Below are 101,770 nucleotides of genomic sequence, written 5' to 3' on the forward strand. Positions count from 1 at the left end.
GAGTCACTTTATTAGTATCCCTCAACAATATTTTTATAATTTTTTAAATCACTAAAATTTAAAAATATTAAATGTTTAATCCACAAATTTTAAATTATTACAATAATATCAATTTGGATTCATACTTAATTAATTTATAAAAATAAAAACTAATTGAGTTTATTATAAAAATATTATTTTAAATTTAAATTATAAAATATATTAATAGTAATACAATTTTTTTAACTATTTTATCATATATAAATAGTAATACCAGAACATCAAATAGAACTGATTCAAGTTTAAACATGGACATGAGTTTTCTAGGGAATCACCCCTTGTGACTCGTTAAAAAAAATTAATGATGAATACAATCACACTAACTTATTTGGCAAACTAATAAAAATGTATTTTTTTCCTTTAAAAATTTAACCGATATTATAAATACATTTTTATTTTAAAATTTTATATTATATCTTAAAATTTTAATTTACCTTCTCATTAAAAAATAACTTTATTGAAAAGTATTATTCAAAATAAATATTAGTATTTGGTAGATTGTTAATAAAATATTTTAATTTTACAAGTAAGATTTAAATATTTCATTTTTTAAATATTATCATTTTTTTAATTTTTTTATTATACATAAATGTCGACTTTATAACTCTATTTTTATAATACAAAAGTTATAAGACAAAAGCGTGAAAAAAATTATATTCAAATATATTTATAAAAAATATTGTAATAAACAAATGACTCGGTGAAAATGAGGCTCTGGACATCATTATGTTCTTGGTTTAAGTTTTAAGGATTTGGGGATTTGTTTTGAGTTTGAATTGTTTTTTTTATAAATTTTATATAAAATATATAAAAAATAAAAATATTTTTATTATAATATTTGTTATATTTTAAGTAAAATAATTTTTAATTAATTTTTAAATAAATTAATGTTTTGTCGAGTTTACTCTAATTTAGTCAACCATTTTAAGTTAGTAAATATATAAAATAGGAGGTAAAGTTAGAAAATTTTTTGGGGACTGGAATTATAATTTTTAAAATATTAAATTAATTTTTTTTATCATTTTAGGGGTAAAGTGTAATTTTAGTATTATTAATTTAAATTTTTATAAATTATAAATAAACTTAAATGAAAATTTGTCTATTTTAGATCTTTGCTATCCTTCTGACTTCTTTATTGATATAAAGTAATGTTTAAAAATATATTTAAATAATGAAAAATTCACTTTTTTTTAAATTTTATTTACTCTTGTATTATATATTAATGTGAAAAAAGTGTAGAATGAAACATAATAATTATTTAAATTTTGTAAAAATGAAAATAGTTCACCGATAATGCTAAAAATATCGATATATATATATAAACTCTAGGACAAATGTTTATATCATTTTTCAGTGTTATGAAATATTATATTATTTTTTGTGATATATTTGTAATTGTTGGATTACTTAGCTAGGCTCATTTTGTGTTTTAAACAAAAGTTTTGACGCAGTGCATAACTCAATTTAATTTCTAATTTTCTTTTTTTATGTTATAAGATTTAAGCGTTTAATTTTATTTTATTTTGATTTATAGTTTAATTTTTATGGAATAGATGGAAATATCGGAGAAAAAAAAGTTTGAAAACTATTTTTAACAACTTTTTTGTGATTTGGGTCCATTTAAAGATTTCTAACGTATCATACTTCAATGTTTTGATTATATCTCCATCTACAAAACTTCACTTCAAGCCCATAATATACTTTTAAAGAGATTTGAAAGATTTCAATACACAAAGCCTAAAATCATAAAAAGATGTAAAAATAATAATAATAAATATTAGTCTTGTTAATCAAAATCTTTAAATCTATAATTATTTTATTATTACGATACTTATAATGAATCACATGATTAGGTATAAGCTAAATATGTAATTTATCATACGTAAATATATGATATGATCTAAATAATCCTGTTTATATATCTCAAAATTTTAATAGTAATGATGTTAGAAAAAATAACCTTATCCCTTTTATTATAAAATTATTTGTTAATAAAAATAATAATTTTAACTAGCATCTATTTTAAGTGAAATAATTTTTACGAGCTTTTAAGTGAAAATAATTTCAATTAATTTCATCTTGAAGGTAAGGAAATAGTAATGGCTAAGTTGAATGTAGATATCTATAATTAATTTATTAAATCATATTAAATTTATCTTTACTTCAATCATAAATTTATAAATCAAAATTAAAATTTCTCTTTTTTGCTAAATTCTCATAATATTAATTAAAAAATCTATTATTAAATTTTGTTTTCACAAATTTTAATTTTGAACATTAATTATATTTTAAATTATTTTTATTTTTATGTTAAAGAAATAAAATTATCATAATTTTCTAAAAACCAGACGATGCATATTGCTAAATATATAGAAAATGAAACATTATTTGGTTGGTTTCGAAATCATAAAATTGTGGTTTTAAATGTGCACGATTTTTTTATGGTGAAAATGATCGCTGTCATGGTCGAGTCAGCTTTGCGTTGGACAACACCAACTTGATAGCAGTAATTTGGTTAAGAGGGGACCTACGCGGTTGGATCCACCCGGCGTGGCACTCTATCAAGACGTGTACTATTTGTCTCAGTCTTTCTTTTTAATTTTTAAGTCCTTTTATTTCGTACCATAGTTGACAGTCAAGGGAGAAATTAGCGCGCTCGCAGGACTCGACTCTTTTAAAATAGAAATTTTTTTATTTAAATTTTAAATAAATTAAAATTTTAAATTAATAAAAATAAAATTATATTTTAATTCCTTTAAAAATAAAAAAATTTAATTTAATATTTTAAGAATTATAAATATATAAATTATTAAAATAATAAAATAATATTTTTATTATTATAAAAATTATAATTTAATTTAAACTCTTCCTAAAGTGGTCTGATTTTGCTCAGTACTAGTAGTATTAGTGATAGCCTATCCATCACCACAAAAAACAGAGGGGGTAGGTAGATGCCTAACCTTCAACCTTTGCCTTACATTATACCTACATCACACGATAGGGGAGAACTTGGCATACCCTTTGCCTTGCATTACACCCTACGCTCAATTCGACACGTCTGCACACTCGTTTTTTCTATTGGCTAAAAGGCCACGAATCTTCCGCGTTGCCGCTACTTCGTTGGTACCGGCTCTTTTTGGGAATCTATTTTATCTAAAAATTTTAGTGATTAAAATAAAATTTTATCCATTCAATAAACATCTAATTTTATACATGATATAAATCTTTTTAATTCCTAATTAATTGAGAATTGTGAATTCAATCCTTGACAAAATAAATTTTTGATTGATATTGAATTTTGGGATCAACAAAAATATCAAAAACTCTTTTGTTGTGAATTTTCTTTGGAATGATTGCTAAAAATATATTAAAAAAATATTTGCTTTATGTTAAAATAATTTGACTATTGATAAATGATATAAAGTATATCAGATAGTGATAACTTATATATTGATAAGTTTATGATGAAAGAAAAAGAGAGCATTTTTTTTTCTATTGCCTTCCAGTGGGGAAGTGAATTTAATTTGTCTTCAAGTGGGAGAATGAAAGTGAATGATAAATACACCGAAGTTGTCAATATTAAGCGCAATACAATTGTACGGCATCAAATGATGAAAACAAAAGCAGACATGAATTGTGATCATATACAATAATATGATGCCAACACAAGCACGTAACATAACTTTCCTAACATTTATACCATAAAAATAAGTAACATACCAACAAATATTTTAAGCATAAGATTTCTTTGTACTTTTTCAAAAAAATAATAATAATTAAATCTTTAATAATTAAATCTTTTCAAACTTTTTAGATCCAACTGAACCATTAGACTAACAATTTTTAATTAACATTGACGGTTAGAAATTAACGATAATGCTAATGTGGCTGTTAATAGATGTGATGTCAGTAAAAATAAAAAAATTATTTTTAAAATAAGCGCATAATAAATCTAGACAAATGGTTGTCCAAGTTAATTTGCATCTAGGCACTTTTTATATAATTTAAAATAATTTAATTCTTATATAATTCTATCATTTTAATTAATTTCTAATAATTTTTATAATTTATTTTATTTAAATTTATAAAATTTTATGGTTTTTAATAAATTCCTAATCATCTTTATAAATATTAATAATTTTAGTGATTTATGGACAAAGATTTATCTAGACTCATTGGTGTACTTATTTTTTATTTTATTTTTTTGCCACGTCAGAAATCAACACTAATGTGGAATCTATTGATGGCCACGTCAACATTGTTATTAATTTCTATTGATCAACATTGGTCAAAGGTCTCGTTTATTAGAATTGTTAGTTCATAGGATCAATTGGGTTCAAAAATACTAGAGGAACTTAATTGATTTTTTTTTTTAAATTTGAAGGCTTATTTTTCTAATAAACCTAAACATAAATATAACACAACAAAATAAAATCAACCATCAACTTTAAAATACAATTTATAGGGACAAATTGTTAACTTATTATCTTTATGATAATTGGTTAGGATTAACGTTAGTGCGAGAATTACTAGATTCGATTAGGGAGAGCGATATTGTTTGTTGGGAACCAGTAAAAAATGATTTTTCATGCTTGTGAGTACATATTTTTTAATGTTTGAGAAGTGTTTGTCATGGTCGAGCTTGAACTCTTATTTGTAGACATACATTCAGAAATCTAAACTACCTCCAAAACTAAAAATATTCTTTTGGAAATGTGGACTTATAGTTGTCCTACAAAATCTTTCCTCTGACATAGAAAATTCATGGTAGAAGATTTATGCTCATTGTGCTCTAATTCACAAGAAGATATCTATCATATTCTTAAGGATTGCCAGATTACTCGGAATGTATGGTGTTCCATTTTTGCTTTGGCCAAAGTTCCCCCTATTCCTAGTGTCGAATGGTAGGATATCTCTCTTCCAACGTCTGGGCAATTAAGCTGAAAATCCCTTGCAATGTCTTATTCACTTTTACATTTGTGGGAGGTTTGACTTACTAACAACACTTTGGTCTTTGGAGATGATCGCCCTAAAGAACATCTCCTTGATAAAGTTAATATTACGATGTAAGGTTCTTTGCCCTTTCACCAGCGACAAATGAAAAAAGATTTACCCTGTTTTGTTTTGGTGTCTTGGAAACCACCTCTAGTGGACTAGTTTAAACTTAGTATTGATGGATTTTCAATAGAAAATTTTGGAAGAGTGAGGGTTGAAGTTCTCGTTAGGAACCATTATAATGACTGGATAATTGGAACTTATCGACATGTCCCAAGAGCCATCATTGTTGAGATAGAACTATGAGCCTTGAGAGATGGTGTAATACCCCTAACCCGTATCCAACACCGGGACAGGGCTCGAGGAATTACCAGAACTTTACACTTTTAGTATACTAACTCAGGTCACAAAATTTCATTTGAATTTAAAACTTTTCAATCATGAACATCTCGTCCCTTGTATAGGCCTTTGAGACCTATAACATATCGGAAGGCAATGCAGGACAAATACGGGCACGTTCGATTAGCCTTGGGCTCCTCAGAAAATTTTCCTTAACTAAAAGGGACACACGCCAGTGTAGGTGGATCGTGTGGACTTACACGCCCGTGTATCTTGGGGCACGCCCGTGCCTTTCAACCGTAGGCAACACTGACTTATCAACACGGCCATGGAACACGCCCATGCTACCTACCCGTGGACAAAACTGTCATTTTAACATGGCTATGGCGCACGTCCGTGTGGCCTACCCGTGTACAACTTTGAGCTAAGGTTTTAAGTGCAGGAGACACACAGCCATACACACGCCCATGGAAGGGAACCGTGTGTCACACACGGGTGTGTCACACGGCTTAGACACACACCCGTGTGTCCAACCATGTGGACTTTATTAGGTTATTTTCCAAGCCTTTAGTCACCCTTTTATACTACTTGTGCCTAATGGTTACCAAGTTTGAGAAGAAGCATGATTATATACTTGTAAATAATCTTAATGAAAATAGTTGTATGAAAACCTCATATCATTGGTTTCATACATAAATGGTTATTTCCTATTTAGTGTCATGGGTTCCTATATTACTTTAATCCATCTGAAATTAGCTCATTCATGTGATTCATTGCCAATTGATAGCAACCCATCCTTCGTAATTAAAACCATGCATAAAATCGTAGGTCATAGCCTACTTAAATTAAGCCAATTTTCATGGCCATATACAAAGAGATAAACATATTTTTACATGCTTTTACTGGGCAAATCAAATGACACATATAACAAAATACTCAAAAATACTATACATGCCATTGAACAAAATAAACTGAGTCTTTATACCAAAGCTTGTTTAGTTGATAGTGTGTTCACTCCCCAATTGTCTTCCAATCCTTATGAGTCCTTGAGCTCTGTGAGACAGGGAAAAAAAAGGGGTAAGCATTTTCGTGCTTAGTAAGCTTGAATAACCGGAAAGTAAACTTACGGAGTAATTAGCAAACATCCATACTTATTTCATGAAATCATCCATTATGAAATGATTTCCTATCACATGCACTAAACCAATGAGTTAGTCACATAATCATGTATTATGTAATTTAACTAGATGAGTTCATCATTCAACATTTCATTCATATATGTATATCCCATGTTAATCTCGTTGAGTTTCTAGGAAACCTCGATGGAATACCCATTATCCGTCAATTCATACGAATGATTATTCCATCTATGCACTCCCGCGAACCTCACATCATATGGCAGGATTACCAGTCCAGGCTAAATCCCCCATTATATGAACTCATAAGGTGATGTCGGAATTACCAGTCCAGGCTAAATCCCTTAGAGCAACAAACACCCTTAATGAGCTCGGATCTAAATTACCAATCCAGGCTAAATTCAGACCCTAATCGGATTACTTGTCCGGGCTGAATCCATCATGCACACATATTCTTCGAGAGGCTTGATCATTCAAGGAACACCCGTCTGGGCTAGATTCCTTTTCATACCTGAGATCTCGGATTACTCGTTCGGGCTAAATCCTTTCTGCAACACATGCAGGATCTCCGTTTACCTTTTCAATGAGGGTTTATCCATCAAATTCCCTTTGTCAACCTCAATCGAGATATTTTTCACATGTTATCATAAATATGCATTTCTATGATATTTCATACCAATAACAAATACAATCATCAAGCATTCATAATTCATACAATTATGCATATCAAGGGTTTATTTTAAGTTATTCGAACTTACCTGGTACTCTTTTTGGAGTTGTGTTTCGGTTATTCCGAAACCTTGCGTTTACCACGATTGATCTCCGGAATTTGTTCCTTGGGGTCTATAACAGCAAAATTAATTCATTAATACCCCACATTATATATTTCAAGTTTAATACCTACCCTCGGTCCAAATGACTATTTTTTCCCTCATCTTTCACATCTTTACGATTTAGTCCCTAGGCTCGTATAATAAAACACATGCAATTTCTATCTTACCCAAGCCTAACCGAACATTTTTCTCTCTTATGGCAACCCAAATTTTTAATTATTTTCCTCATTTCTACCACACATTTACATCTTTTACAAAATAGCCCCTATAAGGGTTTCTCATGAAAACCAACTTGGAAAAGATGTTTAACACACATTTATCTTTCATATTCTTCCATAATTCATCAAAATACCAATAACTCATGCATGGGTAAATATTTGAACATGAACCCTAGCATGAAATATGGGTAGAAATGGAGAGAGCAAACTACCGGGATTTCAAAAATACAAAGAATTTGAAAAACGGGGCTTGGGAGCACTTACTATTGAGCTTGAAAATTGAAGAAACCCTAGCTATGGTGTCCTCCAAATTTCAGCTCTATGGGAAGAAGATGAGCATATTTTTGCTTTATTTTTCCCTTTTTATTTCATTAAAATACCTAATGACCAAAATGCCCTCATGCCATTTCTTTAAAATTTCATCCATGCAAGCCCATTTTTGTCCAAAAATTTAGAACTTGGGAAAATTGATCTCCAAGACCTTCTAATTCATAATCTATAGAAATTTCATACAAATTGCTTCTAGAATCCAAGTTTTGCAATTTATTCAATTTAGTCCCTAATTTACAATTGGACATCTTATACTTAAAATTTCTTCATGAAACTTTAACACATGCATATACTCATATTCTAGGCCTCATAATAATCATAAAATAAATATTTTGATGTAACGCCCCCATGCCCGAAACCGTCACCGGAGTCAAGCTTGAGGTGTTACTAAACTTATCTTACCTTTTAAACAACTCCAAACCACTTATTTTAATTTTCGGAATAAACTATTTTTCTGCATCATGGTTGCTTAAAAATTCATTTCTCGAGTTTCAAAACTCGAAATTAAGATCCGTAAATTTTTTCTGAAACTAGACTCATATATATATACTAATTTTTTTCTAGAATTTTTGACTTATCCAATTAGTACAGTTTATTAGTTAAATTTACCCCTGTTTCAGAATTTGACTGCACTGACCTCTACTTACTACGAACCACTTTTATCCCTGTACAAAATTCATATGACTATAACGATTGTTTCTATTAAAACCAGATTCAATAAGGATTCTAACCATATAAAGTACACCACCTAATTATTTTTGTAAAATTTATGGTGAATTTCCAAAGTTGGAACAGGGGATCCAAAAATCGCTCTGGCCCTATTTTCACTAAAACTCAGATATCTTATAAAATACAAAACCTTTACCTGTTTTGCTTATTCCATATGAAAATAGACACAATGAGATTTAATTTAATATATTATTCACCATCAGACCATGTCTCTACAATTTTTTTTGTGATTTTTCAAAGTCACGTTATTTCTGATACTTGAATCCGTTTTTAAGTTACTTTCACATTTTTCATAGTTTTCATGTGATAGTTACTACTTAATCATACATACTATTAAACATGTATATCATCAGCCATTCTATTAGCTAATCACTAGCAAGTATTTACACATAATTCATTGATCATATCATATCAAAAGAAACCAAGTTGCTATACATGCCATACACAAAACGACACGTCTTACTATACCAATGTGATTTCTTCGATAGTGTGATCGGGTCTCCGACGTTTCTTTCGATCCCCGAGTGGCTTGATAAAAACTATAAGAAAAAGAAAATAAAGAGAGTAAGCACTAGGCTTAGTAAGCTTACAAGTAAATAAATTACAACATTCAACATAATGAATAATTATACATAATGTCACCTAGCCTCATAAACTTTCTTTACTTCTTCTTTTCTACCTTTTTCTTTACTCACTTACCTTCTTTCTTACTTGACATTTCACTATTCATAAATATAATCTACCTTCCCTTTTGCTGATAATTCACTGTAATTTAACATGTACAATGACCCGTTGAACCACTCGGAATACTAAGGATACTAGGGTCGTTCCTGTCTATCAATATCCTGTCAATGCCATGTCTTCGACATGGACTTACATGAATTATTCCTGTCTCCAATGCCCTATATATATCTAATAAGGGCTTACATGGCTCATTCCTGTCTCCAAAGCCATATATATGATATGGACTTACATGGCTCATTTCTGTCCTGTCCTGTCCTGTCAACCCCAATATCCTAACATTCCTAAGGTTCAAACGGGGCTTCCTAATGCTTTTTCTCTGTCACTTCACCTTTAATTCGACTTTAAATATTCTCAAAAAATAAGTATATAAATGCTGGAAATTGACAATAATAATGTAAAATAAAAGAATATTGCATTTATTTACTGTAAACTTACCTCGATACAAAATGTGACTAAACTTTACAATTTAGTCCTTTACTTTTTCTTTTCCCCGATCTACTCCCGAATTTCGCTCTTCTTGATCTATAATAGCAATTTTAACTTATTTAATATTCACATTTATCAAAACAGTCCTTGACCCAAACTTTTGCAAAATTACATTTTTACCCCTAAACTTTTACATATTTGCACTTTTGCCCCAAGGCTTGTAATTTAAACTTCATCCTATTTTCTTATTTTTTATGACATGCTGATCATTTTTCCCTTCTATGACAACATCAAATTCACACTCTAACATGTACTTATGACTATTAGGTATTTTTACCAATTAAGCCATTTTACTCGTTTTCACTTAAAACCGAGTAGCACAAGTTGTCTAATATAATTTAAAACCTCATATTTTATCATAAAACATCAAAATAAACACTTTTCACCTATGGGTATTTTTCCAAATATGAACCCTAACTTAAATTATTACTAGCATAAGCTTTATCGAGCTACCGGGACTCCGAAAACGTAAAGAACATTAAAAATGGGGCTTGGAATCACTTACTATGGAGCTTGAAAGCTTGAAACAAACCCTAGCTATGGAAAACCCTTGAAATTTCTTGCTAATGAAGAAGATGATGAATTTTGTGTTATTTTCCCCTTTTTATTTCATTTAATATCCAAATGACCAAAATGCCCTTCCTTATTAAACTTTCAAAAATTCCATCCATGTCCTATTTTGTCCATGAACTTAGAAATTGGTCAAATTTTTATTTAAACCCTTCTAATTAATATTCCAAAGCAATTTCATACTAAAAACTTCTAGAATACAAGTTTTGCAAATTGTTCGATTTAGTCCCTAATCTCAACTTAAGCACTTTATGCATAGAATTTCATCACGAAACTTTCACACAATCATGCAATCATATCATGAACCTCAAAATAATAATAAAATAAATTTTTCTACCTCAGATTTGTGGTTTCGCAACCACTGTTTCGTTTAGGCCCTATTTCGGGATGTTACATTTGATGTCAGATTTATGATCTCGAAATTACTATTTCGACTAGGCCCTATTTCGGGATGTTATAGATGGGCTATATATAGCTAGGGACATGAACATTACTCAACTTGAGATAAAAGTGGATTTTAATACCAATAGACAATTTATATCTGTTAACCTGAGTTTTTGAAGTGGTTGTTTATATGTCAGGTGCCTACCTTCTCTATTACTACGTCAAACACGTAGCTTGCCTTATCTTTTGCCATGTTTGACCAGAATATTTTGATAATTTGGTTGCATCTTTTTGAGGATTTTGTGCAGCTAATCTCGTGTTTATCATTAGAAAAAATACTGAATCAAGTAAGATTATTTTTCAAGGATTTTTATATATGCAATCCATGAAGATATAAGTTGATTTTATGATATTTTGTATCATTATATTAAGGATAATTTATTTGATGAGATTTGGGTAGATCAAAGGTTACCTTGTGAAGATTGATTCATGCTCTAAATATGGAAGGCTTGTTCAACGTTGATGGGTGTTTTATTTGTAACAACTCAATTTTCAATCGCGTCGTAAAATTTAGTTTCGAACCGAATTAATTGGATTGAGTTAATAAATAAGTAAAATAGAATAATTGCCAGTCATGTATGGATTAGAAAGGTCGAACTAATAAGTGTTAGTGAATTAATTTGGTTATTAAAAATAGTACAAGGAATAAAATTTAAAAAGATAATTACTATTAAAATTTAAATTTAGGAACTGAAGAAGGAGCTAGACCAAATCAATCATATGTTTGTGGAATGTAATGATTATTTTTTTAATAATCTTATTATAGGTCATATTTACTCTTTTTGGCACAATGCCTAGAACTACTCATAGACCCTCCTTAGCCCATAAATATGAGGATAATATGCTTCAACGCACTTGAACCCACGTCCTCCTTTATTAACAATAATGCCTATGCCAATTGAGCCAAGACTTAATCGGCTAGTGAAATGTAATGATTGAATTCACTTATCATCATTAATATAATTAACATTAATTAATGGTTTTATGTTAATTGATTAATATATATTAATTAAGGTTTAAAACTTTGTATATATATATGTGTGTGTTTAAGTAGTGGAAAGAAAGAAAAGCTATTTCTCTTCTCCCACATTCAGTGAAGATGAACAAAACAAGAGAAAATAAAATTTCTCTCAAGTTTTCACCATTGTTGAATCTTCACCAAGGCAATTGTAAATTCTTTCTTCTAAATTATCAATAGAATTTTGGTTATAGATGTTAGATGTTGAGGACCATTTGTTCAAATTGATTGTTAAAGTTGTGTAATCCAAATTCCTCTTAAAGAAATAAAATACAGTGGCAAAATAGGGGGATCTGTACAGTACAGGTTGCACAAGTGGAATCCATATAGAAGTACACTTCTTCTATTTGATATTTATTGTACAAGTAGAATCCATATAGAACTTCTATCCTTCTATTTGACATTAATTAAAATAAAGTTTTTCAACCTATAAATAGAAGAAGTCGAAACTCCTATTGCATCATTCGAATTTTAACATTAGTGAATTTTCTTCTTTTCTACTCGTGGTTTTCTCAAAAGGGTTTCCACATAAAATCAGTGTGTTCTTATTTTTTTTCTTTTTCTTTGTGATCATTTTATATTGTCATTATCAGCGTTCAATTTTTTTCATTGATAAATTAGTGAAATTTAGTGTAAACTTCCATTGGTAAAAATCTTAGGAAATTTCGAGGTTAGAATTTTTAACTCATGCATGTGTAATGAAGCTAGGTAGTGGGAAAACATGTTGAAATTGTAAAAGAAGTGCCAAATTAAGTTTAAATCCTTTGATTAATTATATATTATTAAGGACTAAATTGTAAATAATGAAAATTTTGAGGTTTGGTAATAAATAATAATTGTAGGAGGTCCCTGTACTATATTTATTAAGCTGATTTTAAGTTCGAACGGGTGAAATGTGAGATATGAGTGTTTCGAATATTAGGAAATTTAGGGACCAAATTGTAATAGACTCATTCATGTTTAAAACGTCGTAACATATATTTGAATCGTTTGATTAATGGGTTTTTCATATTCAGATTTAATTTACATAGCTAAAGACGACGTGGGATCTTCTTGGGACAAAGGGAAGACTAAAGTTGTTGACAAGTGAACAATTTTGATTTGTGTTCTCCTAATTCGAGTTCGTTAAATAATTAAATGTATTATGCTTGAATTGTCAAATGATTGAAAATAGTACACTATTGATATAATTGTATTTGAAAGGTACGCATATACTTGATTATGTGATTAAGATCATTGGTATGTAATTTGTATATGTATATGCTTGCTTAATATTATGTGATGATTAATAATGTAATTTGCCTTATTAATGTTGTTAGATAAAGTCAGGGTATAGTTGGTATGCCATATGGTCCATATTGATAAGTGGTTGATTCAGTTCTATGCGTGTATATATCGTGATAGTTCTCTAATACCTTAGGGGTCGAGAATGTATCACTAGCTCAAATACCCTGGGGGTACACGTGTATTCTGGTGTGATTGGTAGGATCGATACATTTATGCCTGATTAGCACTTCGGTGCCCATTTAGTGTGATAGTGGATTGATCTGAGTATTTGTTATTGTATCCGATTTGGTTAATATGGATTAAAATGTAAAAATGGCATGCTGATCATTTATGAAACCAAAATGAGACACTGATGCTAATATGAAACATGATTTGGATATGGTAAATTACATGCCAATATGGGTGCATCAAAACTAAATTATGTGAAAGCAAGAAAAATGTTGACAAAAATGTGATCTAGTGAGTTTTAGGTGTAAACGTATTAATAATGTTAACATCGAAACAAAAATCTCCAAAATTAAAATATGAATTGTCTAGACATAACCTTGAATTTTTACAAATGAGTTTAGATTCATGTCTTAACTCTGGTTTTGATTTAACATAACCTCGTAATTAGATGAAATATGGTCTTAGATCTTGTGAATGCATGTGAAGAATTTGGTTAAATGATTTATTGGTTATGTAATTGAAAAATGTGATTAAACATATTAAAGTTATATTGAATCAGTTTGAGTTGCTTTGGTAATGTAATGTTATATCACACACTCAGATCCAACAATTGGGTCGAGAGTGGGGTGTCACATTATTGTTGAGGCAAGTGTTTTTTTAAGTGGCTATTTAAGTGCTAAAAGAAGTGGCCACTTTTACTAGCACATCGACAAGTAGTATAACTTATCTTGTTTGGAGTTTGAAATCTTTTCAACCAAATCAATTGGACAATGACTTAGATGATTTTGTGGACTTGTGCTGGCCCATATTTGAAGATCCATCTTGTAGAGAACAAATCATTGAAGATTTGATCAGATAGGATCAAGCAATTGAACCTTATAAAATATGGGAATTGAATAAGGACTAATTTGAAAACTTATCTTGAAGATCTTTGATTTATTATAGACTCTATAGGCTATTTGTATAACCTTTTTATGATGCTATTTTAGTGGGATATTGATTGTAATTTATATTTATTTTAGCAAGCCGTGAACTCTTTTATATTAGACGCTTGTATAAGTTAGAACTATGTAGAAAGAATACTTATGAGTTCATAGAGGAACATTGTTTTGTGAGTGCATTTGAGACGGTAAAACCTTTTGTTGTTGGTTTTACAAACTAAGTTCTTATAGGGAGAGTTTAGTGGTAAAAGATCTAGTTTTTGAGATATAAGAGTGAATATTCTTCACTGGATGTATTAGAACAAGGTTTCCTGGTTGTATTTGTTTCAAAGATAGTGAATTCATCTCACTAAACTAGACTTCGCAGATTTAGGAAAACCGAACTACATGATCAATTTGATGCCCCTTGTTTTTCATTCTATTTTTTCATGCTCATGTTTTGTTCAATGCAATTATTGATAGTTTCAAGTCAACAATGTCCAGAGATAAAATCTATAATATTTATTTATTCTAGTGAATGATACTCATACGATTTCTAGGTCACCAAGCATGTTTTTCGAAAAAGAAACAAGTGTGTAGATACCTTAGCTCGATTTGGAAGCAACTTTCAACTTGAAGAATGTATGGTCGATGACATTTCTGTTCGAAACTTGTTTTGGTTATTTAGAACTCTTAATTGCTTAATTTTTCTATTAGCTAACGAAATGCAGGAATGTATCTTGTATCAAATAATATTTTAAATTTCAGTTTAATGAATATTAGTTCCTTTATTTGACAAAAAAAGAAGTATCTTTATGAAATTTTTGGGTCACTGGTAAGATTTTCTTTATTTAACAAATAGGTTGTTGGCACTTGGCATGACAATCAATGATTGGATCATTTTATTTTCAAACTTTTGTCGGTACTTGAATGAAAACGCGCACAACGCTATGTCGCAAAATATCTGCGCTGGCTGAAAAACGTAGCAATTAAAGTTGAGCGGGGCAGGCGGTGCTGCCAGAAAGCAACGGCTAGCTTTTAATGTGGTCGAAGGCCACGGAGGAATTAGCCACAAAACCATTTTATGTAGGAAATAATCTCACGTGTTTGTCCATCAAGTTTGATGGTGTACATCTTTGATGTCCCCACTGAACCATCTCTACATGACTCTCACGATATCTTAGGCCACAAAAACATTTGATTATTTTAAAAACTGGAATTGGTTATCAGTGAATTGCGGATATCGCATATCAATCATGTAAACATCAATTATTAAATATATTGATTTTATAATATTCATTGTTAATTATTTATTTAATATATAGTGTTCATGTTATAAAATTAGTATTGTTTCTTTGGCTTTCTTTTTGTTTTTATTTATTTATTATGGTTGGAATATACTTTAAAATATTCTCTGAAATTTTATTTCGGTTTTATTTTATAGACAATATTTTGATTTTTAAGATTCATAGAAACCCTCATTTGTGTTTTGATTGATATTTATAAAATAAATAAAGCACATAATAATTTCTTAACACTAATTATAAATTTACAAAGTTTTAGTTTTTGATATAATACTGTTGTTTGACAAAAAATAATTCAACTAATGCTCTATACAAGTCATTATATTAAAAAAAATAACCTTATTGTATTATAAATTTTTTTAAATCTTTTTTTGAGCTTCAGTAATGCTAAAATAGTATTTTTCTTATATTAGTTTCATGCGATAATTAATTTTAGGTTGGAATTTAACATGGCATCACTGCTTTAAAAAAATTATGATTTCTGTTTGGTATGAAAAATAAAATTAATTAATTAAATTAATTGTAATGATTTTTTTTATTTTTAACTTAGTAGGGAAGATTATTTTTTTTATAATCAGAAGAAATTTTTATTTTGTAGATAATTATCAAAGATGAGTTATTTGACTTTGATTTTAACTTAGAAATATAAAATAAAATTTAAAATTTTAGAAAGAAATTAAATTAATTAATTTCAATATTATAATAATAGATTGTCTGACAAGGGATAAATTTTTTCAATAATTTATTTAATTAATTTTGATGTTTTGAAATTTAAATTTTTAATATAAAAAAGAAATTTAGAAGTTTCACCAAGAAAGTAAACAAGTACAATTTGACAATTTTTTTAATGCATTATTTTAGTTTCTACATTTTTTCACTTTAATCTTTATTTATTTTTTTACCCTAATCTATGCTTAAAAAATATTTTTTGGGTGACTAAAATGAAAGCGGTTTAGAAGTTGTGTGACTAAAATAAGTGTGTAAATATGATGTGACATACACAATTAATCGTCGTTAGACATTTAACGCTTGGATGACTAAAATAAAAGTGTCATAAAAATTGAGTGATAAGATTGCAAAATAAAAGTTCCCTAAAATTTGGATGACTAACTAAGTATTTTACCCTTTATTTTATATTCTTCTTCTAGATCATATTATTAACCAAAACATGAGCAGCCCATAAAACAGAACAAAACGGAAACCAAAGAAACAAAACCGTCCAAGAAAACAGGCCCAAAGTCAAAGCCTGAAACAAAACGAAAAGAACAATAAACAGCAGCCCAAAAGAAACAGATCCAGCTCAGAAGGGAAAATCTCGGGTTAAACCGGTTAAAATATTCTTCTTAAATGTATGTTGTCCATCTTTTTTATCACCATGTGATTAAACCTGTTAAAATATTATTATCAATTAAATCTCGGGTTACCATAAACAAAAAAGGGGAAAATCTCATGTTAACTTTGCTTTTATAATTAAAATTCTCCACCATATTTGTTGGAATCAAGTAGAATATTAGTTTAAATAAAAAAATTAAAACATTTGAATTATAAATAGCCAATAACCGATTGAATCAACATAAAAATTTATTTTAATTGACGGTTTAATTAATTTTTTAAATAATTTATTTAATTAAAATTAAATAAGTGTTCAAATCGATTGTACTAATTGTTTAAATATCTTCGTTTGAGAGTCTAAATCTTTTACTTTGTATCTTTATTTTTTCAAAAAAAAAAAAATCGGTATCCTAATTCCTAAACTGATGTATTCCAAAAACCACACACTCTCCATTTATTTTAAAATATATTTATAACATATATAAAAACAACATACATTAAGGCCACAGTAGACGCTGGGTCCTCAATGTTGGCAATTACCCTTTTTCTTTTCACGTGGGTGGTTGGGTGGAAGAATGGAAGGCATACAAAGAATAAGGAATAATTTCACATTTGGTCTTTGTATTTTATCATATCTTTTAACATGATACATATACAATTATGATTGGTAGGTCTGGAAAGGCCTCAGCCCTCTAGTATTACGGAATTGACATTTAACAGTTACAATCACCACAACCATAGAAGTAAACAATAACTAACTCCAACTAATTTTATTTAAAAAAATCCACATATAGTTTGTACATTTATTCACACAAATAGTTTTGAAATAGTTCATGTAAAGGAGTAACACAACTAATTTGAGCTCCACAATAGTTAGATAAATCTAACAAAAACTACAAAGTTTCAAATATTGACATGTTTCAAATAAAACCAATATGGTCGCAAATCAAATTGTCAAAATAGTACTTGTAGAGATGGAGGGAATTAATATTTTGACATATGCTCCTATAGGTCTTCTAATAATTCTTGAAAGTGACAAAGCTAATGCCTTTTGATTGTATCAATGTAGTTTTTTTTTCTTTGTCCCCTGTACTATCATTATGTCTATCTTCTTACCCAATTTCACATTTTTTTTTGTTAAAAAAATGCCTCATCCAAATAGACAAAGGCACGTGTAAAAAAGGCTAAAAATCTAAAAAATCAGAAAATGCAAAAAATTATTAAAATGCAAAATTTATTTAAATTTTTTGAAAGTTCTAAAAAAATCATAAAATTCAAAAAAATCTAAAAATTTGAGTTTTTTAATTGTTTTTGAAATTAAAAAAAGAATTTTCTTTTTTAAAAATACATGTTTAGTATGAATATAGAAAAATGCACATCCAACTTCATCCTATTAAAAAAAAATTTAAATTTTTTTAAACATATATTAGAATTATTATTTTTGAAAATATAAAAAAATTATAAAATTATTAAAAAAACATATTCAAAATGAACTTGAACAAATGAACGTTATGTCCAAGCTCATTTAACATGTATTTTTAAATATATATTTAATAATTTTAAAGAAAAACTATTAACATGAAAAACTTGTTTATTTAATTAAAAACAGATATTTTTAGGATTTTTTTGTCCATATTTTGATATTTTAAATTAATTTTGATTTTTTAAACACTTTTTTTAAAGGAAATGTTAATTGCACTAACAAACTAAACGGAATGATAGTATAGGAGTTAAAAGTGACAAAAAAAAAGTTTAAAGTATGAAACAAAAAAAATTGTGTATATTACAAAGGCTAAAGTAGATGTTAAACATTGTTTTTTTTTAGAGACATATTTTCATCATATTCGTATACATATCAAAACTTGAATATGTGAAGGAGTTGAATTCTTGTAAAATATGAAAATGTATAATTCTCCTAAAGTTAAATCTAAATTGAATACAATTCAATTAAGTCAAGTAATTATTGGAATTTAGAAATAATTATTTAAAACTAAAGACAAAAATCCGGTACAATTGTTGAAATATTTATCTATGTAACTTCAACAATGAATCTAACTTCAACCTCAAAAGGGATTTCATCGCTTGTTTCTAATTCATCTTTGTTTTATAAATTTAGGATGATTTTAGGGTTCATTTATATCAACTCGGTTGACAGGAAAAAATTCTCACCTGCATTATATAAAATTTGACTTGTGATTACACATACTAAAAAATATATTTTCATCTTGAGATGCACTTTTTTGAAAGGATAAAATTATGAAAATAATTTTCACCTTCAAAATAAGCCATATACATTAATATTTAAGTAAACTCTCAAAAATATAGAAAAATCAATAAAAAAATTTACAAAAAAAACCGTTGGCAAAGTCAATTTATTTTTGGATTGAAGAGAAGATTTAAGCCAATAGTTGAAACCTTATCCAAAAATCATATGAATGATAAGTAAAAAGTATCACAAAACATTTTGTATTCTGGATTGCATTTTAGTTTCTCTACCAAAAAAAGGATAAATTAATTCTTGACATGTGGCAAAACAACCCTTTTGTTAAAATTTGATGTTTATATTTAAGGTATAATAATAAATTTAGCTCTAAACCTTTATACATTTATTCAATTTGACCCTTACTATTCTATTGGAAGTAAATTAAAATTTTTTGAAATCAATAAAGCTAAAAAATCAAAGGCCTTAGTAATAAACTAAAAAATCAATTAAATCCTTTTAAATTTTAAAAATTATTAAAAAATCATAAAAAATATAAACAAAATTTATAAAAATAATTATAAAAATTTTAAAATTTTTATTACAAAATAACAATATCGACCTAATAAAATGTAATGGTGATAAAGTTTTAAATTTTTTTGACCATACTCTTTTACTAGGTCAATATTGTTATTTTTAATAAAAAATTTATAAAAAATCAAACCGTTAAAGTGGTGCTTCGTCGGTTATGGACTGTAGAGATCCAATATGTGCCATGAGAGGTGAACAAGGTAGCTGATTTTGTTGCAAGACACTTTAAGATGAAGTCGTTTGTTGTGCAGCTGCTGGATGCACCATTGGCGGGGAGTTGGAACTGCTGATAGAGGCGCTGGTCGGATTTCCCATGTTAGTTCTAGTTAAGGCCTGCAATTTCTTATTAAACAAAATCTTTTATAAGATGTAAATTATATGATATTGAAATTGTTGGACAGTCATTCAACTTGAATCACGAATGGATGTTGCCATCACTATTTTAATACTCTTCAATCCAAGTATTTGTATGTTTAATTAGTGAATACTGGGAATGGGGTGCTTTCATATCATATCTACAGTTGGTTCCTTTGGATAACATGCCCTATCCAGTTCGCTTACAAAAAGAATCGCTCCATCTTTACACAAAACGCGGCGTCTGTTTGTCATCCGATAAGGTGAGTCGATGATCATTAATTCCGGTTATAACTTAACTGCGAAATCTTTGTGCTTTTGTGTTCCGTTGCATTTTTTTGTGATGAATATCTACTGCATAATGTCATATAAACTTGTACATTTTAAATAACTGAATGAGATTTTTTTACTTAATATAAATTTATTAATCAACATTTAACACTATCACAAATTTCTACAAAATACTTATGATCGAATTTGGTTGTCTTATGTACCAAATGATATATTAGACGCAAATAAATGCCTCTTTTAGCGTCCAAGACCATAGAAATCTTATTCCATTGGTTTTGATGAGTACTGCCGGCACGCCCATAAATGCTAGTCAGCCGATGACTATATTCTTCGGTTCAAGTACCAATGCCCAATTTTATGTGTACATGCACTTTGCAGAAGTTGAAAGACTCCAAGCCAACGAATCCAGGGGTGTTCACCATCTATCATAGTGGGGAACAGTGGTATAGACCTTTTAGTCCTAACTATTTGAATAAAACAACAGTATACAACCAATTGCCTTTAAATGATTTAAATTTTACAATCAAAAGAACCGGTGGTTAAACCCTTCCGCCCATCCTTAATCCCTTTGAGATTTACGAGGTAAAAGATTTCTCACAATCTCAAACCCGTAAAAAAGATGATAAGTTGTGTAAAACTCATAACGTGCGCGTTTATATATAAATAGACGTTTTCCCCCTCTGACTCAAATTCCCGTTTGTTATACGTCTGATATAGTTGATGCTATTCTGAACATAAAATCAATCTATGGCTTGAAGAGAAACTGGGGAGGAGATCCTTGTGTTCCTCAAAAATTCTTGTGGGAAGGACTTAAATTGCAGCAACGATGATACTAATCCACCAAAAATCATATCTTTGTAAGTCTTGCATCGCATGCGCCCTTAATAAGGGCCAACCTACCAAGATTTTCGTTCAATTTATTTTTTTACTCTTTCCGATTATCGTTAAATGGCAAAACATTGGGCCATGAAATCAGGAATTTGTCATCCAGCAATTTGAATGGAAAGGTACCTCCAGCTGTAGCCAGTCTCTCTCAATTACAGCATCTGTAAATGTCTCCACTCTCCATGTTCATGTGTCAATTCTGGGTACTCCTATTTATGGCGATGAAGAAATTTCTTAAAGCTCACTTATTGCTATATATTATCGGGGACTTATCAGACAACAGTTTGACTGCACCAGTGCCTAAATTTCTCGCTAACCTGCAACTCTTGACTGTGCTGTAAGTTTTTTACAAATTTAAGACTGATTGAGAAAGAACGATAACTGATCAAGCATGATCTCAAGTGATGCATCGTTCTTTGCAGAAATTTGAGTAGAAACATGTTTAATGGTTCAATTCCAGCAGAACTCATGGAAAGGGCAAACCAGGGTCAGCTACATTTAGTTTATGATTTTCTTCTCCTTTTTTTTATATTTTTTATTGTTCATATGCCTATGGCTTGGTAAGAGAGACATCTCTCAGATTTAAATTGTGGTCCAATGCAATATTCTGAATTTTTTATTTTGTAATATCGTATTTTTAAACATGGAATCAGCAAACTATTTAGCTATAATTAGCAGTTTTGTTCCAAATCTTATTACTTCTTTTTGTTGGTCAACTGAAATTGATTGAAGTATGGATGAAGAAATTAGTCCTATTTGTAAATCCGATTCATGCAAGAGTAGCAGCAACAAGAACAACAGAAAAGTTATCCCTGTTGTAGCATCAGTTGCATCAGTTGTTTTTGTCCTTGTAGTTGCTTTAGCCATCTTATGGAAGATTAAAATATATGATCGGTATTAACAAAAAAAAAAAAAATTGGTGGATCCAAATTAATATTTTTCCCCATATTCAATCGTATTGAATTTGTTTCAGTTTCATCATCGGATCAGAAGACTGATGTGGTGGATTCCAGAAAAACAAACCAGTTGCAGGGTTCATCAAAGAACCGGCAGTTCACTCATGCTCAGCTCAAAAGGATGACAAACAATTTTGGAAGGGTTGTTGGTAAAGGAGGATTCGGAACACTTTACCACGGCTATGATGAAACTCAAGTAGCAGTCAAAATGCTTTCTCCATCACCAGTTCAAGGGTATAAGCAGTTTCAAGCAGAGGTATAAGAGATTTATCTGATCTGATATGAAATCCTCTTTAACTTGTAAGAAATATAACCTAATTCTTCATCAATTCGAGAAGTAAACAAAAGTGATTAAGAAATCTGGGTTTTAATTCTTAACAGGTGGAACTTCTTTTCAGAGTTCATCATAGAAATTTGGCGACAATTGTAGGGTATTGTGATGATGGCAGCAACATGGGACTCATATACGAGTTCATGGCCAAAGGAAACTTAGCCGAGTATCTCAAAGGTTGGATTATTGAGGAACTCTAGAGAGTTTATATTTGACAAGCGGATGCATCAAATTAAAAAATAAGTAATAATGAAATATTAACTAGGATATTAATTGAATCATTGTAGATAGCAGCCGTGGTGTTTTGAATTGGAAAGGTAGACTTGGCATAGCCCTAGAAGCAGCACACAAGGTCAGCAAGCATACTGCAGATAAATAATATACATCCATTTAATTTTGTTGGAAGTGAACTAATAATAAAGCAAATTAAAACGAAATACAGGGCTAGAGTATTTGCACCACGGTTGCACACCACCTATAATCCACAGAGATGTGAAGTGCACCAACTTATTGTAAAATGAAAGCCTGCATGCTAAGCTCTCTGATTTTGGGTTGTCCAAAGCGTTTCCACTTGAAGGCGACACTCATGTCATTACGGTGGTTGCTGGTACCCCGTGGTACGTCGACCCTGAGTAAGTAAAGCTGGTTTTGCCACTCAACTAATTAATAGGATGTTTTTTTTTTCTGATTGAATGTTTTTGTTAAGTCTTGCCTTGAAATAATCTTTGAAATTCACGGGTATTCTACATCAAACAAGTTGATGGAGAAAAGCGATGTGTATAGGATAGCTTCGGGGTCGTTCTGTTGGAGATAATCACGAACCGACCAGTGACCACAAAAACTTATAATCAGACTACACACATAAGCCAATGGGTTAGATTGATGTTATCCAATGGTGATATGGAAGCCATTGCTGATTCAAGAACGCAAGGAGACTTTGAGATTGCCTCAATGAAAAAAGAAGTTGAAGTGGCAATGGCTTGTGTATCTTCAACTTCCACGAAAAGGCCAACTATGAATGACGTTTTCACCGAATTGAACAGGTGTTTGTCAGCCGAAATCGACAGGAATTATAGTATTTGTTAAAATAATTCCCTCACCTAATCCAAGGTTGATGATGCCAAATCTATTGGTAATGAAACTGGGTCAACTCCACTGGTTATGTGAATATGTTAAGGTTTATGTGTTAGGTATACGATGTCGATAGCTCCTTTGTATCATAATAAATTTGACCCAGAAATTGGGATTGAGTCGTGGATAATCAAAGACAATTTGGTTTTATTTAACTAGTTTTCTGAGCAGAGAGATTTCAGAATTTCTTTTGCATATACACATCTGGAAATATCATGGTATATTCCATAAAAAAATCTCTTGTTGTGGACATGAGGAAGCATTTTATTTACATATACTACAAAGATTTTATTAACAGAGGGTGGGAGTTTGGGGGAATAATATAAATTGAGGTTTTTTTTCTTAATTAGCTGTTTAATAAGTCGAATAATTAACTGAATTTAAATTATAATTTTTTGATATATTACTTAAAATTAATTATAGAATATTATTAGATTGTTTGATAATTATAAATTTTAAATTATATAAATAAAATTCTACATTTTATCTTTTAATTTTTAAACATTTTACCTTATTCTAAACAAAAATTAAATTTTAAATAATTTTTTATAGAATAATAAAATATTAAAATAAATAAAATAAAAATAGAATTAATTGAAAATATTAAATAACTTTTATCTAATTGTTATTTTTCACTTTTTTTTATAATTGTTTTTATTTTAAATTATAAAGAAAGAAAAGTCTAAAATGTTAGCTCTCTATGGGAGATTAGCTTAACTATTTACTATTAAATGTCAGGGACTTGCCAAATAATAGTTTGACTGGAGCAGTGCCAGAGTTTCTATCTCAATTAAAATCCTCGACACTACTGGGCTTAACTATTCGCTGTTCTCATAATTGCATTGGCTACTTTATGGTGGCTTAAAATAAGAAAACCTTGAGTTGGTATGCTCAACTGCCCTCAGCATTAACAAAACCTCTGGATTTAGAACGTCATACTGAACCTTCTTCTTCATGCTCTATTATGCTTATAAACCTATATGATGATTTTTGTCAGGTCCAAATATGGATGATGATCAACGCCAAAACTCATCCCCGTCACTGGAGTCAAAGAATAGGCGGTTCACGTTTGCTGAGGTGCAGAGAATGACTAACAACTTGGAAAGAATTCTGGGGAAAAGAGGATTCGGTACCGTTTTCCGTGGATACTTGGATGACACTCAAGCAGCAGTAAAAATGCCATCTCATTCATCAGTTCAAGGTTATAAGCAGAGGTATATATGAAAGCTTCCTCTAATTTATGATACCAAAAACAAATTCTGATTGGGGGTTATTTTATGTAGGTCAAACTTCTAGTAAGAGTTCATCACAAAAACAAATTTGGAAGAAAACCCAAACGTCATATTTAAAAATAATAGGACTTTAAAATTTTCCATTCTCAATCAGACTAAAATTTTAATTATTAAACTTTTATAGCCCTATCAGATGAGATTCAATTATATTCAAAATACAAATTATTTTTTATGAACAGTTGCTGGTAAGCATGAAAATGTAAATTTCCATTTTAAGAAAAATCTTAAACTTAGATAGAGAGGACTTTTAAAGGGTCAAAGACAAGTTCCCTTTTTTTAGAAGAAAATTAGTAATGTGCAAAATATATAAAGAAATTGAGAATTGTACGTTGTTAGGTATAGACCTAATTGATTCAATTTTATGTTGAATTTTATTTAGAGAAAATGTTAATTAAAGTATAATGCATGTGACAATTAAATAATTAACCACAACCTTTATTTAATTATATGTGGGACGGAATCAAAATAAAATATTAAATTCAAATATAAATAATCTAATAAAATGGAAAAACATTGACATAATACATGTGGTTTTTTTTCATGTCACAAAAATTATGTATAAGTGAATCTACATTAAATATTTTAGCTATTTCTTTTTTGATATATAATATCAAATCATCATAGAAGAATTTCAATTCTGAAATGCAATTCATTATTTGGGCAAACAACAGTTTTTTTCCATACACTAAATAAATAATAATACCCATATAAATAAATAGACCATCACCTAAATTTATTTGTTCTTCACCTATAATAAATAAATAAAAATTGTGAAATGAAAATAAATATTGTTTACCAACTTGGGTTAAATATTAAAAGCTTATTGCCTTGTTACTTCTTACCACCAGATTAAAAAAAAAAAGCAGGTAATTGAAATGAGTTTGAAAGTTTTTTTATTTTATTTTTTATAATCTCAGTATAGTTTCGGATTATATCTTTTTTTTGACACAATATTCAGAACTACCTATAACCCCTCCTAACTCATAAATAAGTTTCAACACACTCAAACTCATATATTCATGTATTAACAATAATATTCATACTAATCGAACTAATATTCAATCAACGAAAGTTAAAAGTTTAGTGTTCATTCTTCTTCAAACTTTAAACTTAAAATGGTTAGATTTAGAGTTCCATGTTGTTTAAGATTTTTAAGAATAAAGAATACACATATTTTAATTTAAAAAAAAATTAAAATAAATAAATAAGAAATTAAGTGGGCTTGGCTCAATTTTATTTTAAAATTTATATTTTTATAAATAAATAAGAGTTCCATGTTGCAAATGACATATACTAGTAAAAGTTGATGTTATAAGATGTTGAGTGACATGTTCAAATTCCACCATTAATAAATACCATATATGTTAGTTTCTTCTTGAATAATTTTAGGTTTATATTTTATCATATTCATTTCTAGGTTTTATTTATTAATATTTCGATTTTTATATTATTGTGTATGGTATTAAGTTGATTTCAATTTTAATTGATCTGGAATATATTATTTGTAATTTGTATTTTATTTATAATTGTAACTCTTATTATATTAGTAAAGTCCTAAAAAAATGTATGTTGTTATACATTTTCAAATATATAATCATATAGAATTTAAACTAATTTACATATATAATAAATACATTTCTATATCACAATTTATATAATAATCTAAATAAAAAATAAATTTATATTTTAAAAAATATGATATTTTATTATGATTTATATGAAATAAAATAATGATAATTAGACTTGGAAAAAATAATTATGATAAAAGAAATTTAAAATATTTATTAATTTTTTCTGAAAGGTAAAATATTTAATAATTAATCACGTCTGATTGAATTATTTATTTTATTTACAGCCCAAGCCAAAGCGAGTCAAAGAAATCTTTGCTCCTCAACCGAGTTGTGAAATATCTATCCTTACTACCAGAGATCATATTTTAACCCCAAACTCCAAAAGAGAGCGTGAACTTCACGCCACACCATTTATTTGTGATTTGCCCACCAAACCCACTATAATTAGTACGTGTAATTCACGGTCCAATCTCCCACATGAAAAGGGACACCCCGCAACCTCCCCCCAGTTTTACAAAAACAAAAGCATGAGAGAAAAATAAGGTAAAAAACAAAAAACATATGCTCGAATAGAGACGATCTTTAACGTATGTTTAGTTAAAAGATTGGCCATGATTTTTGAAAAGAACAAATAACATGTGGCCATTAAAAGGCAAACCACTTCGTTAATTACTCACATGTCAAGGAAGGAACTCGGTCACTTTTTCAAGTTTTTTACCTCCTTGGGATTTGCTTCTTTTAAATTTAATAATCTGTTTTTGTTTTTCTTGAAAATTCTTTGGCCTTTTTCATGTACTGAATACCCAATGAAGACATGACATATCATATATGCCAGGTGACGTGGAGGATCTTTATTGTTGTCTGGTAATGGAGAAAATGGGTTATATGAGGAAAGGAAGATAGAGAGAAGTGTGGGGTAAGGGTAAGGGGCAAAAGGGTGAATTATTTAGTTAAGGAGTTTGGACCCGCAATTTACAAAATTGCCTTCTTTCTTTTTAGTCTATACGTCTTTTAATCGATTTCCATGGCAGTGATTAAAGCTTTTTGCTTTGGGTGATAAGAGAGAGAAAAGATCCTTATCCTGTGGAATTCCAAGGCAACCCTTCTTCTCTAGCAGAAGAATCTATCTTCCTTCTTCCCCATTGTTTTTTTCTGCTTTCTATTTGATATATACTGCTTTTATTTGTTTGTTTTTATTACTTTTTATTGGAAATATTCCCTTTTTTCCTTTTTTTATGAACTTTTACGAATAGGCTTTGTTCCTTTGTTGTAAAAAGAAAAGGAATGTCGAATGTTATATTGTGGGGGTGGTGGCATTGGGTATGAGTTTGAGCTAAAAGTCAGGGTTTATTATTATTATTATTATTATTATAGTAAGAGGATAGATATTGGTGAAAATTTGTGTGTTACTGATTTTTGGAGCAAATTCATTTTGGGGTGTTTTGGTTCTGGATATTAGCAAAAACTCCTGTTTCTAAAGCAGTTTCCATGAGTTTTCAGTGAAAAGATCTTTGGATGGGTAGAGTTCTCAAGTCTTCTTGAATTAATCCAAAGCCAAAGCCAAAAGATTTATGATCCTGTCTGATTGTGTTTCCTTGAGAAAATTTTAGTTGCCATCGAGTGATCAAAGCTTTGTTCTTTATTGAGCTCGGATTGAGGAAGGATTACTGTTTTGATGGTGCATGAGGTGAGTTAAGGGCTTTGAAATGATGATGAGAAGAAGAAAAGATGAGGCAAAGGTCATGAGTCCAATGTTTCCTAGGCTTCATGTGAATGATACAGAGAAAGGGGGGCCAAAGGCACCTCCAAGGAACAAAATGGCTCTCTATGAGCAACTCAGTATCCCTTCCCAACGGTTCAACTCAGCACTCCCACTTCCACCAAATAATACCAATAGCTTGGTTCCTTCAATATCATCAAGCCATGTAAGTTTGCTGATTTTTCTTAAACCATATGATGCAATAGTTTTCTTCCTTTCTTAATCAGAAGGTTATTCATATTTGTAGGGTGAAGGTAATGAAAGTAGTATGTTTATGCCATTCGAAAACTCCCATGAACCTTCAAGTTTGGCTGAGAAGTTCCATTCCTATTCCATCCATGGGGCTAAAATAAGTAGCACAAAAGAAAATCAACATAATCAATTCCCCAAAGCTACTGATTACCATAGTTCGGATACCACTCCATCAACTACTGCAGTTTGTAAAAGTACATTTCTATCTCCCCACTTCTCCAACTTTAAGAAATTTTCTCCAAGGAAGCTAGGGCATGATGATGACCTTAGGGTTCCTACCTCTGTTCTGTCCGGAATAGATCGAAGCTGCAGTTGCAATAAGCACGGTGAAAATCAGGAACGTTTCCCAGAATTGAACTTGAGTTATTCAATGCAACTTCGAAGTGCTAATGAAATTTCTGTAGGTCCAAAGTCTAAAAGATATGTAGAGAACCAAGCTGAGGAGAATGGAAGATTGTTTCGAAGCAATCAAGACTTTTGGCTGATACATCATCCAACCTGTCAACCAAAATGAAGAACTCAAAATCGTTAAAACGTCCCCATAATTCCTGTAACAAAGAAAACAAAATCAGCTCAGTGGATATACTAAACGGTGAGGTTCGTGCAAATGCTTGGTTGCATCATGAATCTGGCAGATCTCTGGAAAATGCTTCCAATGTGAGAAACGAGTCATGCTCGAGACAATCACTTGGAGTTGATAATGGCAGTCTGAATGCGCTTGAAACCAGATATAAAACTCATGAAGAAAAAAATGCTGGGACAACGCAAGTCAGGGGTCTAAACAGACATAATAAGGTCCCAAGTACCTCCATGCTGGAGTCTGTATATTGTTTGAATATGTGCCCTGATGATATTGTGGGAATAATAGGTCAAAAGCATTTCTGGAAAGTACGAATAGCTATTATCGAGTAAGTATCCCACTTCTGTTGTTACGTGCATGCACCTCTGCTAATGAACATCAGAAGTATGTGGAATGTTGAATTTTGTTCTACACAGCTGCATTTTAAGTCACTTTCATTAGCTTTCTCCATAAATCAATGCAGACTCGATTACCCTGCTTTTGCATATTGGAGACAATGAACTCTAAGAATTTGTGAAAGTTTTGTAGTATGTGCATGGTGTCTTTCAGTTCATGATAAGAAATTGTTGACTAGGTGTGTACCCTGCAGATACCCTTCGGTCATACCGTTTTTTAAATGGTTGACATATCGCTGTTCATGTCATTTCAAGTAATTTCGGTTCAACTTACACAGCGGATCATCATCTCCTTGGGGTTTTTCTCCACCTGGAAGTCAGTGGTTAGTTCCTGTAATGTCTCCTTCCGAAGGACTTGTCTACAAGCCATACGCAGGGCCTTGTCCTCCAACTGCAGGTATCTTGGCACCGGTTTATGGCAGCTGTGGTCCTCTGAACCTAGCCACGGGAGGTGGGGACTTTCTGAGCTCAACTTATGGTGTTTCTGCTTCTTACCAGCAGGGATTTGGGATTCTTCCTGGCAACCCTCCCATAGGTCAGACCTATTTTCCACATTACGGCACGCCAGTTAGGAATCCATCCGTTTCCGGCTCAGTAGTTGAGTAGGTGAGCCCGTTTACTGGAGTCAAATCAATGGGCAATCGGTTATCAACAGGTGATGTGAACTTCACCATAGCTCAACAGAGTTCTTGCAACATATCAAGTCAGATGAGTCAAGCGATCTCATTTTGTGTTACAAAACTGCCTGCGTCGAAAGAGAGCGAAATACAAGCAAGTACAGCAAGTAGTCCCTCTGAGAGGACAAAAGGGGATGCACTTCCTCTTTTTCCAACCAAACCCACAACTCAGGCATGTACTCACAAAGCTGATACTAGTGGGCAGCAAACACGGGTAATTAAGGTTGTACCGCAAAACCGCAAATTAGCAACCGAATCAGCAGCTCGGATCTTCCAGTCTATACAAGAAGAAAGAAAACAGTTAGATTAGATTTTTGAATCTAATATGACCTACTTCACACGGAAAATGACTGCATACTCTTCGTCAAATATTTGATGTTTATCTATCTGTAACTCTTATATGCTAATAACATGTACATAGGCAACTTAAGGTTGAAAAGTTGCATTTTATGGTCAACAGCCTTTTCCAAACATGCAGTTTTTGCTGCAAATACTGGCCGTGTTAGGAAATCATATATCAAGCATGTACTACACCGAACTCCTGGAATTATCAAGGATTGCAAGTCTGTGCTTCAAAAACTTTAGCCTCAGACACCTGAGTGCTTTGAATACTCTGCAATCTTAGAAGTAGCTTTCATGTTCACATTGATGTTGAAATATTGCCCAGACCTAGCATTTCTTGATAGCCTATGAACAATAGAACTTACAATTATAAAATCCAACCACCTGGATTCATGAAGCTAGGACTTGGGATTATTGAAAAGGATGGTTAGAACAAACTTTTAGCATGCAAATGGAAATTATGCATCAATTTTATTGATTTGCGATGGCTCTACAAGCACTTGTCAGAATATCCAGGGCCACCATAAAAGAAATGGGTACCAAAGTTGTTGAGGTTTCCCATTTGTAAATAATAGCATTCAGGATTTGTCACATTTGGAAGAACATCTTCAGCGTCTTTTATAGCTTCAGACTCATTCATGTACCTAATGATTCGGAAATAACTTGCTTTCTTAAAGCCTTAATTAGGAAAATGGCCGCTTCCCATTTGAGTAGAGTGTGAGGGCCTAGTAATCTGTAATTAACAATCTCCGCACCCCAAGTTATTCCTCTGTCAGATAATCTGTTGAAGATTGAACCTGGCCAGTAACCTAAATCTATTTCCTGTATCCTCAGCCACTAGTTTCCACTTTGGTTGTCCTGAAACGTTTTCCATTGGGTCATTTTATGTTTGGAAATGACTAATCTTAACGAAAAACAACTTTCGACCTAAAAAAACTGAGTAAACAGCAATAGCCTTGAACAAGAAAATGTGTTTTACCTTGTGCATATAAATGCTCATCTCAATTTGCTCGCCTGCATAGGTGGAAACAGGTTCTATCTTCCCGCCGAGACCCAACTTATTGCTGGTTTGCACAAATCCAGGACATTCAGGGTTATAGCAACCGGTTCTTTGATAGCCATCGCTCTAAACATTCCCCAAACAATATGAACCGTGATAGTTTGATTATTTAACAAGATGTTTGAGATACATATAGGAGGAATCAAGTAAACTTACTGTCCAATGTGATTATAGTAAGTTCATAAGCCAGGCCAAAGTGATTCAAAACAAGGGAAGGGTTATGATATGAATGAGAAATTTTCCATGGGAAAAAAACTCACCTGCCATCCAGCTTCCATGGTGTTTACTTCATCTCTCTGGCCACCAAACCCAAATTTGTGCTAAGCTAAACTCGTTATTAAATGTTGCTGGTTTTCATATTGTTAGAATTAACATGTTTTAATCTCGTTTTAAATGTGTTTTTGGGTCATTATTCGATATTAATTGTGAATTTTATACCCCTAATATTTTAAATTCATATTTTAATGCTTAATAAAGTAGAACGAAAAACAAGCAAAAAACTGGAGTGTTGGAGTAAGCTACAAGAGCCATATGGGCTGAGCTATTTCACACAGCTAGACCATACAGACGTGTGGTAGACTGTCGATTTCACGGGATTTCACCCTGAATTGCGAAAAATCACGATTTTTAAGTTGTTTGGACATTTTGAGGCATATATATAACAAAAATAAGAAGATAGAAGAGAGCTGTCAGAGAATATAAAAAAAACAACTCGAAAAATACTATTGAAACCGACTTTGAAGCAGATTTTCGTCAAGATTGAAGACTCTTAGTTGATTTCTTAGTAAGTTATAATGAGTTTCTTTTTTTCGATTATATTGTATATTAGATGTGTTATTTTCAATTATAAACTAATTTTCTAAATACTTAGGAGAGATAGACTGTATGATAGATTGTGTCGTTTAATTTTTATTTTATGCAATAAATATTTAGCTTCTTGTTCTTAATTATGTATGCTTAATTCTTGGTTTGATATTTCTAAATTATTAATTTGCGTTTGATCTGGTTAAATCGGAGGTTGAATAGACCCTATTTAAGAGTAAATATTGCTTGAGTGGAGTTGCATGCAATCCTAGAAATATGACGATATAAATCTATCGAATTAGAATCAAATCTAATAGGAGAATCCATAGCAGAGTTAATGCGATAATAGAAGTTTTAATTTAATTTATCAACCCAGAGTCAGTTGCTCTTATGCTCAAAAGAGATATTAGCATCATTTACGAATTTTTAATTGAGTATTGTTTTTCTTTTTGGTTGTTAATCGATTACTTTCGTGTTTTTTTCTTTACCGTGTTCGTTAGTTAATTAATTTAGTTAATTTTAATTTTAATCAATCGTTCGAATTATTCGATTAAATAATAAAAATACGGTAATTATTAATACTTTTAATTTTCGTTGGAATCATATTTTACTTAATACAGAGTCTCCCCTCATTTGTAACTGATCTTGAATTTTTAAGAGTAATAGAATTCTTAGGCATTTACTCAGACATCTTGTGTGCATTCTTTCTTTGGCTTTCTTTTGCTTATTTGTAGCTTCTTTTGGCACAATCGCTTCTACTGTACAACTATATAAATTGGTGCCTTGAAGGAATTCTTAAGAAATCCTTAAAGAATCCTCATTTTTTGATGCAATGTCTGACTTAAGTGAGTTCAGACGAGCAGATCGCTTAAAGCCACACAGATTGCAAGACGAAAGGTCTAACCCGTGACATTTGCACTGCTCCAAAATAGTTGCCATCGGTCACAAAAACTTGAGCATACCCAATCATTATTTTCGTTCTTGTATTAATCATATCTTAGAGATTTTTTTTTTAGTTTTGTAGGGAATGAAATGAGAGAGCAAGTAAATTTCGAAAAGCTACATCATGATTTTGGAGGATATTAGCGCTAAGCTATTTAATGTAGGATGTGGAGAAGTCAAGACCGGTGCATTACTGACTGGAATTTTGGTTTTGTCGAAAGTAAGCAAGGTTCGAGGAAAAACAAAGGCAAACACTATCAAAGCTAAAAAGTAAAACCCCAAACGGATACTCAACATTTCCATCTAAACCACCTATTTTTCTAGTTTCTGATCCCAAAGCCATGGCCGATGCATTTGTTTCAGCAGTTTTGCAGCAGCTAACAGCCGTTGTTTACCGAGACATTGAAAAAGAGGTGACCCTTGTTGTGGATGTAAGGAAAGAAGCCCAGAAGCTGAAAACAATTCTCCAGACTCTCCAAGCAGTGTTGATGGATGCGGAGAAAAGGCAAGTTAACGAGGCAGCTGTTAAACTCTGGTTGGAAAAGCTTAAAGCCACCTCATATGACATGGATGATCTGATTGATGACTGGAACACCTTTGTTCTTAAATTCCAAGTTTCAAACAACAAGGTTTGTTTATGTATGCCATCCCCGTGCTTTTTTTTCCGCAAAATTGTTCTTCATCATGATTTCGCTGTCAACATAAGGGATCTGAATAAAAGATTCCAAGCGATTGCCATAGAAAAAGATATGTTCAGTTTTGAATTAAATAGGGACAGTGGAGAATCTGAGCGGCCAGTTACTACCTCGTTTCTAGATGTGTCCGAAATTTATGGTAGAGACCAAGAAAAGAATGCTATAATTCGTACGTTGCTCTTCGAAAATAGTCAACAACAAGGCCTTCCTATCATCTCTGTAGTTGGAATGGGAGGGATCGGGAAAACAACTCTTGCCCAATTAGCCTACAATGACCAGGAGGTGAAAGCATTCTTTGAGAAAAAAATATGGGTGTGCGTCTCGGATCCTTTTGATGAGATTAGAGTTGCCAAAGCCATTCTTGCAGCTTTAACCGGAAAGGCCCCCAGTGTGGCTGAACTAGAGAGTTTGTTACAGAAGATACATCTATCAATCGAGAGGAAGATGTTCCTTCTCATTTTGGATGATGTGTGGACCGAAGATCCCATGAAGTGGGAATCATTGAAACACTCTCTCAAGTGCGGAACTCCGGGAAGCAAGGTCTTGATCACCACACGTAAGGAGAATGTTGCGAAAATCATGGGGAGCACGATGCTGTTCCCGTTGGGGCAACTGTATGAGGAGGAATGTTGGTCGTTGTTCAGTCAGGTTGCATTATTCGGAAGACCTAGTGGGGACCGCAAAGGTTTGGAGGAAATTGGAAAGAAGATAGCAAAAAAATGCAAGGGCTTGCTGCTTGCTGCAAAGGTTCTTGGGGGACTCTTACGCTTCAAAAAGTCCAAAGAACAGTGGCAGAGTGTGTTGAACAGCGAGCTATGGGAACTTGAAGAAGTAGAGAAAGGTCTTTTCCCTTCCCTGTTATTGAGCTACTATGATTTGCCTTCAACCTTGAGGTAGTGCTTTGCATATTGTGCCCTGTTTATAAAAGATTCAGTGATAGAGAAAGATAAGTTGATCAAATTGTGGATGGCCCAAGGTTTCTTCAGGGGAATGTTACATAAAGTGATGGAGCTCATTGGTAAAGAATGCTTTGATGACTTAGCCATGCGCTCCTTCTTTCAAGACTTCCAAAAAGATGAAAACAACAACAGTGTCATGAAATGCAAAATGCATGATATAGTGCACGATTTTGCACGGTTTTTGACCAAAAATGAATGTCTTATGCTGGCAATGGAAGTTGTAAAAGAGCCTTCAAGGATAGACTCTTACAATGGAAATTTTCGTCATCTGGTTATGGTGCTTGAGAAGGAGAGTCCATTTTCTTCTTACATTTGTAACGTTGAAAAGCTTCGTAGCCTGTTAATCAAGTCATATAACAAAAACAGTTTGATCAGCGGAGCTTTGCCTAAGTTATTCGATCAATTGAAATGCCTAAGGAGTTTGGACTTGAGTTGGGGTTCGATTAAAGAAATACCAAAAGGGATAGGGAAATTGATAAATTTGAGATACCTGAAGCTCAGCGATAACCATGATCTGCTAGAATTGCCAGAAACCTTGTGTGATTTGTATAATCTACAGACTTTAGACCTAATGCAATGTCGAAGTCTTCTAAAACTCCCTTCTGGGATTGGAAAGCTTATGAATTTGATGTTGTTCCAATAGGGTCAGAAGCGTGTAAATTATTGTACTAAAAAATCACACAAAGTTCAATTCCTAGGGAAGAGAGGTGGATCACATGGATCTCTTAAATACCAAGTCTTTCCTTAGACAGAATATCTCTTCTATAGTAATTTAATAACATAATTAAATACTACTATTATACCCTCAAATATTGAAAGAAAAATAGGACAAGAAAGAACATAAGAGTTTTAACGAGGTTCGGTAAATTATACCTACGTCCTCGGGCACTAACACCAGATGATAACTTTACTATCTCCAAAATATTACAAACAAATAGAATTCCTTAAGAATTCTCAAATGGGAGAAGAGAGAAAACTAAGAGAGAAAGATTGGTTGGGATGGTTGAAATGAAAAATGAAAAGGCCTATTTATAGTTGAAGTTCAGGGACTAACTTGCAAATGGCCTAAAAAATTAGGGACCAAAATTGCAATTATCCCATTCAACTTTTCAACATTCGGTGCAACTTGCTCAACCTTTTTAACAAGTTGCTTCCTACCTTTGTTGACCTTTCAACAATCTCCACCTTGAAGATTTGATTAGGATAATCACATCTTCACACACTTCCTTCAACTCCCCAAATTTGATAAAGCTATCTTTTGTAGTGCCTCCAAATGCGCTCTCGAGCGCCATACACCTAAAGGTGCTCAAATTCTCAGGATGTTAATCAAGTTCAAACAATGATTAAACTTGATTGTTGTTACCACCTTGGTCATCATATGTGCGGGATTATCTGCTGTCGGAATCTTCTGAAGTAGAATTTTTCCTTTTTCAAAGACTTCTCGCACAAAGTGATATCTTACGTCGATATGCTTGGTTCTTGAATGATAGACTTGATTTTTTGCTAAATGAATAGCACTCTGACTGTCACAATATAGACTAATGTGACTTTGAACAACTCCCAAGTCTTTCAATAATCCATTAAGCCAAATAGCCTCCTTAACAGCTTCTGTAACTGCCATATATTCTGCCTCTGTAGTAGACACAGCTACTGTAGACTGTAAGGTAGACTTCCAACTCACTGGGGCTTTCGCAAGAGTAAACAGATACCCCGTAGTTGAACGACGTTTATCTAAATCACCAGCAAAGTCGGAATCAACATATCCAACTACAAACTGACCAAGTGCTTCATCCTGTTCAAAAATTAAACCAACATTTACGGTTTTTCGAAGATACCGTAGAATCCATTTCACAGCTTGCCAATGTCCTTTTCCAGGATCATGCATATACCTGCTCACAACTCCAACAGCTTGTGAAATGTCAGGCCTCGTACACACCATCGCATACATCAAACTCCCAACTGCATTAGCATATGGGACTTTCGCCATATATTCTCTTTCATCTTCAGTCTTCGGAGATAATTGAGCACTAAGTTTCAAATGAGAAGCAAGTGGGGTACTTACATGTTTTGTGTTTTCATTTACACCAAAACATTATAATACCTTTTTTCAGATATTGCTTCTGATTTAAACAGAGCTTGCCTCTCGGTCTATCTCTACTTATCTCCATGCCGAGAATCTTCTTGGCCTCACCTAGATCTTTCATCTCGAACTCTTGATTCAACTGAGCCTTCAGCTTATCTATCTCATTTTGGCTCTTCGAAGCGATTAACATATCATCAACATACAAGAGTAGATAAATCAAAGATCCGTCATGCAGCTTCTGCAAATACACACAATTGTCATATTTGCTTCTTGTGTACTTCTGCCTTCTCATAAAGCTATCAAATCGCTTGTACCACTGCCTCGGGGATTGCTTCAATCCATATAGCGATTTGTTCAGCTTACAAACCCAATTTCTACCACCAGCATCTGTGTATCCTTCGGGCTGAGTCATATAGATCTCCTCTTCTAACTCATCATGCAAGAAATCCGTCTTAACATCAAGTTGAGCTAGCTCCAAATTCAACTGTGCTACCAAGGCCAACAAAATTCTAATGGAGGAATGCTTCACAACAGGGGAAAATACATCATTGTAGTCAATTCCCTCCTTCTGAGCGTAGCCTTTAGCTACCAATCTTGCCTTGTAGCGAATATCCTTCTTGCTAGGAGATCCATCTTTCTTTGCGAATACCCACTTGCATCCGATTGCCCTTTTATCTTTCGGTAATTGCGCCAACTCCCAAGTATTGTTCTTCCGGAGAGACTGCATTTCTTCATCCAATGCGCTTTTTCATTTATCACTTTCTAAGCTTTGCATTGCTTCTTGATAAGTGATAGGAATATCATCAACAACGGGAAGGGCGTAGGCCACCATATCAGTAAATCGAGTAGGTTTACGAATTTCTCTCCGTGGCCTTGCAACTGCAACTGGTTCTGGTGTACTTAGTGGTTCTTGGGTCAGAACCTCTTCAACCTCTAATTCCTCCATCGTGGCTGGAGAATTAGACTTATTAACTGGGCAAATCCCCATCTGCTCAAGCTCCACCTGTTTTGGAGTACACTCCACCTGCTGTGGAGTATTGCTCGTCTGAATATCTTTATCTGCTACCTTTTTCAATGTGGCAGATTCATCAAAGATAACATCTCTGCTACAGATCATTTTCTTTGTGCTTAAACACCAAAGACGAAATCCCTTCACTCCAGAAGTGATTCCCATAAAGAGAGCTTTCTTTGCCCTCGGATCTAACTTTGACTCCTTCACATGGTAATATGCAGTGGATCCAAACACATGTAAGGAATCATAATCTGTAGCCTGTTTTCCAGACCATACCTCCATAGGAGTTTTTCTTTCTAATGCAGATGATGGCAAACGATTAACAAGATGGCCAGCGTATGTCACAGCCTCAGCCCAAAATTGCTTGCCCAACCCAGCATTGGACAACATACATCGAACTTTCTCCAGCAATGTTCGATTCATACGCTCTGCCACTCCATTCTGTTGTGGTGTATCCCTAACTGTGAAGTGTCGAACAATACCATACTCTTGGCACACATCGAAGAACGGATCACTTTTATATTCCCCTCCATTGTCCGTCCTAAGCCGCTTGATTTTCTTGCCAGTCTGGTTTTCGATCATAGTTTTCCATTTAAGAAAAACTCTAAGCACTTCATCCTTAGTTCTCATGGTATACACCCAAACTCTTCTGGAAAAGTCATCAACAAAAGTAACAAAGTAGTGTTTTCCTCCCAATGAAGGTGTCTTGGAAGGCCCCCACACATCTGAGTGAACATATTCCAAAATACCTTTTGTATTATGGATAGCAGTACCGAATTTCACTCTCTTTTGCTTTCCCAGAACACAGTGCTCACAAAATTTTAATTTGCAAGCCTTTGCACCTTTCAACAATCCTTGCTTTGCCAGAATTTGTAAGGATTTTTCGCTGGCATGTCCCAACTTCATATGCCACAACTGCATTGAGTCCAAGTCTTTGTTACCGGAAGCTGCAGCGACTGCTCCAATAACTGTACTACCTTGGTAGTAATACAAGTTATTTTTCCTGATGCCCTTCAATATCACAAGTGCGCCAGATGTCACTTTCAAAATCCCATCTCTCATAGTAACAACTGAACCATTGGATTCCAAGGCTCCCAATGAGATGAGATTTTTCTTCAAACTGGACACGTACCGAACATCAGTCAGAACTCTGGTTGATCCATCTTGATTCTTTAATTGGATTGAACCTATCCCAACAGTTTTACAGGCATTGTCATTGCCCATATAAACAACTCCTCCATTTAGTTCTACTAAATCAGAGAACCACTCCCGGTTAGGGGACATATGATAGGTACAACCCGAATCCAATATCCACTCATCTGAGTGGAACGACGATGATGATGCAACTAGTGATAGTTCAGAGTCACTAGTATCATGCTTTGCAACACAAGCATCTACAGCAGCTTTTCCCTTACTCTTCAGCTTTGGACAATTTTTCTTCCAGTGGCCTTTCTCATGACAAAAAGCACATTCATCTTTCCCGAGTCTGGACTTTAACTTTGATCTCCCCTTTTGAGTTTTCTTCCGAGTGTATGAACGACCTCGGACTACTAAAGCTTCTGTATCTCTGATTGAGTTTTTCTGTTTGTCCTTCTTTCTCTGTTCATAACTGTATAAGGCCGCACAGACTTCGCTCAGAGATATATCACTCCTGCCATGAAGTAGAGTAGTTTCTAGGAACTCAAACTCCTCAGGAAGTGACCCCAACAGCATCAAAGCCAAATCTTCATCTTTGAATGTCTCATCCATATTCAGCAAATCAGTGACTAACTGATTAAATTTGGTGATGTGATCATTCATTGTGGTACTTGAGACGTATGTGAAGTGAAACAGTCTTTTCTTCAAGTGGAGCTTATTTTGACTGTTTTTCTTCAAAAAATTTTCTTCAAGTGCCACCCACAACTTATTTGCAGAAGTCTCCTTTGAAAAAGCATACCTCTGCTCTCGAGAAAGGCATGATCGAATTGTGCCACATGCCAACCGATTGATCGCCTTCCAATCTTTCTCCTGTACATCATCTGGTTTCTCTTCATCAATGGCAATGTCTAGACCCTGCTGAAAAAGGGCATCTAGAACCTCACTTTGCCACATACCAAAATGGCTCGTGCCATCAAAGATCTCCACGGCCAATCTTGCATTTGCAATTGTCGGTCTTGTCCACATGGACGATGTTGAAGCTCCTACACCGACCGTTTTCTCCATAATCTTTCAATATACCTAAGGAAATCTTTTCTGATGTGGAAGATCAGTTTAAACTGCAACCACAGAGCATACTACGATTAACCTTCGGCTCTTGATACCACTTGTTGTTCCAATAGGGTCGGAAGCGTGTAAATTATTGTACTAAAAAATCACACAAAGTTCAATTCCCAGGGAAGAGAGGTGGATCACATGGATCTCTTAAATACCAAGTCTTTCCTTAGACAGAATATCCCTTCTATAGTAATTTAATAGCACAATTAAATACTACTATTATACCCTCAAATATTGAAAGAAAAATAGGACAAGAAAGAACACAAGAGTTTTAACGAGGTTCAGTAAATTATACCTACGTCCTCGGGCACTAACACCAGGTGATAACTTTACTATCTCCAAAATATTACAAACAAATAGAATTCCTTAAGAATTCTCAAATGGGAGAAGAGAGAAAACTAAGAGAGAAAGATTGGTTGGGATGGTTGAAATGAAAAATGAAAAGGCCTATTTATAGTTGAAGTTCAGGGATTAACTTGCAAATGGCCTAAAAAATTAGGGACCAAAATTGCAATTATCCCATTCAACTTTTCAACATTCGGTGCAACTTGCTCAACCTTTTTAACAAGTTGCTTCCTACCTTTGTTGACCTTTCAACATTTGAGGCACCTTGATAATTGGGAGACGTTCGGGTTGAGATCCATGCCTAAAGGAATGCGAAGACTAACAGGCCTTCGGTCATTAAAGGAGGTAGTGGTGAGCGATGGTTCCAATGGCAATAAAACATTTACCCTTGGAGATTTGGCCAACTTGAGTTACCTTCGAGGGGATTTAAAGATACGAGGATTGGGAAATGCAGGAGATGTGACTGAGGCTAGAAAAGCAAAACTGCATAGCAAGAAAGACCTCTTCGGTTTGACTCTGAACTTTGATTCCAGTACTGCGAGAATGTGTGATGAAGATACGATTCTTGAAGCCTTACAGCCACCTGGTAACATGGAAAGGTTGGACATAAGGTGCTTCAATGGACCCATCTTGTTCCCCAGTTGGCTGAACTCATCAGCGTTGGCCCAGCTGAGGCATGTTACACTCGGCAATTGCAGAAACTGGACTCTTTTACCTCCCTTAGGAGAACTGCCTTCCTTAGAATCACTCCAAATATTAAACATGAACGGAGTGAAGAAAGTGGGGGAGGAATTTCTGGGATTAAGAAAAGAAGAGGGGCAAACATCAACTCCTTCATCTTCATCACCTATGATTGCCTTCCCAAATTTGAAATCTCTTCGCTTCTCAAACATGGTAAAGTGGAAACACTGGATTAATTGTGAAATCCCATCTACAAGAGTTGCAGAAATGGATAACGCAATCATGCCACGGCTTCAGTCCTTGGACCTTCAGAGATGCGGGATGTTAAAGGCTTTGCCGCACTACCTTCTTGGATTGACAAGCCTAAAGGAACTGAGCGTTGATTGGTGCCCCGTTCTTGTAGAATACTGCCAAAAAGAGTGGTCCAACATCTCTCGCATTCTGAACATTAGACTCGATGGTGTTTATGTTCAAAGAAGTAGCCATTGAACTTCTTCTCTGGATTCAGGATATAATATTTTCCAACTATTGAACTGGTATGATTCGTTCATTACTGCTTTTGATTTTTTTGCTCCAATTTATGCGACTTTCTTGGAGTTCTTTTTCTGGGTATTACCAACTGAATTGGTACAATGATAATATAGTTTACACATTTGATTTTATAGATGGCAACTCGTTATTTGGAGCACTGATGTTGATGAACTTGAATGAAGAAGGTTGTATACTAAGTAGCATTAATAAAAGTGTCAATCCCATTGCGGATCCTCATAGCCAATGATGCATGAAGTGCAGCACCATAAGGAAGAACATCTTCATTGATCATAAGGTAGGGAGAGTAGACTGTTACGAGCAGCGGTTTGGTCACATCTTGCATACCAGGCATGAAGAATGATACGCTGGAATTGCCTCTTGGTAAAATGCAAAATCCTCGGATCCCTTCACTGGCTGCACCAAGCATATCCCCTGCCACTTCCCAGAAGTGATTGTGCAAGTCCTTGTTGTTTACAGTTGGAGGGAAATCGGTAGCCGGATTCTCTTTTTAATTGAAATCAGCAGTTGCATTGCACCTATATGCAGTGGCTCTAAGTAGTACTATCTTCAAAACACAGGAAATCTAGAAAAAGGTAACTTGTGAACCTCTTTCAAAACCTTTAGTTGTTCACAAGGTTTTTCTTTTCTTTAACTTTGGTGACTTAAAAAATGAATTGCTGAACGATTTGCGAAATGGCTCATAAAACGTCCAACTTTTATACCCCTAGATTCGCTGCTTAAGTTGTGCTAAATTTTCTTCTGAAAATGCTCGGAAAGTCCCACCGATTGTGACTGAATCTGGAATGACATTCAAAGCACCGCTCCCTTGCAATTTTGCATGCTTTGTTAAGTTTCACAAAATTCCAACTTTGTGCGAATGTGCTGAGACGTAGAATGTCAATAGAAAGGAATTGTTCTTTGTGATATCCTTCTTAGCCCTTTAATATGCACAAGTAGCAAAGGATAGAATGAAGTAATGGAAGAACAAAAAAAAAAGAATGGGAAAACATCAGGATGTTCCAGGGTTTAACTTGAATCATGCTTGCTGGTTTGCAAAAACCAAGTTCATACCAGCATCATTGTTAAACATGCTAAAGTAATACAAATTCAATGGAGGAATGAAATATTAAGCTCAAATACATACAGCAGCAGTAGTTAAAAAGTAGACAATAAAATTACTTAAACCTGCATAGCCAGAGCATCCATGTCCACCCTTATAGCAAAAAAAGGAGGTTTACCACTCCCAACGAAGCCAACAATGCCAGTAACCCTCATATCCCAATTCAGATTTCTCAAGTATCTTCCTCCTAATAACCCCATCCAATCAATCAAAAAGCTCAAGAAACCCGTTGGGGATTTCAGAGAACTAATTCGATGAGTTCAATGAAGAACATGAAAATACAACTGTTGGATTCCAATTCACACATGCAGGAGGAGTTGCGGTAATTAAAAATGAGAAGAAAAAAAAAGGATCCTTTTTGAGAAGGGATTGAAGAAGGAGATGTTAAATCTATTGGATTCCATGATTAAAACACAGACCTCCGCGAATGAATCTTCCAGTGCTACAAATTTCTCCTTTGCTACTATTTCAAAGGGAGTAATTAGGCTTCGAAACGATAAAATCTCCTTTTCAATACAATTAAATTATTAAACCAATCCTTTGATTTAAAAAAAATTATTAAATCAATTGAATCGAATCCAAAACATTATCAATCCGGAGTCCAGTGGACGAACGGTTTTCTTTAACTGATGGCATTTTTATAATTTCTTATGTTTTAAAATTTTTTTAAAATTATATAGATTAAATTGAAAAAAAATTACGAAATGTAAGGATCATATATTGTTTTATTTCTTAAAAAATTAAAAAAATACAAAATCTATTTATCTAATATGATGCATAAATAAACGCTACCCCTATTATCAAAATAAAATACCCTACCCTAGGCCCAATTGTGAATGAACCATTGCGTTGACTCTTCTCGTAGCGGTTCTTGAAAGCTTTGGCTAAGCCAGGTAAAATTTCCACCATTCACTGCTTTTCTTTTCCCTGTAAATTATGTTACTTTCTGTTTGATTCTCTTGTAAATTTTCCACCATTCTATGCTTTATCTTTTTCATGTCAGGACTTGCCGACCAACAAGTTACTACTGTTTCTTTGGATAAACCGGTATTATTCTCTCTGGATACTTACCACCTCCTCAATAAAATTCTTCTGTCTGGTTTAACAAAACTAGCTTTAAAATAAACTATTTTTATGTCTGGTATAGTGAGGCTGATTAATTTTGTGTCAATAACCCTTTTTGTTGCAATTAAAAAATTAGTTAGCATTCTTCAATCTAAATGGAAAATCATGTAGCAACCTTAGAGCTCTCACTCTGATAGCAATTTGAGAATTTTCTCAATTACATAAATATGCAGTTTTCAAGTGGATGATATTTGTAGAAAAGCAGAATTTAGCAAAGTGAACTGAGTTTTTGTTTTAGAACTAATCTGCAAGTGAACCTTAAGAACTTTTGATCGTGCACATTTAAGTTCAACCATTGAGAACAGGCTCTCAAATTTTACAAGAACTTCAGGTTCCATCCTGGGAAAATTTTTCCCTTTGGTAGTGTACTGAAATTTTATCTGTGCATTCATTCTTAGATCTTTTTGTTCATACTTTGGTTAATTTTGGCTCTTTCAATCAAATTTATTGTCCAAAAGTGGGGAAGAAACTTCCTTCGTCAATGTATGGCAACCTCCATGGATTCCTCAATAGTGGATCAATTTGTTTTTACATAGAATTGTTGTGCAGAAGCCTCTGAGGAAGAAACCATCTGGAAAGAAAGAAAGAAAAAAATAATTCCATCACAGTGACTGAGAGAACAGAATTTGCTGATTGAATGTCACGATCCGGTTCTAAAAAAAAGCGAAAGAGAGAGGATTTAAACATCCTTAGTGGGAGCACTAGGCCTAGAAGGAAGGGAATCGAGATAGATACCGAGAACATGGAGCAAAACAATTGCCTGATCATATTATCCATCAGATCATGGGTCGCCTGCGTTGTAACAAAGACACAGCTAGAACCTGCATTCTGTCAAAGAGATGGAGAGACATATGGACTTCTTTCTCAAGTTTAGTCTTTGATCAACGGAAAATCATTGGACAGCTGAGTGGTTTAAAAACATCTTCTGAAGTACAAACTCGGATACAAAGAAATATGAAGATGTTAGCAAATTATGTCGATGAAACCCTGCACAGACATGTTGAGGTAAACGATGGGAGAATACAGAAATTTGTTCTTCATATTACTTATTGTAAATCTGAACTTACTACTCATGTTGACCAGTGGATTGACCTGGCAATAAGAAACAATATCAAAGAGTTAGATCTCGCTGTGACATTGGATCTGCATAAAGGCTACAGTTTACCTCAATGTGTCTTAGCTGCCAGAACGATAACTGCATTAAGGGTTAATGGTTGAAAGTTGGGACCTTGTAATTATCTAAATCTTTCTAATCTGCAAAAACTGTGTCTTGGAAAGCTCCGTGTCAATGAGCAGATGATTGAGAATATGATCCGCGCCTGCCCTCTGCTTGAGGATTTCAGACTAATCTATGCTACTGGGTTAAAAGTTTTTAAGGTTTCAAATCTTGCTAAACTTAAAAGGATTGATTTGCACACTTGCTCTGAGCTGAAAGAAGTTAACCTTCAAGCACCAAATCTTGAAACATTTTGCTATGTTGTGCTGAAATATAGGTCCTACAAAATTGACCTATCCACATGCAACGCCCTTAAGAGTTTAACATTGGAAGATGCAACACTGAAGGATGAATCATTTCAAAATCATCTATCTTGTTTCCTTGCCCTTGAGAAGTTGGTCTTAAGCAAGTGTAATTTCTTGAAAAATATTACAATATCGAGCTACAAGGTTAAAATACTTATCTTGAGAGAATGCAAGCAACTAGAAGAGGCTGATATTATTAGCCCAAACCTTCTTTCATTCGAATACAAAGGTGAGAAGATGCCTTTTACTTCCTTGAATCCTTCGAGTTTAAAAGAAGCCAAGCTTTATTCTAAACCATCAGGGCAAGGTGAATCTCGATTACGCAACGAAGATAACCACACCCCTTGGTTTGCTAGATTGCAAGGATTTTTTTAAAAGTTTGATTACAGTAGAGGTTTGAAATTGGTGGTCCGCTCTGATAAGGTATCTACCTTTTTCGATTTTACTTTTTATATTGTTTTGTTATTATTCACATTTAACATCCTCACAAATTTCTGCTATTTTGCTTGTCATCCTATATCAAGAATATCGTCATTTATGAAAGGCCAAAGGGAATTTTTCTTCCACAAGTCTACGATCTCAAACTTGATGTGGTGAAATCATCAGTAGATCTTGAGGATCTTTTAGATTATATTTTACGAACATGGCGTCCATTGACACTATCATCATTGTCAACTTCCAGAAGCAGGCTCCCCAAGGTATGGTGTCCTTTGCGGTTAAAGGTTTCTACATGAATGCACCCATATAATGAATCTCAGGTGAATAATAACCTTGTTTTCTGGAACTGGATCCTTTAGTTACTTCTACTTGTCTAACTTTTTTTTTTCCGTTGTTACAGCTAGTGTGTAAGAAACTAATAACAAGAGAGAAGGATCCCAGCTGCTGCACATACAATGCTTCCGGTGACAAATGCTGGCGGCACTTTCTAGGTAACGTTGAAACTGAGAACCTTGTCAATGGCAAAAGTAAATCTGAATGGATTGCTTGGTTGAGGTCATCTAAATCCAAGTTCAAAATTAATTATTTTAGATTAAGTTGGAAGCACAGCAAACATGTTAGTCAAGGCCTCAAGGGTAGACTAATGTTTGATTGAATATGATCGGACTAGAATATGGATTTTAGTTTGTAACTTCTACATAGGTGTAGATGCAGTTCTTAGTTGTTCTCAAACTTGTTACCTTTTTTTTTTTCTTTTTATCATTGGGTCTTTAATATTTTTGTTAAAATAAAGTCCAATAATCTCATAGGAAATTTAGTGAGACGATTATTATCATTTTGACTTTATTTTATTGCACTCAAAATTTGTCTAATACCGCTGAATAAACAGACTTGAGCGATTCTTGGATATGATGTGCAAGTGATTAAAGCTCATCATTTTTTCCAAATTCGACCCCACTTTTAGTATTACCTTAGAATAATGGCATGAATAATCAATTAATGGATTTGTTGCAGTGATTTGCATATGTAAAATGATGCCCATAATAGAATGAGAATAATGAACATTCTTTGTTCCAATTACATCATCTAGTGTTGAATGATATTGAATATGTAGTTAACTTGTATATGGAAATTCTATGTGTAGGTTGGCGGCATGGATCAGCTCAATATCAACTCAAAACAAATTTTTCTATTTTTATGATTTACCTTCATCTTTGATCTCGAAACTATAGAAATGGCCTACTTAGCACACAATACGGAAGAACTTGGGCATGATATCAACATATATATATACATTGATAATACAGGGAAATATAACGGGTACAAGTCAGGGAACTGGAACCATAAAATTAATTCATGTAAACCTCAATGATAAATTCAGTTTATCAATGTCCACAATTAGCACACTACTTATTAAACATCACTCTTAAGTATCTCTGTGTGTTCACATGCCCAATGAGAAGGGAAAATCACACAATCATCTACGTTAAGCAGAAACATGAAAATGAAAGATCATCAGTCGACCAAACAGGGGTCATCCAAAAATGCATGCTTAAGCTCAGCAGCATTAACCTAATCCATTGACTTGATGTGCAGGAAAAGATTAAACCGCTTATCAACCCTCGCATGCATAAATAGCTCATTAAGCTCAAACTATCAAACAACATGACCACGAAGACCAACATCAAACATGTAAACCTCTAGCAATGCATGCAAGGAGATCCAATCATACCACACACCAAATTATTACAGGGATTCAGGCGATAATTTTGACAGCTAAAATTCACACTAACCGCTAACTTATTTGAAACAAATGCAGCATTTAAAATTATAAAGGGAAACCCAATTCAGACAAATTTACATATGGAATGAGATGTTTCAACCAGCACTTACAATCCCAAACATCATAGTACTATTATATATCACAAGATCATCCAAATCAATTCCATCATTTCTCTAACCTCTAGCCTTAAGCTCTGCAAGCCGCCTCGACAAATCATCCTCGTCAACCTTCTCCTCTGTCTTGGTCGACACAGCATGAGCACCAGGTTGTGGCAACCCAACAGAGACCTCCAAGCCATAGTCATCAGCAACTTGCTGCATCAAGCTGTTGACCTCACCTTCTGGTGTGGACAATGAAGTGGAACCGGCCATAGCACTCTCCATAAATTCTGCCTGGACCTCCATATTCACAAACTGCTTCTCAAATTGATCCATTGTCTCTGACATCTTCTGCAAATTGCCTGCAACAAAGGAAAAAAAAATCAAATTTCATCATATTCACATAAGAATTTATTTTAGACTAATATCTAGACAATCTTTTTACTTGGGGCCAATTTAGCCCAAAAGAGAATTGCCGAAAAATTGCCTCCCCCCCCCCTTCAATTTTACACTAAATTTTCGTGAATAACAATTTCTCCTAAAAGTTATTAGGATAAGGTGATCAGAATCTTAAAAAGATATTGACGGAGAAATAACCTGTGTTCAAGGAAGATTCGAGAGACTTGACGATATTAGCCATGGATTTATTAATGGTGGTCATCTTAGCCTGGGTATCGAGCCTGGCAACCACAGCATCGAGGCGCGACGCGAGGCGGAGGTAGTTCATCTGCTCAGTGCGCTTCCGAATGGCGTTCTCGGCGTAGATACGAGCTCCGTCCATGTTACCTTTCTCGATGGCCTTCTTGACCTTCAATTTCTCAGATTTCTCGTCCTTCTCGCACTTCCTGGCCTGGCGCTGCAGGGATTTGGACGTGAATTTTAGTTCCATGATCTGGTGCAGGAGCTTCTCGGTGTTTCCCATGGCTAGAGTCTTAGTTGTTCGCAGAGAAAGATTTGACCTTTAAGGGTTGAAGATTTTCTTTTGCTGTCTTTCTCCTTTTCTTTCTTCGTTAGGAATTAGGGAAAACGGGACGAAAGCACCAAAAGCCGCGTAAAGGGCGGACCGTCAACAAAATTTCCTTTTTCTTCCTAAATAAGCATCCAACATTGTGCAACTACAGAGCCGTATCATATAATATATTAAATTATACCGTACTCACTATTGAAAATATATATTTACTAAAAATTTAATTCAAAATTAATTTGTATGTAGAGTGATCAAAGATTTATGAATATATATTTACCAAAAAAAATTATGAATGTATCCATCATATTTGGTTCAATTATAAATATGTGATTTATTTTTAAATTTTTTATTTAGAAATTTTGTATAAAAATATGAAACAAAAATAACACCCTTATTATATTATAATATGGGTAAATATTTGATACACTAGTAGTACTATTTTTATTCCATAAATAATTTTAAAAAATTGTTTAATATTTTTTTAAAATTTATTTTTTAATATTTTACTATATACTTGTCAATTTCCAAACCTTATGGAGTTTAAAAATTTCACTAATAGGCTATAAAATATTTTTCCTTATAATATTATTTTTCTTTGTTTTTTAATAATTTTTGATCAAATTTATATTAAGGGGACTCATGAAACCAAATCTATTAGTTACATTATATCGTATTAGATTATAGCATAACCATAATATAGATGGAAAGAGTTTATGTAATAAAAATATGGATTAAATATAAAATTAGTACTCAGACTTGTCTATTTCTCCAAAATTGATATTTATAATTTTTTTATTCTTGATTGGTACCCAAATTTTTTTCCTGTTAAGAAAATTGATATTCGGGTCTAACGTTAAATTTAGGACACTTGGTACTCTAAAATGAAGACACATGGCAATGATGATGTCAGAATTTAAAAAATAAATTTAAAAATTTAAAATATATAATAATATAAAAAATCAAAATATATAAAACTAGAAAAATTGTTCAAAAAAAAATCTATATCCAAATAAGCCCTGCTCATTACGTTCATTGAATCATCTTCCTCTTACATTTTCTCATATCTACAATTGAACTCCCATTCACTAGATGGATTTAGGGTGGTCTACAAAGGGCTATCGTATGAGAATATGAAAACTGCAGTGATTTTTTTTCCAAAAACATTAAGGGTAAATATGATTCATTTGTTGAACTTACCATCATCAATCAGCTACATATTTTCCCCTTATTAGGTAACTTTTATATTTATTGGAGGAATCAAAATATGGGAAGAAGATGAATATTCTGATGGTGTTATTCGTCGGAGAAGATGCTGCAATCTAACCATGATGATAAAAGGAAAAAGTTCTTTTTTTTTTCAGAAAAGGGGAAAATGAAAAAAAAAATTGTCTACTTTTTCAATTTAGTTAAATTAAAATTTTGTAAAATATTTATTTATTTGCTTTCTTCCCCATTAAGAAAAATTCCATTCTCAACAGTATTTGGATAATAAAAGGTTAGTGTCGTTTTGGTAAAACTTATCTAGCCTTAACTAATAAATCATGGTCCACTCATGACACATGATAAGAGGAAAAGTAGAAAAGTATTGGAAAGATAGACCGGATTTGAGCTTCAGCAGAATCGAGATGGGGTTGGTCTGAACAGGCAGCTTGTCGGTGTGCCAATTGCAATAGATGGCAACTTGCAAGTATTAATCTCAAAAAAATTGTAAAAAATCTACCTTGAAAAACAATTGGCAACCTTTGTAGAAGATGGGTTTTTTTTTTTGTTTAAAAAGAACTTAAAATTGAAGTATAAAATAGGTTTAAACAATTATTTTTGCATCTGGATGAGAAAAATTGGTGGGTGGGAGTTGTTTGCAAGGATTTTTAGAAAAAAAAAGTGAAAGGAAAGAAGAGAAGAAGGGGAAGGAAATCTCGTCGTCGCCATAGCCGTCATATTAGTAGAATAGGAAAGAAGAGGACAAGGGAATCTCCACGCAACTTTGGTGTCGTCGTTGGTCGGATAACTAACTGGAGGAGGCCAGATGGTGGCCTAGCAGTGGTGTAGAAGCAGCTAGGGTAGGAGAAAGAAAAAGAAGAAGAGAAAAAGGAGAGGAAAAGAGGGAAAATAAAAAAGAGGTACAAGTAGCCATCCATGGGGCACCGCACGATTGGCCAATGCTGCCACATCAACAAAAAATTAATAATGTTAGGCTGAGATACCAATATAGTTAAGGAAAAAAAAGTTCAGGTACCAATGTGGGACAAAAGAAAGTTATAAGTACCAATCTAAGAGAAATAGATAAGTTCGGGTATTAATTTTATATTTAACTTTAAACATATTTATTAAAATTTATATATAAATTAAATAATTGTGTTGAAATAATAAAATTAAATTGTAACAGCCTCTAACCCCAAACCGTCGTTAGAACAGGGTTACGAGGTATTACCGGACATATCAGACAACTTACGAATAATTCACAAATAAAATAACATTCATAGTATAATTTAATAACTAAGTCCCTATAATAAACTCTCGAAGTCTAAAACATGTATCAAAAATGAAACGGGACTCGTTCAAGTACTTCGGAAATTATTTTTTTATATAAATTTCGACAGGATTTCTGCTTTTTTTTTTACATAAAACTCCCTGCAATTAAAACCGTATCCATTTCAAACATAACCAATTCAACCAACTCATCTCACATGCTCATTTTCTATTCTAAATACCTTCTGATCAAACTCAATCAATATAATGTCAATTTAAATATATCAATGTACTAATTAAATTGAAATGGATAAACTTCTTTCATTATAATTCTTAGACTTGTAATACTAACATTTTTGACCATTTATATTCAAAACATAATAACCTTTATACACATTCTATGTATATGCCACATTACCAAAAGAAAATATGCATCACCAAAAGTCTGCTGAAGTCTAGTTTGGCTTTGGATGCTGGTTTAGTACTTAACTTCTACAACCTTTCACATATGCCATGTCATTCAAATTTAGTTTTATCAGTAAATTTATTTCATTTGTCCCTATTAACTTGACTCGGACTCGGCGGATACACGGATTTCAACCAACACACCAATACGGCACATTGTGCCTTAACGGTACACAGTACCTAAATAGTAATCAGTAACGGTAGCAGTAACAGTAACGGTAGTGCTGAATCTATAACAGTAACGGTAACAATATTCGACACACAAAGTGTCGAATCGGTAACAGCAACAATAACAGTAGTCGGCACATAAGTGCCTGATCAGTAAGCCGGCAAAAATTTGTACTCTTCCATATCCTATGACATGCTAACTATATCCAACTAGCCCGACTAGTTAATAGGCTATTTAATTTACTTTTCAGTACAATTTCCATCTCAGTTCAGTATCAAATATAATTCCTTATTTCAATCAGTTTTATAGTATTGCAGTAATTCATTACTTCAGTAATTTCACAGTTCAATGCAGTACACATAACAATATTCAATAACTTCACAATTCAATTCAGTACTCAAAACAATATTCAATATTCCATAGTTCAGTTCAGTATCAGTCTCAATTTCAGTACCCAATCATAAATTTATCATTTTACTAAACACTTACCTTAAAATACTTACCACACATAATTAGTAAATTAAACACATAATAATAATAATGTTTGAATTATAGTGATACAAACCAGAATTCTCTTCGGATTTAATCATCGACGATCTTTTCTTTTCTTTTTTGGGCCGATACTTCAGGCTCGATATTAGTAATTAAACTTCAATCTTTAAAATCTTAATTTTCCCTTTCTTCTTTCTTTCCTTTTTCTTTCATGCTCTGTTTCGAAATGGCCTCTGTTACTTTTAGCTTTGTTTTCTTTTGTTTTATGTTTCATTTACTTTATTTTATATTTAAGTTAATTAATAATTATAAAATATCTATTTTAATGACAAATATAATTAATACATTTGTACCATATCATTACCTTACATTTTTCTTAATCTAACTAATTTATCAAATAAATTTTTTTATAATATAATAATTTAATTAATAAGTATCTTTTACTTAAAATTTAAGGAAATATATACAATTATATTACAAATGTACAAATACATATATTACACATGTATTTTATCATATCCATACAATTGGCATATTTTGATTTATTTAATAATATAATATCATTATAATTTAATTATCATAAATTCATATAATATAAATTATATTTAAATATAATTAATTATATAATTAAAACAAATAAAATCTTAGATTTTATTCCCTTTATGCCGCCTCAACTATGCTAAATGGCTTAATTGTCATTTTAGCCCTTTTTACTTTCTTTTAATCTATAATTAGACTTTCACTTTTTATTCAATTTGATCCTTTTTCCTAATTACTTTAAATTAAGCTAGATTCACTAAATAAAAATCTAATTAAACACACTATTAGACTCATAATTACTCCTAATAATTATTTACTAACTCGGTTTACTAAGACAGAATCCCGATAACACACTTTTCTGATGCCTACGGATTTTGGGTCGTTATATAAATCCTTAAAAATTATTATGTTTAAAATCTCATAATGATCCATTTTTAATGAATTTATATAAAAATATAAAAAGATAAAAATACCCTAAAACAATATAACTTACTTTATATATATTAATGATATTTTAGTAAATTTTCAATTAAATTGATATTAAATTAATCTGTGACATTTTATAAAATATTTAAATAAAAGTACAAATATATAATAAAATATAATCCATTTATCTACTTATATAATTAGAAAATTAATGCTTCAAAAAAATTATAAAAATAATTAATTTTACTTGGATTTATAAATGATTATATTAAATATTAAATATTAATATTTCATCTTTAGGTTAGCAGTACAAAACAAGCTTATGCTACGAAAAACCTTTCATTACAATAACTTAAGAAACAAGTTTTAGATAATCTTTCACAATTGGTTTTCTTTTTCTTTTCTTTTTTTGTTCAAATGTTTTGATCCAATTTAATAAATAGAAACATGGGGTTATGATGGTGTCTACAAATTATAGACGGTATCTAAAGTCAAACTAGCAAAGTAGTACATACCAATACCACCAAGGATATCTATTATCATTTTTCTTCTTTTACATCTTTCTCTGGATGGTAGTAGGGAATTTTTATTTTTTATTTTTTATAATTGGGAAGGAGAACGAAATTATTTGAGATTGAACTTAAATTTTCATATTTACGGCATAAAAATTATCATAAGAGGTTGTTAGCTTTTTTGCAGGAATTTATATTGCTATTAAACAAACGTATTTTAACGTTTATTCTGATTGTGGACGTGATTAATTGCGATGAATATCAGTGACGACAGTACCATGCAATTCTAAAAATTCTACTTCAGGGTTTTATCAAAATGTTTCAGAAAAATAAAAATGAATCTTTAACAATCAAAAGAAAACTATATACAATGCAAGCAGAAGTCACAGGCAGTAATTCCTTCTGAAAAACCCTACAAATCGAAACTTCATACAATCAGCCATGGATTCTGATCCTATCTTTTGTTGGATAATCATCACCCAATTCACACAATCTCATGAGTCAGATTTACAGTTTTCAGCCTTGAATGGATGATGAATTTCCAAATTCCAACGAGGAAAAAAACCCTCAATTATCTCCATGCATCAATAAAACATCCAGTCCTTCAAGCCGCATGAGATAAGGAGCTTCGAGAACTCCCATATCGATCACTTTTCCTGGAGCTTCTCCCTAAACGGCCGCTGACTTGACGAGCATATCGCACAACAGCCTTAGCCCATCGCTTGATCTCAGCCTTGAACTTGTTGGAATCTAGCTCGTCTAATGATGATACTGCAGGTTCCATCGAAACCTCCATGAAGGAGAAACATCGGTTAAAGCTTCCCCGCTTCGTGGTACTGCTACTACTACCAACGTCGCCGTTGTCCAAGCCAACTGTTGTCTTCACAGACATGGTTATCTACGTCCTATTGGGGCCGACAAAGAATGTTGCAAATGATTCCTAAAACTAAAAAATAAAACAATTTATATGTACAAGTATGGGGTATTAAACTTTGATAAGTAACACGGCATTGCACAATTGACTAGACTTTTCAACTTTCTTGCAGCCAGAGTCCTATAAAACTTTGGTCCATCTATTTAAACGTGTTGAGTCTAGTGAACATTTTAACATTAATGAAACAGTAAAATCATCCTATATGATTAGAAAATATGTTATGTTTAACCAACCGAAAAAAAAAACACAATGGCATTTTCATAAAAAAATTTCAACTTAAGCCTAGTTTGATTAATTTATGCAGTACTAGTTTTGAAATTTTTGATTGCAGATTAATGGTTACTAATTCTTAATAAAATGGGTTTCCTGATAACTATGGGTTTAAATTGAAATTTTCTGTACATTGGGAATAATTATATGGTAGGCTTGGTCACCAAATCACTTTGATTAGTAGTTATATTACTTAATCCAATTGATACCAACAACTCATGCATAATTGAGAAGTCAAATCTTCAACAAATGCAATTTAAAGGTTGTTGAGGGTACCTTTTCTAAATTTAACAAAATTTAACCTGTAAAAATGTAAATTAAAACTTGCACTTTTATGGATTCCCCCCCCCCCTTTTTTTCTCTTAATTTTAATAATCATGAATGCTTCAACTAACTTTGTTTGGAACCTGCCATTATACTAACCAATGCTTTCTGAAAATATTCTTTACAGTCACCTACCAGTCCTAAATATCCCAATCAAACACAATTATCTTGCTGAGAACCCGAGTCAGATACAATGCATGTTATTGTATTCTTGCTACGACAAAACAATCCCGGCATGCAAATAGAAGGGACTGCTGAAAAATTAAGATACTATTTACCTAAATTTTAATACATTCATGCTTTTATTTTTCACATTGTACTTATTTCCATATTATAGCTGCACCAAGACTACATTCTGGAATAGTTTATACTTTTCTTCAGCAAGTTGTTTTACTTGTTATGTATGTTTTTTGTATTAAAGTATTGCCTACGAAAGATCAATGATGAATGTTCAAGTTTCGATTAATCAATCAATTCATGATTGTTTTGGTTTCGAGAACTTCCTTGCCCTGGTTCATTTTCGTTCTTTGTTTCACTTGATCCTGACATTAGCATTCTACTTTCTGGTTTTTATGGCTCATCCTTTTGTTGTATACTTCACAATCAACAGAAACTTAAAAAGTTTTACTGCTGCAGGATTATCTTGAAAAGGTGATAATAGTTGGCTATAAAATTGCGATGGCAGAAGCAAATGTCTCAATATCAGGGGGAAATTAAAGGGCTAAATAGCTCCAAATCTCTGTTGTTTCAAAATCTATCTAGATATAAAATTTCAACAACTCAGTTCAAACCATGAAAAATAAGACAAATTCAAAAAAGGAGTAAAAAAATGTCTGGGGCAATGAAAATAGCAGAGCTCATACAACCTGAAAGGTCTAGCTCACTTCCAGCCACGAACCTTCAATGCTTGCCTGTTCCTCTTCTTAACACCAGACTTGGCTACCTTTAGACTCCTGTGCACAGCACTCAACCTAGCAAGGGCTGCTTTTGTTAAATCTGGCCTGTAGTAGTTGTCTGTCACCTGAAATGTTGGAGAAGCCACTTAATTATAAAAACCGACTAGAAAAGCACCTAAAACTAGATTATCTGAATATCTGGATATCATAGAAAGATACACTAACAAAATCTCAGAATATCATTGAAAATCTATAGTAATAACAGCACAAAAACAGTGCACACTTGGCAAGTTCACACGGTAAAGTTCAGCATAAATATACACATTATTGCCCAAAGCTAGCAACATAAGCATTGAAATGACATTTTGTAACATTCAAAGCTCAGAAGCCAAGCGTAACAAGTAAATTTCATAGAAGAACCCAACAAATAGATCCTTCTTACATGTTATTGCTTCATCACTGCAAGATCTTCCAGGAAAATTTATGCTTGAATGGCAAGTAACTACACCTTTAGACAGACAAATCATTATTTAACCAAGAAATCCAACAAATTTTACTGGTTCATAGACTACACATTAGATAAAAAAAGCCAAAATAAAAAAGGCTTCCAACATGATCTTAGACAAACAATTTCTTTCCCCACACAAGACAACCTCATCATTAGCAAATTACCAATAGCAAACCCAACAAAAGAGTAGAGAAATGAGTTTCAGAAAACACTAAATATTTACCTGGTTTTTGACCGCCTTGGCCATCCTGGGGAACTCCTTTTTCATAAAGGACTCGTGAAGCAAGGCCGAAGGCTTGTTCTGCTTCTTAGTCTTGGTGGTTGCTAGCAGCACAGACTGGTCTTTGCCCCCACTTTGAATGGTGACTGTTTTCTTGTTTGCCAACCCTAAAATTACAGAGTAACTCAATTAAAAAACAAAACGTACAAAAATGTGCAGAACATGAGAAACGGAGGGGATAAAATACAATATACTAGAAAAACATCATAGCTTGTTAGTCATAAATTATATCTTCTCCGATCCTGACCATTCGGAAGATAAAAATAATAATTTTATTCTACATTTCGTTAAGAGTTTTAAATCAATTAGGATTCCCCTGAAAATCCTAGAATGTACTCAGATTAAGGAAAAATCCATTCAAGTTTTCTAGAAACCAGATCCAATTCTAAGAAATACCCAATATTTCCTTTCACGTTTCCTCGATAACTACGAATTCATATATAAATAAGCTGCTGCTGCACATGCAGAAAATACCATTTCTGCCTCACTTCTAAAGAAACGAAAAAGAAATGAAACAGAAAATAAAACTTCAGATCAAATATCCTCAAATGAAAAATAATAGTAAAAAAAATGAAACTTTTGGATCAAAAGAATACCAGAGTGTTTGTAGGAGTGGAGGTTGTAGAGATTGTTGGGCTCTTTGCTGAACTGAAGGCTAGCAGTTCCTCTTCCAAACTGCCTCACCAAAAAGCAATTGTTCTTCTTCACTACCTCCCAAATCAACTGTCCGGGAACTGCCGCCATCTCTCTTTTCCCTGCACCTAACTGCAACAGATGCACTCAGTAAGATTAAAATCCTCCAAACAGACCAAATATCTGTATTGAGCTAAGAAAAAAAAAGAGAACCTTAGGGTTTATATATAATAAGAGGTCGGAAGCGGCAGACTGAAACTCGCAAATTTAACAAATATATATGGCCTACAGACTCTAGGGTTTTTACAGTTCCTTTTTAGGTTTGTTTTTGGGCTTTTTGTAGCCCAATTACTCATCAGATTTGGGAATTTTTACTCACACTTTTTTTACTCCTTAAAATTTGTTAGTGAGATATAAAAAATTTCTCAGTACAATACTTTTTTTTTTCATTCACATAGTGATTGTACCTAGTATATATATATATTCTATTTTCTTCTTAAATTTTTATTGCAAAACACTTTTAATCTAATTTTCTAGTGAATTCAATGTTCTAAGCATTTCAATCTTTTATTTGTTCTTTGTATCTATTCTTTTTATTACTAAAATAATTTTGTTTCGTTTATTTATCAATTCATATTTTAGAAAATAAAAATTAAGGATGTTTAAGACCTAAAAATATAATATTTAAAAAATTAGATATTAGCTGAGTGCAAAGTAATTGGAGTGAAGCAAAACGCCTAGTAAACCTTAAATTTTTTCTTAATTAAATAATCCTTTTTTATATATTAAATAGAGTATTTAATTTTAATTGAAACCAAAATTACTTCTATTGCATTAGTAATTTAACATGAAATTTGTTTATAATTTGGGGATTAAATTTTCTCCTCAAAAGTTATATGCTTTCAATTAAAATCAAATGATAATTTTTAAAAAAAAGTGTATAAAAGCTTGCATTAACAAAATATACTAATTTAAAAGCTTTTTTAGTATGTTAACCGAAAACGATAATATTAAGCAAAGTTCAGAAAGGGAAGTAGGAATAAATTAACAAAGTCCCAGATGCAAAAAAAGAAAGAAAAAACAAGTAGCACAAACAAAAATTTAGGTTAGTAGGGCACTAATCAACCTGAAATTTATGAATTAAAATTAAAGGAAAAAAAAAAACCAATATCAGGTCATGGATATTACCTCCTTTACACCCAAACTCATGTTACATTTTTCATATATACAAAGCCAGGAAAGCCTTCTTGATCTTTATCGTCCTTCATTCATACTCCTACCAGTTTTCCTTTTTCTACAACAAATTCAATGCAATTTTTCAATTGTACAACGGGGTTTGTTTTACCTGTGGAGAGAATGAATGCAAGCAAGCTGCGGCAATAGTTTTAAAATGAATCAGCCACCACTTTCACAACACGATGGATCACCACCAACTCATGGATTGCGAGATGTTAGAGGCCGGTGTGTTAGCCGTGCTGAGCCGTTCACTGCTTCATTTATCCTACTGAATACTAACTTTATAGGAACACAAGCTATTACAGGACCCTTGGGCTTCCCTGTTACCGGTTTCCTGTCACCTACACCTATCTTCTGACCAGTCAATGAAGACAGCTTCCGAGTCTTCTTAGACAATAGTCCAGATTTCTTTGCTTTTGTTGATTTACATGGCGGGAAATGTGATTGCAGTTTCATATGCTTTCTAGGAACTCGTCCACCTGCTGATTTTCTCTTTACTAAATGACCAATTTCAGACTTTTCGGTGCCCTTAATAGGGGCTTCACAAGTCAGATTGCCATAGTGATCATCACTCAAAACTTTAACCATTAGAGGGTGACCAATTATGGCTTTTCCATTCAGCTTACTCATGAGGGAAACTAATGGAACATGCTGTGGCCGGTAGTTAGCTTTCACCTCAATCTTAACATTGTATAATGATGAATCCACAGAATAAGCTTTGCCCGGAAAATCCTTCATCTGATATCTGGAGTGAACAGTATAACGAGACTGACGGTATGGAAGTGACCTTTGAGGGCTCAGCGACTCATCAGGTAGTATTTTTACTTCTGCTATTTCCCCTCTCACACGAGGCTCCTGGGGTATGGACTTCAAGTCCTGCAAACCATCAAGCTGCACTTGAACAGCTGACTTGGACTTGGATTGCAAGCTGCAAGTGTATGGAGCAACTGATCCACCATCAACACCACCATTGCAATCAACTTTTTGATAGGAACCCTGAGACAATCCATTCAAACGCTCTATACCTGCCACAGAAGCATTTGGTTCATCATCTGCGATTAGATATTTTCTTGAGTCGTGTATTTGATTTTTACTTATTTGTCTAGATTTCCTCTTTCCTTTCAACTGCCACTCTGCAGTTCCTTTCTCTATCCTCTGGCTAATACTAGTTGTATAAACATCCACTGATCTGGTACAGACAGACTCATTACGTCCCTCAATTTCAGCTTGCTTCCCCAAATCACCAACTTCAGGCATCTCAGATGAACAAGATACAAATATTGGAGAGAAATCTGTCAGAAACAAATGATTAATCAGTAGCAGTAGGAAAAGCTCAAAATTTCTACAGCTGCAAAAATAAAAGAGAGTAGTGCTGGAAGAGCATGCATGCATCTAGTTATACCACAAACTGGAACTTTTACAAGAAAAATCCATAAAATGAAATATTACCAGAATTAACCATGTGCTTAGATTGACATAATAGTAAAGATGATGATGATGATGAAAAATAACAACATAGTCCATGCAGAAGCAATCAGGCATATCAAATTCTATTGGTTGAGAAAGAAACAAATTCCAGTAGAAAAGGTGCATGATAAAATAAGGAAAAGAGTTCTTTAGAAAAGAGAGAATCTCATTTCTTTACTCTATTTCAACTTAGTCTTCAGGCAAATAGTGGCTCAAAAAGAACTAGCAGGATCATTCAAGTTATTGGTCCAAATTATGCCCTTAATGCCGATGCAGTTTTTAAATTCATCACCCTTTGATAGAGTGAGAGCATAAAAATCAATGCGTTAAACTTCCAATCCTATTAAATACCAACTTACAGAATTCTCATGGGTACAAAATACCCTCAAACCCAAAGAAGATTAAGTCAGCTAATCTCCAATGATATCAGTAAACAGAAGCAACAGTTTACATTCGTATCCATGGCATCTAATCCTCAGCTCAGTTAGTCATACAACAGGCTACTGCTGATTGGTCCAATTTGCTAGTTAACCAACACCCTCAGTATCAGAACAAATTGTTACTAGAAAAAATATATATGCATTAGTATTTCTGAAATCACATATGGATAGAGTTAGCTGCTTCTAGTCTGGATACTCATCCTTCATTGTTTCTTAAAGCATCAACTTCATGTCGTGCCAGGGCAGCGCAGCTGTCCTCAAGTCATCAGGTCACTAAATATTGCCTGCAGTTGATTAGTTATGGCTATTTAGAAGCCCTAAAGAGTCTAACAAGATGGATTCGAGCTATAGTTTGGTTGGTGAACAAACCTGACTAGACCTGTTGGCAAAACAGTTGGCCCGCAAATGATCACCACAACCAAAAATAAACATGTGTCCGTGTCCATGTAGTATGCATATTAATAGACAAAATCATGCAAACACAAAAAATGAGTTATGTAGTTCTCAAAGATAGAATATATAAATGTTATTATTTATTAAGACCAGAGTAACTCATAACTCACCACAAGCCACAATTAAAGCTAAATGCGGAGAGAATATCTTAATGCTCAGTTTGGGAACATGAATTTGAAAATTTTGATTTGGATTTCATTTCTTACATAAATGGCAAGAATGAAGTGCATACATTATGGACAAATTAGTTGGAATTCAATATAAAAATGGTTTGAAAAGTACAAAAATTTGAATTTGTTAAATCCAAAATTATTTTAAGAATTTCAGATTCACTATTAACTAGACATCTAACAAATCCATGGATTTGAGAAATAATCATTAAGACAAAAACAATATTCTGAAACATATGATGAACAAGGTAAATTATTTAACAAGACAATCAACAACAACCTAAATTACACATCAGCTGCAACAACACCACACCCCACCCTCCAAAAAAAAAATAACACAAAAGAAGCATAAATAAAATCCTTAATACAAGCACAGTTAATGAAAGCAGAAGATTATGTTTATGCACACAAGAATGATGCAGTCCTAATTAGAAATGCTACAGTTTATAAATGTTTAATTCAAGAATACCTGCAGATGGTTTATCTTCTCCAACAAATGGCACATCAAATAGCCTGCTAGAAGATTCATTCTCAGCTAACCCTGGTGTGCTGGAAATTTCTCTCTCTTTTGTCTTATTATTAGTTAAAGATGCATCAACATCAGCATCAGCAGCATGTTCAGCAGCATTTAAGGAGATGCCATTCTCGCATGAAACTCCAGTACTATCTGAGTTGTTACTATTGTTGTTGTCGTTGTTAATTACTGCAGGTGCACTTTTGGGTGATTCATTAGAATCTATTCCAGAAACCTTGCTGTCAGAAAGTCCCCTAAGGGGCGAACCACTTGAGCTTGGAATTTCATCACAAACTGGAACTGACACAACAGCTGTACTCTCCAAAACCTTGGTTAATGGTCGGCGACGGTTTTTCCTTTTCAGGAATTCATGAACATTTGCCACTTGAGATCTCTTTCTTTTCAGTGATAATGAATGATTTCTGCTACCATTCATTGGACCTCCATTAGACAAGCAATGTCCAGAATTTGGTCCGTAGAATGAACCATTATCTTGTTGAACTAGCTCGGGTGCCCCTGCAGCCTGTGATTTTCTTTTTGGTCCTACACCCATACCTAGATCCTCAAGTCCTCTCATGCGCTTGATTCTTTCAGATCCATCATCCTCAGAATCATTTGGGGTTTTTCTTCTCTTGATCAGCTTAGAGTGCCCCTTAGTACCATTAATGTGATTAGGCTCTTCAAAGGATATGCCAGACTGTGATAATTCTGGAGCTGAATCTGAGTTATCCTCAGATTCACTCATTTCATCAGATGTATCCTCATTTTCTTTCCCAGAATGTGACATGGTTGTTGGTGATTCTCTGGCCAAACTACCCTGGTCACCACCAGAATTATCTTTTCTAGAGAAATAACCTGGATGATCCTTCCCTAAACGTGAACTCTCAATCTCAAGAGCGTGAAGAATAGCATCTTCTCTTCGAGCATATTTCACTGCTTTCTTGCTAGAATTTGCTGCTGAAGCCTTTGCTTTCTCAATACATTCATTATATTCTCCACAACGGAAGGCCTTCACCCTCTTGGACTTTTCAAGATTATACCAGTCCCTAAAACCAAAAAAGAAAGAAATATAGTAAAAAAAAAGTAATAAAACTAGCTCCAAGCACAGTAATCTCTTTCTACGTGGTGATGATCATTTGAGCAACATATTGTAGCCTTCAAAGATGAATCTTTCTGAAGAAATCTTTTATTTAATGGAAGGAGGATTCAATCATTTAGAAATTGGAAGAAGAAAAATGCAGCAGCAGCAGTGTTTTACTCATAAATCATAAAGCATGGAACAAGGTCTAAAGAAATATGATGGGGATATAAAGGTAAAACCCTCAACCTAATTAATTTGTCATTATCTAGAAAGGAAAAAAACAGTCATATATTCAAAACCACAATTGTGACAAGTTATGGTTACAACCTCTACTACAGTGTGACAGAACAAACACTCAACTACTGAACTGATTAAGAAATTTATCTTCAGAGAACCAATGCCTATTAGCTACAACATTTATAAATGGCTATTAGAGAGTAAAATTCATAAAATCAGCAATGCTAAATGACAAAAACTTTGTCTCAAGTCACCAAAAGCTAAATTTTTGACTAGTAAAAAAGGAGACACACAAGATTTTATTCAAAAGACAGTACCTCATGAGTTAAATGGTTCTCTAAAAGCACAAACATCAAGCTTAATGCAACAGAACCATGTATACTCCACTTTCTACCCTATGTTACCACCAAAACCATAGATACCAACATAAAAGTGCAAGATATGGGCTGTAACGACAAGCTTGCAATCTTCTCCTCAAAATGGAACCATATATAAATATATATTTTTGTGTGTGAAATATTTCCCCTTTTTTCAGCATGTTATTGATTAAGCAATATAAAAATGACAAAACTGTCAAAACTACTAAACAAATAAGCTTGAATATAAGAAAACTACTATAAAGAATCATAAATAGTAATGCAAGCTATTAAACCTCTTCAAATGAAATCTAAAAAGTTATTAAGAGATTAAAAAAAGGGGGCTCACACGCTTGCATCTTCACGACCAAGAAGCTTAACAGGGGTACCGGATCTTGGAGAAACCAAACAACCCTCGGAGAGCTCGTCAAGGCCCATAATCCGACCCGGCCACCAAGAACCGTTTCTGCGTCGGACCCAAACCAAGCCACCCACCGACGCATCAATGCCCTTTATGTTGGGCTCATCGGGGCTCCCCATCAGAAACCCCCTCCAGCAAAATCCTCCAAAGAAAATAAATGGTACAAAAAAAATCCGATCTTTCAAATTCAATCCTTAAACTCCGTTTTGAAGCAGACCCAATACTCTAAAACAGCCAAAATAATCGATTGCTTGAACAAATGTATACGCACTCGAAACCCTGAATTAAAAAAACAAAAATAATTAGAAATAAGAACAAAAAAACTTAATCCCACATGCAACTTAAAATCCAGAAAAAAAAATACAAACAAAGATGAGCCCATAAAAGAAAGTCGTAAAAGAGAGATTAAAAACCTAAGCTTGAAGGGGTTTATGAACGAAAAAGGATCTAAGTGTAGTGAAAGACAGACGCAGTTTAACAACCAAAAAGAAAAAAAAAAGATCTGGGGAAATTTTTTTTCTCTTATTCTGATTTGAAGATTAGTTTTTGGTTCCTTGCTCACTTTCCTTAAATAAATTTCCGTTTTTCTGGGCTTTTCTTGAAAGATTTCCGTGTGCATGTTCACTTTTTATCCATTTTTGGTCAAAGATTTTTACGGGCTTTTTTTTTTTTTTATTTGGCAAAATGTATGAGGAGAGTGAAAAGAGCGAGAGATAATGAGATTAATAGTGAAGAAGAGAGCCTTTGAGAAGAAAAACGCTGAAAGAAAGGCTTCTGCTTGGATCATCAAATAAAAATAAAAATAAGAAAACTTACCCTTTTTTTTCCTTGGCGTTTTGGGTTGAAGCTTGTGAGAGGAAAGATATTATATTAAGAAATAAAATATAAGAACTATTTTGGTAACTGTACGCACATTGGCATCATAGGAATCTTTCTAACCGTGGGATAAGATTTGTTCATTACAAATGAACAATCAAACGGTGGTGATTACATTTGAAGATGGCATGTAATTTAGATTAAATGATGGCCCAATATATTTATCAACACATTTATTAAATATAAAAATATATAATTTTGATTGAAATGGTAAAATTAAATATAAAAATATTATTTAAGTTGTGATGTATTTTATTAGATTTTATATAAAAAATGTAAAAAATAAGAATAAAAATATCTTCAATTAATATTTATTATCTTGTAAAATGATATTGTTTTTGATAATTTACAGTTAAAAAAAGAAAGAGTAGTGAAAATTACTACATAATTGCTAAAACTTATATACAAAATTTTAAAATTTATATAAAAAAACATAAATTACACATTTTTTTCTTTTACTAATGAATGTGGTACTTTAATAATTTTCAATTGAATTAATGTCTTATTAATCTATAACATCAATTTAGTTAAGAATTTTATAATAATTATTATTATATTTTTATTAATTTTAGTTTGATTGTATAATTTTTTTATAATAATTATTCTTTATAATAATATATTATTCTATATTACAATTTTTTTTATCGACAACAATAACCATAACGTGTATTATTTATTAAATTAGTTCTTTATAATAATCTATTGTCCCAAATTTTAGTAAAATTAATTCTATTATTACGTAAAATAAAAATAAAAAAATTTAGTTAATATATTATTTCCATAAAATGTTAAAATTTTATATAAAAACATATTAATTATATTTTATTAAATAAATATATTTAATAAACAGAATTACATTAGTAAGGTTTATTAAAGATACAATTTAAATCTCACTAATTAATATCATTATTACTATATTATAGTTTTAAAATTTGAAATTAAAAAAATAATTTAAATATCAAATATTGTTATAAGTGTATAAAATCACCTCTATATAACAACCCAAAATTTAGTAAACAAATAGGGCTGTTATTAAAAAAAAAAGTTGACTATATATAATAACTTTAAAATGATTTTATGTCTTTTTTTGTTTTTTGTTTTGCATGTTTCATCAATCTCTTTTTCACTCTATGTTTAATAATAATGGTAATCAATTAGTTTTATATAAACTAATTTAACGATTTCAACTCAACTTTAATAAAATAATTAAATTAAACATAAATATGAAATACTCAGATATATATTTAACGAAAAAAATAAAAAAATATTTGATTTAATATGTAATTAAAAATTCATTATTTTGCAATTAAAATGGAAAAAAGTACATAAAAAAAATAAACAATACATAGATATATGATATTATGATAATAACGGTTAATGAGATTTTCTTCCAACCTAAAGGAGAAGTAAATATTGTTGATTCTATATGAGAGTAAATGTGTTTTACCTAGAAAATAATATACATTTTTTGTTGAAGCTAGAGTATCTATAGTTAGTCATAGTATTAATCTTTTTGTTGCATTTATTTTTCATCATAAAATATGTTGTACTCGTATAAATGAAAATCGAATTTAAGTGGGAAGGTACCAATCCGACGTCTGGTTTTAAAAATATATAGGGTTTTCAACATGTGAGGGTAGCCACTGGCCAGCTTTTTAGTTTATTTGTAAACCTACTTTTCCAAAAATAAAGAACATTTTTATTCTAAAGGGATGAAATGCGCCTAGTAAGCTATGGCGCCATGAATCATTTAACTTGTGAGCGCATCGACTCATTTCCTGAACTCGTTGAACCTCCTAAAAAAAAAAAGGATCCATTTCCTGAACTCCGTGTCATGTCCGGTCCGGAAGAGGAAAAAGGTAAATGTTCTGATTTGGGACAAACAGTTGTACGTTATTTTTTCTTACAATTCGGCTTCAATCTAATTGCATGTAGTGGGTCCCCCAAATCTACGGCTCTAAAAGAACGTGCCTTCATGCTGATGATGATCAGGAACTTATGATTCCGATTTTCTGATCAACGGCTCTTATTAGGCAATTAAGCATTGATTAGTGATTGCCTACCCCTTTTTTTCCTACAAAATTTATATTTTGAAGAGAGTTGTAAAACAATTTTTTTATTCAATTAAATTTTAATGTTCTTTTTTCGAGCTGAAACAAAGGCATAAAAGCAGAAGCAAACCCAAAAACAAAATGCATAAAAGGAATGTTATCCCAAATTCACAACCATGACTGGTTTTTTTTTTTTTTTGATTCAATAAGAATGCCTAAAAAATAAAATTTTGCAATTCTGTTGCCAATCTAGTCTTTGAGAGTGCTCATTCAACGATCTCAAATTGCATAATTAAGTTTTTACCCCATCTTTCTTAGTATTCAATTATCTTTTTTTATGTGTTCATCTATGCAATTTGATTTTGTTTCTTTAACGTGTAATACGAAGCGATAAAGCTTTTCTTTTTTACCCAGCAGCTGTAACAATGGCATTGCTTTTTGGGTGAGATGGAATTGATATGGAGGTTTTGGGGTTAGGTTTTGTAAGATGTAATGAAATTTACTTCATAATGATCGATGTTTTAAAATCTAAGTTACTATCAGTAGTGAAGCAAATTAAGTGTAAAAGTACAGACTTTAGAGAATCTCAAGCACATAATAGCTGCTCAACCTTATAAATCACCGATCAACCATCAAAACTGTAAGGGCACTAACAAATACTTTAAGGACATGAAAGTATGGAATATGATCGGCTTAACGTTTAGTGATATTGATTAAACCTTATTCGATCAACTAATAGAAGAATCTGGTGCTGTGTTGAGATTGGTTTATGATATTCTTCCTTTGACGTTAATTCATTTATCTATGTTTATAGACCATGTACAGGAGCAGGAAATGGAAATTGAACCCCTAGGAGCAATACTTATGTATGAATTAAAAGGTCATTCTGCCTTTACTTTGTTGAACTCATGTTTTTTTTTTTCGCCTGCTAAAACTTCCCATCATCTCCTGACTTGTAATGATTGTAGCTTTTATATCAGAAATTCACTCTGGTGAGAGTGGACTAAGCACTTCCAATAGATGCTTCTAGATAAGATTTAACTCCTCAGGTGCGTTAAGTGATCGGCATTTTTTTCTTTTTTCTTTTTTTGTTATTCTGGCTTTTATGGTGACATTAAACTTGCATGGACTAGTAGAGGTAGAGTTGTTTGCTGAGTGGCAACAATGCACCTTTAAATGATTAAGAATGTTTGCATACTTAGTTTCTGCTTCTATATGGTTATTTCTTTTCCATGATCCTTATACTTGACAACTAATTGTCCCATTTGTGTTTGACAGGATGAGGACACAGATCAATCAACACCAGGTTATTCTTTTGATGTAATCCAACAAATTGTGGTTTGTGATATTTATCTTCTGCCACATTTATACGCAGACATGGAGAAATAAATTTATAACATCAAATTTGATTCAATTTATTGCTTTTATGAATTTTAATTGCCGCCTTTTGTTCGGGATCTGAACTTATTGCCCAAACTTCTGTTGCAGTTCAGCTGGCTTTGATTTTCTCGCATACAGAAAAATATCCAGATGAGCCTCCACTTCTGAATGTAAAAAGTTTAGTATGTCCTTTCAGTGCAATGTGTTGATATGCATGCCTCCATTTATAAGCATGTTTGTGATTGTCCCCGTTCACCCAAATGATCCGAGAGAAATTTTTGTTCCTTTTGTTTGAAGCTCATATCTGCATTGCTCCACGGGGAGTATGGAGAAGTTTTTAATCCAATAATTGTGCCATAAATTAGGAAGGTGATTATGAATCTTAGCTATTAGGCAGAACAGTCTGCCATCCTTTTTCCCTTAAAATTTCCCATAACTAGCAAAATCTTAATGTTCCCTTAATCTCAATGGGTGTTCCCTTATCCGATCTGAGATTGTTCCAGCAAACAACTGACTTTTTCTTACTAACTTCAGTTGTGTTTTTAATATTCAGTTAGAGCTACATGTTTCATGAATTGTAAAATCATGCCTTCTGTTATCCATGAAATTAATTCTTCAAAAGTGGCTTTTGTCCTTCTATTTTCAAACACGGTTTCGCTTCAAGCAACCTTATGCAAATGGCTGCAGTAACATGTCAATATAAGCATTTTATCCTTACAGACAAGCTTGTGTGCGTTCTTTATTGTGGACTCTAACTGATACAATTACTCAGACTAAAATACACTAACCATATTCTGAATGTAATTAATTATGAATATTGACGTTGTTTAACATCTTTCATGGTCATGGATATCAGGCACTGAATCAGTTTTTTCCTAGTTGCTTTCTGATTAATCCATCTACTGAAATTGAATGGGCTTTGTCTTGAGCATTTGGGGTATTGTTTGAAAGACACATTCTTTACCCCTCACGATCTTGTTCTTTTTTATGAACTTCATAAAATAACCTGCATTTTCTGTTTTCTTTTTCAGTATACGAGGAATACAATCCAGTGACCTGAAAGTTTTGAAGCTAAAGCTTGAACAGGAGGTAACCTTGGAACTTTTAATTTTCTCTTTGATTCTATATAAAGCTTACAGGAAATATTCTTCGATAAGTTCTGTTTTCTCTAGAGTCAGTATCATGTCTTTCCCCAGCCCATGTCATTACAAACCAATAAATGTAAAACCTACTGATTGGGAACCGTTAAAGAAGCTCAAGTGTTCCTTTCTAGTTGCTTCTTGAGTGTTATTTTTAGATCATATGCCTCTTATCAATTTTTTTCTTATGGCAATACAGCTTAATTGGTCCATGTTGTGCTGATTCTCACTTCATTTCGTGCCTTCATGCATCTGAAAATCTTGGAATGGCCATGATTTACACTTTGGTCTCATCAGCCAAGGAATGGTTATCTGAGAGATATGGCCAAGATGCTTGTCCTGACAATGCCGAAGAAGAAGAGGCTGCCAAAGATGAGGTGTGACCATTTATCGTATTTTCAAGAAAATATTACTTTTAATTTTGAGCATATTTTACCTAACTATTTGCATTCCTATATTGCTGTGCACCTGCTAGTTGCACGCAATGCTATGTCCATGGACTCATGTACGCGCATAGGTCTGTAGATAGAACGCTTAATGCCAATTGGTCAATTCCTGTAAGAATGCCCAAGCTTATCTAACAAAGCTGCGTTGTGATTCATTTTTTGTTTGGATCAGTTTGATACAGGCTTAATGTATCTACTTTGTAAACCCAATAAGAACAACATAAAACAATTTATGATCACAAATCAGGATGCTTCAAGTTGGAGATCACTAGGTTTTCTCTTAATAGTAAATATTAGTCTTTATGCAGGAGGAACTATATCATCGGACCTTTTCCTTTCAGGTAATTGTTCCGCATGGAGAACCTGTTACTGTTGATACATTTTCAGCATGGAGAGAAAGGTTTGAGGCAGAGTTGGCACTAGAGCGGGCCAAGTGAGTTTGATAGCCGAATGTTTTTTGTGCATATGTGGATGTTCACTCGCACATTACTTTTTTCTTAGGTTTTTATTCTCAAATCTGCAAGTTTGGCACCGTAAACATGTTAAAGTTCCTTGTTATCAGTATTGTGTAAAAAATGCCTTGCTAAAGAAGTGCTTGACCTGGAACAAGATGTACATGCACATGTGCATGCGCTGTCAGTTTCTTATCTTGGCAGTATGGGACTTAAATGGTACCTGTGTCTTGCTTGCTAGTACATCTACTCGATGTTCCCATAAAGGTGTCAGATTACAGTTTACTAATTAAGGAATATTTAAGTGTATCAGATAGGATTCTGTAAATATTTTACTGATTACTATCCCTAACTTTAAGGCTGTTTTTTTAGACAGCATCCCTAGAGTTAGTCTGTTTCCTAGTATAGAGTTTCCTAAGTTAGGCTTACTATGTGTATAAATATTTATGTAATGTCTTATGAATAAAATGGAATAGAAAAAGCCTGTTCTTAACATGGTATCCAAGCCAGGTTTTTAGCTCAAATTCTGGGATTTTTTTTCTTTGTCTGGCAACTTCTTCTCATTCCCGATCAACCTCGGGCTATTGCACTTTCCTAGGAGGCAATCTTGTGACTTGGAGGAGTAAAAAACAGAATGTTGTGGCTAGATCTAGTGCAGAAGCTGAATTTAGGGCGATGGCTCTTGGAATTTGTGAGCTATTATGGCTAAAAATTATTTTGGAAGATTTGAAGATCAAGTGGGAAGGTCCAATGAAGTTGTATTGTGATAATAAGTCTGCTATCAATATTGCACATAATCCAGTTCAACATGATCGTACGAAGCACGTTGAGGTTGACAGACATTTTATAAAGGAAAAACTGGACAGTGGCTTAATTTGCACTCCATTTGTGTCCACTGATGGTCAACTAGCAGGCATACTTACCAAAGGGTTGTCTGGAAAGTTGTTTCAGAAACTAGTAAGCAAGCTGAGAATGGATGATATCCACTTCCCAGCTTGAGGGGGAGTGTCAGATTACAATTTACTAATTAAGGAATATTTAAGTGTATCAGATAGGATTCTGTAAATATTTTACTGATTACTATCCCTAACTTTAAGGCTGTTTTTTTAGACAGCATCCCTAGAGTTAGTCTGTTTCCTAGTATAGAGTTTCCTAAGTTAGGCTTACTATTTGTATAAATATTTATGTAATGTCTTATGAATAAAATGGAATAGAAAAAGCCTGTTCTTAACAAAAGGGTTCCATGTCACCAGGGATAAAATGGAAATAACTGAAATGCAGTTTCTGTCCTCGTTCTACATTTAGAAACACAATTCGCGTCATGGAGATCTTACGTGAGAAAGAAGAAAAAAAATCCTGGAGATGTTTCCATATAACCTAGCTTTATGGTTAATTAAAAACAAAGGCACTTAGATTAGAGTGTGACATATAGTTTGATATAAACTTTTTTCTAGGACTGCATTACTTGAACTTGGGTTTAATGGAATACTTGGGTACATCTGCAACATGCAGATTTTGCCTTTTTGCTAAGTTTTCCCTTATATTTTGAGGATCATGCCTCATACCCACATTCACTTTGGGCCTTTAGTTCTCTGATATGTATGATAATAATAACAATAGCAACAATCATAACTGGGTCATCCATATAGCTTCGACTAGGAAATAATCCTGTGCTAGTTTCTCTCTTATAGTTCAGTGAACGAAGAGTTTCCTTGATTTTTTGTATGCATCAAATCTCAGGCTAATTCCCGAGTCTGCTCTCACGGCACCCAAAGAGAAGAAGCTCATAGGCAGGCAGTGGTTTGAAAATGGAAGAGCTAGTGCGGTAACTATACTTCCTAATTTTTCCTCTTTATAACATTGTAGAAACAAAACATTGTAACCATGTATTTTGTGGGATTCCAGGAAATAAAAGAACATTGTTGTTTCCTTTCAATTGGCTAATAATCTCTGAAAATAAGGTTGGATTTGGATGGTCTATTTCCAGTTCTGTACCCCTTGATTGATAATTCTTTCTCTAATATATATGTCCACCACGTTAAGAAAATAACATAATCAATAACTGTATTAAGTCATAACTTTCCCCTAAGTTGAATCTGAGACTTAGTTATGCGATATAATAATAATAAAAGAACATGAGACTCAATGAAGGCATGTTAGTATTAAACAATATAATGTATATACATGATGAGAAGTCTATTTAACATTATTCAGACAAAGATGAACTGGATTAATGGTGGAAAGCAGTCATGATTCAATGAAGAACGAATACAGGGTGATATTGATAAAATTTGTCTGTTTTATTCATAAAAGGTGCATCTTTAATATAGTGACTTTCTCTTCTGCAGAAAGGTGCATCTCCAGTGAGAGAAGGATATGACGAGGAAGACGAGGAAGACATTGATTTGGACAACAATGACTTTGAAGGTGATGGCAGACCAGACTATTTAGTACTTGATTGTGCCATGAACATTATTTTGATTTTTGCTTTCATAATTATGGTTTTTTCAAGTAAAACTGAAGCCAGAAGTGTTAGCAAATTAGAAGAAAGAAACTGTCTGATCACTTTGGATTACTGCAGATGATGAAGAAGATATGCTTGATCACTATCTAGCTGAGAAGCCGGATACATCCTCTCTCTCTTCAAAGAGAACTGCCTAAGAGAAAATGTCTCCAATTTGAAAACTTATGATGGAGCAATTCCTGGCAACTGGAGTTTTGCATTTTCTATGTATTTTGGGCCTTTTTTTTTTCTCTTTGAAAACTTGATTGTGAGTGGGAGCTATAGCTTCTTGATTAGAAACTTGCCGTCTTTTACATATTAATTATGGTAGCTAGGATGGACCTTCATTGAAGGAAAGCAATTTATGTTGCATCATTGAGGTACTGTTATAAAGCTTCAGCTATAATGTAAAATATAACCCAATTTTGCTTAATATTAAAGATCAAAACAGAATTTTCATGTCTTTTTAGTGGTCATGAACTTCTATTTATTTGGCAGTGCAACTCAAATTTCTGTTTTGCATTGCAAACTCTATGCTCATTCCTGATTCGTCAAATGTAAGTACTCACAGAACGTTTACCAAGAAAAGTGTTAGGGAAAAAAAAAGCATGTACATATGTCACGCGACACTGCTAACGATATGTGTCGAGACTTGAGTTCTAAGCCCGTACGGTTCTTAAACCCGAGGATGAGGCCCACGGACCGTAACATCGGAGTGATCACATTAGAGATTATGTTTCACTCAATGCATTTGACAGAAAAACAACTAGGAAAGAAAAGAGTGCATGATCTTTAAGAGTCACAACATTTTCATGGTAACCAATTTTCATTGCAGGTAGAGTTTCAGCTGCAAACTCTAACTTCTCAAATCCCACACCATAAAATCCAACCACATTTTCTGGTTTCGTTAATTTGAGACGTATGCTTCTGACGGTTTTTGTTGCTAAAGAAGTGAAAATGCTTTCCGATTCATTGCTGATTTTCTTAGCCAGCTCAGTTCTGTGGGCAATACAAGGGGTAGTCATTCATGCAGCTAGTGGTAGCTCAGAATACTATGAACCAGATCCCTTCACATGCAACCGTCATCCAGACGTTACTAACGCAACACAGTCACCGGTGCCGCCACCTCAGTTTCCGTTCTTTCCTCTTACCAATGGATCTCCACCTTTTGCAATGCTTTCCACTTATTCTGCTGAGCCTAGTGAAATTCAGTCATGTGAGTCACAGTTGCAGTCTGTTGAAGCTTGCTTCCAAGACCTTGTCAATGTGTTTTTGACTAACGAGCTGAACGTTGGACCAGCATGTTGCAAAACAATAACAGCGATCAAACAAGGTTGCTTGGATAGCTTATTTCCACCCTTCGTTGTTGACTTATTTGGCCTTTACATCAAGGAACTTTGTTCTGCTGCTCCATCTCTTGCACTGTTTTCCTAGAATTTTTTATCTCTAGGGATAAACATCCATTTACTGTGTACCTTTAAAGGTTTGAATAAAGCTTCTTTGGTCCAGTGCTTTAATGGTATCCTACAAAGAGAGGATTGCGGTTACCATAACAAGCAACCTCCTCCTTTTTTTTTTATGAAAGAAGAAAGCTCTAATATTAAAAATGGGGTTTGGAGATTTCTTGAAATAGAAACAGTGTGAGCAAAACACATTGGGTCCATTTTTAGATTGTCCAAATACGCTTGTTCATTGCTTGATTACCACTCCTAGTTTACTCCAGCATATTTTAACATTAGACGTCACTAACACCATTTTAAAGATTAAACAAATTTTAATTGTCATAAAAAATAATAAAAAGGGATAAAAAAGAAATGAAAATAGCAAGACATACCTTGAGAGATGGGAATCGGGAAGCACGTCAACCGGCAAAGGAAGCGTTTGATAATGAAGAAAGCCGGTTCTGGGTAGAGGAAGCTCCGGCAAACGTGGCAGAGATATGCGCAGCGGATAGGTGGTGGACTGACCGACCAGACTATTGCAAGTTCGAATTGGTTCGAGGAGAAGCAGCTGTGAGCTGTGTATATGGAACTGATGAAACGGGCGCTGGAATGAAGATGAGCTGCTTCCGGTTGGTGCGATGAAGCTTGGACGGAGGTTGCAAGGATTTCCCTTTTGCTGGTTCACGATTAGAATGTGAGGGGATTTTCCAAATGAATAATGAAGCTTTGGGAAAGGGGAACACTGTGTATTTTGGTCTTTGGTAAAGCTGTCTGCGTGACTGCTACATAATTTATCTGTTCCTATTTTCTTAAATGAAGATGATGGCAAGGTGAGTCAACAGGGGTTGACTGGCGTACATCAGCACTTAGGATTGAGCTATATTATCATTTTCGTTGATATTGTTACTATTTTAATAATCTTAAATCAGCCTTAATTTGGTTTTAAAAAATCTAAAAAGTTGTTAGTAAAAATTAAAAAATCAGTTGGCTCTCAAATATATAAGGAAAATAATAATTAAGCCATTTCATTAATTGAAATTGTTATTGATTGACTACATCCTTAATAGATGTTGTTGTGACTAATAAAAACAATGGGAAGTTGACATGTTGACATACCAATTAAAAATACTTATAAAATAATTAAAAACACATTGTCATAATCAACCTCGACAAGCTAATGTGTTATGTTTATATGAATTTGGACATTCATATTAATAAATTAATTTTGAATGTGGTTTAAAATATTATAAAAAATTTATTAGAATAATAAATAATATAATTGTTAAAAAATTAAAATAGGCGGCCAATAAATTTTATTTTATATAATCTTACAGGTAGATCATGAGTATAATTGGAGAATTATTATTTCTTTTTTCTTCACTAATTAATTCGGCTTGAAGACTTGAACTTTTTCTATTTTTAATATTTAATATTTTTTTATTATCAAAAGTAATATTTAAGCTATGATTTCATTACAAAAGTTGCCCTAACCGTAGTCAATAATTTTGTAATAATTTTTTGCAATATTATGAACTACATCCATAATAAATTTGAACAAATTTAGGATAAATATGGATTTCCATGTGGCCAAGTCCAGCTACATCTGCATGCTTATCCACATAGCATGACTTCTCATTGCATTCATCGATGGTAATTTCTATTAATGGACAGGCATAATTAATTTTTTTTATGGTAGTGATCTTTCATTTGAGTACAACTCTTTTCAAAGAGCTCAATTAATTTTTTTTAACTAAGAGACCCTAAAAGAAATCTGCTACGACAATCACTTTGAATTTGAATTTTCTTATGGTCCGTGCTATAGAGAAACTCTCCAACTAGTTTGAAAAAATAAGACACGGACACCATTTCTGGCAATAGTTCTGCTAATGTTGTTGTCAAAAGCTTTAAGTCTTGATCTCCGGTCAGCAGCCAGACCACTAACACTGACCCATCTCAAAACTATGCCGAAGTCTAAGCAATGCTTGAGAATCCTTTTTTCTTTTCTTTTTTATTTTTTCAATAATTTGTATACACATTGAAACAAATTGTTGGTAGCAAGCAAGATGAAACAAAGCTGTCAAAAAAAAATCTAGAACAAAATTTGGGGCCAAAAAGCCAAATTTCTAGACATTATACACACCCAATTTGGGTACCAGCCTATTTGCACATCACACATTCAATTCTTCAAGGACCATGGACACAATGCGACAGATTCCGATCACCTTGAATGACCAACAATAACCATTTACAAGTGCTCCATTCATAACGAGGCAAAGCAACACTTCACTTTGGTAAGAATGTCTATCTGAAAGGTAACAGGGAAAGGTCTAGCCGATGGCACCTTAGGTGTGAACAAGGAGGATCCAATCTGTTGGATAACACGTTAGTAAAAATTCATTATCAATCCGTTGAGTGCGACTCAGCAAACTCTATGAGCCTCTGCTTAAGGTTCTGCAATAAGGAAGAAACTATTGAGTTACTAATCATAAGAAAAGAGGAGATAGGGAGATTAACTGACAGTACTATCAATCACCTTCAGTTCTTGATGAAGCACAATAAATATTTTTTTCAGTCTTTTATGTCTCTGCCAAAAGAAACAGTACTTGAGTCAGGACATAAATCCTACAGTAATTTTTCCAAATTTTCAATTAAAAGATGGACACTAGCAACATTTCAGAAGCCAGGCATATTACAGATAGAAACCTTCAGCATCCATGCATATTTCTAAATGATACAAGTACTGAGATTTTCATACACAGATGCAAAGCACTGGATACTGTTGGAGACCCACCACAATAATTTCTTTTTATTATCCAATTATCATTATATGCATAACTTCTTCCAGACAATAAAATAATGAAGTGATTTTGCCACTAGTAGACAAATCTTATCCCTCGATCTTATTCTGCTCTACTCTAAACACCCTGCTTAAATGAGAAATTACTGTTCACTTCTATTTATCAACTAATTAAACGATGATAAGAAAGTCAGAGTCATATTGCAGAACCATACTTTTAAATAGGCATCAATACCTAAACTTGATAATAAACTGAAATTCAATATATGAGGAAACAGTAGTGAAATGAAATCTCTCGAGAGGACACCATGTCTTAAACCATTCCGCCCTGAATAAGAGAAGATATACCACAGAAATTAGAGAGAAATATCTACCATTCCACATTGGTGATAAGACTCCATCAATTGGTCCAAGGTCTTGTAATATTTCTCCTTGTCCCTATCTTTCGAATATTCGAGGTCCTTACCCAGCTTTTCGAATTCATTCCTAGATGTAAGAGGTTAGTTCATTAAACACAAAGTCCACCAAACCTCATAAAAGAGAGAGAATTCTGAAGTCCAAACAATACCTGTAGGTCTGTAGGGTCTTGTCCAAGTCCTTGTAAGATTCATATTTTTCACGAAATTCATTCACATACTCTTCATACCTAGCAAGTACAATAAAAGTTTGAATTAGATGGCACAGTCCTCTAAATTTCAACACAGCTACCACATTCTAAATTTAACAAATGCATCTACAACTATGACTACTTACTGAGATGAATCCTTAATGGGACCTCTGCGCTCTGGTTCATCTTTTTCGTACTTAAAATAAGGCAAACAGTCTTCATCCGAAGAAGACCCCCTTTTCTTTCGACCATTTACATTGCCCTCTTTCAAAACTGCATCTTTACGTGAATCAGTCATATCCGCCATTTTATTAGACGTTGGTATCTTACTTTCCTTTATGAACTGAGACACTGATCCTCGTTTGGATTCCTGCTGTTGTGGTGCACTAGTCGATGCTTTCTTATGGCTTTCACCAAACTCCTCCAGGAGAACTCCCAGTTTTGCGCCAATTTCTGTTTGTTTGGTTTTACTGTTATCTGCCAATCTGTTAAACTGTGACCCAACTTCTGGACGGTCAAACCTTGACAGCTGTTGCTGTTGAGACTGAACAACCTTATGATGCGATCTGGATGAATCTTCAACATGATGTTCTGGGGTTCTTTTAAGCCCACTTAGATTAGGTGAAGGTGGTTTTCCCGAATCCCAGTTTGTCTTCCCAGCAGGTTTTCCCCTGCTTAGATCGGGATTAAAATACTCTGAGGTGCTTGCTCTACTACCTGACTGTTTAAAGGAACCTTTCTTCTCAAATTGCTTCTTTACAGGAGTTTCATCAATCAGCGGCTCACGAATCTCACCCAACTCCAAGTGTGAAAGCTCTTGTTGGAGAACATTGCTTTTCCCATTAGCTGGATATCTATCTTCAGTAACCTTGCTGTTATCCTTCGGGGAAGAATTAACATAAGAGCCTGAATTTTGTCCAGAATCCTTGGGCTTTCCAAAAGTTTCACCATGTTTCCTGTGGTGGAAATCAGAAGGTACAGCATTTTTACCTCCACTATTTTTAGTATTTGTTGATAACTTCTTTTCCTTCATTACACCATCCTCATTTTGGGCATCCCTAGTAGGGTTTTCCTTTTGAATGATATAACCTTCATGCACATTCTTCTCGGCAAACTTACTACCATGTCCCGAGCTCTCAGTATGTTTCAAAGGCCTTTCAGCCGTATTAACAGCTTTAGCCCGAGCACCTTGATCAGATGATCTACGACCTGATTGATGAAAATCTGTACTAGATTTTTGGGGAAACACCACAATGTTTTCTTTTTGAAAGTCAGCATGCTCCCTATCACCTTTATTTGAGCTTTGGTAAGAGTCATCTACGGATCTGCTACTCGCAAAGAACTCAACATCTCTACTCCCAGAAACAGGTGGTTGAGACATGCTTTCGGACTTCAATCTTTTAGAACGCTCAGATTTCTCATCAATGTGCTTCAGATCAGATCCCCTTTTAGATTTCGCTTTGCCAGACTTCTCTGGGTAATCAGATTGTTCATTCCTGACGCTATTCTTGACGATGTTTTCTGTGTCATCAAACAAATTTCCTATGAAATTTTGGCGCTCCTGGAATTCATCAAGATCAGATGAAGAGGGTTTCGTTCCTTCCTTATGTTTCTCACCTTCTTTGTTAGTATTGGCAGCCATTCCAATTTCCTGTTCATCTTCAGGCAAGTCTTTTTCTATGTCAACAGCATCTGATCCAGGACCCTCAATATCAACAGCATAAGATCCATCATCATCTTGATTTCCATCCATTCCGTTATGCAGAGACCCGTCAAGTTCAGCTTGCCATGGTATAGGTGAAGTCAAAAGTCCAGGTTCAGAGATCAGCATATCCTGCTTTGTCTCTTTGTCATCGTCACTTGTCATTATATCCACATCCTCATCAGACCCTTCCTTGCTGTTGGAAGAAGCATCAGTTTCACTATCACTGCTACTACCGCTCCCACTTGCTGCTGGACTTGCACTCCTACTTCTACTCCTGCTGTGGCTTCCACTGTCGCTTCCACTGTCACTGCTGTCACTGTCACTATCACTATCACTGCCACTGTCACTAGCACTATTTGCTTGCCCCTCACTATTGTCAGAAGTTTTTCTCTCACCACCCAAATCAGGTGAAAGTTGTTGGATGTCGATTTGTTCCATTGGATCAGATCCTACCGTAAGTTTAGAGTCTAAATGGGTCTGTTCCTCTACTTCATCATGAGTAATTTTCTCCGCCAAGAATGATACTGGAGCCAGTGTCTGGTCTTGGTTTTCTTCAGGAGCTGGAGCCTCGTGACGGTTGCCTTCAGGTGAACTGCAAAAATATAGACAAAGAACGTGAAGGCTATGTATACTACAACAAATAAAACACAGGAAAGCTTTTATCTAAGCAAGAAACTAAACCAAGAATGAGGTTCCCAGGGTTCTTAACACTTAGCAGAGGAACCAAGAATGAGGTTCCCAGGGTTCTTAACACTTAGAAGAGGCACCAACCAACTTTGAATGTACTAATACTCACTGAAAACTATGTAAGATAATCATTAATAAAAACTAATGAGAAAATCAACAATAACCAGAGCAACAGTTAGTTCTGAATAATCAAGCAAAAGATTTATGGCATGAGATTACCAAACAAGAAAATGAATCTTGTTCATTTTGTATGTTATAAAAACATGAGATTCCAGAAAGCACCCAAATGATAATTTCTCTAAAATGTAGGAGCTAAATAGACAATAGATATTGAATAATATATAAAAGAATTGTCCTGAATTTTATTAGTTAAAATTGCAATAAGATCTCAGAGGAGAAAAAGTCGTCTATTTCTAGCAAATTACAGCTAACCTATCTATATATACGGCAAAGCTCAGTTAAAGTTCTTTTCGTACTTAAATCTTGCCCTGAGTTATGCGATGAGAATTAAGAAATCATGAAATATAAAGATAAAATATAAATTACGAGAATTCAATTCAGTTACAAGACAATTCAAATCAACCCCACTGGAAATGAAAATGACAGGTACCTTCCACTTTCAGACGAAGATTTCTTCAAGCTTTCCAACTCCACTCCTGGTTTCAAGAAATATCTTCCTGGAGCATGGAAAGTTGCAATCTGATGCACAAATTTAAAGGAAGGCATAAGATTACATGCTATTCTTAAAAAAACTTTGCATCAAGTATCCATCACTTACTTTTTTTAAAATGGGTTCGATCTTTCGAGCAGAGTTTGGAATTGTATCACCAACAGCTTTCTCCAAGGCCTGTCACCATTTCAGATAAAGAAGGGAGAGAAAGACTATGTGATAAAATAATCCAAAAAATAAAGCAGCTGACTGAAGCCAACTACATGCAATAGTAGCAAAGGGGGCAATTAATTTAAAACATCCACTAAACCGTAGCACTTGCCTTTAAGCTCATCCCCTTGGGGTTCTCCTTCAGTAGACTGATCAGAAGACTCTTTAAGTCCGTTGGCTTAGGTCCAAAATTTCCCCTGCGTTCTTGCATCTCACGTCCTGCACTAGTAGCCCTGCTTGGTATTTCTTTATCAGAGATGGAAATACTTTCTTTGCTCTTCACAAGAGAAGGCATAACATCCTCACTGCCAGCATGAGTCTTGGTGGTATTTCCAAGACCACTTGGAGATACTGCAGCATCAGAGCGCTCAAGTGGAGATGGTAAAGGTGAAGATGAGAGTCTTCCCTTCGCAGGAGCAGCCGAAACTAATCCAGGTCTATAGCCAGATTTTGGAGGGCCTCCAACAGCAGCTGGTGCATAAAACATACATTGCAATACACATATCAAGACACTTAAACAGAAGAGGAAAGAACTGCCAAAACTGCAACTAATTAGAAGTATAATCCCAATACCTCGTACAGATTCAGTGAGACCATGCCAAAGAAAAGGTAATTTCATACTAATTAATTAAATGAAATCCAAATTATTTACCTTGAGGTGTCTCTTTACGCTTCTTAAGAGCAAGCTCCTTTTTTTTAAAATGGGACTTCCATGGACTAGCTGCAAACACAAGAGACATATAAGACAGTGAACATTCATGCTTTAAAACTTGACGTGTTCTAATCTTAAATGCTCTCTACCAACAATTACTTTCAGTGAAAAACATTTTCAATGGGTTTTTTCTTCTATATATTTTTGTATGTATTGTGCATGCAAATCCTTTTTCCCTAAAGTGAGTGAGGATCAAGGCTACAAATATACATAAGAAGAATCATCCTCGTTCCTAAGGGATTCCATGATTGAAAAAGTAACTTTTGGATATCATCGCTGTAACACAGGCATCAAAGAATCTGGGAGTAGGACAATGACATGAAAATTGCGTGCATATATAAAGCATTCTAAGAAATATGCTAGGGAAGAGATCTTAAATAGACCTAAGTCCAGGCATACCCCTGTTCTGATGTTTATTGTCAGCAAAAACAAATATATACTGTGTATGGAAGAAGAAAGGGGGTTGAGGTGCAAACACAAACATCACAAAGAAAACCTTACCCTCAGCAGCAACCATTTGCTTGATTTGATTCTTCATTGATGGGTTTCCATGGTCTAATATAATAGCTCTGTCATCAACACCAAAGGTGAAAAGACAAAAATAATGTTCATTTAACTTAACCATAGTACCAAAAGTGACGAAGAACATAAGAATGTAGCATAATAAAATATTTACAACATATCAACAACAACAACCACATAAAAGATAAAACGATGGCCAGAGTTTCTTCATGAAACATAATCAGGGAGAAGAATTCAAATTTCTAATACAAACTAGGAAACAGTAAAAAGTTCGATATGATAAAGAGCTTCTTAATTAGAAGGGTTTCTAATATTGTTTAACTTGTCTCTGTAATATGGAGAGTGTTGCAAATCTTTGTGAATGTTCTTTTTCAGCTATTGTCCATTCTGAATTCTTAAAGAAACACTAAAACATCAGAAACACAGCAAAAGATAGTATGGCGAACTCTAGCAATGCTGATTTCAGAATAAGCAATGTGAAAAGAATTATATATGCTGTGATTATGAACAAATTTGGGGTATGAGGATGACAGAAACAATACTTTACAAGGCGATTTCAGATTTCAGACAGCTGTTTGCACCAAACTTATTGATATTAACTTGAGGCTGATGATTGGGTTACATAGGTTAAGGCTATTATTTTTAAAATTGGAACTTGGGAGGTGAGCTTCAACCTGAGAAAGGTCAAATGTAATCCATGGTCTCAGAGGTTATATCGATACATACGATGATGATGAGTCCCTGTCAGAGAAAAGATGAGGATAGAGGTTTTCTGAAGAATTCTAGAGATGATGGAGTACTTGCTTTTTTAGGAACTGACTAGCCTACATCCTTCCACTGCATTCCTTAGAGGACAATGAAAAAGGACCAAGAGATTGCACTCATGCATAGCAATCACACTATTACCATTTCTTCAGGTTCGCATAGAACTCAGTATGGGAAAGATCTTGCAATGCTGAAAGGGCCAGTTCAGTAGATTACAAAATTTCAGCCAAATTTTCATCGGCAAACAAAGATGTGGAGAAAAAATCATCTACGTAATTAATTTGCAGAGTTTTGTACTATTTTAGGAGGTTTCCACAAATGGTGTCTTTATTTACCCAAAAACAGCTAAACGAACTAACTGAAGTGTATTAAATGAAACTCCAGATGCAGAAAACGTAAACCAGCTAGATACTCTTAAATAAAACAAGAAAAACAATAGCAATTAATGTAGTGTGTTAACCAGCTAAGTAAATGTTAATAGGTGTCTCTTCACATATCGTGTATTACCAACATGTTATTCTAAGAGAGCCTCTATTTTGATAAACAACCGTAGTAGAATATGTATCTAGATCTGAATCATCTTAAATGGACATAAACAACAAAGTACATTAAAGAAAGGGAAGAAAATATGCAGGCTTAGAGAAACAATGATGATGTGAAAATCATCCAGATAACATACTTGCGAGATTTAAGCTTGCGTTCAAATTCCTCTGACCGCATCTTAACATGATTCGTTGTCGATTCATCCAAGACACGTTGAACATTCAGTTTGCGCCATGCACACCCAGATTCAACAAGCAAACCATTTCCATCTTCACCCATTTGACGTTCTTCATATATATCACACAGATCACCAAATTCCGGTGACCAAGTAAACCTAAACTCCTTGCCACCAACATCAATAACCTACAGTAGCGATGATCAATTAAGCCCACATTTTTAATAATTAAGAGGCCACACATAAATGTAAATGAAAAGAGACTTGCAACTTCAGTCTCCAAAAGTCAAATGAATAATGGGAAGAATCATTAGTTAAAAATAAGCATAGAAAATCAAATCAAGATTTTTGGTCTGGCGACATCTCAAGAAGACACAAAACTCCCAAGCCCTAAACCATATTTTGTGTAGTCCAAGTCATTAACTGTCAGACCAGAAAGGCCATCTATCAATAATGAGAATTTAGTGCATAATTTTAAAACCACCAGATACAAGTAGAAGCCACCAATGCAGTCAATAAAAATATTGAGTCATGAAGGTGGTGCCTCAGAAAATATAATGCAATCAAAATAAAATTTAATCCATCCTGAACTAAATTCTTGTGCTGATGATATAAGGATTTATTTACCATCAAACTGACCATGCAAATGATACAACCTTTTGTTGATACGCAAGAACTACCAACATTGGTAGACAGTGATAGCCTATCATTTTAAACAAGTTGGCTAGATTTGCTTGCTTTTCTGCAAATGCATACTTTTTTCAGAGGTTTAGGTATGTGAACAATCCTGCATTAAACTTTCATTTTTACATGTTTTACAACTGCTCCTACCTAAAGTGACCCCCTATCATATCTTGTACACATGGACTTAAAAGCCATATCATATTCAAAGTAGGAATCACCAAATTCAGAACTTAAAACATCAGATACTAAATTAACCAACAAGGAAAGTCTATTAAGATTGAACATATGCACATCTGAGGAAAACATATTAAGGCACACCAAACTCATCAAAACATTCTACAGATTACACAAAAAAAAAAAAAAACAGATGCCAGATAGAACCAACTTACTCATGGCCTACTAGAAGTCCAGAATTAAAGGCCAGGAGGGGGCTAGTGGAAATAAAGAACAAGCAAGCCCAGCAGAATTATAAGAACTACCTAAATATCTGCCAATACACCGCCAAAATGAATCTACATAAAATAACAGATTGCAACCCACAATCACCATGAAAAGATCAGATGCAAGCATCAATATAAGAAAATTCACAACCCACCCCATAAAACCACCCAATATGAGGCTAAACTAGGTTGCAAACCCCCCCCCCATAAAGCAACTAACATTTCCATAATCCGTAGGAAACTAAGAACTTAAAAAACAAGATCACAACAAGTTTACATAGTTACACACAAACCAAAGGTCAGAAAATCAAAAGCTAGCCAGTAAAAAGTAACCCTAAAATGCAAAAATAATAAATTAAAGTTCCACAAAATCAAATAAGCATTGTAAAATTTTCAAAACGACAAAAAAATCCAGCTAAAGCGAAACATATTTTGATCAAGCAGCATTCTTTCCCTAGACCATCGAAAATTAAAAGTACAGTTAAAAATAAATTAGACTTAATCTAGATGAATTCCAATCAAGCAGCATGTTATCGCACTAGTTTCATCTCTAAAAAAACTTCCAAATTCGAAGAAAAAGAATGCAATTTGAAATAAATAGCTATAATTTTTTTTAAAAATGAGCAAACCCAACTAGATTCTTGTTTAGAAACTCACATTCCCAGTAGGGTGAGTCGGAATTGAATCAAATTTAATCCTAGCCGTCTCTCCTTGAGCCTCGAGCCGCCTGATCTCCTCCACCAAATCTGGCGCCAGTCTTATTATCATCGCAAAGGCCAAAGGGTTGTTCCCAGAAACAAGAGAAAAGCTCTCTTCGACAGACGGTGCGGGTCCTGAACCGCCCCCAATACCGGGGCGGTTACGAGGGGCGGAGCCAAGGGAAAGCCTGCCTGATTGAGTAGCGGAAGAAGGGCGCTGTGGCGGCGGCGGAGGAAAAGAGCGGTTCCGAGGGCCTCCGCCCCCACGTCCGCCGCCTCCACCGCGACCGAGCTTGGAGGAGCCTCCATACATTATTTTTGCGGGAGGGTTTTACTAGATTTGTTCCGTCTAAGTTATTGTGACATGGAAATTGTATTTGCATACGTAAATTTATACGTATGCGTTTCCGCGTTTGTACGAATATAAATAGAAAGAATGGCGGCGCGTGGCCGTTTCTAGTGGCGGAGGGAAAAGATAGATAAAGAAGGATACGGTAGCCCAAAGGAGTACTGCGACTACGAGAGATGACCTTTGGGGTTTGATTCTATTTTTGTTCCCTTTTTTTGTGTGTGTGTGTGTGTGTTTTTTCTTTTTAACTGCGAGTCTGTTTTATGGAAAATTCCACGCGAAGCTCCCTAAGCTGGATTTTGTTTATTAGTACTATATAATTTTGATTCCATTTTTTTTTTCATTCAAATAAATTCGATAATATGTAACAATTTTGATTGATTTTGCAACAAAATAACTAAATTACAACACATACACATTTTAAGTGTATATTCTGACTTTTTAATGTATAATAACTCAATGCAACATAGTTTTTCTAGTTCCACGGCACAAACTGTCAATCTTCTTTAATTAATATGTAAAAAGTTAAAAAATAATAAATGATGCATATAACGAAATTTTAAAATATAAAAAAAAAATTGCTATTTAAGATATAAAATTTAAATAAAAAACATTTTATATAAAAGATTCAATTTACAATTTAGCTCCTCAACTATATTTTTTTCACTTTAGTATCTAAAGTATCAATTTCTTTTATTTTTGATCCATTTTATAACCAGGATTAAAAAAGTAAACCTTTAGACAACTTTGGCTAATGAAAAAGCATCAGCATCTTTTGGCTAATAAAAAAATGTGATGTGACAATTAAGTTTATTTAAAATAAAAATTTGAATTTAAATTTAAAAAATAGAAATTTTTAATATTAAATATTTAAATATTTTTTAAAATTTTTTTGACTTTGACCAATCGTTGATCCGTGTTGACTAGACACGTGGTGATATTAGAAAATGTCACGTGTCTTTTATTTATTTTTTTAGTATTATATATATTATATTTGTTAAAAATGTAAAATAAATCATATATAATATATAATTTTAAAAATTTTAAAAATACTTTTTATAGAATTCTAAAATATATAATTTTAAATTTTAAATAGTCAAAACAATATATAAAATTTAAAAATTGTTATAAAAATAAAAAAATAAATTTAAAAAAAATACAAAAAAACTTAAAATTTAAATACCTTTTTAAAACTTTAGAATTATATATTTTATAATTTTATAAATAAATTTTATTTTAAAACTTTTTAAATATTTTTACAATTTTTTATAGTTTTTACATTTTTATAATAATATTATTAACTCCAACTAATTTATTTCCAATATCGTATTTTTTTTTTGTAAATTTTATTTTTTTCTAAATTTTATATATATATATATTTAAATTTGTATATATTTATTTTCATTTTTATATTGTTAGATGTATATACATTTAATAGTAGAATTTTTTTCTTTTTACATAGAGGCACCACGTGGCGCTTTGTGATTAACTATAAAAAAATTTTGCAGTCTATAAAAAAAATATAACAGACTTACTTTAAATACTAAATTGAGACATAAAAAAGGTTTAGATAGCAAAATAAGAAAATAGGTATACTTTAGAGACTAATGACTTATTTAGTAATGCTTAAAAAAAGCATTTTGGGAAAGGAAAATTGTGCTAAACAAACTGCTTCAAACTGAAACTTTTTGAAAATAAGAAATTAAAATTTTTAGTTTTTCCTCTCCCAACAACACTTTTAATGCTTAATTATTTTTTCACCCCTTTAAAAACACAATACTTTCCTATTTTTTTAGTGCTTAATTACAAATATGTTAAAATTATTATTTAAAAATTAAAAAATATTTTTTAAAATAATATACAAGTGTTAATATCTAATTATAAATATCTAATGGTTATATTTAAATATTTAAAATATAGTTTATATATTCTAATTAAATTTAATAAATAATTAATATCTATTGCTTATAAATATTTAAAATTTATATTTTATATATTAAAATATTAACAACAAATTGTAATAAAATATTTTTATATTCTTACTAAAATATAATAATATTAATTAATTTAAATATTATTTAAATATATATATTTGTTACTTGATAATATTATGTCTAACGTTTTATTTCTCAAAAGTATTTTTTAACTGTAATGCTAAACACTCACATCTTAAACCAAATTTTTAAAAAATACTTCTTAAAAGTACTTTTCCACAACACTTTTTAAAAACATTTTTTAAAAGTATTACTAAACTAGCCCTAAATCATGAATTAAGCTTATATAAAAAACTATGTGTATATTTTACTATTAAAAGCTAAATAACTTTTTAAGAATAGTTATTCTAGGCTATCTCCATGAGTTTTCTATTACAATGTTATTATCTCTCATATTCTAAAAACAATACATATAAGGGATAAAATATAAAATTATATATGAGCTTTGGTCTAATGTGTAATACTATACATGAATTTTAATTTTGTACAATTTTATATATTAAGTATTGATTTGATTCAATTTTTATAAATCATTAACACAATTATTAATATAACATTAATTTATATTAACATATTGAATACATGAATAGTTATATTTATTCAATATAAAAAAGATAAATTATTTGCATAATCACTCTAAAATTAATGCATTCCAATTTTAGTTAACTTAACTTTTTTTTTCAACTATAATAAAACATTGCTCTTTTGATCAATCCTTCGTTTGTTGGAATACTTGCTGTGTTGTCATGTGTATATATTTTTATACGTTCATTAAATTAGTTTTCCAAAAAAATAAAAATAAAACCCCTCATTTTGCAATCCCGAACGTTTTAGAGTTATGCTCCTATCAACCTTTCCCAAACAAAAAGAGCATTCGTCACAGAGTAAAGGGTTCAAAGAGGAAATGGCAGCAAAAAGGAATACCCCTGCTAAGACCCAAAACCCCGAGCTTATACGTGGCGTAGGCAAGTATTCCAGGTCCAAGATGTACCACCACAAGCGCAGCCTTTGGGCTATCAAGGCCGAACACGGTGGCATCTCCCCTCGCTATGACCCCAATCCTAAAGCCCCTCTCACCACAGAGGAGGCGGGTCCTAAGTTTTACCCCGCTGATGATGTCAAGAAGTCGCTACTTAATAAGCGCAAGCCTAAACCCATTAAGATCAAATTCTTTTCTGAAATGATTATTCGTTTATTTATTTGTAGATCTCCGAAAATGTGTTTCTCATTGTTGGGTTTCTTGGATGGGCCTTGAGAGCGACAAAAGTGATGCTTGAGTTAGATAATATTGCAGTAGTCCACGTAATTCGCACTAAGCTGGATCATCAACTTGATAGTCCAGTCGATAAAGAATCTATTGCAGCTTTGTTGGACAGTGTGTGTTGTGCATGTCTACGGTAACCGTGCAGCGGATACTATGGCTAACTCGGAACTGAGTCGAAACCTGGGACTGCATTTATTTGTTGTTTCTCCTGCAGCATTATGTTAGCTTGGATCAAGCGAAAAAAGTAGTTCCTCGGAATACTTTGTTCAATAATTTATTTCTACACAAATCAGTTTAATGTATTTCGTTGTTTTAGCTGTGACCATAATCACAGGGAAATGGATGGAAATATGATGATGATGATATCCCCATTGTTGAACGGTCTGTATAAAACTTCAACATATATTACTCGTATATATTTAATATGGACATGTTTAAGTATGATGTTAACGAAGATTTTAATCCGTCTTGCTCTCCTGGTCGTGCTCAATTGGATGGTTCCTCTTTTAACTGGGAACAGTGACATGATTGTTATATTATATCCTATTTTCAGAAATTATTGATACCAATAGAAATGTAATGCAATAAGCCTCCAGCAAGTCGTGAGTTGGACAGCTAAAGCTATATTTCGCTTATATCTATCTTTAGTCTTTATTTTTGGGATACAATAAATGTGGGATACTAGAATAGATATGCACAACAACGTGATGGTATTGCCTAGTCAAATATATGTCCAAAACGCTGAATCAGGACTGCACATTAATAGTGTTTGATTCATTGGTTGATGCTGACTACATTAATAGTTGGGGTTCGAAATGAAAAACGCGTGAAGTAAGAACTTTTTTAAAAATATTAAATTGTATATTTTTACGATAATAAAAATGTAATATTATCATTTCAATAATTTATATCTTTATAATTTTTTAAATTTTAAATTAAATATTTATCATTTTTGAGAGATTAATGTGTAATTTTACCATTACTAATTTAAAATTTTATAAATTATAAAAAATTTAAATGAAAAAAAAATCATTTTAAGGGAGTCATATCCTACCAACCTCCCTAAATTTACCATTGAAATGAAATACAAAAATCTTAACCCTCCACAACAAAATTAGTAACATCACTCGGATTTCCATACACATCCTATTCGTACATTTTAAAATATTTATACTTACGATTGTATTTTAATCTACCAAATTTTGTAATTATATTGTATAATTGTATGTCTTACTATCTATTGATACTGTTATTGTGGGACGAAATTTTCCATTTCTTTACCTAAAAAGGATTACAGGGAGCCTCGCCAAATGTGGTTAGCTAGCAGATGACATTGTTGAACCGAAAGGGTGGTCCAATACTTATCAATACATTATAGACCATAGTGTGTGGTCCATAGGGCAGAAATATAGAGAGCAGCTTTAAGTACTCATCCTGTTATTAATTCAAATTGTATTTGAATTAATAACTCGCAATTTAACAAAGATAAATTATAAAAATAGTCACTTTTATTTGTCTCAGGTTACATTTTAGTCATTTATGTTTAAAATGTTACGTTTTAGTCACTTATGTTATTATTTTGTTACGAAGTGATCACTCTTCCGTTAAGTTCCATTATCTCCCTAACTGTAATCCTACGTAGCAGTCCAATTAGATTTTAAGTATATCTGTTAATACATACTTCATCCGTTTAAATTATGCATTTGATTTACTATTATAATTACGTTATTCAACCAGGGGAAGGATGACTATCATTTGTAATATACGTCAATGAAACTTTTTAATATCGTACAGTTGTTATTAATACTCAGATTTATAACAAGCCATATGGAATGTTCAGTTATGTTTTATTTTAATAACACATGAACGATGTCGAAATTAATATTTAAGGTAAACTCGTGGATTATATAGTTAATGAAAGTTGGTAATATTGTAAAGTTATTTTTAATACTCGGTTTTATAACAAGCAAACACCCGGAACAATAAAGTCCAAAATTCGCCCTCAACGTTTGCACATTTTTGCATGTAATTCCTTATACAATTTACATTCGTAACCCAGAAGATATATGAGTATATCTGTTAATACATACTTCTTCCAACTAAATTATGCAATTAATTTACTATTATAATTACGTTCTTTAACCGGGGGAAGGATGAATATCCTTTGTAATATACGTTAATGTTAGAATTATGTGACCCAAATTCTAAGAGATTGCTTGCAAGTCAAGTTAAACAAAAATATATTTTCTTTCTAGAAGATTTAGTGTAATAGCCCGATTTTAGGCTTAGTCGGAACAGTGGTTTCGGGACCACAAATCCGACGAAAAAAAAAATGTAATGGCTTGAATTTTCAGAGGTGTCGGAACGGTGATTCGAGATCACTAAATTCGACAAATGGGTAGAAAATATTATTAATTTAGTAAGTATAAGTTAAATATGAAGTTAGGAAAATTTTTGAAATAGTGAATAGTGCACTAGAAATAAATATTAAAATAATTAGAATCGAAATGAGGTATCAAGACCTCGGGGATTTTAAACTGAGCCATAAATATTTTTATAAATATTCATGGAGTGTTAAAAAGTTAGTATTAAAGTTTCGTTAAGAAATTTTAAAGTTCCGATAATTAATTGAACAAAAAGGACTAAATTGTAACAAATGCAAAATTTTGGGAAATGATTAAATAGCTTAAATGATAAAAGGAAGAGGGCTTTAAAGGCAAATAGACCCAAGGTCTATTTGGGCTGGACGGCAGAGGCATGAAATCAGCAAGAAAGTAAGGAGAATTAAGGGCAAAATTGGAAAATTGCAAAATTTGCTTAATAAAGTTAGGACCCAAGTGGAATTATCCAGATTTCTCTTCATTTTTCTGAATTCTCATCAGCTAAAACACCATGGAAGGGCTTCTTCAAGCTGGTTCTTCATATTTTTATTACAAGTAAGTTCAATTCTTGACTATTTCTTGAAATTTTTGTATTTTTATGACTTTTACAACTAGGCCCACTTGTTAAATCCATTAGTTTTTGATTTTATGAAAGAAGTTGAAAGTTGATATGAATATGTGCTGGAAGTATATGATGATTTAGCATGAAATTAGAGCTTTAAATTGTTCATATGCTGATTTTATTGAAAGAATTGAATAGAAAGTGAATGTTTGGGACCTAATAGTAAAAGAGTTTGAATATAGAGTTATATGTGGAAATTCTGAATTTCAATAGTTGTGTAACAACTTATAATGTCTAGTAAAGTACTAATTGAGAAAATTAGATTAATTGAGGGGTTAATTGAGAAAGGACCGAATTGTATAAACTGTGAAATTTGGGGCAAAATGGAAATCAACATTTTGCACTAAAGCAGTTTTGGACAGCAGCAGTAGTGTAACTTTGAAAAATCACCAAAAATTGTAGAGATTGAATTAGAGGATGAATAAAATATGAAACTAAATCTTATTGAGTCTAGTTTCTTATAAAAGAAATGATGTGAGCAATGGAATTGTAAATCATGAGATATAATAGATTTTGTGAGACAAGGTCAGAATGAATTCGGGTTCCCCTGTTCTGACTTTGGAAAATCATTAAAAATTGTACAAAAATGATTATGAGTTATAGTTTATATGGTTAGAATCCTTAATGAGTCTATTTTTAGAAGAAACAAGCTAAAACATCATCCGAATTCTGTACAATGAGATAATTAATTTTTAGTGAAGAGTGGTCGGAACTGTCAGACAGCGAAACAGGGGAAACTTTAAAGAATAAACTGTACTATTTGGCTGAACCAAAAATTATGAAAATTTTATGGTATGAAGATATGTGAGTCTAGTTTCAGGGAAAATTAACGGATCTTAATTTGGAGCTCTGTAGCTCCGGATAAAAATAATTTAGTGACTCTGACTCGGATAAACTGCTTTGAATATACATGTTAGTGAATATTGAAATTATGGTTAATGTTGTTTAAGTGTGTTATACACATTAAGGATGTGGAATGGAGAGGAGGAGGAGGAAAATTGGGAAATATATGAATGATTCGTGTATAAATGGTCATATGTTTGATTATAACTCATAAACGATGAAATATGAATGATGCTTATTTTTGTGCATTATTGGTCATGGTTTAAGCTCATGTGTGAAAATAAAGTTTCATAGTATGTGTGTATGGTATATTCAGTATATGATTTGGCATGAAATAATACCATGAATGGTTTATGAATTAACACATGTTGGTAAGCATGATATATGAATAAATGATCAAATTGAGCGGAACGCCGGATTTGAATACTTATCTGATCAAGTGACAAGTGGAAAGTGATAAGTAATAGCTTCGGCTATACTTATCTGATCAAGTGACAAAGTGATAAGTGGTAGCTTTAGCTACACTTATCTGATCAAGTGACAAGTGAAAAGTGATAAGTAATAGCTTCGGCTATACTTATCTGATCAAGTGACAAAGTGATAAGTGGTAGCTTTAGCTACACTTATCTGATCAAGTGACAAGTGGAAAGTGATAAGTAATAGCTTCAGCTATACTTATCTGATCAAGTGACAAAGTGATAAGTGATAGCTTCGGCTACACTTATCTGATCAAGTGACAAGTGAAAAGTGATAAGTGATAGCTTTAGCTACACTTATCTGATCAAGAGACAGAGTGATAAGTGGCTACACTTATCTGATCAAGAAACAAAGTGATAAGTGGCTACACTTATCTGATCAAGAAACAAAGTGATAGGTGGCTACACTTATCTGATCAAGAAACAAAGTGATAAGTGGCTACACTTATCTGATCAAGAAACAAAGTGATAGGTGGCTACACTTATCTGATCAGGGACAAGTGATAAGTGATCATACGTAAGACCATAGTTATACTATGGCAAAGTGAAAGTGAAGTACTCAATTTTCCGTAACCGTTCCCTAATTTGATTAAGGATGGTAAGTGACAAATGGGCCCAAAAGAATTAAAGTAAATGGATAAGTGGTAGTGTATTTATATCAGGACGATGTTGTTATTCAAACTAAAGTGATATTTTCATTGCTAAATTGAGAATTTCATAAATGTGTTATTGAATGGTATAATCAATAAACATTGAGTTAAATGGTAAATACGTATTAGTTTTGAATTTGATGTCATTGAATTGCACGTGAATTAAATGGAAATTGCTAGTGATATGATTTAAATTATGAGCATGAGAAATTGCGAATTGAATGAAATGGAAATGAAGCATTAAATTGCATGAGTATGTATCGAGTCTCGCGGGCCCTAATTATTATGATTATAATATTTTGAGGATATATTGGGAAAAGTTATAGAAACATGTTAATTATTTTGAAAGTTTTAATTTTGATGAAATTTTATAACTCGGTTAAATACGTTTACAAGTGTATGTGTTTTGGTAATGCCTCGTACCCTATTCCGGTGTTGGATACGGGTAAGGGGTGTTACATTTAGTGGTATCAGAGCTACGGTTTAGTCGGTTCTCGGACCAAACATAGCATATGTGAGCCTAGCTATACATGCCACGTTATTACTCTTGATGATGTGATATCTCCGGGCTCTAACGAAATTGCTTTGTTAAGACAGAGATGATTTTTAATCGAGCTATTTTCGATAATGCTAAAAATGATATTGAGATAAATGAAATATGCTCACGTTATGTTGGAATTTGGAAAGGTAAGTATAAAAATTTGTGATATGGATGTGTTCATGTATGAAAAGAGATGACTATAAGTTAAAAAAAAAAGTTTATGTTGTGACAAGCTCATCCAAGTATGTTAGTGATTATATAATGCTATGTGCTCAACATATTTGATTAAGTGAATATGATAAGCAAATTTACTTAAATAGATGGAACGTGTGTATGTACATCTGCTTGAATAAGTGAAATTAGTATGTTCATATGATAGAATCTTATATTTAATTGTTAAATTAAAGATAATAAGATATTTTGTTTTATGTCTAAACCATGAATATTATAATAGTATGAAAAATTGAATTGGAAGTCAAATTGAGTAGAACGCAGGAATGAGTACTTTCGTTCAGTGATATGTGATGAATTGACGGAAAAGACCATGGTTTGACCATGGCAACATGTGAACATGTGATTATGTGATTCCGTGTAAGACCATAGCTGGGCTATGGCATCGGTAAGTGATATGTGTGATATGTGATTCCGTGTAAGACCATAGCTGGGCTATGGCATCGGTAAGTGATATGTGATTTCGTGTAAGACCATAGTTGGGCTATGGTATCGGTATGTGATTTGTGATTACGTGTAAGACCATAGTTGGACTATGGCATCGAGAAAACGAAGTACTCAATTCCGTAAGACGTTCTCTAATTTGGCAAATGTCGGTAAGTAAAATAGAAGCCAAGTATTGGAATTTAATTAGATATTAACGTTGAGCTTGAGTAAGTAAATTCGTTGTGTGAAATTGTGAGTGACAGAAAACATTTGTAATAAATAGATGTGTTAATTTGCTTGGAATGAATTACGTGGTTATGATGGTATTACATTGATGATGAATACAAAATCATATATATATATGTATCTATGAGAGCAAGTTGAAAGATTTATGACTTCACCATCACCCCCTTATCAGTATTGTTCTATGACGAAAATTATCTTGATGAGACAGATATGTTTTTCAACTGAGTTAATTCTAATAGTATAGAAATAAATACTAAAATGTTTGAGTGAAAATGTATTGATTATGAGTTGAAACTCATAAAGGTATGGATCAAAGAATAAAACATTTTTTTTATTGATGAATGTTATAATTATACAAGCATATGAGTTATGATATTTGGATTATGATGCTATATAGAAATTTTGATTGTGAATTAGTGATTTGAGTTAGAATTTTGTGTTGAGAACAAAAGTGATTAAAAGCAAATGTTTATTAAATGCTTTGAGAATGTGAACTTAGTAATGAATTGGCTATTTGTGATGGTATGTGTTATGCGCATTTATGTGTAAGATAAATTTGAGGCTTTACTACACTCACCCCCATATTAGTAAAATGTTACAATGAAATTTGTGAGATTTTGGTTGAATAAGCTTACGAGTGTAGTGTTACAGAAGTTCGTGTACGGGAAAATAATAATGTGGTCGGAAAAGTGAATGAATTAGAAAATGAGGACAATATAAAAAGAGAGAAATATTTGATAGTTCTGAAAACTACTCAGGTTATCAAAATGGATATCATTCTATATGGATTGTAATTTTTCGATACTTTGTGTAGCTTCAGATGCTGAAATATCGCTATCCTGGTTTTCTTATGAATCTATGTGATTATCTGTAAAAGATATGAAAATCCAAAATCATGTGTGAATTTGAAATATACTGTGGAAGTAAATCATTAACCTACCATCTGGTAAGATTTTCGGGGACGAAAATCCCTAAAGGGGGGGAGAGTTGTAATAGCCCGATTTTAGGCTTAGTCGGAACAGTGGTTTCGGGACCACAAATCCGACGAAAAAAAAAATGTAATGGCTTGAATTTTCAGAGGTGTCGGAACGGTGATTCGAGATCACTAAATTCGACAAATGGGTAGAAAATATTATTAATTTAGTAAGTATAAGTTAAATATGAAGTTAGGAAAATTTTTGAAATAGTGAATAGTGCACTAGAAATAAATATTAAAATAATTAGAATCGAAATGAGGTATCAAGACCTCGGGGATTTTAAACTGAGCCATAAATATTTTTATAAATATTCATGGAGTGTTAAAAAGTTAGTATTAAAGTTTCGTTAAGAAATTTTAAAGTTCCGATAATTAATTGAACAAAAAGGACTAAATTGTAACAAATGCAAAATTTTGGGAAATGATTAAATAGCTTAAATGATAAAAGGAAGAGGGCTTTAAAGGCAAATAGACCCAAGGTCTATTTGGGCTGGACGGCAGAGGCATGAAATCAGCAAGAAAGTAAGGAGAATTAAGGGCAAAATTGGAAAATTGCAAAATTTGCTTAATAAAGTTAGGACCCAAGTGGAATTATCCAGATTTCTCTTCATTTTTCTGAATTCTCATCAGCTAAAACACCATGGAAGGGCTTCTTCAAGCTGGTTCTTCATATTTTTATTACAAGTAAGTTCAATTCTTGACTATTTCTTGAAATTTTTGTATTTTTATGACTTTTACAACTAGGCCCACTTGTTAAATCCATTAGTTTTTGATTTTATGAAAGAAGTTGAAAGTTGATATGAATATGTGCTGGAAGTATATGATGATTTAGCATGAAATTAGAGCTTTAAATTGTTCATATGCTGATTTTATTGAAAGAATTGAATAGAAAGTGAATGTTTGGGACCTAATAGTAAAAGAGTTTGAATATAGAGTTATATGTGGAAATTCTGAATTTCAATAGTTGTGTAACAACTTATAATGTCTAGTAAAGTACTAATTGAGAAAATTAGATTAATTGAGGGGTTAATTGAGAAAGGACCGAATTGTATAAACTGTGAAATTTGGGGCAAATGGAAATCAACATTTTGCACTAAAGCAGTTTTGGACAGCAGCAGTAGTGTAACTTTGAAAAATCACCAAAAATTGTAGAGATTGAATTAGAGGATGAATAAAATATGAAACTAAAGCTTATTGAGTCTAGTTTCTTATAAAAGAAATGATGTGAGCAATGGAATTGTAAATCATGAGATATAATAGATTTTGTGAGACAAGGTCAGAATGAATTCGGGTTCCCCTGTTCTGACTTTGGAAAATCATTAAAAATTGTACAAAAATGATTATGAGTTATAGTTTATATGGTTAGAATCCTTAATGAGTCTATTTTTAGAAGAAACAAGCTAAAACATCATCCGAATTCTGTACAATGAGATAATTAATTTTTAGTGAAGAGTGGTCGGAACTGTCAGACAGCGAAACAGGGGAAACTTTAAAGAATAAACTGTACTATTTGGCTGAACCAAAAATTATGAAAATTTTATGGTATGAAGATATGTGAGTCTGGTTTCAGGGAAAATTAACGGATCTTAATTTGGAGCTCTGTAGCTCCGGATAAAATAATTTAGTGACTCTGACTCGGATAAACTGCTTTGAATATACATGTTAGTGAATATTGAAATTATGGTTAATGTTGTTTAAGTGTGTATACACATTAAGGATGTGGATGGAGAGGAGGGGAGGAAAATGGGAAATATATGAATGATTCGTGTATAAATGGTCATATGTTTGATTATAACTCATAAACGATGAAATATGAATGATGCTTATTTTGTGCATTATTGGTCATGGTTTAAGCTCATGTGTGAAAATAAAGTTTCATAGTATGTGTGTATGGTATATTCAGTATATGATTTGGCATGAAATAATACCATGAATGGTTTATGAATTAACACATGTTGGTAAGCATGATATATGAATAAATGATCAAATTGAGCGGAACGCCGGATTTGAATACTTATCTGATCAAGTGACAAGTGGAAAGTGATAAGTAATAGCTTCGGCTATACTTATCTGATCAAGTGACAAAGTGATAAGTGGTAGCTTTAGCTACACTTATCTGATCAAGTGACAAGTGAAAAGTGATAAGTAATAGCTTCGGCTATACTTATCTGATCAAGTGACAAAGTGATAAGTGGTAGCTTTAGCTACACTTATCTGATCAAGTGACAAGTGGAAAGTGATAAGTAATAGCTTCGGCTATACTTATCTGATCAAGTGACAAAGTGATAAGTGATAGCTTCGGCTACACTTATCTGATCAAGTGACAAGTGAAAAGTGATAAGTGATAGCTTTAGCTACACTTATCTGATCAAGAGACAGAGTGATAAGTGGCTACACTTATCTGATCAAGAAACAAAGTGATAAGTGGCTACACTTATCTGATCAAGAAACAAAGTGATAGGTGGCTACACTTATCTGATCAAGAAACAAAGTGATAAGTGGCTACACTTATCTGATCAAGAAACAAAGTGATAGGTGGCTACACTTATCTGATCAGGGACAAGTGATAAGTGATCATACGTAAGACCATAGTTATACTATGGCAAAGTGAAAGTGAAGTACTCAATTTTCCGTAACCGTTCCCTAATTTGATTAAGGATGGTAAGTGACAAATGGGCCCAAAAGAATTAAAGTAAATGGATAAGTGGTAGTGTATTTATATCAGGACGATGTTGTTATTCAAACTAAAGTGATATTTTCATTGCTAAATTGAGAATTTCATAAATGTGTTATTGAATGGTATAATCAATAAACATTGAGTTAAATGGTAAATACGTATTAGTTTTGAATTTGATGTCATTGAATTGCACGTGAATTAAATGGAAATTGCTAGTGATATGATTTAAATTATGAGCATGAGAAATTGCGAATTGAATGAAATGGAAATGAAGCATTAAATTGCATGAGTATGTATCGAGTCTCGCGGGCCCTAATTATTATGATTATAATATTTTGAGGATATATTGGGAAAAGTTATAGAAACATGTTAATTATTTTGAAAGTTTTAATTTTGATGAAATTTTATAACTCGGTTAAATACGTTTACAAGTGTATGTGTTTTGGTAATGCCTCGTACCCTATTCCGGTGTTGGATACGGGTAAGGGGTGTTACATTTAGTATTTATTAGTATAATATATTTAGCATTTATTAGTATAGTTTATTTGACTTACTAATTTAGCCTATAAATAGGCTCCTTTACAATCTTAGAATTAAGAGACACCCATTAGATTAGAACTCATAACACATTCAGAGAATTTTGTGTTTACGTTTGAGGGTTCTTTGTTTTTCGGGTTTTCGGGGTTTAGTTTTTATCTCCATCTTTTGTACTCTTCATTCTTTTGCCATTATAGTAAAATTATCTTTGCCCGTGGTTTTTTATCCTCTTTTGAGGGGTTTTTCCACGTTAAATTTGTGTGTTCATCTTCTCAATTTCTTCTACTATTTTTACTTGTTCGTTGCTTATTCGGGACGATCCTAACAAGTGGTATCAGAGCTAGTTTAACTTTCATAGATCAGCCCGGTCAGAGATGGCAGCAACAAGGTTTGAAATTGAGAAGTTCGATGGTGAGACAAATTTCAATCTGTGGCAAGTTCGGATGATGGAAATTCTAGTTCAAAATGACTTGAAAAAGGTTGTTACAGGGAAAAAGCCTGAGAATCTAAATCAAACAGAATGGGAAGAGCTTGATGAAAAGGCCTTGTCTGCAATCCAGTTGTGCCTCGCGAATACAGTATTGTAGGAGGTATTGATGGAGAAGACCTCATTCACCTTGTGGAAAGGTTAGAAACTCTTTATGCGACTAAGTCTCTGGCTAACCGTTTAGTGTTGAAACAATGTCTATTTACGTTTCGCATGAACGAAGGTGAGCTTCTTAAAGATCACATCAGTCAATTCATTACTCTTTTAAATAATTTAAAGAACGTTGAGGTTCATATTGACGATGAAGATCAAGCTATGCTATTATTGTGCTCTTTACCCTCTTCATACAAGTCTTTCAGGGAGACCCTGATTTATGGCAGAGACAAAGTCTCGTTCGAAGATGTGAAGGGTCATTTGTTGAGTAGAGACAAACTCGACAATGAGTTTGATTTGAATAGCAAAGCAGATAGACAAGCTTCCGTTTTGGTAGCATCAAAGAAACGAGACAAAAGGTGTCGCTATTGCAAAAAGTTAGGTCACATCAAAGCAGATTGTTATAAACTGCGAAATAAAAGAGCTGCTGAGAGTAACGAGGAAGATGTAGCTGGTGCTAATTTGGTCGATGAAGGCGGTGATGATTTCTTGTTAGTGTCAACGAGCGATAACTCCAAGCTTACGTCTGAGTGGATCCTAGATTCAGGATGTTCTTTCCACATGTGTCCCAATAGAGAATGGTTCTCCACATACAGTTCAGTTGAAGGTGGAGTTGTGCACATGGGAAACGATTCATCTAGTAAAATAATCGGAATTGGTACTGTTAAAATTAGGATACACGATGGGACGATTAGGACACTCTCAGATGTCAGGTATGTACCTGATTTACGAAAGAATCTCATCTCCTTGAGTATTTTAGACTTGAAAGGATGCAGAATCAACATCGAGTCGAGCGACATTAAAGTATCTCGTGGAGCTCTCGTTTTGTTAAAAGGTAAAAGAACCGGCAGTCTTTATATTCTGGAAGGTTCTACAGTGACCGGTGAAATCGGACGTCCCTCGTCCGTTACGGAGTCAAAGTCAACTCATTTGAAGCGGAGACAACTTGGTCATAGGAGGGAAAAAGGTATGATCGTTTCGTTGAAGAGAGGTTCTCTTTTGGATGCAGGTTTTGAAAAGTTAGGGCACTGTATTCGTGAAAATCAGACCCGGGTTAGTTTTGATTTGGCAGTGCACAAGTCGAAGGCTAGAAGTCTTCCAGCTTCTAGATTCATAGTTTTCGATATCATGGCTGTGGCGGGTTTGGCAGAGGCATTAAAGATTGGCAAGGTGGAGAGTGCTCATGTTAATTCTCAGGTTGCTG

The 101,770-nt window shown here is 33.0% G+C and overlaps 9 protein-coding genes, 2 long non-coding RNA genes and 1 other non-coding gene across 21 annotated transcripts; 6 read left to right on the forward strand and 6 right to left on the reverse strand.

Annotated features, from left to right (window-relative positions):
* Positions 1 to 20,721: 20,721 nt before the first annotated feature.
* Positions 20,722 to 23,813, forward strand: LOC107941023 (probable LRR receptor-like serine/threonine-protein kinase At1g51820). 2 transcript variants are annotated; one of them, XR_005927086.1, is made up of 8 exons: positions 20,722 to 21,185; positions 21,305 to 21,550; positions 21,636 to 21,700; positions 22,187 to 22,425; positions 22,551 to 22,677; positions 22,788 to 22,852; positions 22,943 to 23,132; positions 23,289 to 23,813. XR_005927086.1 is itself a non-coding variant. In XM_016874516.2 (7 exons), the coding sequence occupies exons 2-7, from the start codon at positions 21,381 to 21,383 to the stop codon at positions 22,946 to 22,948; spliced, it is 672 nt and encodes a 223-aa protein (XP_016730005.1). In that variant the 5' UTR covers positions 20,722 to 21,185; positions 21,305 to 21,380; the 3' UTR covers positions 22,949 to 23,813. The 2 variants fall into 2 exon arrangements, 1 of the variants encoding a protein (XP_016730005.1); XM_016874516.2 differs by having other exon boundaries at positions 22,943 to 23,813.
* A 3,621-nt stretch (positions 23,814 to 27,434) lies between these two features.
* On the forward strand, positions 27,435 to 30,614 carry LOC107941022 (protein EARLY FLOWERING 3). 2 transcript variants are annotated; one of them, XR_001695532.2, is made up of 3 exons: positions 27,474 to 28,419; positions 28,501 to 29,413; positions 29,675 to 30,614. XR_001695532.2 is itself a non-coding variant. In XM_016874515.2 (2 exons), the coding sequence occupies exons 1-2, from the start codon at positions 28,201 to 28,203 to the stop codon at positions 29,017 to 29,019; spliced, it is 738 nt and encodes a 245-aa protein (XP_016730004.1). In that variant the 5' UTR covers positions 27,435 to 28,200; the 3' UTR covers positions 29,020 to 30,614. The 2 variants fall into 2 exon arrangements, 1 of the variants encoding a protein (XP_016730004.1); XM_016874515.2 differs by having other exon boundaries at positions 27,435 to 28,419; positions 28,501 to 30,614.
* On the reverse strand, positions 29,944 to 31,858 carry LOC107941012 (uncharacterized). Its single transcript, XR_005927087.1, has 2 exons — positions 31,479 to 31,858; positions 29,944 to 31,357 (listed from the first exon to the last, which is right to left on the reverse strand). It is a non-coding gene; the product is annotated as an uncharacterized lncRNA (long non-coding RNA).
* A 1,788-nt stretch (positions 31,859 to 33,646) lies between these two features.
* LOC107941013 (putative disease resistance protein RGA3) lies at positions 33,647 to 34,897 on the forward strand. Its single transcript, XM_016874506.1, has one exon. The coding sequence runs from the start codon at positions 33,647 to 33,649 to the stop codon at positions 34,895 to 34,897; it is 1,251 nt and encodes a 416-aa protein (XP_016729995.1).
* Positions 34,898 to 40,949: 6,052 nt separating this feature from the next.
* Positions 40,950 to 41,822, forward strand: LOC107941015 (putative disease resistance protein At3g14460). Its single transcript, XM_016874507.1, has one exon. The coding sequence runs from the start codon at positions 40,950 to 40,952 to the stop codon at positions 41,820 to 41,822; it is 873 nt and encodes a 290-aa protein (XP_016729996.1).
* A 1,986-nt stretch (positions 41,823 to 43,808) lies between these two features.
* On the forward strand, positions 43,809 to 47,488 carry LOC107941019 (uncharacterized). Of its 3 annotated transcripts, none has more exons than XR_001695531.2 (4): positions 43,809 to 43,877; positions 43,988 to 46,053; positions 46,155 to 46,328; positions 46,469 to 47,488. It is a non-coding gene; the product is annotated as an uncharacterized lncRNA (long non-coding RNA). The 3 variants fall into 3 exon arrangements; XR_005927090.1 differs by lacking the exon at positions 43,809 to 43,877 and having other exon boundaries at positions 44,674 to 46,053; positions 46,469 to 46,559; positions 47,213 to 47,488; XR_005927089.1 differs by lacking the exon at positions 43,809 to 43,877 and having other exon boundaries at positions 44,674 to 46,053; positions 46,155 to 46,388.
* A 383-nt stretch (positions 47,489 to 47,871) lies between these two features.
* LOC107941017 (ESCRT-related protein CHMP1B) lies at positions 47,872 to 49,210 on the reverse strand. The gene is made up of 2 exons (XM_016874508.2): positions 48,547 to 49,210; positions 47,872 to 48,311 (listed from the first exon to the last, which is right to left on the reverse strand). Exons 1-2 carry the CDS (start codon positions 48,869 to 48,871, stop codon positions 48,025 to 48,027), a joined length of 612 nt encoding a protein of 203 aa, XP_016729997.1. The 5' UTR covers positions 48,872 to 49,210; the 3' UTR covers positions 47,872 to 48,024.
* A 6,986-nt stretch (positions 49,211 to 56,196) lies between these two features.
* LOC107941018 (60S ribosomal protein L28-1) lies at positions 56,197 to 58,277 on the reverse strand. 2 transcript variants are annotated; one of them, XM_016874511.2, is made up of 4 exons: positions 58,048 to 58,277; positions 57,798 to 57,966; positions 57,145 to 57,308; positions 56,197 to 56,538 (listed from the first exon to the last, which is right to left on the reverse strand). In XM_016874511.2, the coding sequence occupies exons 2-4, from the start codon at positions 57,943 to 57,945 to the stop codon at positions 56,398 to 56,400; spliced, it is 453 nt and encodes a 150-aa protein (XP_016730000.1). In that variant the 5' UTR covers positions 57,946 to 57,966; positions 58,048 to 58,277; the 3' UTR covers positions 56,197 to 56,397. The 2 variants fall into 2 exon arrangements, with proteins under 2 accessions (XP_016730000.1, XP_040969418.1); XM_041113484.1 differs by lacking the exon at positions 58,048 to 58,277 and having other exon boundaries at positions 57,798 to 58,026.
* LOC121230171 (small nucleolar RNA R24) lies at positions 56,790 to 56,879 on the reverse strand. Its single transcript, XR_005928122.1, has one exon. It is a non-coding gene; the product is annotated as a small nucleolar RNA R24 (small nucleolar RNA).
* Positions 58,278 to 59,004: 727 nt separating the features above from the next.
* On the reverse strand, positions 59,005 to 65,113 carry LOC107941020 (uncharacterized protein At1g51745). Of its 3 annotated transcripts, none has more exons than XM_016874513.2 (4): positions 65,026 to 65,113; positions 64,138 to 64,488; positions 62,070 to 63,160; positions 59,005 to 60,362 (listed from the first exon to the last, which is right to left on the reverse strand). In XM_016874513.2, exons 2-4 carry the CDS (start codon positions 64,326 to 64,328, stop codon positions 59,269 to 59,271), a joined length of 2,376 nt encoding a protein of 791 aa, XP_016730002.1. In that variant the 5' UTR covers positions 64,329 to 64,488; positions 65,026 to 65,113; the 3' UTR covers positions 59,005 to 59,268. The 3 variants fall into 3 exon arrangements, with proteins under 3 accessions (XP_016730002.1, XP_040969417.1, XP_016730001.1); XM_041113483.1 differs by lacking the exon at positions 65,026 to 65,113 and adding an exon at positions 64,772 to 64,992; XM_016874512.2 differs by lacking the exon at positions 65,026 to 65,113 and adding an exon at positions 64,623 to 64,992.
* A 2,093-nt stretch (positions 65,114 to 67,206) lies between these two features.
* Positions 67,207 to 74,573, forward strand: LOC107941024 (RWD domain-containing protein 1). Of its 3 annotated transcripts, none has more exons than XM_041113485.1 (10): positions 67,207 to 68,016; positions 68,105 to 68,185; positions 68,415 to 68,474; positions 68,625 to 69,453; positions 69,548 to 69,605; positions 69,855 to 70,032; positions 70,443 to 70,534; positions 72,294 to 72,378; positions 72,902 to 72,980; positions 73,135 to 74,573. In XM_041113485.1, exons 6-10 carry the CDS (start codon positions 69,922 to 69,924, stop codon positions 73,212 to 73,214), a joined length of 447 nt encoding a protein of 148 aa, XP_040969419.1. In that variant the 5' UTR covers positions 67,207 to 68,016; positions 68,105 to 68,185; positions 68,415 to 68,474; positions 68,625 to 69,453; positions 69,548 to 69,605; positions 69,855 to 69,921; the 3' UTR covers positions 73,215 to 74,573. The 3 variants fall into 3 exon arrangements, with proteins under 3 accessions (XP_040969419.1, XP_016730008.1, XP_040969420.1); XM_016874519.2 differs by having other exon boundaries at positions 68,625 to 68,686; XM_041113486.1 differs by having other exon boundaries at positions 68,117 to 68,185.
* A 1,904-nt stretch (positions 74,574 to 76,477) lies between these two features.
* LOC107941021 (dentin sialophosphoprotein) lies at positions 76,478 to 86,296 on the reverse strand. Its single transcript, XM_016874514.2, has 12 exons — positions 85,673 to 86,296; positions 83,853 to 84,079; positions 82,388 to 82,455; positions 81,827 to 81,895; positions 81,287 to 81,645; positions 81,073 to 81,141; positions 80,905 to 80,993; positions 78,049 to 80,199; positions 77,864 to 77,941; positions 77,670 to 77,781; positions 77,032 to 77,082; positions 76,478 to 76,949 (listed from the first exon to the last, which is right to left on the reverse strand). The coding sequence occupies exons 1-12, from the start codon at positions 86,024 to 86,026 to the stop codon at positions 76,899 to 76,901; spliced, it is 3,678 nt and encodes a 1,225-aa protein (XP_016730003.2). The 5' UTR covers positions 86,027 to 86,296; the 3' UTR covers positions 76,478 to 76,898.
* Positions 86,297 to 101,770: the final 15,474 nt, after the last annotated feature.

Source organism: Gossypium hirsutum, chromosome A05, assembly GCF_007990345.1.
Source record: "Gossypium hirsutum isolate 1008001.06 chromosome A05, Gossypium_hirsutum_v2.1, whole genome shotgun sequence".
In the NCBI taxonomy this organism is placed as follows: Eukaryota; Viridiplantae; Streptophyta; class Magnoliopsida; order Malvales; family Malvaceae; genus Gossypium; species Gossypium hirsutum.

What these genes read in the sequence shown, in the direction of transcription:
- LOC107941013 (XM_016874506.1), top strand. Translation starts at nt 33,647, where the DNA reads ATGGCCGATGCATTTGTTTCAGCAGTTTTGCAGCAGCTAACAGCCGTT.
- LOC107941023 (XM_016874516.2), top strand. Translation starts at nt 21,381, where the DNA reads ATGTCTCCACTCTCCATGTTCATGTGTCAATTCTGGGTACTCCTATTT. An exon ending in CATGGAAAGGGCAAACCAGG is followed by an intron (nt 21,701 to 22,186) that starts GTCAGCTACATT and finishes AATTTGTTTCAG; the next exon opens with TTTCATCATCGGATCAGAAG. An exon ending in CTTAGCCGAGTATCTCAAAG is followed by an intron (nt 22,678 to 22,787) that starts GTTGGATTATTG and finishes GAATCATTGTAG; the next exon opens with ATAGCAGCCGTGGTGTTTTG.
- LOC107941024 (XM_041113485.1), top strand. Translation starts at nt 69,922, where the DNA reads ATGGCCATGATTTACACTTTGGTCTCATCAGCCAAGGAATGGTTATCT. An exon ending in TTGGCACTAGAGCGGGCCAA is followed by an intron (nt 70,535 to 72,293) that starts GTGAGTTTGATA and finishes ATCAAATCTCAG; the next exon opens with GCTAATTCCCGAGTCTGCTC. An exon ending in AAAATGGAAGAGCTAGTGCG is followed by an intron (nt 72,379 to 72,901) that starts GTAACTATACTT and finishes TCTCTTCTGCAG; the next exon opens with AAAGGTGCATCTCCAGTGAG.
- LOC107941017 (XM_016874508.2), bottom strand. Translation starts at nt 48,871, where the DNA reads ATGGGAAACACCGAGAAGCTCCTGCACCAGATCATGGAACTAAAATTC. An exon ending in CGAATCTTCCTTGAACACAG is followed by an intron (nt 48,312 to 48,546) that starts GTTATTTCTCCG and finishes CCTTTGTTGCAG; the next exon opens with GCAATTTGCAGAAGATGTCA.
- LOC107941015 (XM_016874507.1), top strand. Translation starts at nt 40,950, where the DNA reads ATGCCTAAAGGAATGCGAAGACTAACAGGCCTTCGGTCATTAAAGGAG.
- LOC107941018 (XM_016874511.2), bottom strand. Translation starts at nt 57,945, where the DNA reads ATGGCGGCAGTTCCCGGACAGTTGATTTGGGAGGTAGTGAAGAAGAAC. An exon ending in CCACTCCTACAAACACTCTG is followed by an intron (nt 57,309 to 57,797) that starts GTATTCTTTTGA and finishes CTGTAATTTTAG; the next exon opens with GGTTGGCAAACAAGAAAACA. An exon ending in CCAAGGCGGTCAAAAACCAG is followed by an intron (nt 56,539 to 57,144) that starts GTAAATATTTAG and finishes CCAACATTTCAG; the next exon opens with GTGACAGACAACTACTACAG.
- LOC107941021 (XM_016874514.2), bottom strand. Translation starts at nt 86,026, where the DNA reads ATGTATGGAGGCTCCTCCAAGCTCGGTCGCGGTGGAGGCGGCGGACGT. An exon ending in AAGACCCTACAGACCTACAG is followed by an intron (nt 77,782 to 77,863) that starts GTATTGTTTGGA and finishes TCTTACATCTAG; the next exon opens with GAATGAATTCGAAAAGCTGG. An exon ending in TGCTTCATCAAGAACTGAAG is followed by an intron (nt 76,950 to 77,031) that starts GTGATTGATAGT and finishes TCCTTATTGCAG; the next exon opens with AACCTTAAGCAGAGGCTCAT.
- LOC107941022 (XM_016874515.2), top strand. Translation starts at nt 28,201, where the DNA reads ATGATGATGAGAAGAAGAAAAGATGAGGCAAAGGTCATGAGTCCAATG. An exon ending in CTTCAATATCATCAAGCCAT is followed by an intron (nt 28,420 to 28,500) that starts GTAAGTTTGCTG and finishes TCATATTTGTAG; the next exon opens with GGTGAAGGTAATGAAAGTAG.
- LOC107941020 (XM_016874513.2), bottom strand. Translation starts at nt 64,328, where the DNA reads ATGGGGAGCCCCGATGAGCCCAACATAAAGGGCATTGATGCGTCGGTG. An exon ending in GGTCGTGAAGATGCAAGCGT is followed by an intron (nt 63,161 to 64,137) that starts GTGAGCCCCCTT and finishes TTTTGGTTTTAG; the next exon opens with GGACTGGTATAATCTTGAAA. An exon ending in AGAAGATAAACCATCTGCAG is followed by an intron (nt 60,363 to 62,069) that starts GTATTCTTGAAT and finishes TGTTTCTGACAG; the next exon opens with ATTTCTCTCCAATATTTGTA.